Source organism: Chiloscyllium punctatum, chromosome 27 (assembly GCF_047496795.1).
Source record: "Chiloscyllium punctatum isolate Juve2018m chromosome 27, sChiPun1.3, whole genome shotgun sequence".
NCBI lineage: Eukaryota > Metazoa > Chordata > Chondrichthyes > Orectolobiformes > Hemiscylliidae > Chiloscyllium > Chiloscyllium punctatum.
The window spans coordinates 17151040-17295218 of NC_092765.1; the positions used below are offsets into that span (position 1 = coordinate 17151040).

Genomic DNA, 144179 nt, shown 5'->3' on the forward strand with positions numbered 1-144179 from the left:
TAATTGATGACTAAGATGCTTAATAGGGTTAATTTTGTACCTATGATTACAGATTTGAAATGGGCACTGATTTGACAAATTACAGACAAATTAAAAGCAAAGTACTACAAATACTGAAATTTTTAAAGAAGTGCTGGAGAAATTCTGCAGGTCTGACAGAGAGAAACAGTTCAAATGTTTCAAGTATAATTTATTTCATTCCGAAGAAGAATTATATTGGACTTCAAACGCTAACCTGGTTTCTCTGCCCAGATGCTGCTAGACCTGGTGAGTTTCTCCAGCACTTTGTTATTATTACAGAAAATTGAATTGATTACAGATTTAATAGTTTGAGAAAATAAAAAAAAGACTTTGTTTTACTTTAGCAACGAATGCTTCACTAGTAGATTGTACCAGAATTCTTAAATAGATTATTAAGTTTGATCATACAATCATCCCAAGTGGCCAGCTGCTGTGGTTTATTTTTTTGATTTTCACAATGATCAATCAGGCTCTCTCCTTAAGATCTCAATCTTTCCAATAGTCTCTCACCCTTCCAATAAAGATCTGACATATTTAACATTTTATACCCTTTTGCACAAAATGCTTAGTTTGATATTGACCAAACCATTCAAATAAATTTTTAAAAATACAAACCCATTCTTTAAATCAGGATTTGAATCCATTTTTCTTTTATTTTCTCCAGTATTTTTCCACTGAAGCTCCTTGTAGAATCATAGAATTCCCAGTGTGGAAGCATGCCATTCAGCCCATTATGTCCATACTGACCCTCCAAAGAACATCTCTCACAGACGCAGCCCCTTACCTATTCCTGTAACCCTGCATTTGCCATGGCAAATCCACCAAGCCACTGGACACTATGGGCAATTTAGCATGGCCAGTCCACCTAACCAACAGGGGGTAACAAAAAAAAGGAGGGAGAAGATTAAATATGAGGGTAAGTTAGCCAGTACGATAAAGGAAGACTGTAATAGTTTCTTTAGATAAATAAAGGGCAAAAGAGAGGCAAAAGTGGCTTTATTGGACCGCTGGAAAATGATGCTGGAGAGAATAGTATTGGGGAACAAGGAAATGGCTGATGATCTGAATAATTACTTTGCACCAGTCTTTTTGTTTCTTTTGTAAATATATGTATTAGCATGAAAAACTTTGACTTTACAAAAATATAAAGTTATGAAAATATAATAAATCCCAGTATAATAAAGAAAAATGAAAATTACAAGACAACTACTGCCAACTAACTACTAACCTATCCTATAATACAAAACAAAACCTAACTGTGCAAAACAGCACCAATAAATAAGTAAGTGACTAATAAAACAAAAAAAACCCAAAAGAACACAAAAACACAAAATAGCAATGCTCAGCGCAAAGCTCCCAAACAAGAAAAAGGGAGCATTGTGTATAGATAGCTGTATTAACTCCGCAATCCCCCCTCCAGAGCCCAGGGCTCAGCAAACTTAACCATCCTGGTTAAACAAAAGTCCGAGTTAAGATAGACAAATCTGTATCCAAACAACTCAAAAAGGGCTGTCATGTCTTATAAAAATGGTCTGTGTGTGGTGCACCATGTTTGTAAAACAATCCAAAGGAATGTGCTCCAAAATTAATTTCTGCCATCCCAGCAAGTCCGGTGGGTTCTCAGACACCCAATTCTTCAGAATATTTGTCCGTGCGCAGTAAGTAAGAATATTAAATAGCTTCTTCCCATGCCCGTCTAAAGATAGTTCCTTCTGTAAACCTAAGAGAGATATCGGGTCTACTTTAACTTCTGTCCTCAATACCCTCCCTATCTCTCCCACCGCAGTGCTCCAATAAACACTGCTCCCAGACGTCACATAACTGGTTGATATCCTGCCAGGCCTTGCCACCAGCAGGCGATAGAGGGCATTAACTGAGAGCATGTTTGTGGAACCTAGCAACAACCTCTCTGTATTGGGTTTATAGGGCTCAGTGAGAAGCGTAGTCGTCTTCTGGATGAAATCCCTAACTACAAAAATAAATCTCTGCTGGGCAGCCCATATTTGCGGCTCAACAGCTCAAAAGACATCATAACCTCCTCCTCAAACAAGTCTCCCAAACTGGAAACTTCTCTTGCTGCCCATAGTTTGAATCCTGAGTTCATCATCCCTCGTCGGAACCCCGGCATACCAACTATGGGCGTGAGTGGTGAAGTTTTGGATAAGCAACCCTCACTCTGACGCATCACCATCCATGCCTTGACCATAGTAATAACTATGGGGTTCCGGCAGAGGTCCATAACCGTCCTCATCTTATCCATGAACAACATGTTAATAAGAGGGCACTTTGCCTGGGAGGCCTTGATATCCAGCCATCCAGGTAACCTGGATCGTTACCTGCCCAATCGGAGACGAAGGGGAACAGGAAACTCAATTGACACCTCCTGATGTCTGGAAAATCAACTCCTTGCCATCCATGAGGCAACTGCAATTTAGCAAGTTTGATGAGGGGCCAGACGCCAGACAAAGGAATTAAACCAACCTGTAAGTTTCTGCGGGATTGACCTGGGCAACATTGTAGGAAGCATGCCCATGGGATAAAGCAGACGAGGAAGGACATTCATCTTAATGAGGGCTATTTGGCCCAACCATGAAATTGGAAGAGCCTTCCATCTCTGGAGATCCCACCTGATATTGTTGAACAAGTGACCAAAGTTTGTCCAAAATAACCGATCGGAACTCCACCCGTGACCACTTAAAAGGGAACCTAGGGACACCTTCAATCTCTGGCACTTCCTTGAGGTTCCCCAAAGGCATAGTCTCAGATTTTGCAAAGTTGTTCTTATATTCTGAAAAAGCCCCAAAGGAATTAATACATTGTATCAGATGGTGTACAGAAGTTATCGGATTCAATTAAAAACGGCAGGTCATCATCCGCATACAGTGTAATCTTGTGTACCCTAGACCTGACTTGCGGAGTGGTTATGTGGACGTTCTGACGAATGGCCTCTGCCAGTGGCTCTATCACCAACGTAACAACAACGGTGAAAGGGGGCAACCTTGATGACTATCCTTACCAATCCTAGAGTTCCCAGACTTCACCCGGTTAGTGATGACCATGGCCAGAGGGTGCCAATATAAAACCTCCACCCACCTAGCAAAGTCCCCACCCAACCAAAACCGCTCTCAGACATAAAAGAGATATGGCCAAAGTTTGTGAGAAGATTTGTAGCTTGGGTGCCCGTTGTTGTGGTTCTGTTCGCCGAGCTGGGAATTTGTGTTGCAGACATTTCGTCCCCTGTCTAGGTGACATCCTCGGTGCTTGGGAGCCTCCTGTGAAGCGCTTCTGTGATCTTTCCTCCAGCATTTGTAGTGGTTTGAATCTGTCGCTTCCGGTTGTCAGTTCCAGCTGTCCGTTGCAGTGGTCGGTATATTGGGTCCAGGTCGATGTGCTTATTGATTGAATCTGTGGATGAGTGCCATGCTTCTAGGAATTCCCTGGCTGTTCTCTGTTTGGCTTGTCTTATAATAGTAGTGTTGACCCAGTCGAATTCATGTTGCTTGTCATCTGCGTGTGTGGCTACTAAGGATAGCTGATCGTGTCGTTTCGTGGCTAGTTGGTGTTCATGGATGCAGATCGTTAGCTGTCTTCCTGTTTGTCCTATGTAGTGTTTTGTGCAGTCCTTGCATGGGATTTTGTACACTACATTGGTTTTGCTCATGCTGGGTATCGGTGAGTTGTTGTCTGAGAGTGGCTGTTGGTTTGTGTGCTGTTATGAGTCCTAGTGGTCGCAGTAGTCTGGCTGTCAGTTTGGAAATGCTCTTGATGTATGGTAGTGTGGCTAGTCCTTTGGGTTGCGGCATGTCCTCGTTCCGTTGTCTTTCCCTTAGGCATCTGTTGATAAAATTGCGCGGGTATCTGTTTTTGGCGAATACATTGTACAGGTGTTCTTCTTCCTCTTTTTGCGGTTCTGGTGTACTGCAGTATGTTGTGGCCCTTTTGAATAGTGTCTTGATGCAACTTCTTTTGTGTGTGTTGGGGTGGTTGCTTTCGTAGTTCAGGACTTGGTCTGTGTGTGGCTTTCCTGTAAACCTTTGTGGTGAATTCTCCGTTCGGTGTTCTCTGTACCATCACATCTAGGAATGGAAGTTAGTTGTCCTTTTCTTCCTCTCTCGTGAATCGGATTCCTGTGAGTGTGGCGTTGATGATCCGGTGTGTGCTCTCTATTTCTGTGTTTTTAATGATTACAAAGGTGTCATCCACATATCTGACCCAGAGTTTGGGTTGAATTTGCAGTTAGACTGTTTGTTCTAATCTTTGCATTACCACTTCTGCTATGAGTCCAGAGATGGGTGAGCCCATGGGTGTGCCGTTGATTTGTTCATATATTCGGTTGTTGAATGTGAAGTGTGTTGTGAGGCACAGGTCCAGTAGTTTGAGTATGCCGTCTTTGTTGATAGGTTCAACGTCCTGTTGTCTGTTCTGTATGTCCAGCAGGTTGGCTATTGTTTCTCTGGCTAGGGTTTTGTCGATAGAGGTGAACAGTGCCATTACATCGAATGAGACCATGGTTTCTTCCTTGTCTATGTGTATATTTCTGATGCTATCCAAAAGAATTCCTGTGTTGATTATATAGAGTGTCTGGATCCACTGATCAGGTGTTTCAGTTTCTGCTGTAGTTCTTTAGCCAGTTTGTGTGATGGTGTCCCTGGTAGTGATACTATGGGTCTGAGTGGGATGTCTGGTTTATGTACTTTAGATAGTCCATAGAATCTGGGGGTGTTGTTGCTTTCAGGTTTCATTCTTTCTAGGTCAAACCTGGTTATCTGTCCGTTTTTTTTTTATTCCTCAGTGTGTTGTTTATCCTATTGGTGAGCTGTGGGGTGGGGTCAATCTCCCTCTTTTGATAGGTGTTGGTATCTGCAAGTAGTTGTTGCGCTTTTTGGATGTACTCTGCTTTGTCTAGGATGACCGTCATTCTGCCTTTGTCTGCTGGTAGTATGATTATGTTCTTATCGTTTCTTAGTGATTTTAGTGCTTCCCTCTCCTTGGTGTTGAGGTTATGTGTTTGTCTTTTCCTTGTTATCAGAGGTACAATACTTTGTCTCACTGTTTGTTCTGTCTCTTCTGTCAGTCCATTGTTCCTGAGTCTGCATTCTAATGCTGCGAGGAAGTCTGCTGTCTTGGTGTCCCTGTGGTTGTAGTTGAGTCCCTTGGCCAATATTCTTTATGTGTCTGTGAGCTGTCTGTGGGAGAGGTTTATCACATAACAGCACACAAACCAACAGCTACTCTCAGACAACAACTCACCAGAACGAAGGACCCAATACTCAGCATGAGCAAAACCAATGTACTGTACAAAATCCCATGCAAGGACTATACAAAACACTACATAGGACAAACAGGAAGACAGCTAACGATTTGCAGCCATGAACACCAACTAGCCACGAAACGACACGATCAGCTATCCTTAGTAGCCACACACGCAGATGACAAGCAACATGAATTCGACTGGGACAACACTACTATTATAGGACAAGCCAAACAGAGAACAGCCAGGGAATTCCTAGAGGCATGGCACTCATCCACAGATTCAATCAATAAGCACATTGACCTGGACCCAATATACCGACCACTGCAACGGACAGCTGGAACTGACAACCAGAAGCGGCAGATTCAAACCACTACAAATGCCGGAGGAAAGATCACAGAAGCGCTTCACAGGAGGCTCCCAAGCACTGAGGATGTCACCTAGACCGGGGACAAAATGTCTGCAACACAAATTCCCAGCTCGGCGAACACAACCACAACAGAGATATGGCCATTCCACTCGGTCAAATGCTTTCTCTGCATCCAAGGAAAACGCCAACTCCTGAATCGAATGTTGCTGACATACTTGGACCATATTCAGCAACCTTCTAATATTATTAGAAGACCTATGGCCCCATTATAAAACCTGTCTGGTTCTCTTTAACATTATGGGGCAACACCTTCTCCAATCTCAGTGCCAAGATCTTAGACAGAATCTTGGAATCTGAATTTAATAAAGAGATGGGTTTGTATGACGCACAATCCTCAGGATCCTTCCCCTTCTTGAGAATGACGGAAATATTAGCTTCTCTCAAAGATGATGGTATGCATTCATGCATATAGGAGTGATTGTACATCTCCGACATCCGCCTTGACAGAATCCCTATAAACTCCTTATAAAAATCACCCGGGAGACTATCAGGGCCAGGTGCTTTGCCACTCTGAAGTAGCTTAGCTGCCTCTTGTATTTCCTGTACTGTCAAGGGGGCATTAAGGAGAGAGCCTGTTGCAAGATTACTCCTGGGAGGTCCAGGTTCTTTAAAAAAAGGCTTCCATTTTGGCTCTTCGGTCCTCGCAACCTTCAGACCAATACAATTCAGAGTAAAAACTCTGAAAAGCCTCATTAATCCTTTTGGCATCATATGGAAGGACCCCAACGCTATCTCTAATTGCAGTATTGGATTGGGGAGCACGTTTTTTTGTAGTCAAATACACGAAATACATCTCTGGCCTATACCTATACTCGAATAGCCTTGAATAGTCGAGCTAAAGCAAATTCTTTCTTTGTGGTTTGTGTAAATGTTAACATTCAAGGCAGCTCGGAGGGCCGTGATCCGCTGTAGCTTAGTCACTGAAGGCTGCGCAAAAGCTGTCGCCTCAGCAGCTTTCAACTGCGTCTCAAGTAGACGCTGCTGGTTCCCCTTCTATTTGGCTAGCTAGAAACGACAGGAAATAGCTAATCCCCTAGCAAAGCCCTTAGCAGTCTTCCTTAGCATAGACAGACTTTTAGCCATGCCTGAGTTGATAGTCAAGGACTCATGAAACCCCTTCAAAACATATTCCACAAATTTGGAATCCTTAAGGAGAAAAGGATCTAGACACCACTGCTGGAAACCTACCCCTTCACTCTTGGCCTTAACCTCCAAATATACCACCGCGTGATCAGAGATGGCTATTTTCCCAATTTTACAACCCATAATTTAATCCAGAAGGGTCGAGGGAGCCAGAAAAAGACCAATCCTTGTGTGACATTTATGTGGATTTGAAAAAAAGTGAAGTCCCTGCCGGTAGGGTGAAGACATCTCCAAATATCCACCAGCCCCAACGCCTCGCATAAGTCAACCACCTGCTTGGCCTGCGAAGAAATAATTGGGTGCCCATTAGGCATCCTGTCCACTGTCGGATCCAAAAGGCAATTAAAATCCCCCTCTATAATAGTATGCCATGTTGCAAAGGCACTCAACTTAGAAATGGCATTAACCAAATATTTGAGGGGATGTACCAGAGGAGAATAGACATTTAAAATACTATATTCCTCCCCATGTATCAGGGCCTTAAGTATCACAAGCTGCCCTTACTCATCTTTCACCTGCTCCAATAATGTGAACGGAAGATTTTTCTGGATAAGTACTGCCACTCCTCTACTTTTAGTAGTAAAGGACAAAAAGAATACCCGGTCATAATCCATTCCCCTCCCTCCGTTGTAGCTTCAGGTGTTCTCACCATCAAGACGGGTTTCCCGCAATAGAGCGATATCAACCCTTTCCTCCTTAAGGCGAGAAAGCACTTTTTCCCTTTTTAACAGGTGAATTACTTCCCCTGATGTTCCAGGTGCACCATTTAACAAGACACTTAGCCATATACCCTTTCAGAGATCCTTGAACTGCCAGGAGGGAGAACCCTGCATAAAATGTGCTGAGCACAAGTAAATAAAGACTCAGAAAAAAACTACTCTATCATAACTATGAACAACTATTGCTACCAAAAAACTACAAAGAAAACCAACAATAAAATCTTGAATGGTAGACTCTCTCCCCTGGCCATAAAGGGCACTCGACCTACCCATCCCCTTCTTCACGGCTCCTTCAAGCCCGGACTGTGCCCCGGCCTTAAGCAAAAATAAACTAAACAAGGAGATGATCCTTAAGTCAACAAAAAACGTTGTCCATCCCCAGTTCCATGTCACTCCTACTTGTGACTAAAAGAACAAAAAAGGGAGACAACAGAGAACACCCACAAAATATCCCATGATAAAAGCCAGTTATAAAAATATAATAGAACTCCATATTCCAGGATTCTTTTTTAAATTAGGGAAAGCGGAAGAAAGAAAGGGAAAACATAGGGAAAGAAGGAAAAGGGGATGAACATTAACCGTATTCTTCAGACCAGTTGGTATATTTTAAAGTGTTACAAAGTTTTTAGCTTTATCCGCTGAGTCAAATGTATAAACTGAGTGGCTGAAATGGAGCACTGGATGCCCACTTTTCTCAGCCTCTTTTTAACTTTATCGAAGAGCTTCCTCTTTTCAAATTACAGCTGCTGAGAAATTTTGGAAAAACATGATTTTTGAATTGCAACATTTAAGAGGCATTTGGACGGGTATGTGAATAGGAAGGGTTTGAAGGGATATGGGCCGGGTGCTGGCAGGTGGGACTAGATTGGGTTGGGATATCTGGTCGGCATGGATGTGTTGGACCGAAGGGTCTGTTTCCATGCTGTACATCTCTATGACTCTATGACCCCTTGTGCAGCAGTGCCTGCGGGTATCTTCTCAGTGATCTGGAACTTCTATTAGTTTCTGCTTGTCCTTGTATGTGTGGAAGTGCACTAAGACCAGACGGGGACGCTGTACGAGCACAGACCTGTGCACTGCGATCTGATAGGCCCTTTCAATCTGCAGCTAGCTGGACTTGGCTCAAAGGTCCAGGAACTGCGGCAGCCAGTTTTCAAAGAAGCTGACTGACTGCCCACCTTATTCACCCTCCGGGAGCTTGACAATCTGAAGATTCGTTCTCTAACCTCGATTTTCAAGGCCATCAACCTAGTCTCATAAGGCCGCACCTCCCGTTTCAGTACCTGGATCCGACCGGATGAGGGCTCGATCACTGCTTCCGAAGCTGTGGTTCACCCCTCCTCCTCCTCCATCCACTCCCCAAGGCCCTGGAGCTCCCATTCGTGCTTTTGCAGCATGGACGTGATGCGTTGGATCTGAGCACGGATCTCCTCAATCGCAGCCCCAACCTTCGAGGTAAGTCTCGCCATTGCCACTGCCAATTCCTGTGATCTGTCAGGTCCCCAGGGGTTTGCGAGAAGCTGCTGCTGCAGCCAATGATGTGCCCGGTGGTGCAGGGGAGTGTCCTCCCTGCTGCTGTTTGCTCGCTCCATTTTCCTTTTGGGATCCTTCCCTCTCCCAAATGTTAACAAATATGTGTTCTGTAAGGTTTTAAACCAATACTTCCTCCACATAAGTTGGCCAGGGATGGCGAAAAACACCAATATGCCTTGGTTGTTAGGCAGAGTCGTCCACAGCAGTTCTACAGAATCGCCGCCATCTTGCTGAGTCATCGTGTCGTCTTCACAGTGGAAGACACAAGTAATATCTCAAAAGTTTAACAGAGAGAGGAGGCAGAGCTGAGTATGGTGGCCATCACAAAGGAGGTGCTAGAAAAACTGAATGGTCTAAAGGTGGATAAATCACCTAGACCAGATGGACTACACCCCAGGGTTCTAAGGGAGATAGTCGAAGAGATAGTGGAGGCATTAGTGGTGATCTTTCAGGAATCGCTAGAGTCAGTGAGGGTCCCAGTGAACTGGAAAATTGATAATGTGACACCTCTGTTAAAAAAGGGAGTAAGGCAAAAGACAGAAAATTACAGACCGATTAGCCTAACTCGGTTGTGGTTAAGATTCTGGAATCCACTGTGAAGGATGAGATTTCTGAATACCTGGAAGTGTACGGTAAAATAGGGCAAAGTCAGCATGGTTTCATCAAGAGGAGGTCATGCCTAACAAATCTGCTGGAATTCTTTGAGGAAGTAATGAGCAGGTTAGACCAAGAAGAACCAATGGATTTATCTGTCTGGACTTTGTGAAGGCCTTTGACAAGGTGCCACACAGGAGGCTACTGAGCAAGATAAGGACACATGGTGTTAGAGATAAGGTGTGAGCATAGACAGAAGCCTGACTGTCTGGCAGAAGGCAGAGAGTGGGAATAAAAGGGTCTTTCTCAGGATGGTAGCTGGTGACAAGTGATGTACTGCAAAGCTCAGTTTTGGGACAAGTTCTAGTCCAGGATTCTCTCACAGTAAACTTGCAGATTGAATCAGTAGGCAAATGCAATGAAGGAATTCATTTCGAGAGTAATTCAATATAAAAGCAGGGTTTGTGCTTCTGAGGGTCTATAAGGCTCTGGCCAGGCCACATTTAGAGTATTGTGTGCAGGAAGGATGTACTGACCCCGGAGTGTGTTCAGAGGAGATTCACGAGAATGGTCACAGAAATGTGACACCTTTTTATTTAGGAAGGGAATAAAGCAAAAGACAGAAAATTACAGACCAATTCGCCTAACTCACTCATGGGTAAGCTTAATATATGAGGAATGTTTGAGGATTCTGGGACCAGATGGAGACTCTGGGTCTAGACTCTTGATGGAGTTTAGAAGGATGAGGGGAGATCTAGTTGAAACTTACAGAATACTACTGGACAGAGTGGATGCTGGGAAGATTAGCAGGAGAGACTAGGACCCGAAGGCACAGCCTTAGAGTAAAGGGAAGACCTTTTAGAATGGAAATAAGGAGAAACTTCTTCAGCCAGAGAATGGTAAATCTATGGAATTTATAGCCACAGAAGGCTGTGGAGGTCAAGTCATTGAGTGTATTTAAAACTGAGATAGATAGGTTCTTGATTGTCAAGGGGATCAAAGGTTATGGGGAGAAAGCGGGAGAATGGGATTGAGAAACTTATCAGTCATGATTGAATGGCAGAGAGGACACAATGGGCTGAATGGCCTAACTTCAGCTCCTATGTCTTATGAATATCTTTGGACTGTGGGAGGAAACCCACAAAACACAGGGAGAATGTGCAAACTCCATGCATTCAACCAAGGCTGAAATCGAACCCAGGTCCCTGGTGTTGTGAAGCAGCAGTGCTAACCACTGAGCCACTGTACCACTCAGTTTTCTAGAAAAAGATGTTGATGTTATTGGAACACTATGCTTCACATTTAATCCAAGGTTTAGTCTTCAAAAGCTAACATATTCATAACTCTCAGGTCTGCATTATTTCTGTTGTTTATTTTGATAGCATTGGTTTTCATTTGGCTTTGCAAGTTAAAGTTTTAATAAAACTCATGAAGAATTTCTTCTTGTTTAATTTCCCAAGACATGTTGGTTGAACGTTATGAACAAAATTGTCAAAAGGTTTTTGTCCTACAATGTACATACTGCATTGCACACTCCAGAGACCGAACACTCAATCCCCTTAAGGTTGAGAACCAGAAGGAAACAAGGTAGGCTATTTTAAAAATATTTTCAGGTTTATTAAAGTAAAATAAACACTGCATAAAGTTAAATTATTTTCCGGTAGCAACTATTTTGTATTATCAAATCACTCAAAGTCGATAGATTAACATTTCTGAGTAATATAGATGAGGAGCATTCATTGACTATAACCATTTGTCCTGAAAAGATGGCTAACTGTTTTGCTTTGGAGGGTATTGAGAGTCAACCCATAGTATGAGCATCTGGGCTAATGACAGAAAGATCCCTTCTCTGAATGTTACTTGTGAACGCAATTCAATGTCCGATTTACTGAGGTCAACTTCATAACTGCCATGTCATGTTTTGAACACTTAAGTTCTGGATACCTTGACCATTATAATATTTTGATTTGTATAGTGTATCTAACTGTAATCAGGGGTTAGCCAGTCACTAGTCTCCAAAGTATTCTCCAATCCTTTTTATGATTTGACCTAACACATACTCAAGACTTATTCATAGGCCAGACTCATGCAGGAAAGCAGCAAGAGACTACTGCTGCCCATGAAACTGTACGTAATAGTCTTACCTGGGATATATGGCACAGAAACAGGCAATTTGGCCCAACCAGTCCATGCCATCGTCATGCTCAATTTTTGCCATCCATTTCTCATTATCGAAAATCTATCATAGTAAGCAGTATTCCCTTCTCCTTTATATGCTTTTCTAGTGACCCCTTAAATACTATACTATTCTTTTCAATCGTGGTGGAAAAATCCAAGTTTCATCAGCATTATTTTTGAATTTCTTAGTGACTACCTTGTATTCAATTATGCTCTTCCTGCTAAAGGGAAACATTCCCTTTGTAAAAATGCTATCTAAAACTTGGTGTAATTTAAAAAATTTAAAGAACCTCTGTTAGGTCACCAAAAAGGTGGACAGCACTTATACACATAAGTGGACAGCACAATGATCCAAGTTGAGGGAGTCCTCAAAATACAGAGGCAACAATGGACAAAACATTATAGTATCAAAAAGTAAAGAATGCTATGAAATCAGTGAATACAGGAAAGGTTCCAGGTGTACATGAAGCAACAACAGAACTTCGAAAAGCCTCCATAGAAACAGAATTAGAAGCGATAACAGAAATTACATGAGTTTAGAAAAGGGATCAAGTATGCATACCAAAAAGACAAAGTGATAGTACAATGGAATACATTAGAAAAAGTAGAGTGGAGATTGAAGTAAACAGTGTCATTCTGGAACAAGTGGATAGGTTTGTCTCTTTAGGACAAATAATAACTGAAGATGGCAGTATATGTTGAATTAGAGATCACCAAAGTGATTGCAAGGATGTGTTAACAGGAAAGCTCAAGATATACTGTAACCACTCTTCTATCTGCCTCAGAAACATGGACAATCATATAAAGATTTGTTGAAGAACATGGAGGCCCTTGAAATATGGATGCCAGGATGAACGCTTAAAAATTCCACAGTCAGACCAAAAACAAATGAGATGTCTGAAATTGAAAGAGCAAAGAAAATTTTTAGGAATGACATCCAGACAAGAAAATGTCAGTATTTCAGCTATATATTTAGAACTGAAACAATCTCCTCCAGAAGGCAAAGTGGAGAAGGCAGCAGAAATGATAGATGTCAGAGTGATTGCTGACAAGCTGCAATAGATGAGCGAAGCTAGCACAGAGTAAGTGAGGCATACCATGATAGATCTCCTGACAGGAGTAGTTACAAACAGCAGCAACAGAATTAGGTCACTGCTCACCCTTTTTGTTCAGACAATAGACGCAGCCTGTTAATCCTTTCTCTATATGTAAACTCACCAATTTGTTTCCTTGTTTATCTATTCCACACCTTCTCCAATGCCTCTACACCCTTTTTATCAGAGTGAATTGTTTCTTTATGCAATGAGGAAGGAGAGAGAATAAGAAGTTGCAGAATTAAACAGGAATGGCACCAAACAGAATATCTTCAGCATAAAGTTTAGGAGAATTTAAAGGTTCGAAGCAATTCTTTAAAGAATAGAGTAGTGAAGCATAGTCTTTAGAGACAAATATTTTCTAACAAGTGTGGGAAATGCCTAGCTACATGAATCTTCCTAGCAGGGAAGAAAATACAATATTTGACAACCGTTCTCTTATGTTAGCTGGTCTCACCTGGTTTAGTTTCAAGTATGCTAATATTTGACTCAGTATCAAGGATAGAATCACTAGTGTGGAAGCAGGTTATTCAACTTATTGAGTCTATTGACCCTCTGAAGAGCACTCCACTCTATCCTCATAACCCTGAATTTCACTGCTAGACCATCTAGCCTGCACATCCCTGGACACTATGGGCAATTAGCATAGCCAATCCACCTAACCTGCACATTGTTGGACTGGAACGGAACTGAAGTATCTGAAACCCATGCAGATACTGGGAGAATGTACAAACTCCACACAAACAGTCACCTGAGGCTGGAATTGAATCCAGGTTCCTACATTGTGAGGCAGCAGTGCTAGCCACTGTGCCACCCTTGGTTAGCAATAAGATAAAGGACAGGAAAATCAGGCACAGCATCCTTTTCTAATCACAATCCAGCAGTCTGCACTGAAACTGCAAGTGAATACAGAGGAACCTCAATTATCCGAAGGACACAAGTGGGGAATATTTTGTTTGGTTAATTGAATTCCAGATAATTGAATGCTGGATAACATAGTTTAGCAAAGCATTGGGACATTGCAATCTTGCCGGATAATTAGATATTCGGATAATCGAATGCCGAATAATAGAGGTTCCTCTGTATAGGGTCATGCTTAATAAGGATATTTTCAGTGAAATAGTCGTCTGCACTCTTAAGAGACCCAGGAACATTTGTACTGGGAGCTTGCCAAATTTGTTCATCAAGGCAATGACTTCTGAATAAGCAATGCTTAGCTCCACACTCATACATGGGGTTCATTTCTTATTGATCTTCAGGCTGCCACAGTTCAGCTCTTGAGCTGTTAGATGATTTGGGGCAGTTTGGATCCCTGTCTATGTTAGATTCAAGTTGGCAATTCAACCCTTCTATGTAATTGTCTTCTCCAATTCCCAATTGTACAGATGCACTATCTCCTTTTCTGTTCCCCAATTCCACATCAGACATGGATGTTGAGATTTCTGCTGATATTGGTTCCATATCGAAACAAGATAAAGGATTTCCTGAGGCGCTAATTCCCATTTCTGTCATAATTGCTCCTGGTTCAGCAGCTGACTGCTTGGCCCTCTCTTTCCATCCTTCAGTTGCAAGCTGCTCAACCTTTCGGATGTCTGCCAGTAGCTCCTGATTTTCCTCTTTCCATATTCTGAACTTTTCCGCTGTTAAATTTGGATCCTGCAGGATCTTATTAATGGCTTGTAAATCTACCATCTTTGCCTGAAAGTATCCAAACAATAAAGGTTAGTGATTGCAATAACAAATTTCAAATATCACAATGCAGACAAACCACACAATGGTATTATTCTAATCACATGCCTTCAGTGTGCTCTGCAGTGTTCTCAGATAATGTGCTTTCTCATTGATGATGGGATTCTTGTTTCGTCTGATGAATGACCAATGATAATCTTTTCGAAAGGGCTGCTCCTTACCGATCAGTGACACACCTTCCCGCTGCAAGGCTCTTATTAATGTCTCCAGTTCATCATTTGAACTTTGACCAGGTTCTAAAAACAGATGGACAGAAACATCAGTAAACTCCCATAGCAAACACTGAAAAATCTTCTGTTTCCTAACAGTTGTATCGACTGGAAAGACAAGGTCCTTGAAATGCTTGGGGGCTTTTATTTAAAATAAACCACTTTATCAAAATTGATCCCTATGAATAGACTACCATATTCCTGGAAAACCCAAATATGTTATTAACATGAGATCAATAACTGCCTTGAATGAATTCAAAATGAGCAAAATTCCAATAAGTTGATCAGTCACTATTAGAAGAAACTGAACTTTAATCATGTGGAATATTTTTTAGGTGTGAACTACAAAATTGGAAGTGGCAGAAATTAGTGATCTTGGGGAGACAGACATCTATTGGTAAATTCAATGCAAAGCTTCCACTGAAGCTGCTCTGGAATTGGTCCACACTCAACAAGCAGTAGTCCTGTCAAAATTGTCCTTGTCCTGGTAAATAGATTGTTCCCACATCCCCCAATGTGCTAATATTGGGGTCCACTTCAATAGGTGGTGACCATTTACATGAACCTCACCTAAGCTTATTTTCCATCTGTACATGTAAACAATGAATGCTAGGAAATGATTTTACAATACTCAGACAGCAATAACAGCTCAATGCAATCCTCTCTTTGAGCAGGTCATAGGAAAAGGAAGGGGCTGTGGATAGATATTGGTGTTGGTGGGGGCATAAGGTGGTTCCAGGGACAATAAACAGGAAACAAAAAACGATCAATTTTGCTTGGGTTCTGGCTCCGTTTAGTTCAAAAAGAGTGGAATCAAGTGGTGGTCGTCCCACTGTTGGATGATGGGAGTGGATGTTTCTCTTTAGTTACTCATGGGAGTTGAGCTTTGCTGTTAAGGTCAGCATTTATTATCCATCCTGAATTGCCCATGAAAGAAATGATTAAATGCTTTCAATATTGTCTGTGAGGGTACTCCCATAGTTGTTTCAGGTATTTGATCCAGCAACAATAAAGGAACAGCAATATATTTCCTAGGAAGGGCAGTTATTTAACTTGCAGGGGAACTTTGAGATGATATTCCAATCTACCTGTTAACCTTGTCCTTCTAAGTGGTAGTGTGTTTGGGAGTTGCTGTTAAAAAGATTTAACAGGTTTCTGTAGCCACATTGTGCTGGCGTTGGGAGGATTGAGTCTTTAAAGTGGTGAATTTGATGCCTCAAATGTACCGGCAGTGTTGAGCTTCAGAAATTGTTAAGAGTTCCATTTATTCGGGCAAGTGTATAGTATTCCATCACATTCCTGACTTATACTTTTGTAGGTGGCGTTGAGGTTTTGGGGAAACAGGAGATGAGTCATTTATTGCAGAATACTAAGCATCCAAACTGCTTTTTAGGTCATAGTATTTATATAGCTGGTTACTATATTGCTGGCAATAATGACCCCTAAGATATTGATAGTAAAGGTTTCATTGTTGATAATGTAACTTAATAACAGAGGAAGTTGTTAGACTCTCTTTTTGAGATGGTCACTGCCTTACACTTGAGTGGGGCAAATGGTACTTAACAGTTATCAGCTCAAACATGGATGATGGCCAAGTTTGCTGCACATGTGTACAAACTGCTTCATTAGCCAGGGAATTATGAACACAACTGTACCACTTTGTAACTGTTAGTGAACATCCCAATTTCTGATGTTATTATGGAAAAAAGCTCATTGGGTAAGTTTATGAAGATCACTGTTTACACAACACTGGAACTATCTTTCTTTGTGTTCGGTATGACTCTAAATAGTGAAGTGGTTTCTCTCAGATTTATATCAACTTCAATTTTACTGATTCCTTGTTTTCAAATTCGGTCAAATACTGCCAAAATGTTAAGGGAAGTCACTTGAGCCTCTACAATCCAGGTCTTTTTTCCATATCTGGAGGAAGATTGTAATGAGTTCTGGAGCTGAGTCTGCCTCATTGAATCCAAAGGAAGCTCTTGTGAGCATACTACTTGTGCATAAGTGCCACTTAACAATGTTGTTGATGACTCCTTCCATCACTTTGCTGAGGTTTATGAGGAAGCTGATGGGATGGTAGATGACTAAATTGGACTTGTCTTACATTTCTGGATAGGACACATTTGGAAACTTTGCCAGATAGATCCCCCTGTTGTAGCTGTTTTCAAAGTTGAACCAGAAGCTCATATCATCATTTGTGTTAAGGGTTAGAAGACAGAAACAGTGGCACTGACCCTGAGGTACAGAGGCAAGGAATGAGATAGAATGCAAGGGAGGAATTGATTGATGAGGAATGGAAAATGTTTAATTTGTCAGTGAAAAAATCCATGCAATATTAGAGTATGGAAAGTGGATGAGGGCAAGTAGACTCTTCTAGAGATTATCTTGAAAGACACATTCTATCAGCAGCTTTGAGAATTTGTCCAATTGTTCCTACCTGGAAAAGGCTTTCTCTCCTTACTGGGGCTGGATGGCGCACTAAGACGGCCAGTGTCTCCACTGCATCCAACTTGTCCATAGTTACCTGATGAATGTCTGAATCGTTCTATAGGTGAAAGATCATTGCTCTTCTACAAACAAATGGAGGCATGATTCGTTGTGACAATTATTAGCTACTGATTTGACTAAATACTCATGAAAGAATGTTATTGTTGATGAATTAAGCATTTTCAAATCTCTAACAACTAATTCCTTCCATCTATCCTCTGCTTCCCTTCTTCCTTTTTTCTACTCCTTCCCTCTGTTATCCCTTTGTAAAGGCAGGTTAAGCAGCAAATCATGACCATCACCAAATATTCCCTATGTATGAACATCAGGTAATGCTAAACATTAGGTCTGTTTTTGAATATTCTATCAATACTCTCAATATATTGTCATACATGGAGATTGATTACAAGACCAAGGTCTCGGGGAGGAATTGGTACCTACAGAACACTACCCTGATAGGGAATAACAACTTTCAGAACATTCAAGAGAATAATGGGAGTGGGGGAAAAGAGAAGAGGGCAGAGACTACGATGTATTGACTAGTCAGATCAGAAAGAGACTGGATTTCATCCAGCGGACAGTGCATTGCATTGATATTACCTAAGTCAGATATTACCTAATCCCTGCAAGCCACAGACCCACAGCATCTTTTACACCAGCTGGTATCAACTCTAGTATTCTTGATCCTGTCCTTCTTTCAGCTCACATTGAAGTGTTGAATGTTTTCTTTGCCTATTTTCTAACCACTTCAACTCTGAGTGTACTTACAAGGTAGGATTTGGATCGAGGAGTGCCAGATATTTCTGGAGAATCATCACATTCTTCAGTCTCTGTCTCACTCCAGCAGTCTGTAGCAAAACAGGTAATCAGGTTTAACAAAAGCAAAATCAAACACAAGGTCATTTTTAAAATACAAGCTTGGGAGTGCAATGGAGCTACACTCAACATAGATGGTATTACATCTCCCTCCTTTGGCAGCAATATGTATTACAACAAAGAAGATACATTTCATCTCCAGTCCCCGTGAGAACATTAACCCTGATCTAACCTTATCTAAGATAAAGCAAAGATTGATTCTATCATTTCTAGTGGACCTCCAGTGGCTCAGTATATTCAATAAGGAGCTGGCCAAACAGACTAGGAAATTCTCAGCAAATTCTGAATTAAAGATTCTTGCTAGAGAAGTGATTAGCAAAAGGTAAGATTCTAAATCCAATCAACTCCCAAAGTTCACACTGTTGGCTCACAGATAGTGGTCACTTGGGTGTGATACTGGAGAAAGTATCCATAGCATATGGAATCTATACTTCAGTGAAAGTCAGTAACATCAGCAAAAGGTTGGGTATTGTGGGTGGGAAGGGTAGAGAACAATTTATCTGTGGGTCTGCACTGATCTGTATTGCCAAATTGTATAAATAAACATGCCTGGAAAAGATAGTTAGTTAGTTTTAGGGTTGGTTAATGGGTAGCAATCGGATTTCTGAATTATAAAGTCATGGGTTTAAGCTCCACTCCTGGGACTTGAGCACTTTATGTATGTTGACACTACAGTGAACTCGATAAGAACCTGGGAACCTGTCCATGTTTCAGTATCAAGCAGAGCAAAGTATCAATTCAAAGTTTATTTATTTATCTTATTTATTGTTATTGCACAATTTGAATGTCTATCATTGAACACACAGTATTGAATGCACTATCTTATCAAATATAAATTCAAAGAGGTTTCCTTTTCCAGTGGATAGTGGCTTCTGAAATGAACCAATATCTCTGAATCATTAAAGAATTGTGCAACAATTGCTGGGCCCCAGTTCCTGCTACATTCAATACACACATTTTATTTATTCAGAGCTGGGGTAGGAACTCTCTGGAAATTTTTCTGCCTAGAGCTTCTTACCTTCCTCTTTGTTTTCAGAGGATTTTTCAGTTTTGTACTTTTGAATGGCACTGATGAGACTGTTAATCCACCTGTATATAAAGAACAGAGTTAGGGGTAAAGGCACCACCCTCTGATCTGAGCAGACAAAACAGAGCAAGGGATGTGGTTATTGCTGAACTATGGTGTGTTAGCACTAACATGAGATATTGTTTCGTAGAGTACAGGGCTGCAAGAAGCCATCTCCAGCCACACATCAAGGGCAAAAACTCTAGGCAAGTTTATTATATTACAGGAGATAGGATGAGTATTTCCCACTCTGTATGTTCAATTTAGTCTTCTTTTAGTACATGACATACAATGTTAAGAGTTTACAATAATACCACTTTAGCTATATCAAGAGCACTACTTACTTCCTCATTTCATCCACATTGTCTGCTGAAAAGACAAAGGACTTGAACTTTTGGTGACAAAGCTGGAATACACTGTAGAAAGAGATGAAGACAGTTTGACTAAAAATTAAAACAGACAGGATGATCTCCTGCCATAATCATACCAACTCTCTATGACTCTGCAAGCTCCACAATCATATTGCGTTCATTCCCCTCTTGACTTATTGAATTTTGAAGAGTGTGTAGAGAAGATTGATCAGAATTAGAATGAGAAATTGTGAAGAGATTAGAATCAGAACAGGGATGGTTAAAAGTATAAATAGATTTCAGTGCAGCAAAAAGGAAGCATTAGTAACCAGAGAGAAAAGCAAATTTAAGATAAATGGAAACATTTCAGAAAGGAATATAGATTTTGTTTTTTTCAAGGAGTTATGATAATCTGGATAAATGCTTAAAAAGGAGAAATTTTCAGGGCGAAGGAGAGAAATCAGAAGAATGGGAGTAAATCGTTATCTCTTTCGAAGTGCCAGCAGTAGCAAGGTAGATTAAATGGTTGTTTTCCAATGTTGCAGAGCCACTGTATGTGGATCAGTAATAGAGATCGTAGCTGATTATTCTTTTCTGTATCTACCCCAGTGATATTGAAATCAGTCTGCTGGTTGAGATGAGCACAGGCTAGGTATCTGCTCTGCATGACTTAGTGCCACATTGGGAGTCATTGATCTATCAGTTATAAGAATACTTTCTGCACTTCTGAGGAGGAAAATCGGGCAGGAACTAAATTCTGGAATCCAAGAAGATTCAGGCCAATCCAAACTTCCCCATATTTCAGCATCTTTATGACATTGAATGCTATTGTCTAGATTTTGAAAGAAACTTCTAAACTATCAGTCAATGATTTCATACAAATCATGGAGAGAAGCACCCCCTATCAGTTTTCAAAGATCTCTGACACGATGGTATCAGCAGTCATTGACATTATAGCTACTTTGGTGAAGAATGTACACAGCCCCTCCCCAATTCTAGATAATTCTGTTACCCTTGTCACTTCTCCTTAGTTACCTGTCAACTGTAGTCAAGACAATTATCATACAGTGTATTAGCCAAATTCGTACCAATGTATGGGGAGCATTATTCCTCTGACCACTGGATCACACCTCCTTACAACTTACATTCACTCATGTGCACAACATAAAAAGGGGAGAGGGTTTCAGACACTTACAATTTTCTCTTGTGCTCTCCAGCTGCCTCCACAGAGTATGAAATCAATTTGATTAATCCCTCGGCTTTCTCATCCTATCAGGAACCACAAACAAGTTATTCGGAAACATGCATTAATTTACTTGAATTTGTTTCACCCCTTTCTTTTCAATCTTACAATTCAGCCCATCGATCTTCCTCTGATCCTTTTAAACAAGCAACATCTAATTTTTTTTTTACTGCCAGAACAAAAAACACCACACCAAACCAATGAAAACATTTCCCCCTCTCCATCCCATCCCAGCAAAACATGGACTCTGATCTCAGTGTAAAAAGAAAGAAATCACTCATCCTCTATACCAACTAATTGAGAGTGGACTTCATTAGAATTCCAGTCTCAATTATAGCTGGTCAGTGAAGAAAGGAATAGAACCAGGAAGACATCAGGGAACTCAATTCCTAATGGAATGGGAATGAGTAGCACTATTTACTGACATACAAACCGCACCAGGGTATGAAACAACTCCTGTAATGTGTGGCCAATAACTACAGTGATCTCAAAATGCCAGTCAAATGTTAGTGAATGGATGCTGGGAGTTCGGGAGTGAGAGTTGTGGGAATACTCAACGGACACTGGCCATACTAATCACTGAAATTTACAACAGAGAATGCTAAAAGTGATCATCACTTTATTCATTTTTCACATTCATGGATTAGTGCTTGTTGAATCTATTTCTTAATTTGATCTTGAATTGCTCCATCCCAAACAATGCTGAAGAAAAGAAATTTAGGAGAGCAGCCTCATCTGCAGCATAAACATGATTTCATCCAGAGCTCCCCTCAGCCCACAGATACAGGTTTTACAAAATATTCACAGGATGTGGGCATTGCTGGCTTGTCCATTGTTTATTACTATCCCTTATTCTTTTTGTGGGGGTGTTGCTGAGCTGCCTTCCTGAATCACACCCTGTAGTGCTGTTAAGGAGGGAGTTACAGGAATCTGACCCAGCAACAGTGAAGGAACAGCAATATTGTTCTATGTCACATGGTGTGTGGTTTTGAGAGCAACTTGCGATTGTGATGGCGATTGTGTTCCTATGCATCTCTTACCCTTTTTATATGGTCAAGGTTGCGCGTTTGGAAGGTTGGGCTTCATGGGTTAAATTATGAGGAGTGATTACACAAATTAGGCCCATTTTCTCTGGAACTTAGAAAGTAAAGAGGTGATCTGATTGAAGTTTTAACTGGAAAAGACAAGGTTGATAAAGGTAAACTATTTCCACTGGTTCAGGATACTAGAATTAGGGAGCATACTTTGAAAATTAGGGCTGGACCATTCAGGAGGAATGTTGGGAAACACTTCTACACAAAGAGTGGTAAATGTTTGGAACTCTCTTCGACAATTGAGAGTGAATGGCAGGATCAGTTTAAATCTGAGCAATAATTTTTTGTTAAAGCAAAAGGTATTAAGGAATATAGGCTAAAGGCAGGTATATGGAGTTAGGCCACAAATCAGCCATGAATGTTGAATGTGGAACAGGCATGAGGGGCTGAATGGCCGTCTTCTGTTCCTATGTCCCTGAGGGGGTTACTGCAGTGCACCTTGTAAATTGTTTATGAGTGGTGAAAGGAGCATATGTGGAAGTGGTGCCAAGCAAGTGGGCTGCTTTGTCCTGGATGGTGTTGAGCTTCTTGAATGTTAGAGCTGCATCTATCCAAGCTAGTGGAGAATATTCTTTTACACTCTTGACTTGTACCATGTAAATTGTGAACAAGCTTTGGGGAGCCAAGAAGTAAGTTATTCACTGCAGAATTTCAAGCCTCTGACCTGCTCTTATGATCACAGTAGGTGTCTGGTTAATCCAGTTCGGTTTCTGGTTATTAGTAAACCCTAGGATGTTGACAGTGGAGATTAAGTGATGGTAATGCCATTGAATATCAAAGGGTGATGGTTGGCTTCACTCTCTTCTCAAAGACATAAGCTTGCACTTGTTTGGTGTGAATGTTACTTGCCACTTCTCAACTCAAGCCTGGATGTTATCCAGAACCAAAGTTCAGTTAACTCTCAGTTGCCTGAACAGCTGGTTTTCAAAGCAGAGCTGCAGAAACAGCCTGCACCATCTGAGGTTACCATGAAGATCAGCCTCTTCCCTTACCTGAGAGTGACCCTCAGGTTAAATCACCAATAGTTATCTCTCTGATGAGACAGCAGCCCTATTGTCCTTTGAGACTATGCTGACTGTACCTTATCTAAGGTTTAGAACATAGGAACAGAGGCTGTTTCTGTGACTGAAGAATCAGAATGATGCTGAACATTACGCAATTATCAGCAGACATTCCCACTTCAACCTCATGATGGAAGGAAGATCATCAATGGAGTAGATAAAAATAGTAGAGCCTCAGATACTGCCCTCAGAAACTCCTTTAGTGATGTTGAGAAGGTGATGACTGACCTCCCACAACCATCTTCCTTTTTGCTAAGAATGTCTCCAAGTAACAGAGACTTTCCCCGATGTTGACATTAATTCCAGTTTTGCGAGGACTCTTCACTAACCTACCCAGATATATGCAGCCTTGAGGTCAACAACAGCCACTCATCTCACTATGGAGTTCAATGTTGGACCAAGCCTGTAATGAGGTCAGGAACTAAGTGGCCATATCAGAACCCAAACTGTGCATGAGGGAGCAGGCAGTTGCTGAACAAAATCAGTGCTGATCCAGTGTGTCCAGTGACTCTTCTTCAGAACTGAGGGGACACTGGACCTGAAACAGATGTTGGCAGACCTGCTGAGTTTTTCCAGCGATTTCTGATTTTATTAGCAATTGGCTAAGTTTACTTTGTCCCTTTTTGCCTGGACAAACCTGAACAATTTTCTACCTTGCTGGCAAATGCCATGTTGTAGCTGTACTGGAACAGCTTGGCTTGGGGTGTGGCTTGTTCTAGAGCACAAATCTTCACTACTATTACTGGAATTTTGGTAGGACTCTTAGCCTTTGCAGTACCAATGTGTCTTCAACTGTCTCTTGAGATCATGAGAAGCGAATCAAACTAGTTGAAGACAGATATCTATGATTTTGGAGACTTCAGGAGGAAACTAAGATGAATCATCCAATTGGCACTTCTGGCTAAAGATAGATGCAAATGCAACAGTTTCACCTTTGCACTCATGAGCTGGCTCCTCCGCCATTATCGAGGATGGAGATAGTTATGAAGCCTCTCCTTCTGTTAATTATTTAACTTTTCCATCACCATTCGCAACTGGATTTGGTAGGACTGCAAAATTTGGTAGGACTGATCTGTTGGTTGTAGAATCATTTTACCTAATCTATTGTATACTAATACCATTTGTTTAGCATGCAAGTAGCCTTGTGTTGCTTCACCAGGCTGTCACCTAACTTTTAGATATGGCTGGTGTTGATCCTGGCATGCTTGCTTGCACTCTTCTTTGAACCAGGGTTAATGGCTATGATAGAATGGGGATTATGCTGGACCATGACTGTACAGGTGGTGGTTACATACAATTTTGATGTTGATGGCCACATTGTACCTCACGAATGTCCAATTGTTCACAATCACTGGTATTGTAGTTGTTATCAAGTTGTAGACGTATAGTGTACTTTTAAGGAAGCTGAAATTTCTGGCTGGTACAAAGATTTTAAAATGTAACAGTAGGTGAAACAAATAGCTGGAGTATGTTGCCATGATACAAAAACAAATTCAAATTCAGCCATCAGTTTAAATTATGACCCAGATACCAAAATCCAATAAAATTTGACTTTAGGATTTTGACAACATCAAATCAATGAAACGATCCGATGATTTGGGGTATAAAATTGGACATTTTGAACAGTTAAGTAATCTAATCTAATCTAGTTGGAGAGAGAACTGCCAAGAAAACCAATAAGTATAGACTGCCAGCTAAATAGCTCTCTGAAAGGTACCTGTTCATATAAAAGACCTATGAAGCAGAATACTAAAGAAAAAACTACAGAGGAAAATATACAAAGGAAAATCAACAGAGCTGCCTGGTTTTGAAATGTGATTGTTTTTCTTATAAATCTTTAATCGGGATTTTTTTAAAAATCAGACCAGAATTGCAGAGTGGGGAGGTAAAAACAGGTTTAAGAAAAATAAGTTGTAAATAGTTGTTAAGAAATAAAATTGTTCATTTTTACTTTAAATAGTGACCTCGGGGATAGTTCTTTGCCTCTTGAAATTTAACAGATTACAGCGCGAGGTGAGCTTCTCCGTGTGTCGGGTTTAAATTAGCAGACAGCTTTATCTTGTATTGTAAGATAGTTTAAAACACCAGCTCAGAAAGGTCACTGCAGTGATTTAGTAAGAAACTAAATTAAATAGACATACTTTTTGAACTGAGCCTAACATCCCAACTAAAATGGCTGGGGAAGACAATTACTTGATATTATTATTTGCCACAGTCAGCTCTTTTTGGATCCTATAAGAATGGTCCCTGGCACAAGGTAGATGTTTCATAGCTTGGGTAGGGGAACAGAACAGGGAAAGAATGGGGCAGAGGAGGTCTGAGATTTGTTTCTGGAGGAGCAGTTTAAAAACGTACCTAACTGGGCCTTCCTCAGCCCTAGGAACTAGTAACTGTTAGTGTAATCAGGCCTCAGGCTAAAATCGCAGAGCAGCACTGAATGACATGATGCATAATATCAGTCCCTTCTGGCTTTGCGTAAGCATCCTTAACACCTGGACTAATTTTGGAATTTCTTCACCAGTCTGAGCTGGAGCCTGCATTCCTTCCCTAACAGCATTGTGGGTCTACCTACAGCACATGGACTGTGTTCAAGAAGGCAGCTTACTATCATCCTCTCTAAGGGCAACTAGAGATGGGCAATAAATACAGGACAGCCAGCAACATCCACATTCCCAAGAATGATTTTAAAAAAGATGAGGCTTTCAGGCAGCTTTTCACACCTTCCCCAATAGGTACCTGCCCTTCCACACTCACATTCTCACTGTTGTACCAGTATAGATTGGGTCCCTTCAGCACAAACCAGCAGCGTTTCCATTTTTGTGACATGAATCTAAATTGTTCTTTCTTCTTCCAGAGCCAGCCATAACACTCGCCCATACCGAGGTCCCTGCATGATATCCGTCTACGACTAAGAGCAGTTGCTACTCCTGTCACAGAGAAACGTACAAATCAAAGAATATACTCAGGAGTAACACAATGGAATTTGTCTCCTTAAGGACTGTGGAATGGTCATTCCTATCACAACTGTAATGGACAAACAGACTGGCAAGAACAAGATGAGGTAGGTTCTTCCCTTGTGTTTGTTCTCCCATTGCCAGCTGCAAGCCCCATCTAGCAGCAGTATTCTTAAACATTTGACGAGTAGTAGTGCTGTATATCCTCTTTTGCTGATGAACATTGACGTTCTTCCCCAGAGTTCCTGTGCTGTAGCTGTACTTGCTGCTTCTTCTAAGTGGTGTCCAACATGAAGAAATACTGATTTATCAATTGTGGGAGGATAAAGGTTGATATCAGCATTATTTTCCTTGCCAAAATTTGATTAGAATAAGAATGAGACATCGTGGGATCTAAAGTCAGTGTTGAAGATTTCCAGGGCTATTATGAGGTACAGGCCACAGCATAGAGATGGACCAGATTGGGTGATAGTCATCTTTAGTAATCAAATCAAAGTTAGGTCCTGGCTCTTGATTGGTCTGTGGGCTACCTCTCCTACTTTGGCGATTCCAAAATGTTAGTAATGAGAACTTTGCATGGTCAACTGGATGTGAAATTTCTTTGTGGTATCCAAATCCAGTGCCTAGATTATGGCTGTTTCGGCCATTCCATTTTATGATTCTTTTTAAATGACTTAACATTGCTTAGTGGCTTGTTCGGCCTGACCAGAGGGCAAGTGAGAGTCAGACAAACATTAGAGGCCTACAGTGGCTGCCTGTCTGCATGTAGTCACAAATAGGCCAGACTATGTAAGGGCAGCAGGTTTCATTTCCCAGATACTGTTAGTCAATCTGCTGAGCTTTTAAAATAAACTAGTGGCTTCACAGTAACCATTAATATTATCTTTGTATTAATTTTATTGAATATTTAATTTTTCAAAAACTGATTCAAATTCACTAACTGCATTAGTCAAAGCATCTGGATTAGTAGTAAGTTCTCCATTATTCCACCAGCTAAACCTTGTCCAAAATTCTGCTTCATTATTTTCTACTTAGCCTTCAAGTTCCATCCCCACTGAACAACAATAGAGCCCTGGTGAGTGTGTGTTGCTGGAAAAGCACAGCAGGTCAGGCAGCATCCAAGGAACAGGAAAATCAACGTTTCAGCCCTGAGCCCTTCATCCACTAACGTATTAAATCTTAAGTTTTAATCATCAAATCCCTCCATAGTTCCACCTTACCCTACTTGAACTGCCCCCAAATATCATATATTCAACAGTCCACAATACCAGAAGGAAAAATACACATATCCATTATAATTTGGTGAAAGTGAAGACTGCAGATGCTGGAGAGTCGGAGCCAAAAATGTGGCACTGGAAAACCTTGAGACCCCTCAACCACATGGCATCAACATCGATTTCACTAGTTTCCAAATCTCCCCTCCACCCCCACCCCCCCACCCCCCCCCCCCCCCCCCCCAGCCCTCATCCCAGATCCAAACCTCCAACCCGGCACCATCCTCTTGATGTCTCCTACCTGTCCACTTTCCTTCCCACATATCTGCTCCACCCTACCCATCAATCTATCACAATTAGCCCCCACCTGCACCCACCTATGGCCTTCCCAGCTACCTTCCTCCAGCCCCACCGCCACCAATCTATTTACCCCTCAGACCCCTTCCCGCTCCACTTTCCTGATGAAGAGCTTATGTCTGAAACACCAACTCTGCTGCTCCTCGGATGCTGCTGGACTTGCTGTGCTTTTCCACTGCCACACGTTTTGACTCAGTATAATTTGATGCCTGACAGACAGAGATTGGGGCTACAGATGCTCTGTCTGGAGTGGGATTAAAAGTATGGGCGATAAAGACAGTAGGATTTTCGCTCACCTTTTTTCTTTCGTCTGTTCCGTAACTGCCCCTGAAAAAGGCACAAGCATAGTTAATACTTGAAAACAGTAACACTAGCTATGGTTAGAAGACTTGGGCAAATAAGAAATAACCCACAATGCCCTGCACTGGCTCTCCAATACTCTCAAATATCCAAGATATTCACAGTTCTGATCTATCTTAGTCTCAAATGTACAGACTGGGGAAGTGGTTCCTTCACAAGGCTATTAACACAGTCAGAAGCTGCTCAGTTAGTCACAAGGCATGGTGTTTCAAGAAGGTATTTCAGCAGACTTGCATGTCCTTGCTTTCCTCGCCACCCTGTTTAAATTTTCTTGCTCCTCTCTTAAAAACAATAACTGTGATTTGTTAACCTGTCATTTCCACAGTTGCAGTATCACTCATATTCATCTTTGGGAGTCCATGTTAATGTTAGTGACTCTTGGAAAGAACGAGTCACTAGTTTATTTACATTACTGATGTTGACTGAATCAGCTGCTCATGGGTCTGGAGTTTTACAATGGGAACAGGTTTCTCTGCTCCAAATGTCTTGATAATTAATGCCTTCTGATATTGCTTAATAAGTCTGAAACATGACAGAGGGCAATAGAATTAGGCCTTTCAGAGACTACCTTGAGAAAATATTGAATGGGGCGGGGGGGAAATCAGGAATCAGATCTTCACTGTGACCCCAGCAATTTAGAACCAAGGCCCTTTTGCATGCAAAGCGAATGTGATAACCACTACTGGATTACACTTTGCATGAGCACTTGGGAGAAGGCACAGCCCAAGTGAGTGAGACTTACTGGAAATTCAGCCCACCATGGGAAATCAGGACATAGAAAAGTTTTTTTAATGCTGAAAACAACAAATGCTGGAGGTCACAGCGGCACAGACAGAGAGAGCAAGCTAATGTTTGAAGTCTAGATGACTCTTCATCAGAGCTTTTTTTTGTTGTTCGTAGTTTGAAAGGTCCTTTTTAAGGGTTTACAGTTTGTAAGGCTTTATTCTTCAGCTTCAACTGAGCAGAAAAGGGAATGCCAGTTTAACAGCTGCAGCTTCAGGGGTCCGCTGATTGGAAAAACAAATCAAAACAACGATAACACTGGAAAATTGTGTGTTCTTGGTCTGAAATTTTAGAAAAGAATGTGTCTTCTTTTGGAGGAAGGGATTAACTGGAAATAGCGAAATAATAAAGGAGCATAATGAAGCCAAGTGAGGTAGAAAGTAAGTTAACAATATTTTACACAGCTGAAAATGTGTTACTGGAAAAGCGCAGCAGGTCAGGCAGCATCCAAAGAGCAGGAGAATCGACGTTTCAGGCATGAGCCCTTCTTCAATATTTTTACACAACCATTTTCTAAGACCAGAAGGACTTGTGCTTAAAAGAAGTTAAAGGAGCAGAATTCTGATATATATCTGTAGTATATTCCTCTTATATGATTTGCCATAACAGGAAGCTTCAAATGTCCATGGTGAACACGTGTGAAAGAAGTGTGTCTAGCTGCAGCTCTTGACAAACCACATTTCAGAGCTGGAGCTGCAGGTAACTCACTGTGGAGCATCCACAATGCTGAGTGAGTCATGGATTACACAGTGAAAGGTCATGCAGCAGGTGTAGATTAAACAGGCAGAAAGAGCATATGTGACCACTGGGCAGAATAGAGGAAGGAAGGTAGTGCAGGAGTCCCTTGTGGCCATCCCCCTTTCCAACAGAGACATCATTTTGGACACTGTTGGGGAGATTATTGTGCAGGAAAAAGCAGTGGGAACCAAATTCATGGCACCATGGGTGAGTCTGCTGCATAGGAAGGGAGGAAAAGGAATGACTAGGTTCGAGTGGTGGGAGATTCAAGGGACGTACAGCACTGAATTAAGAGAGAAAGGGAATCTTATAGTAGATACAGAGGGTTCAAAAAGTATAAGCTTTAGAGGAGTATAGAACGTATAAAAGGGAGATTAGGAGAGATTAAACTAGATTGGCTGGGAGTGGGATCCTCAACAGCAGCAAGGCAAGTGGAAAGCTCAAAGGAGATAGAGTAATCAGAAATAGTAAGTTGAAGAGACAGGTCAGGCTGGAACAGAACAAGGAGCAAGAAATACCTGTTGGATTAAATTGCATTTATTTCAATGCAAGAGGGCTGACAGGTAAGGCTGATGAACACAGGGTGTGGACAGGTATGTGGGACTGGGATATTATAGCCATTACAGAAACATGGCTAAGGGAGGACAGAACCGGCAGCTTAATGTGCCAGGGTACAGGTGCTATAGTGGGACAGAGATAGTAGGAGGGGAGGGGTAGTTGTATTTTTGATTAAGGTGAGCATCACAACAGAGATCAAAGATGAAATAACTGCAGGATCATCCAGAGAGGCTTTGTGGGTGGAGCTAAGAAATAAGAAGGGGATTGTAACGTTATTGGGGTTGTACTATGGGCCCCCAAATAGTCAATGGGAATTAGAGGAAAAAATATGCAGGAAGACTGTGAAGACTAGCAGGAGCAATGGGGTTGTAATAGTATGGGATTTTAATTTTCCTAACATGGTGAATTTCATGGTGAATGTTATGGGCTTAGAGGGGTGGAATTTGTTATGTGCATTCAGGAAAGTTTCTTCAAGCAGTATATAAAGGGTCCCATTTGGGAAGGGGTAAAACTCGACCTTCTCTTGGGAAATGGGGCAGGACAGGTCTTCGAGGTGACAGTGGGGGAAGCACTTTGGGGCCAGTGACTATAGTTCTATTGATTTTAAAATAGTTATAGAGAGGGACAAAACTGTTCCACAGGTTCCAATTCTAAATTGGGGAAGGCAAATTTTGATGGAATTAGACACAAACTTGCAGGGGTTGAGTGGAGTGTTTGTTTGCAGGCAAAGGGACCTCTGGTAAGTGGGAGGCCTCTAAAAGTGAAATAGCTAGAGTTCAAGGTCTAAATGTTCCTGTGAGAGTAAAGGGCAAGGTTGGCAGGAATAGGGAATCCTGGATGACAAGAGATATTGAGGCTTTGACCAGAAAAAAGGAGGTGTGGCTCAGGTACAGGCAGCTGGGATCAAGGGGGTATTCCTTGGATGTATACAGGGAATATAAGAGTTTACTGAAGAAGGAAATCAGAAGGGTGGAATGAGAAGGGGCATGAGATAACCTTGGCTGAGAACATTAGGGTGAATCCAAAGAGGCACTTTAAGTATATCAAAGGAAAAGGAATGACTAGAGGGAGAGGATTGGGCCCCAAAAGGACCAAAGTGGACATGTATATGTAGAACCACAGGAGATGGGCAAGGTTCTCAATGAATATGTTGCCTCTGTGTTGACCATGAAGAAAGACATGAAGACTTTGGAACTAGGGGAAGCTAGTTGTGATATCTTGGGGACAGTCCATATCACAGTAGAGGAGGTGTTAGATGTATTAGAATGTATGAAGGTGGATAAATCTCCCGGACCTGACCGGATATATCGAAGAACACTGCAAGAAGCTAGAGAAGAAATTGTGGGTGCCCTTTCTGATATTTCTGCATCATTATTAGCTATGGGTAAGGTCCTGGTCGACTGGAGGTTAGCAAACGTTGTGTCATTATTCAAGAAGCGCTGCAAAGAAAAGCCTGGGAACTTTGACCAGTACGCTGAACACCTGTAAGTTGCCTGAGAAGATTTTGAGAGAGAAGATATACATGCATTTGAAAAGACAGGGTTTGATTAAGAGTAGTCAGCATGGCTTTGTGAATGGGAGGTTATGGCTCACAATTTTGTTAGAGTTTATTAATGAAGTGACCAGAAAGGTTGAAAAGGGCAGTGCGGTAGACGTAGTCTATATGGATTTCTGTAAGGTCTTTGATATGGTTTCATATAGTAGGCTGCTCTGGAACATTAGATCGCATGGAAAATTGGATACAAAACTGGCTTGATGGTAGGAAGCAGAGGGTAATAGTGGAAGGATGCTTGTCAGACTGGAGGCCTGTGGGTAGTGGAGCGCCTCAGGGGTCAGTGCTGGGCCTATTGATGTTTGTTACCCATAATCAATCATTTGGATGAGAATGTACAAGGCATGATTAGTAAGTTTGCTGATGACAGTAAAATAGGCAGTATCATGGACAGCGAGGAAATCGCTGTCAGAAATTGTAGTAGGAACCTGATCAGCTGGGGAAGTGGGCTGAGAAATGGCAAATGAAGTTTAACATAGACAAGTATGAGGTCCTGCATTTTGGAAAATCAAATCAAGGAAGGAATTTCATGGTGAATGTTATGGCCTTAAGGAGTGTAGTGAAACAGAAGGATCTTGGAGTTCAGATTCACAGTTCTGTGAAAGTGGAGTCACAGGTAGGCAGAGCAGTGAAGAAGGCTTTTGGCACACTGGCCTTCATTAGTTAGGGCACCGATTATAGAAGTTGGGAAGTTATGTTGCAGTTATACAGGATGTTGGTGAGGCCACCCTTGGAGTATTGTGTTCAGTTTAAGTCAACTTGTTATAGGAAGGGTGTTATTAAACATGAAAGAGTGCAGAAGAAATTTATAAGGATGTTGACTGAACCCAATGGTCAGTGTTATGGGGAGAGGTTGGATAAGCTAGAACTTTTTTCTTAAGAGCAAGGAGACTGAAGGAGGACTTTATGTAGGTGTACAAGATCATGAGAGGCATGGAAAGAGTGAATGCACTCAGTCTTTTTCCCAGGGTTGGGGAATTGACGACTAGAAGGTGTCAGTTTAAGGTAAGAGGGGAAAGAATAAAAGGGAATCTGAGGGGCAATATTTTGCACAGAGGGTGATAAGTATATAGAATGAGCAGACAGTGGAAGTGGTTGAGGTTGTATATTCACAACATCTAAAAGGCATTTGGACAAATACATGGATAGGAAAAGATTAGAAGGATATAGGCCAAGTGCAAGGAAATGGATTTAGCACAGATGGACATTCTGGTCAGCATGGACCAGTTTGGGCCTAAGGGCCTGTCTCCGTGCTATAGGACTCTATGACTCTTTGACAGCTAAAATGAGATATGAAAGAATACTGGAAGATTTTTTTAAAAAGAAAATCCTAAATTGTTTACAGGTACATTAAGCATAAAGGGATAATGAGTTGGAGAATCAAGGACTGGAGGGCATCAATTTAAGGTTACAGGGAAAAGACAAAAAGAGAACCTGAGAGGCAATGTTTTTACACAGAGGGTGGTATGCATATGGAATGAGCTGCCAGCAGAAGTGGTTGAGGTGAGTATATTAACAACATTTAAAAGGTATTTGAACAAACACATGGATATGAAAGGATTAGAAGGATATGGGCCAAGTGCAGGGAAATGAGGTTAGCGTGGATGGACATTTTGGTCAGCATGGACCAGTTTGGGCCACAGGGCCTGTCTCCATGCTGTAGGACTTTATGAGTGAAAGAAAAGGATTCATTAAGGACCACGTCAATAATTCATGCAGCCGGAGGATGTAGGTAGGGCTCTAAATAAAGACTTCTGAGTTGGTGTTCACTAGTGAAAGGGATGGTTTAGATATATAGAGAGAAGGTCTGCGATACAATTAATAAGATTAGCATTGACAAAGAGGGGTTCTGAGTGGTCTAGCAAGCTTAAAAGTAGATAAGTATCCATGGCCAGATGAAATATATCCCAGGTATAGAGTGAGGCAAGGAAGCAACTGCTTGGAAAAATTTCCAATTCATTGCTGGCTACAGGAGTGACTCTGGAGGACTGTAAGACAGCCAGTGTGGTACTGTTATTCAAGAAGGGAGCAAGGGATAAACCAAGAAGCTACAGGCCAATCAGTTTAACCTCCGTGGTAGGGAAACTATCAGAAACAATTCTGAGGTACAGAACTAATCTCCACTTGAGAGAGAGCATTTAATTAAGAGCAGAGTCTAGATAACAGTGGTGCTGGAAAAGCACAGCACATCAGGCAGCATCCGAGGAGCAGGAAAATCGACATTTCGGGCAAAAGCCCTTCATGAGGAATAGAGGCAGGGTGCCTGCAGAGTGGAGAGATAAATGAGAGGGGGGTGGGGGTGGGGAGAAAGTAGCATAGAGTACAATAGGTGAATGGGGGTGGGAATGGAGGTGATAGGTCAGAGAAGAGGGTGGGGGAAGTTAAGAGCAGTCAGCATGGTTTTGTTAAGGAGTCATATCTGATCATCTGGATTGAATTTTTCAAAGAGGTGACCAGGATGTATAGATGCATTTAATGCTTTTAATGTAGCCTACTTGGACTGTAGCAAGGCTTTTGATAAGGTCCTGCATGGGAAACTGATTGTAAAGGCAAGAGCCCATGGGATCCAAGGAAATTTGGCAAAGTGGATTCTCGGTTGGCTGAGTGGCAGAAAGCAGAGATTGATGGTTGAGGGATGTTTTTCTGACTGAATTTCTGTGTCCAGTGGGGTCATAAAGGGTGTAATGTTGGGGTCCTTGCTGTTTGTGGTTTATATAAATTATGTAGGTTTGAATGATGGAAGGTTCATCACTCAGTTTGTACTCGATACAAAAATTCATGGGGTGGTAAATAGTAAGGAATACAGCCTTAGATTAAAAGAGGACATACAGTCATCCAACATGTAAACAGACCCTTCAGTCACCGGTCCATGCCAACCATAATCCCAAAGTAAACTAGTCCCATTTGCCTGCACTTGCCCCACATCCTTCCAAACAGGGGATACAGATGAGCTCATCAAATGGACTGATCAGTGGCATATTGAATTCAATCAGATAAATGTGAGGTAATGCAGTTGGACGGGACAAACAAAGCAAGGGAACACTATATGCATGAACAGTAACATCCTGGGAAGCACTGAGGATCAGAGAGACCTTGGTGTGCATGTATACCGGTCCCTTAAGGTATCTGGAGAGATGGATAAAATGGTTAAGGAGACATATTATATAATTACCTTTATTAGTCAAGATATAGAGTTTATGAATAGAGAGGTTTAGCTGGACCTGTATCAAATTTTGGTTAAGCTACAGCTAAAGTGCTGTGTGAAGTTCTATAATTTACATTATAGGAGAGATTATAATAGCATTGGAGATGGTGCAGAGGAGATTTACCAGGATGTTGCCTGGTTGGAGAGTTTCAGTTTTGAAGAGAGATTGGACAAACTGGGGTTGTTTTCCTTCAAGCAGAGGAGATTGACAAGGGACATGATTAAAATGTTTAAGATTATGAGGGGCATAGATAGGGCAGACAGGTAGAAATGTTTCCCATTCACTGAGGGATCACTGATCAGAAATTTAGAGGAAGGGACAGGAGGTTTAGAGATGTGAGGAAGAGAAAATTTCTCACTCAGAACATGGTGGGAATCTGGAACTTACTGCTGGTAAGGATGGTAGAGGCAGAAACTTTCATTGAGAAGTATTTACTGTAGATGTGCACTTGTGATACCAAAGCATACAAGCGTATGGCCAAGTGCTAGAAAGAGGTTTGGAAAAGTTAGGTGGCTGTTTTTGACTGGCGTGGATGTGCTTAGCTAAAGGGTCTTTTTGTGCTGTCAATCTCTGATTCTATGCATCAAGACAGTGAGAAGCAGTTAAACCACAGATTTTAAGGTTATTTCACTTCTTTAACAAGTACAGTGTATAGACAGGAAGAAGTCTAGATGGAAAAGCACAAGTAGCAAAGATCCTGGGTTGTGATTGGGACGATTGGCACCAATTCTCTGAACCTTAACACTGTCACTACCTTTACTTAACTTCAAACCTGAGAGTTCAACAACTTTCCACAAGCTACCGGAGTGCTTGGCACCTGCCTCATACCACAGAACTGGCAACTACCCAGAAACCTTGGACTGGACATCTGGTGACTGACCCTAGGTTTTTAAATCAAGAAACCTTGCCCTTACATACTTCAGATTCAACATTTCATCATTAACTCCCTTTGGTTTGATATAATTTTACTTCTAATCTCTTTAATCAACATCATTCAATTACCTTGCATTTTGTGAAAGTACAGATTCCTACTACTGATTTCTCCAGGGTAAGTGGAGGAATGCGAACATCACAAACAAAATAGCACCAGTGCAATGTTAAAATTAGTTCAAATAGCTTTTAACAGTAAATTAGCAGGACTTGGTACACATTTTACTTGGTATGTGTGCATGAGAACTTGCAACTGAATGGGTAGCAATACTGAATCTATTACTCAATATCCTGTTTGAATTACACAGTCCCAGGCTTCTTATTTCCTTAGTTTTGTTTCCTGTGTTTCACAATCCGTATCCTTCTTTAAAAACATACTGTCCCCTGCATTACAAATTTTAATTAAATGGTTTGTTTATCTATCCATTTCTGTACTTTTTCAAATTTAAATATACAAAAGGTGGCACCTTGAGTTTGCTGACCAAGCAGAATTAACACTGCTGAAAATTTCCACCAACTTGAGTACTTTAGGTTGATGCTTTAATTCTGCGTGCACTAAGTCTGCTGATCACTGTCTTCTAATGCCGCTTTCTGCCTCAAGATGTCAGAACTTTACTTGCATGTGATCTGAAGAAGTTATTCTCCACAATCTGCAGATGATGCTGAGTTTCACATAGCTCTCAAGCTCTAACAGCTCACAAGTTACCTAGTTTGTGTGAGAGAACTACAAATTACTCATGGTTTTGCACACTGGGAAGCTACAGGTGTTTTCCAAACTATACTGACCTGTGGAGCATGGTAATAATGGTAAAGCTCTGTGCAAAAGAAATACAGCTTTGTAGCATTCTCCAGGAACAGAAACAAACCTTTACGCTGTATCTAATCAGTGTTGCATCTGCCCTAGGAATCATTTTTGGGACACTGTAGAAGGAACTTCTGTTTATATCTAATCAAACAACAATATAGAAGAGAGTTTCATTTTGTATCTAACAATGAGACAATATAGAAGGAATGTTGTCTGTGTCAAACCAATGCTATTAATTTAAACTAATCTAACCAACCTTATTGTATTCAATCCCAGGTCTTCGGTAACAATTCCTACATTCCCTTGAGATTGCAGAGTAAGCCACCTTTTTGAATGGCTGCAGTGTGCTGACAGTGTGGAGTTACAATTTTTTAACCCAGCAATGGTGAAAAAATAGCAAGATATTCACTATCCTGCCTTAGCTATATAACTTGGAGAAGCATTTGGAGATGGTATTAATTTGTAAGGAATAGGAGTACAAATGGACTTAAGGATCCTTGAACTTGTTCTGCTTTTCAATTAAAGTCATGGGACATTTTTGCCTTCAAAGTCCCTTTTCTTCTTGTTCACTTGTCCTTCTAGGTGGTGAAAGTCAGTTTTAGAAGGTGCTTCAGAGCCACGATAAGTTGGCTCTGAACAAGGCACCACATTCTGCCAGAGGTGGAGGTGTTTAGGAGGCATGTTTGTATGGCAATCAAGAAACCCATTTGTCCTTGGTCACACAAAGCACCATGAGTAATGGTACAGCTACATATATTGAGGCAAGTGGAGATTAGCTCCTGGAATATGCCTTTTAAATAGTAAAAAGGCTTCGGGGAATCAGGAACTGATTCATCTGCTGCAGAATACCCAGATTCTGACTTGTAGATAGTATGTGCGTGCCTGGTTGAGTTATTTCTGGTCAATATTGTCTTCCAGGATTTTGGTAGTGAAGGATTCAAATTATTATAATCATGTCACTTCACTTCCAGAGTCTCAGTTAGATTCTCATTTGTTGGAGATTATCATACTCTGATACTGGTGAATGCTATTTGCTGCTTTTCCATACAAGCCTGGATGTGATTCAGGCTTTGTTACTTCTACATATGGGCTGTTTAGTTATCAGAGAAACTCCAAATGGAACAGCACCCTGCAAATCAGTGAACATCTTCTGACTTGGGAGTATTTGATATTAAAACCATCTTATGTTAAAGTTGATTTTTTTTCACTATTTTCTGCAAGATTACTTCTGCTTATACTGACAGACTGACTTAAATGCTTCCTTAAACAAAAAGTGCACAAATTTCTGGTAAATAATGGCTTTGCATAATTCATCATCCTCACCGCTCTCTCATCATTTGCTGGTCTTGGTCTTCCCTCACCGTCAGAATCATATTTCATTCTATCTTCAATGTTTTGATGCTGAATTATTCTTGGAGATTGTGGAGTTAATGTTCCATCACTTACAAGCTCTTCTCCATCACATGAGGTCACAGTGCCCCCTTCAGACATCAGACTTGCTACCTGCATGTGCTCACCTGTAAAATCAAAAAAAGCACAACCTTAACACATACCAGGATAGCAACTCAGTTACTGAACACATAATAGTAGGCAGCCAATAATACACTGCATTGCTAGAGTAAACATTGGTTAGACCCCATCTAGATTGTTATCTCCAATTTAGAACACCATATTTAAGAAAGGATGTCAATTCTTGGGTGGTGAAACAACATTTCAGTCATGCATAAGCACTTGTTGATATATAAAAAAGGATGTTAAGGCCTTGAAGATGTCACATAAGAGAGCTACCAGAATCGCGCCAGGACTAAGGGGATTCATTTTTGCAAAGGGATGATGGAAGCTAGGATTGGTTGTCTTATAGGTCAGAACTTTATGGTAGGTTATAGGATACAGCAAGAGCCTCATAGCATCTTTTCCTGGGAAGGCCTGCTGCATTATGTGCTGTTCAGGAATGTGTTCACACAAAAACTAGGAGAAATTAGGCCATTCTGCCATTCAGTGGGATCATGGCTAATACGTTTGTGCTTTGAATACCACATTCCAGGCTACCTCGACAACCTTACATTGATTCTCTTGTCTAAAAAGAATCTATCTCTGCGTTAAAAATTGTCAACCAGCCCTTCTATAAAAAACCCTTTTCCAGCATATTTTTAAAACAATTGCGTGAAAGATAATTAGTTTAAGGAAAATATCAGAAGCTATCACTGGCCATTTGTAAAAGGCTATTTTAAATTTCTGGAAAAATAGGAACACATTGTCTATTTAATTAATTTACCAAAGATTAGGATAGTTCTCACAAGTTAGGTAGTAACTTCTAAATTTCAGCACCTACTGCAAAATGACTTGGCAGAAGAGATCACTCATCCTCAGTCAAATACATTTGATTTTCATTCATTGATCAAAGTGAATGATCCACCCTGGATAGTGTTGAGCTTTTTAAAAAAAATGTGTTGCAGCTGCACAAATCCAGATGTTTAGTATCCATCACATTCCTATTTTGAGCCTAGTTGATAGTTTTCCTCTTTTATTTCAAGGAGCACAGAAACTAGGTCTAGATCATTTGTCCCTTTGACCCTGCTCCACCATTCAATATGATCATGATTGATCTTCTACTTCATTGCTATAATTCCTGCTTTCTCTCCATATTCTTTAATGCCTTTAAAATCTAAAATAAAACTATCGTTATTGGGTATGTTTCAGTCTAAAATGGTTCACCCCATATCCGAAGACTGTGTACTCTGGTTCTAAACTCCCCAACCAGGGAAAACATTCTTCCTGCATCTTGTTAGAATTTATATAATGTTTTCAGTCAGATCACCTTCTCAACTCTGAATATAGGCCCAGTCAAATCAATCTCTCATTCTACAACAGTCTTGTTGTTCTCATTGTCAGTCTAGTGAAGCTCTGCTGCACTATGTCTATGGCAGGTTTATCCTTTATTAGGGAGACCAAACTACAGGCAAAACTCCCCAGGTGTGGTCTCTCCATGGCTCTGTATAACTATAGTGAGATGTCCCTACCTATGAACTCAAATCTTCTTATAGCATTACACAGCACAGAACAGACCCTTTGGTCCAACTCATCCATGTCGACAGATATCCTAAACTGATCTAGTACATTTGCCAAAATTTGTTCCACATCTCTCTAAACCCTTCTTATTCATGTACCCATGCCTTTTAAATGTCATAATTGTACTAGCCCCCATCACTTCCTCTGGTAGCTCGTTATATACATGCACCACCCTCTGTGTGGAAAAATTGCCCATCAGGTCCCTTTTCAATATTTCCCCTCTCACCTTAAATCTATGCCCTCTAGTTTTGGATTTCCCTACCCTGGGAGAAAGACCTTGGCTATTCACCCTTTCCATGCCCCTCATGGGTTTATAAACCTATATATATATAACCACTCCTCAGGCTCCAAGGCTCCCAGGATAAAAGCCTCCGACTATTCAGCCTCTCCTCATAGCTCAACCCTCCAGTCCTTTCTGTATTATTTCACTGAAGTCTATAACTTCATATTTAGCCATGTTGGCCACTCACTCAACTTGTCTCAATCACCCTGAAGCCTCCTTGTATCATCCTCATAACTTTGATCCTTCTCTAGTTTTATATTAACAGCAAACTTGTCAATGTTGCATTTGGTTCCCTCACCCAGACAATTTATATATAATCGTGAATAGCTGAGGCTCCAAGTATTGATCCTAATGGTACTCACTTATCATTGTCTGCCACTTGGAAAAAGGCCCATTTATTCCCACTCTGCTTTCTGTTGGTCAACTAATTCTAGATCCATGCCCATTTATTACATCCGATTCTATGTGCCTTAATTTTGCCCACTGACCTCTTACGAAGGATCTTCTGAAGATCTAAATATAACGCATTCACTGAATCTCCCTTATCGATTCTACTTGTCACATCCTCAAAAAACTCCAGTAAAGTTGTTGAGCATGATTTGCCTTTCATAACTTTACACTAGTTTTGTCTAATCCTGTTGATGCACTCCAAATGTTTTACCGTCACATCTTTTATAATAGACTCTAACATTTTCCCCATTACTGGTGTTAGGCTAATTGGACTATATTTCTGTTTTTCTCTCTCCCTGCTTTTTTTAAAATAATGGCATTACATTTGCTATCCTCCAATTTGTAAGAACTGTTTCAGAATCTATAGAATTTTTGAAGATGGCCACCACTGCGTCCAACATTTCCAGGGCAACTTCCTTTAGTACTTTGGGATGTAGACTATCAGGCCCTATGGTTTGTCACCCTTTAACCCCAGTAATTTCCCAGTATCATTCTCTTCCTAGTACTGTACCAATATCCTTCAATTTCATCATCTCCCTGGATTCTTAGTTTCTTAACATTTTTGGGAGGTTATTTTTACTCTCTTTTGTGAAGACAGACCCAATTCTTTGCTATTTCTTTATTCTTCATTATAATTTTCCCTACTTTCCTATAAAGGGATCTTCATTTATCTTTACTAATCTTTTTCTCTTCACATATTTATAGATTTTATGGTCAGATTTTGTGTCCTTGCAATTTTACTCTTTATTTCCTCCTTTTGATCAAACTTTTTGTCCTCTTTTGCTGAATTCTAAAATATTCACAATCCCCAAGTTTGCTGCTTTATTTTTGGCAACTTTGTGTATCTTCTTTTTGGATCTAATACTATCCCTAGTTTATTTTACAAGTTATGGTTAAGCCACATTTCCTCTTATTTTTGCACTAGACAGGCATGAATAATTGTGATTTATGAATTACAAATAATTTCAAGAATTTCAAATAGTGAACCCTTTACAAATTGTCAATGACTGCTTCTAATATTCCTGATGCAGGGCTTATGCTCAAAATATTGACTCTCCTGCTCCTCGGATGCTGCCTGACCTGCTGTGCTTTTCCAGCACCACGCTTTTTGACTGACTCTCCAGTATCTGCAACCCTCACTTTCTCCTGCTTCTAATACTAACCTTGCTTGCAGGATTACTCCATTCATTTTCTCACTGAAAACCTTTTAGATGTGCTGGAAAAGATTTACGGGGATATCCCCAATTTTGAACTGTCAAACTCAAAAAAGTAAGAACCATCATCTATAAACAGAATCAGGCATTTTGCACTGCTTCTATTTTAACGGTACCTCTGAATCTTCTAACTACTGAAACTTTCAGTGTTGCCTTGGGAATCGCTTACTACAGAAGTTCAAGTGCAAGACTACCGAACTAGCGAACTTTCCTTTTTAATTAATTTGTGGGCATGGGTATCTCTGGCTGGTCAGAATTTATTGCTTGCCCCTAGTTGCCGTTGAAAAGGTGGTGGTGGGCCGCCTTCTTGAACCTCTGCAGTCCATGTCTGTAAATGGGCCTGCAATGCCCTTTGGGAAGGAATTTCAGGATTTTAACACAGTGACAATGAAGGAACTGTGATTTATTTCCAAATCAGAATGGCGAGTGGCTTGGAAGGGAAGTTGCAGATGGTGGTCTTCTCATTTAATTGTTGCCCTTGTCCTTCTAGATGCAAGTGATTGTTGGTTTGGAAGATGCTGTTTAAGGATCTTTGGTGAATTTCTGCAATGCATCTTGTAGACATTATACACTGCTGCTAGTGAGTTTTGGTGGTGGAAGGTGTGGATGCTTGTGGATGTGGTGGCAATCAAGAGGGCTGCTTTGTACTGGATGGTGTCAACTTTCTTAATGTTGTTGGAGCTGCATCCATCCAGGCAAATGGGGAATATTCCATCACACTTGTGATTTGTGCCTTTGAGAAGTTGGACACACTTTGGGAGTCAGAAGGTGAGTTACTTGCTGCAGATTTCCTAGCCCCTGACTAACTTTGTAGCCATTGTGTTTATGTGGAGAGTCCAGTTGAATTTATGGTCAGTGGTAACCCCCAGATGTTGATGTTGGGGGAATTTAATGTTGGTGACATCATTGAATGTCAAAGGGCTGTGTTTAGATTGTCTTTTATTGGAGATGGTCTTTGTTTGGCACTTGTGTGATGTGAATGTTACTTGACACTTCTCAGCCCAAACCTGGATTTTATCCTGATCTTGTTGCATTTGAAAATGGAGTACTTTAGCATTTGAGGAGTCATGAATGCATAATGTTCATGACCAATCATTGGTGAAAGTGTCCACTTCTGACCTTGTGGTGAGGGGAACATCATTGATGAAGCAAGCTCAAGATGGTTGGGCCTAGGTCATGACCCCTGAGGAATTCCTCCTGAGATGACTGATCCAACAAGCACAATGATCTTCCTATGTACCAGGCGTAAATCCAAAAAGCAAAAAGAGTTTGACCTTGATACCCACTGATTCCAGTTTTGCTACCGCTCCTTGGTTGAATGTAGCTTTGATGTTAAGGGCATCACTGTCACCTCACCTCTGGAATTTCATTTGCATCTGGACAGTTTAAACAAGACAGTTGCCATAACAAATCAAAACAAAACTGGAGTAGTGTTTCTGCTTTGGGAACAACTAAGAAATTGTGGTCAAACTGCTCTCAAAATTGCACTGGTAAGGTTACAATTCAAGTTTTTGTTTCAAATCATTTGTATAACCATGAACTTACTGAATGGTAACCTAATGCAGTAATATTAGTACAACTTAATTCAGGTTTATCAAAAATAAACATTTTTAAGAAGCAAGTTACCTTTCTCACGCAAAACCATGTTTTTTCCATACCTATAGTCACAGGACTATATTATTATAACCAGCTAACATTAGCCATCACGTGTGCAGTAATTCAGTACCTAATATAAATCATGCTGGTCAGCAAAACAGAATGGAGTATGTCCAATCAGCTGGTCACTGGAAACATTTGAAAACTGCCTCCCACAGACAGAGAGAAGGAGAAGGGTGAGAGCTTGAGAGAGAGAAGGGCAAGAGAGAAAGGGAAGGGCTGGAGCTTGAGACAGAAAGAGAAGGGTGAGAGCTCGGGAGTGAAAGAGTTAATGAGTGCGGCATGCACGCAATGTATTCCTCCTTACCCTCAGTGTTAGACTGTTGTACTGGTTGCACTTGATCACTTTCTCCATCAGACTCAGACCCAATTTCAGAGTAGGATTCAGATGGCAATGGCTTATCGTTGTCTTCACAGCTTGCACTAGTTTCAAAGGTGTTGCAGTCAGGTTGTGCACCCTGTTGGATTCCTACCCTCTCTCTCCGTGAGAACCTGAATTTTTAAAAAGTGAAAGTCTTTGGAATTTATGATTTTAATTTGGCAGATTCGTGTGTACACTGTTCTCCACAGTTTGTTTTTTAAGTATCAAGAAACATATCAAAAAGTCTAACCAGAGATAAAGGGGCATGACTGACTTCAGGTGATCATGGGGTCATACTCACCATGAAAACAGTGATAGCAGGGCCAAAATACATAATCCAATACATGTAACCAAACAATGAAACAAAGCACTAAAAACAAAACCTGAGGAAATTGAAAAGCCTCCAACACGGGAGGTGATGGCATAGGGGTCTTGTCGCTGGACAATAATGATCCAGATAATGTTCTGGGTACTTGGGTTCAAATCCTGCCACAACAGATGAAGGAATTTGAATTCAATAAAAGAAAACCTGGAAGTAAGAGTCTAATGATGACCATGAATCAATGGTTAGAAAATCCCATCTGGTTTACTAACAACCTTTTCTGGCCTACAGACCCACAGCAATGTGGTTGATTCTTAACTGCCCTCTGGGTAATTAGGGATGGATATTAAATCCTGCCTAGTCAGCGATGCCCTCATTCCCAGGAATTAATTTTTTTTAAAACTGTATTATTTATTGAACTGGAAGGATGTCCTTCACCTGGGCATTTTACTTATTACTCATTCATGGGACTTGGGCATCACTAGCTGTGGCAGTGTTTATTGCCCATCCCTTGTTGCCCTTGAGTGGGTGGTGGTGTGCTGCCTTTTTGAATTGCTGCAGTTCATTTGATGTAGGTAAACCCCACAATGCCGTAGGGAGGAAGTTTCATGATTTTGAAACAGTGACAATGAAGGAAAAACAATATTTTTCCAAACAAGGGGAGGGACTAGCTTGGAGGGGTGCTTGCAGCTGGTGTGTTTCCAGGTGTCTGCTATCATTACCTTTCTTGTGATAGTGGTTGAGAGTTTGGCAGATGCTGTCTGAGGAGCCTGGGTAGATTTCTGCAGATCATCTCCAGATAGTAGACCCTCTTGCTACTGAGCTTATTGATGGAAGGAATTAATGTTTTTGGATGTGTTGCCAATCAAACAGCTGGATGTTGTCAAACTTGTTGAGTATTGTTGGAGCACCACTCACAAGTGGGAAATAATCCACCACATCCTGACTTGTGCCTTACAAATAGTGTATAGGTTTTGGAGAGTCAGCAGGATTCCTAGTCTCTGATTTGCTCAGGTAGCCACATTATGAATATGGTAGTTCAGTTCACTTTCTGGTCAATGAAAACCCTCAGGATATTGATTATAGGGGATTCAACAATGATAATGCATTTTAATTAATATTAAGGGACATTAATATCCCAGAATTAATGACTTGGTTAAGATTCATTACCACATTGTGTCTTTCAACAAAATGTGAGTAACAATGTCACTTTACATCTTACCCAATGGTAACTCAAATGCTTTAGCAGCTAGATCATGAACGAGGTACATATCTGCAGTACTATTCTCCACATGTGCACAAAGCTGATTTCAACTGTTACTGTATAGAGTTGGAAGTTGAAGTCTTATCCCTGCCTCCACAGCTTAAGGTAACTATTTAAGTGGGAACATTTTTGCTTGCTGTATCAAAGCTATGCTCCACAAGAGCATTCCTTTGCCTTAATTTACTGAGCAGCAAGCAGAAGGATCAGCAAAAACTCCCCTGCTTAATATCTTGCAACAGAATAGGTTGTGATCTGGTTTCATCCAGTTGTGAAACATATAAAGAGTTATACAAATATTTTGTGTCCTATCTTCTCCCACTTCTCCTTGAGGTACTAACTCATTGCAAGTGTATTCCCTCTAACATCTCTCACAAGTATTTCATCTCTCCATCTTGACAAAGAAGATTGCTGGATTAGTCAATTCAAGGAGCATCACAAATCATTGAGATTGCATTGTCATCCAGTTCCAAGCACATGCTCTAGGGATGTCACTGAATTGCCTCAGAAGCATGAATCCTGGTTGATTTTTGTATCTAAGCAAACCATTAACTGCTGACCATAAATCAGGACCGACTTTGAAATAAACCTGGGGCATTCATTGTCAGTGTGGTTTAGTTGATAAACTTGACAAGCATTGTGTATTGAGGATTCATTACTTTTATCCATAACATAAATCATGGGACTCACTGACTGCGTAACCAAGCAACAGTTGGTTTAGTCAAGGAACTTTATAGCGCAGTTGGTTAGATGGTTACATTCTAAGTCAAATTAATGTCAACAACATCAGGTTCAATTCCTTGTTAGGTTGGAACAGACACAGGGTCTGCCTCTACACCCTGCCCATAGTAGAAAATCACAGCACTTTGTTGTAGCTTGGCAAATAATTTCCAAGGACCTGTAACAAAGGGAGAGAACGCAAGAATTCCACATTCAATACATAATCATGTAAACATAACATGAACATAGAACAGTACAGCACAGTAAAGGCCCTTCAGCCCTTGATGTTGTGCCAACCTTTTATCCTACTGTAAGATCAGACTAACCCACATACTCTTCATTTTACTGTCTTCCATGCACCTATTCAAGAATCGCTTTAATGTCCCTAATGTACCTGACTCTACTATCACTGCTGGCAGTGCATCCCATGCACCCATGACGCTGTGTAAAGAACTGACCTCTAACATCTCCCCTAAACCTTAATCACCTTAAAATTATGCCCCCTCGTGATAATCATTTCTGCCCTGGGAAAATGTCTCTGATTATCCACTCTATCTATGCCTCTCAACATCTTGTACATGATTAATCAAGTCACCTCTCATCCTTCTTTTCCAAAGAGAAAAGCCCTAGGTCTCTTAATTTTTCTTCATAAAACATGTCCTCCAGTCCAGATAGCATCCCAGTAAATCTCCTCTACACCCTCTTTAAAGCTTCCACATTCTTTCTAGAATGAGGCAACCAAAATTGAATACAATATTCCAAGTGTGGTCTAACCAGGGCTCTATAAAGCTGCAGCATCACCTCATGGCTCTTAAACTCAATCCCTTTGCTAATGAAAGCCAACACACCATAAGCCTCCTTAACAACCCTATCAACTTGGGTGGCAACTTTGAGGGATCTATGGAGGTGGACCCCAAGCTCCCTCTATTCCTCCCCACTGCCAAGAATCCTGCCTTTAACCCTGTATTCTGCATTTAAGTTTGACCTTCCAAAATGAATTACTTTACACTTTTCCAGGTTGAACTCCATCTGCCACTTATCAGTCCAGTTCTGCATCCTGTCAATGCCCTGGTGCAATCGACAACAGCCCTCCACACTACCCGCTACTCTACCAACCTTTGTATCATCAGCGAAGTTACTAACCCACTCTTCCACTTCCTCACCCAAGTCATTTATAAAAATCAGAATGAGCTGAGGTCCAGAACAGATCCCTGCAGAACATCATTGGTCACCGAGCTCCAGGCTGAATACTTTCCATCTACTACTACCTTCTGTCTTCTATGGGCCAGCCAATTCTGCATCCAGATGGCCAGATTCCCTGTCTTCTTACTTTCTGAATGATCCCACCATGGGCAACCTTATCAAATGCCTTGCCAAAATCCATGCACACCACATCCACTGCCCTACCTTCATCAATGTGTTTTGTCACATCCTCAAAGAATTCAATAAGGCTTGGGAGGCATGACATGCCCCTCACAAAGCCATGCTGACTATCTCTAATCAGATTATGGTTTTCCAAGTAATCATAAATCCTATCTCTCAGAATCCTCCCTAATAATTTGACCAACACAGATGTAAGACTGACTGGTCTGAAATTCCCAGGATTATCCCTATTCCCTTTCTTAAACAAGGGAATAATATTTGCCACCCTCCAAACATCTGGCAGTATTCCAGTGGACAATGAGGATACAAAGATCATTGCCACAGGCGCAGCAATCTCTTCCCTCACTTCCTGTAGTAACCTAGAGTATATCCCGTCTGGCTCCGGGGATTTATCAATCCTTATGTTTTTCAAAATTTTCAGCACATCCTCCTTCATAATATCAACATTTTCAAGCATATCAACCTGTTCCACGCTGTCCTCACAAACATCAAGGTCCCTCTCAGTAGTGAATACTGAAGAAAAGTATTCATTAAGGACCTCCCTTACCTCCTCTAACTCTAGGCACAAGTTCCCTTCACTATCCCTGATCAGCCCCACCCTCACTCTGGCCATCCTCTTGTTCCTCACATAAGTGTAGAATGCCTTGGGGGGGGTTTCCTTAATCCTACCACTAAAGCTTTTTCATGTCCCCTTCTAGCTCTCCTAAGTCAATTCTCCAATTCCTTCCTGGCTACCTTGTAACCATCTAGAGCCCTGTCTGATCCTTGCCTCCTCAACCTTAAGTAAGCTTCCTTCTTCCTCTTGACTAGATGTTCCACATCACTTGTCACTCAAGGTTCCTTCACCCTACCATCTATTCCTTGCTTTTTTCAAACTATCATGGGAAAGCAAATCAGTTCAAATTTGGGCTATGACCCATCATTTTTGTCTGTGGTGTAGATGAGTAATAAAGGGTATTCATTCAAATAGACCATGAAACTAGAGAGGTCAAGATCAGACTTGTACATAGGAATTGCTGGAAAGTAGCCATATTGGACTTTAGATATAGTTTATCTTATCTAGGGCTCATAATTCTGCTAAAGCGTTTAGGGAAATGCTCATTACTATCGATCAGACCAAAAGCTATTTAAGTGGGAATTTCACTTTACTCTTTTAGAGTTAACTAATTCGGAATGTACAGACTTTCACTTAACTTTACTCTTTCAGAGTTAACTAGTTATGAATATAAGGATCATTACTGTTCATTAATCCAGCCTAAATTGAAAGGTAATACTAGTAAAGACAAAATTAATTAAATGTGTCAATGAATTCAATACTGAGCTGAGAAACATGAACAAGCCTGGGCCACAAACCAGCCTAGTCATCTCACAGCTGTATTATGCACACATTTATAAGAGGGAGAAAGTGACGACTGTAGGTGCTGGAGATCAGAGTCGAGAGTGTGGTGCTGGAAAAGCAGAGCAGTTCAGGCAGCATCCGAGCTGGAGAATCGACGTTTTGGGCATCATGAATTCCTGATCACTGGCTTATGCCAGAAACGTTGATTCTCCTGCTCCTTGGATGCTGCCTGACCTTTTGTGCTTTTCCAGCACCGAACTCTTGACATTTTTATAAGCACCAAGTTTCGAACAACTGTCCTGGAGAAGAAAGGAATTAAATTGGAACTAACTGGGCAGATCTCTCCGACAGCACACTTGCGTCTGGCGATGCTCCTGCTTCTTCTGATGTGCTTCTCTGCACCCAGGAGAAAAAGAACAGATATTAGTATACAATAAGAGTATTTCAACTAAGTTCAATCTCATACCCAGTATTCAAACATACTCCCAAGAGGCACATGAGCATGAAAAAAATCTAGGATAGTAATTTTGACTTTTGATGATGTATAAAATGAGTAACAACAGAAATCAACAGGTCTGGAGATCAGGAAAAGGTTATAATGGATTGCTGTGTTGCATTGCATGTTTTGCACTACCTTCCAAAGTCAACATTACCCCAAAGTATGGGGTACCATTTTTCTAAGTCTCTAACATTCCAACACTCCCAGTCTCGCTTCAGCTGCCTTTCTCATATCCCCAAACTCTGTGCCTCAGCTTCCTGGTCAGCTGGATTCACACAGACAATTCTCATTCTGTGTAAAGGAGTTCCTTCAGATATCAGATTTAAATATCTCATTTGTTTACTATCTTCACTGTCTGTGCAATGCAGTATACAGACCCCAGGACTTCCTCAGTATAGAACTTTTCTTTCAAAATATTTCCAATTAAGATGCACAGTGTTCGAGGTAGTATGTTATCATGGATAAATGATTGGCTAAATCTTAGAGTTGGGATAAGGGATGCTATGATCCTATGGTAAGGGAAGCACGTTCAGAATGGCAAACTAGTAGAATCCCACCAGGATTAGTATTGGGACCACAATTATTTGTAACATATGTTAATGATTTGGTTGAGGAAAGTTAGTGCACTACAGCAGATGACTTAAAAATAAGTGGGAAGCAAATAGTTAGACAGAAAAATGGTGCTGAGGATTGTCAGATCAGCCATGGAATGATGGAGCAGACTCAATGGATTGAATGGCCTATTTCTGCTCCTACACTTCATGGTATCCACTCTTACCTACTGATCCCTTACTGTATCATGTGTCAACCTGCACTCATTCTATTTCACTGATGAAAGGACATATCAATACAATTTTTCTTCATCTACCCATCTTATGATGGGTTGTTTGCATTAACCATTAATATACCAATTAAGTAGGGAGTCGAAGGATCTTCGGTTTCTCCTCCCAGCTGACACTTCCATGTTGTTTGGCACTCTCACCAGAACTAGTTGAGCTGAGTCTGGGATCGGGGACACCAGGCAACTTGAAAAGAATCCTCTTTACCAAACATTGACAGGAATTGTTACTTGCTGGTACAAGTTCTTTTTATTTCAAAAATATACTTTATTCATAAAAAAAATCTACACATATATATGTACAGTAGCACATCAAGGAAATAAACATTGGATTTTGACTATCCAAACAAAACAAAGGCATCTCCTACTTGAACAAGTCTATATTTACATGCATTTGAGGCACCAGGAGGTTCCGATAATTGAACAGACCTCAAAGTCATTAGCTACTGTGTTACCTCCTCAAATAATTCAAAGTCGATTGCTTAGGCAAAACTTTCCCTTTCAAAATTCCATACAAGCTATTCATTATTACATTTCTCATTTGTAACTTTTCTTTGGTTCTCTGCTATAAGTAAGGATTCTTGATGTTGTCGTGACAGACTGTAATTCCCTCAACATGTTTTGTTTTCCTGTTTTAATTATAAAAATTACATTTAAACATCCACCAGTCCTATAACATGACACCTTCATCATCAATTTATCAAATACAACCGTAATATCTTGGTTAACTCTTCCCTGGAATCTTTCAAAATACAAGGATACAGTACATTCTATTTTTTTGGGGGGGGGGGGGGGCAAGGGTTCAGTTAGCTGAGTTGGCTGGATGGCTGGTTTGTGATGCAGAGTCACATCAACAATATGGCTTCATTTCCTGGCTGAATTTACCTTGAAGGAATCAATCTCTCCTCTTGCCTGTTGTGTGGTGATCTTCCAGTTTCTCGAATGAGAAAGCAGCCTATGGTCTGGTAAGACAATGGTGAACTTAACACCCTTTTCTCTTTGCGATTTTAAATGCACTAATCTCGTTAGTTACCTCATCATGCAATGTCATGTCTACATGTCCCATCTCCCTTCTAAAAACCAAAGCAAAATAATTAAGGTTTTATCATCTCTTTGTCATTACTGTTTTATTATCTTCTCCCTGTAAATACTTAGTGGTTCAATTCTCATTAGACTTCTGTTTTTATTGATATGCCTGCCAAAAGTTTTAAATAATTTGATCATTTAGTTTCATAGGTCCTCTTTGCATTCATAAATTGTCTTCTTGATCTTTGTCCTAATCTCTTTGTATTCTCATTTATCAGTAGAAATTTGGTAAGAGATTGTCCTCACCTGTGTTGTTAGGTGGGGTTGCCGCAGCTGAACATCGTCAGAGAAACTGAAAGATGGTGATATATCAAGGGGCACCTTTTTCATAATGAGGACTACTTGATTTGGATTCTCCCGCAGTTTGGCAACCAGGTTATGCAATGTCCACCCAACCTATTGGTGGAGAAAAAAAAAGCAAGAAGGAAGAGTCCCCAAGTGGGAAATCCATCATTGCAGAGGTTGTTGGAACAATATTTCTCTTTGGATTCAGTTAACAAATAAATTAAGAGGCTTTAAGATGAAAAAAGGGTTCCAGCAGCTCTCTGTGTCATCACTGAGTAATAGGCCCATACATTGAAGGTTTGCAGAATCATAGAATCCCTACAGTGTGAAAGCAGGCCATTCAGCCCAATGAGTCCACATCGACCCTCCAAACACCATCCACCCAGACCCTATCCCTATAAACTTGCATTTCAAATACCGAATCCACCTAACCTCCACATCCCCGGACACTATGGACAATTTACCATGGTCAATCCACCAGATCTGCACATCTTTGGACTATGGGAGGAAACCGGAGCACCCAGAGGAAACCCATGCAGACACACGGAGGATGTGCAAACCCCACACAGTCACCTGAGGGTGGAATCAAATCCAGGTCCATGACACCGTGAGGCAGCAGTGCTAACTACTGAGTCACCATGTCACCCCAAGCACTTTGAATTCTATGTCTTAGTCAGGTGGTTTTGGTAAGGAAGGAAGGTAAAGAGATTTAGGTGTCCAGGAGATCCTAAATGTTAGCATGCAGGGTTCTGGAATGACAGCAGTCAAGGCTATGTTCAAAAAAACACAGCAGGTGGCTGGGAACAGTTCCCCTGTCTTCTCTATCGTGTGCATTATAGCTGAAGGGAGTGAGAATTAGTGATGATGCCTTAGAGAAAATATAATAATATTGGTTTGTATTAATGAAACCTGGACTGTAAGGATTACATGACAAGGTAAGATGACATTTCTTACAATTAATCTATCTTTAAGAGACATGCTCATAATATCAACACTGCACCATGTGACCAATATGTATAAAGATCTCATGCCCCCATCTTGCCTCTGATCACTTGAAGAATGAAGCTAGAATATGGATACATGATTACCAGATCAGGCTGAATTTGTCAAACTTCTAAAGTGTTACATTGAAATTTGAAATTTTAGTCTTATAAACTGTTGATCTGTTTGTGTAATTATTGAATTGACAAAATATGCTTATAGTCAAGAGTGTGGTGCTGGAAAAGCACAGCAGGTCAGGCAGCATCCGAGGAGCAGGAAAATTGACGTTTCGGGCAAAAGCCCTTCATCAGGAATGAGGCTGGGAGCCACTGGGGTGGAGAGATATATTGGGGGTAAGGTATCTGAAAGTGCAATAGGTGGATGGAGATGGGGGTAAAGGTGATAGGTTGGAGGGGAGGTTGGTGGAGATAGATGGAAAGGAAGATTGACAGATGGGACAGGTCATGACAGATGGGACAGGTCATGACGATAGTGCTGAGCTGGAAGGTTGGAATTGGGGTAAGGTAGGGGGGAGGGGAAATGAGGAAACTGGTGAAATTCACATTGATGCCCTGGGGTTGGAGGGTCCCGAGGCAGAAGATGAGGCGTTCTTCCTTCAGGTGTCGGTTGGTAAGGGAGTGGCAATGGAGAAGGCCCAGGACCTGCATGTCCTCAGCAGAGTGGTAGGGGGAGTTGAAGTGTTTGGCCACGGGGCAGGTGTCCCGGAGATGTTCTCTGAAGCACTCTGCAAGTAGGCGTCCAGTCTCCCCAATGTAGAGGAGATCGCATCGGGAGCAGCAGATATAGTAAATGACATATATGTAAGTGCAAGTGAAACTTTGATGGATGTGGAAGGCTCCTTTGGGGTTGTGGGTGCAGGTTTTGCAATTCCTGCGGTAGGGGAAGGTGCCAGGAGGGGAGGATGGGTTGTTAGGGGGCGTGGACCTGATGAGGTAGTCACAGAGGGAATGGTCTTTATGAAAAGCAGATAGGGGTGGGGAGGGAAATATATCTCTGGTGGTGAGGCCTGTTTGTATGTGGCGGAAATGACGGAGGATAATGCAATGTATACGGAGGTTGGTGGGGTTGAAGGTGAAGACCGGGGGGTTCCTTGTTGCGGATGGAGAGGCGGGGTTCGAAGGCGGATGTGTGGGACGTGGATGAGATGTGCTGGAAGGCTTCATCAACCAAGTGGGAGGGAAAATTGCAGTCTTTAAAGAAGGAGGCCATCTGGTGTGTCCTGTGGTGGAATTGGTCCTCCTGAAGCAGATCCAGTGGATGCAGAGGATTTGGGAATAAGGGATAGCATTTTTGCAGGAGGCAGGGTTGGAGGTGATCTAATCCAGGTAGCTGTGGGAGTTGGTGGGTTTGTAGAAGATGTCTGTGTTGAGTCGGTCACCATTGATGAAGATGGAGAGGTCCAGGAAGGGGGGAGAGGTGTCACAGATAGTCCAGGTGAATTTAAGGTTGGGGTGGAATTTGTTGGTGAAGTTGATAAACTGTTCAATCTCCTTGTGGGGGCACAAGGTGGCACCGAGGCAGTCATCAACGTAGCAGGAGGAAAAGGTGGGGAATGGTGCCAGCGTAACTGCAGGAGATGGACTGTCCCACGTAGCCGACAAAGGGACAGGCATAGCTGGGGCCCATGCGGGTGTCCGTGGCTGCCCCTTTCGTCTGGAGGAAGTGGGAAGATTCGAAGGAGAAATTGTTGAAGGTGAGGACCAGTTCAGCCAAATGAATAAGAGTGTCAGTGGAAGGGGACTGGTGGGGGCATTCAGAAAGGAAGAAATCGAGGGTTTGGAGGCCCTGGTCATAGCAAATGGAGATGTTTGAGGTCTGGATGTCCATGGTAAAGATGAAGCATTGGGGGCCAGGGAAACAGAAGTCTTGGAGGAGGTGGAGAGTGTGAGTGGTGTCCCAAATGTATGTGGGGAGTTCCTGGACCAGGGGAGATAGGACAGTATCGAGGTATGTGGAGATGAATTCGGTGGGGCAGGAGCAGGCTGAGACAATGGGTTGGCTGGGGTAGTCAGACTTGTGAATCTTGGGAAGGAGGTAGAATCAGGCAGTGCGGGGTTCCCAAACTATGAAGTTGGAAGCTGTGGGTGGGAGATTCCCTGAGGTGATGAGGTTCTGTACGATCTGGGAGATGATAGATGGGGGGTGTGGGGTCATGGTCAAGGGGGCAGTAGTAGGAGGTGTCTTCGAGTTGGCACCTGGGTTCAGCAATACAGAGGTCAGTGCACCAAACTACCACTGCTCCCCCTTTGTCTGCTGGTTTGATGGTGGAGTTGAGGTTAGAGCAGAGGAAATGGACGGGTGCGCGTTGTGAGGGTGAGAGGTTGGAGTGGGGGAGGGAGGTAGACTGGTTGAGGTGGTCAATGTCTGGGTGGTAGTGGAACTAAAGAGGACAAGGGCGGGTCTCACACCGGCATAGGGTGTCCTGGTGGATGGGGTGTGTTGGAGGCGGGCGAAGAGGTCCTCTGAAGGTGGGCAGGAGTATTGATTGAAAAAGTAAGCTCAGAGGTGGAGGCAGCGGAAGAAGTATTCGATGTCACAATGCGTTGATGTGTGAACAGAGTGGACTAAGTTTTTATCTTTGGAAAAATGAAATGTGTTATGCTTCGTAATCAAGATACCTTTGCGTGACTTGCCCAACACATCATCACTGTATGTGACATGAGGGTATAAAGGTCTCATCATCCATCTTACCTGGGATCACTTGAGTGTCTGAGGAATGCAATATTTGTACATAATTGTTAGTAGTAATGTATATCTGTTGGATTATTCAATGCCACAATATCCACACCCAACTCCTCATGTTGTGGGAGATATTACCACATCAGCTAAAGTACCTTTAAGAAGCAAACTGACAACATTAAGCGATATGAAAAAAGGAGATATGTGGACTTAGTTTGCAGACTAGGTATACTTTCACTGAAGGGTGAAAATTACTTGAGAACTTTGAGAAGCCTTTTTCGCTGGAGCTTTACAATCACTGTCATTTGAAATGAAAATAAAGAATAAAGAAAGACAGAAGAAAACAAATTGAGGAGAGGATCACTACCCATACTATAACAAATAAGAATTGTTATTTGAGATTATACCAAACATTCCAACTTGAATCTGTTTTTCTCACCTCTCCTTAGGATGCTCTTCATTTGTTTTCATTATTTAACCTTCTTTTATAATCAACCCATTCAGAGATGTTATTACAAATCTCTGGAGCAGTTGGGACTCGAACCTAGGACTCTCATAAGGACACTACCACTGAGTCAAAGGAGGTCCATAGGATGTAATTCTTGTTAGCATTAGGATTGTATACACAACTAAATAATTACTGTTTGGATGATCACCCTCAAACATTGCACTTTAGCCTCCGAGTTAAGACCAAGTTAAAGGCATTGAGGGATAAAAGCACAGGAAATAAGAGTTAAGATACAGATAAGCCACAATTGTACTGAACAGCAAAACAGACTCAAGGGATAGATGGAACATTCCAAATATTCTGATGAGAGCTGGAATCATGCAACCAAGCTCAATCTACCTATTCAATATCTGCATATGCTAACTTCCCAGACACAGTCATGGTGAAGAATTGGAGAAAGAACTCTGACTCCTGATCCAGGAAGCCTGAATTCTTTGGTGTTTATCATATAGAAAATACTGACAATATGGAAGCTGTCAAAAATAGATTAATTTCCATACATCATCAACTGAACTTGGATCAACATCCAGTGTTTAAAGGAAGGGGGTTTATTGTAAACATTTGGAGTCAACAAATTCAGAAAATCAAAATTAAAAATTCATAAGTAAAAGTAAAAGGGATCATTAGAAAGGTGAAGGGAGAGAAAAAAACAAGGGTGTTCAATATCTAGAGAATATTTAAGGGTATTTATAGCGCACAAGAAAAAGGAAGTTAGAAAGAAGGTCACTTTTATACTTAAAAGGGAGGTCACAACAGGGAAACTCTAAGAAGTGAACTGGAGGAAAATAATCAGAAAGCAGTTTTTAAATTAAAAAGGTTGATGGGACTCAAGTTAAAATAGTCAGTAGATGTAGATGGTAGCCCAGTAAACAGAGGGTACTGGTCAGGGGAGAAAGGGAGGTGCACTAACTAAAATTATCCAAACCTCTTTAGAATTGGGAATTATGACAAACAACTGGAGCGTGGAAAAGATTACATACTGTAAATATACCAATAGGAACATTAATTCCTTTTTAACGCTATAAAGATAAAGTGAATGGATACCAAAGAGAGTGGTAGGTGCCTGGAACACGTTGCCAGCAGAGTAGTAGAGACAGGCACTGTAGATTCATTTAAGATGCATCTGGGCAGATGCATCAGTAGGTGGGGAGCAGAGGGATATAGATGCTTAGGAATGGGGTCACAGGTTTAGACAGTGGATTTGGATCGGCTCAGGCTTGGAGGGCCAAAGACTCTGTTCCTGAGCTGTAAATTTTCTTTGTTCTTTCTTTGGATACAGGAGTAGATAAGGGTTAGCTCCAGTTAAAGAGTTAGAACTTACACAAGTTACATGTACTGACTTGTAGCACACTTAAATCATCTAATGCAAATTTGTGATACCTAATACTTACTACAACCATATCATTCACTTGGACGACCTCATCTCCTGGTCGAATTTTCTGAGAGCGATAAGCTGGAGACTAAATGAAAGGAAGTAAAGTCGATTTCATAAAAACATTCACTCAGTCATCTGCTATCCAACCAGGGTTACACATTCATATATTAAGACTGTTTAATTTTCTGTATTTTTAAAATGTGGAGCGAAATGAGAAAAAAACTCTTTGTAAACAAAGAATTGCTACATGTTTTGAAAGCAAATCAGCCAAGACTCGTTACAAGCATTGCTTACAAAAGTGCTTGTTCAAGCAGTGATTGAAGTACAGTGTATAGATAAGCTGGAGCCAAAGAGTTATGTAAACTGGAGCTTTGGTTGGCAACAAACAGCTGATTAGTCTATAGACTAGTAACCAGTTATTAATGATAAAGGCCTTCTGCCAGCCAAAAACTGTGTAATTGATGAACAAGATAGTGAGAAGCCTTTAGATTTCTGTCATATCAGAAGCTCTCTGTTTTCTGCACTAAAAGCTGTTAATGAAAGCCTGAAAAAAATGGTGTTATTGTATGCTGTGACTTTTAATTAATAAGTCAGAGAGCTTTTATAAATGTGAACTGGTCCCTGTGTCTCCTGCAAACCAGTGAAAGTCTCTTGAGAAGGAAGACTGGGATGTAGTATTCTTGTCAGCATAAAGAATCAAAATGGGAAAGGTAGTCCCACAATGGCTAACAAATTAGGCATGGTATTAGACTCAAAAAAAGGGGCAAACAAATTGGCCAAAAATTTTAAAAAGCAGCGGGCCTGAGGATTGGGAACAATTTTGATTTCAGCAAAGGCGGTCAATGGGATATATTAAGAAGAGGAAAATGGAGTATGGGAAAATAAGCTTGGGGAACATACACACTGATTGTAAGAGCATCTATAGGTATGGAAAGAGAAAAATATTAGTGAAGACATGTGTGGGTCCTTTACAGTCAGAAACACAGGAAGTAATAATGAGAAACAAACAGATGGCAGACTTGCCAGGGTAGGAGCTACTGGTTGAGGTTGAATAGGCTGGGGCTATTTTCTCTGGAGCATCCGAGGCTGAGGGGTGACCAAATCGAGGTTTATAAAATCATGAGGAGCATGGATAGGGTAAATAGGCAAGGTCTTTTCCCCAGCGTGGGGGTGTCCAAAACTAGAGGCATTGGCTTAAGGTGAGAGGGAAAAGATGTAAAAAGGACCTAAAGGGCAACGTTTTCATACAGAGGATGGTGCATGTATGGAATAAACTGCCAGAGGAAGTGATAGAGGCTGGTACAATTACATTTAAAAAGGTATCTGGATGGGTATGTGAATATGAAGTGTTTAGAAGGATATGGTCCAAATGCTGGGATTAGATTTATTTTGGATATCTGGTCAGCATGGATGAGTTGGAGTGAAGGGTCTGTTTTTGTGCTGTATATCTCTGACTCTAAGTGGTGGGCAGTAATTAATGAGTACCACAGAGATCACGATTGAACCTTAGCTACTCATAATATATATAAATGATTTTGATAAGGGACCTAAGTATTTGCAGATTAGCACAACACCAGGTGGGAGGGGGAACGGTGATGAGGATGCAAGACGCTTCAGTGTGATTTGGACAAGATGAATTAGAGGCAAACACATGGCAGATTAAGAATAATGTGGATAATTGTGTGGTTATCCTCTTTAGTAGTCAAAACAAAATCAGTAAAGCAGATTATCTGAATGGTCATAGCCTGAGAAAATGGGAGCTGGACATCCTTGTACACACGTCACTGAAACTAAACATGTAGCTGCAGGTGTAAAGAAAGCAAATATATCTTCATAGCAAGAGGTTTCAAATTCAGGGGCAGGGATGGCTTGCTGTGATTGTACAGGGTCTTAGTAAGACTATACCTAGAGAATTGTGTGGTCTCCTGCCTGTGGAGGGAGTGTAACAAAGGCTTACCAGACTGATTCCTGGGATGGACGGACTGATGTATGAAGAAGACAAAATATGTTAGGACTATGTTCACTGGAATTTAGAAGAATGAGGGGTGATTTCATAGAACCTGGAAAATTCTAACAAAACAAGGTAAACTCAGAAAAGATGTTACTTCTGAACAAGATGTCCATAAACAGGGAAATGGGGTAGGTCATTTCGAACTGAAATATGAAGAAATGTCTTCATCCAGAGTGTGGTGATCCTGTGGAACTTTCTGCCACTGAAAATGGTTGAGGTCAAAAATTAAATGTTTTCAAGGAGTTATGTACTGTTCTTAGAGCTAAAGGGATTGAAGGGTTTGGGGAGAAAGCAGGGAACAGGGTACTAAGTTGGATGAAAACCCATAATCATATTGAATGGTGGTGCAGGCTTAAAGGGCCAAATGGCCTACTCCTGTTCTAATTCTTTATGTTTCATAAAAATCCCAGCAACCCTGTGAACAGAACCTCTAAACTGTTTTCCTGGTGTTTCTCTCGATTCACGACACCCGCTTGCCCTACCCTTTCAGGTTTTGGTCCATACTTTCTGTCGGTCAGGTCTGAAAGAACAGGTGGACTCAGCATTCTCATAATGTATTTGCTTCTCTTTACCTTTGAAGACACACTGGAGGTGAAAGTTCTATCCAGCTGCTCTCCCATTAGACAGAGACAGACATGATGAGGATCGATCAGCAAGGTCGAGAAGATGAGCCAGTGTGGGAATTGAACCCATGCTGCAGGCATCATTCAGCATCGCAAACTAACCATCTAGCCAACTATTTTATATACTGCACATGGATACATTTGTACCAGGATATCACAATTAAATTCTGCAGGGTGACATGAAAACCAGCAGGAAGTTGTAAATTATTTCTTTGAAGTGCGAAAAAGACTTACATAAACTCTGAATGAATATCTAAAATAATTGTCAGAAAATCTAGGCAATACTGGCAAGGTGTAACCCTGTATAGATGATGAAGGGTTTTCTCTTTGAGCTGCAGCAGTTGTGTTATGTGTTAATAGTGTTTGCACAATGAGATAAGATTGAGAATGTTTAAAAACAGTGACTCATCTTTAAGTCACGAAAGTGTCTGACTTGGAGCAAATCTTAGTGAAGATGGTGCCAAGTCAGGGTAAGTTGATCACTCATACGAGACTACAAATAAAAATCACAAAGCCGAAAAGAGACAAAAAATGGAAGTGAAATTCAGAGATGCACACTCATGTACAGAACAACAAGCGTACATCGGGAGAGAAACATACAAACAGGTTAGTAGAAGATCAGGGAAACTACACAAGGTAATGAACAGCTCTGCCAGAATCACCTATATTACAAGAATAATTTACAATGGAAATGGACAAAGTGTCTCTGACAGATACACAGAGGCCTTAACTAATATTCACACAAGTACAAGTTGATAGAAACAAATAAGCAGGTTAACAGAAATCGGCAGAGAGCAGGTGCAAGATTAATAGACACAAACAGGGATACATAGAAACAGAACAGGAATTATGTACACACGTACAGTGTGAGCTAAATAAATATCACTTACATTTACTGTGGTTCCTGTGATAAAATGCAGCCCATTATTCGACTTGATTTCAATTCCCTGAACAATGTAAAGGGACAGTCCTTAATCCAGGAATAGGTAAGGAAAAACAGAAAATGACTAATAGCTTGAGAACTGCGTTCGCCATAACTGGAGACATGAACTTGCACTAGTCGCATGCAATGTACTAAAATACTTCTGACATTTAATATCTTGGCCATCTATAATATTCCCAGATCAATGTACACGTCAGCACTAGACACAGCTGTTACAACCCTCAATCAAACAAGTTGCAGAACAACCCACAGTTTGATTTAGAAATTAATATTAGATTTTCATTTACAGGTCTGAGATAGTTTGAGTGGAGTGTCCTGATTTCATGATGTATGTCTCATAAATTCAGCTACTATAAATTAGATTATTCACAACCTAGAGACACAGTCATTTAGCACACAAACAGACCCTTTTGTCCAACTCGTCCAGGCTGACCAAATTTCACAAACTGAACTAGCCACATTTCCTGCATTTGGCACACATCTTTCTAACATCAGGGTGAATATCTGAAATTTTAAAGATGTGCAGCCTGAAGATGTAAATTTTGGATAGGAAACCTTTTGAAACGGGATCATATCCAACATTCCTGTAATTTGTTCCTGCCTCCATTTGGATTTCCAACATCTATGCGTGGCAGTCTTCTAGAACTGCAAGTTGTTATGAAGTTGAAGGCAGTTGGATTTAGAGTTGAATTTGGATTTGGATAGATTTGGACAGGTTTAGACAGATCCAGTATGAGATTTGAACAGATTTGGAGTATGAAAGATCCCAGGAGATTTAAACACTTGTCGATTAATGTCCTAGATCTTTAAATAAAAACGTAGGTGAAAAAATGTGTTTAATTTTGGTTACTTATGGTTAGTTAAATTAAAAATGAGGGAAATGGCTGTTAACATTGAAGAGGTTCTGGGGTTTGAAGATGCTTGCCAAATTTGCCAAGAGAGTTTAGAAAGACAAAAGAAGATCATACTTTTAGAATTAGCACATAGATTAGAATTGCATTTAACCAGGGATAAAAGGAAAGCTGAAAATATAATGTTGTTGGTCAGGCACTTAGGTGTATCAGAGAAACAGACAAATGCAGTAGAATTGGAAAAACCTAAATTAGAATTGAGGCAAATGGAATTACAAAATAAAGAAAGGGAAAGAAGAGCCATGTTAGAGGAAAGTGAAAGGGAGAGAAAGTTCTTAGCTGAACAAAAAGAAAAGGAGTGAGAGGAGAAAGAGAGAGAGGAAAAAGAAAGGAAAGCAAGTTCTTAGCTGAAGAGAGAGAGAAGAAAGAGAAAGTGAATTGGAAAGAGAATTTGAACTTCAGAAGTTATGAATTAGTCAGGAAAGTCAAGTTAGCAGATGAAGAGAGAAAGTAGTGATGTATACAAGTATGTTAAATCATTGCCACATTTTGATGAGAAAGATGTCAAAGCTTTCTTTATTTCATTTGAAAAACTGGCTAGGCAGATGGAGTGACCAGAGAATTTGTGGGAAATGCTAGTTCAGGCTAACCTGATAGGCGGGGCTAGTGAAGTATTTGCAGAGCTGTCAAATGAGGGGGGTCAAGAGATTATGCAGGTATCAAAAAGGTGACTTTGGGTACTTATGAATTGTATAGACAGCGAATTGTATAAAAAGCGTATAGACAACGGTTCAGAAACATAAAGAAGGAATCAGATCAGACTTATGTTGAGTTTGAAAGAATTAAACACAGTCATTTTGATAGATGGGCATGGGCCTTAAAAATAGATAAGACCTATGAGGCTGTAAAAGAGATTATTCTGCTGGAAGAGTTTAAAAACTCACTTCCAGGGATGATAAGAATTCAATTGGATGAACAGAAAGTTCAAGAAGTGGGAAGAGCAGCAGAGATGGTAGATGAGTATGCACTGGTGCAAAATCTAGCTTCCAGCAGGAATTTCGTCCTATAAGAGATAGAAATTGGGAGAAGGAGAGATCCTTCATTATAAAACAAGGAGTAGATCACACTGGTAATAGTTTACCACAGGTGAAAAAGAAAACCCAAGAGGGTGGAAAGGAGACAAAAGGCCTCAGGTATTTTTATGGTAATGCAGCGCGACACATAAAAATACAGTGTTGATGGTTTAAGAAGGGCACTGAGGGGATTCAAGATGGCAGCGATCCAGTAGGTCCAAGTCTGCTAAGCTCTGCCCAGGACCCAACCAAAATGGGTCACCTACCTTTGAAAATTGAGGTCATTAGTAGAAAATCCAGTTGCTGGGCCTTCCTAAGCAGGAGGAAGAAGGCCAGCGTGTTAAGTCTCTGGAGCAATGGCTCCCACAACTGCTGAAGCTGGAGTCTGAGGTAAGACTGGGTGCAGGTTGAGCGGGCCCACCAGGTTGCAGTGCGCAGGCCTGGTTCGAACCAGTGACCCTGCCTGGTCCTAGTCTGACTCCGGCACTACAGAGACAAACAAATGTTGCTGGAGGCCTCCAGAACACTTGGGAAGGATACCCAGTCTATGATGTACAAGGGATCAAGAATAATGCTCTTTCAGGACTTCTCCCCATCATGACTCGCAAGAGGAAGGTGTTTGATGAGGTCAAGAAGCATCTGAGGGATTTGAATATTCAGTGCTCCAGGAGATATCCGACAACACTGTGCTTCAGCCACAGAGGGTCTGTGTTTACCTTTAGATCACCGGAAAAGGCAAAAGAATTTTTGGATGCTCTAACATAGATTGATTGGCCTGAATTATATGGATAATTATTCTATTTTACCTCTCTTTCCTCCACTTCCCCTTCTTTCTTTCTTTTTTTTCCGATTTTTATTTGTTATCTGCTTGGTTCACCTGGTTGTTGGGGGGTGATTTTGATTTTTCCTTTAATATATGTCGGGATTATAATTTTATATATTTTACCTCCTGTTGCTACTTTGCCAAGAATGCCTAGGGTGGTAGTATGGAAGGGGTGGGTCGGGTACCCACCTTTAACTTCCTTGTATTAAGACATTGGTATTTGTTTATTTTGCTTTGTGATGTCTGGGTGAGGGCATGGCTCCAACTGGAAGGAGTCATGGTGGGATTATTGGATGGTAGGAGTGCCCCCTGTGGACAAGGGGGAACGGCTCCTTTTAGTTATGTTTATGTTGTTATTTCCTCAGAATAGTTTTTAGTAGTTCTGATTTATTAGTTTTAAAGGTTGTATTTTAAATTTATGTGAATTGTTTACAGTCTTTACTCAATGCTCTATGAGTGGGGTTCTTCCTCCTGGGGGGGTCTCGGACTTTCCTGGATAATCATGGCTAGTTATTCCTCCTCTAGCTTATCTCTCCACGCTTCAGGCTCACTGCCTTTATTCCTGATGAAGGGCTTTTGCCCAAAACATCGATTTCGCTGCTCATTGGATGCTGCCTGAACTGCTGTGCTCTTCCAGCACCACTAATCCAGTATTTGCTTTCCAGCATCTGCAGTCATTGTTTTTACCATGGCTAGTTATTTGTCTAAACGGTGCACCTGGAATGTTAAAGGGAGTCACTCACTAATTAAAAGGAAAAAGATACTGTCAAGTCTTAAAGAAGAGAAGGTCGATGTAGCCCTATTACAGGAAACACACCTCACTGACAAGGACCATTTGAAGCTGCAACAGGGAGGATTTGGCCAGCTGTTCTTTTCATCTTTTAACTCGAAAAGTAGAGGAGTGGCCACTCTCACCCGGAAGAATCTCCCATTTCAAGTGTTAAGCCAAATAAAGAATGAGTCCGGGTGGTTTATAATACTTAAAGCTCTAATATATGGAGAGGAATACAGGATCCTGAATGTACATTGCCCTCCAGCACATCCTTTTAAATTCATAACATATGCGCTCTCCAGATTGATGGCTCTTGGGGCGCATCACACAATTATATGGGGAGATTTCAACCGTATCACTGACCCCGAGGTGGACAGGATCCCTAGGGGCTCTGTAGGTATATTTATGCAATCTAGGCAGTTGGTGGACTTAAATAGGGAGTGAGGACTGGTAGATGTGTGGAGGATAGTGGTTTTCCCTTTTATTCTAACCCACATAAGTGCCATATCAGAATTCATATGTTTTTTGTCCTGTCCTGCAAAATAAGGAATATAGTAGTTTCTGACCAAGCGGCAGTGTATATGGAGATCAAGTCTGGTGGTGATGAGATGTACTCCCGGCACTGGCGTATGGACCCTTTTCTACTGAAAGATAAAAAGTTTATGGAATACCTTTTGCAGGAAATTAAAGCTTTCTAGGATATTAACTTAGGTATGAACAGCAACCCATTGGTGGTGTGGAAGACTGCCAAGACCAATGCGCGAGGCTTGATTATCTTGTATTCTGTGACACAGAAATGACAGAGGGGAGAACAACAACGTCTGCTCAAGGCTCACTTGAAGGCAGCTGAGTCCGTGTATGTTAATAGGCTGTCGATAACCAAATTACAGCAGATTACAGTCCTCAGAGCTACTTTGAAGGCTGCACTTACTCAAACAGCAAAGAGGGAGATATTATTTGCGAAGCAGAGACTATTTGAGTTGGACGATAAGCCGGGCAGGTATCTAGCGTACCTTGCCAGAAAGAAGCAGGCTCCCCAACATCTATTAGAGAGAGTGCTGGCACTTTGACTTGTGATCCTAAAAAGATCAATGCAGCATTTAGAAAGTTCTATTTTGAGCTGTATCAGTCGGAGGGCTGTGAGGATAGAATGAGCAAGATGGAGTCCTTTTTTAAGAACTTGGACCTCTTGGGTGTAACATCGGAGCAGGTGTCCTTTTTGAGAGTCCCTTTGACAACTCAGGAAGTGCAGGAGGCAGTGAGGCTGCTCCAGAGCGGTAAAGCGCCCGGGCCAGATGGATTCCAAACGGAGGTTTATAAGGAGTTTACAGATGAACTGGCCGGACCACTTATAGACGTGTACAGCTACTTATTCAGTCAGGGTAGTCTCCCGCCCTCTTTGAGGGGAGCAAATATCTGTCTCATTCTCAGAAAAGGGAATGCCTCAGAAGACTGTACTTCATACAGTCCTATATCCTTACTGAATGTGGACTTTAAAATCCTGTCAAAAATGCTGGCATTAAGACTGGAGAGGGTATTGCTATTTATCATAAAAGAGGACAAGACAGGGTTTACTAAGGGTCGCAGGTCCACTAATAATATCAGAAGAGTACTAAACATTGTGCAAATATGCCAGCAAAAAGCGATACTGGGCTTGGTAATTTCCCTAGACGCAGAGAAAGCATTCGATCGGGTGGAATAGCCGTACCTCTTTTATATCATGGAACGGTTTGGCCTTGGAGAGGTTTTTACCAAATGGGTGGCAGTACTATACAGTGACCCAAAAGCAGTGGTGCTTACTAATGGCATAAGATCAAATAGTTTTAGCGTTAGCAGAGGTTGTCATCAAGAGTGCCCTCTTTTGCCATGATTATTCACAGTAGTGATTGAACCACTGGCGGAAGCCATTCGGACAGATCTCAGTATAATGGCCCCGGAGGTAGAATCAGGCATAAAATTACTCTTTATGCGGACGATGTCCTTCTTTTCTTAACTGATCCAGTGACATCTGTGCCCCGCTTAATACAAGTGGTTAATTTATTTTATGTGTTTTCAGGGTACAAAATTAATTTCATGAAATCAGAAGCCATGCCGGTGGGAGGTCTTACCAAAATATCCAACTTTGGAGGTGGAACCTGCTTCCCCTTTCAGTGGTCACAGGGAGGTTTTCAGCACTTAGGCACTTTTATTATCCCGGCTTTTGATCAGTTATATAAAGCTAACTATGTGCAGTTGTTTGAGAAAATAAGACAGGTCCTTTGGCGCTGGGAAGATCTTCCGATATCCTGATTAGGAAGAATATGTCAAGATGAATGTTCTCCCTCGAATATTATACCCCATGAGAATGCTCCCTTTGATATTGCCGAGGCAAGTGCTGTGTGGGAGGTTTTTTTTGTGTTTTTTTCCAGACTTTAGGAAGTACCAGCTGAGCTCCTTGCTATCATATGTGGCTGATTGGGCCTCTTGATATTTACATATCAAGGCTTCACAGGCAAAATGCCCCCTCATCAACCTGCTATTTATGGGACAAGGTGAGAACTGTCATGGATCATTGTAAAAGCCCAAATGTCCTAAACACAGTCAAAGCTTGGAGGATGATGCGACAGGGTGAGGGTACTCGACAAAAAAACCTCCCCCTTCACTCCGATAGTGGGAATATTGGGATTTCAGCCAGGCTTGATAGACGCTGGTTTTAAACTTTGGGAGTCCAGAGGAATCTCCTGCTTGGGAGATCTATTTGATGGGGAGGTCGTGATGTCGTTTGAACAGTTGTGTCAGAAGTTCAGGTTACCTAGCAAGGACCTCTTTTAAGTATGAGAGATCATACAAAAAAAGACCGCAATGATGATTAATCTTTATAAATCAGAAATGGAGAGGAGAGTGCTCCAGTCAGTGGGCGCCCCCTCGCTCAGTACTCTCTATCACTTGCTAGGTAATAATATATCAAAGGACATGGAATGACTATATTAAACTTGGACTCAAGAATTAGGGGTGGAAGTCTCCTCAGAGACGTGGGAGGATAACTGAGAAAATGCTAGGAAGATCTCTATTTGTAATAGGACTCAGGCTATTCAATTGAAGGTACTTCATAGGGGCCCCACGTGGCACCAGAATGGCTTGCAAAGTTTAAGATAGGAGCATCTCCAATATGCCCTAAGTACAAAATAGAAGTCGATACTCTCACTCATTATTTGTGGACATGACATAACATCCATAGGTACTGGGACAATGTAGCAAACGCTTTTGGCAAAGGTCTTGGGAACTGAGATTGGGTTGGATCTGGTGTCTCTCCTTTTGGGTTTTCCAAATCTTCCCTCTCTAGAGGTACATAGGAAGAAATTGTTTACTATCCTCTCTTTTTGTGCGAGGAAAAACATTTTAGTGAGCTGGGTATCGGAAGGTTCCCCAGGACTCTCGAACTGGCATAGGATAGTTATGGAACACATTCCTCTGGACTTCATTAAGAATATGGTGCACCAAAAAACGCAATTGTTTTATAGAACATGGCAGCCCTTCTTGAGTTATATCGATGTAGATGTATCGGCCATATTATCTAGGGCCTTTGTTTAGCCATGAGGATGCTGTCTGTTGGTTCGGGGGCCCCTGGGAGGAAGAATCCCCTATAAATACGGGTCTACTCAATATTGCCCCCATTGATGGGGAGCTGCGATGAGACTGAGTTGAGTGTTATAACTTTATTGAATGTAAATTAAGCTATCTTGTGTAATCCTATTTTCAATATTTATTTATTTATTGTTTTTTGTTAGTTATTTACCGTACTTTTTTTTACATATAGAGATTTCTTTTCTTATATCCTCTTTTGTGTTTTGGTAGTTTATAGATTAGTAGTTTGTTTTCTTTATGTATATTGTTGTTGCTATTATATTGTAAAGCGGTTACCCTAGTTTGTATTAGCTCTGTAGTTTTGTAAAAAAATCCTAAAATTTTTTTTTCTAAAAGAAAAGAAGAGCACTGGGAAGAAATGTTTTCACTGCTGAAGGTGGGACACACAAAATCACAGTGCTGATGTTGAAGAAAGACACTGTGGGAAAAGATGTAGTGAAAGAGACTAAGCTAGTGGAATTAATGAAAGTAGTAAAAGAAACCCCAAGAAAAGTTGAGGAGCTTCAGGGGGACTGCATGGTCCAGGCAGGGGCTGGCTACTGAGTTAGTGCCTGATCTGTATAAAGACTTCACCTCTGTGGGTAAAGCTTATTCAGGAAGAACAGGGGGAGAAGGGAAAGAAGGTACAATTTTGAGAGATACAGGAGCTAATCAGTCTCTAATAATAAGAGATGATCATATTTGCACTCTTTCTGACATGTTACCTGAGAGAGTGATAATTTGTGGAATAGATGGACGGAAATCTAGCGTTCCCCTGTGTAAGATCAAGTTGGAGAGTAAAATCAAGACTGAGGAAGTAATAGTGGGAGTGATTGACATTGTCAGTTCCAGGAATACGGTTTGTTCTTGGGAACGATTTGGCAGAATCCATGTTGGGAGTGATACCCCTTGTGGAGAAGCCAAAGGAAGACCAGGGAACTGAGAAGTTAAAAGAAAAATACCCTGGAATTTTCCCAGACTATGTAGTAACAACATCCCACTGTTATAAGTCACTGCAAGAAACAAAAATTAAAGAGAAAGATGAAGGAGTTGAGGTTCAGTTGCGGACACCCTGTTTGATCTAATGGTGCAGGAAAAAACTGAACAGGTGGAGGGTCAGACAGAAATCTTTAGTCCTAAAAGGCTAATGAACAAGACATTAAAGGATATACACACACACTCAGAAAAGGAATCAGAATGTATTCCTGAGGATTATTACCTTAAATATAGAAACATAAGACAAAAATGGAGGCCATGGCGGATTAATGCAGAAGGGAAATTGGTGGAAATGCACCAGATTGTTTTGCCATTTAGTATACAGACAGGAAGTATAAAGGGTAGCACATGAATTATCAGTAGGGGGTCATCTGGGTGTGAGGAAGACTCAGGCTAAGGTATAAAATCACTTGTATTGGCTTGGACTGCATAAGGATGTGGTTACATTTTGCTGTACATGTCATACATGCCAAATGGTATGTAAGCCACAGGCAGTAATAAAACAATCCCCCTTCTTGCCAATTCCCGCATTCGAAGAACTTCTCATGTGGGTTATGATTGATTGTGTAGGTCCCCTCCCGAATGCTAAAAGTGGGAAATAGTACTTGCTAACCTGAACAGATGTGTCTACCAGATTTCCAGAAGCAATTCTGTTAAGGAGTATAAAGATAAAAGTGGTGCTGGAGGAGTTGGTAGCTTTCTTTACCCAGTATGGGCTACCCAGAGACCAAGGGTTTGATTTTACTGCTAGGCTGTTTGAGGAAGTCATGGATAGCTCAGGTATATAGCACTTTAAACCATCCTGAATCCCAGGGAGCTTTGGAAAGGTGGCATCAGACCCTGAAGACCATGTTATGGGCATACTGTCAGAATTACCCGAACAATTGGAATAAAGATATCCCATTCATATTGTTTACCATTAGAGATGCCCCAAATGAATCTACTCAGCTAATTCCCTTTGAGTTAATATTCGGACATGAAGTGAGAGGGCCTTTGAAATTAATTAAAGAAAAATTGGTAGGACTGAAGTCGAGATCTCACAAGTGGATTATGTATCTAAGGTGAGGAAGAGGTTAAATCAGATAGGTGAGTTAGCTAAACAGCACCTGAAGAGGGCACAGCATAGAAAGAAGCAGGTGGCAAATAAAAACTCTAAAATTCATACATTTTCCCATGGGGACGATGGTTTAGTATTGTTACCAGTGGTAGGATATCCCTTCTAAGCCAGGTTTAACAGTCCCTATCAAATTGAAAAGTTGTTGAGTCAGGCAAACTATCTGGTAAAGATGCCAGATAGAAAGAAACTGTATCGGGTATGTCATGTGAATAGGTTGAAACCTTACTATAATAGAGTCAGGGAACTGGAGAAATAGTTGTTAGTTACTGCAGAGTGAGGAATCAAATCCAGGTGCCATGGAGTTTGATGTGCCACAAAATACTTTAAAGGATGAGGAGGTCCTTGAGGAGTGAAATTGGTTAATGAGCTATCTATCTCAGGAGCAAAGAACCAAGTTAAAAGGTTTGTTGCAGCAGAATGAGGACATATGCAGGAATAAAATGGGGAGGATTAATACTATTGTGCATGAGGTGAATCTAGGGAATGCTGTTCCAATAAAACACCACCCCTACAGGCTTAATCATCTCAAAGCCACATAAGTCCAGAAGGAAGTGGATGCGATGCTCGGCGAAGATATCATCGAACCGAGTGAGTGGAGTTTGCCAAACATGTTAGTTCCCAAACCTGACGGGACTCTATGATTTTGTGTGGACTATTAGAAGGTAAACGCTGTAACAAAATTGGACTCCTATCCAATACCAAGATTGGAAGACTGCATGAAGAAAGTGGACTTACTGTGTGATTATTGGCAGGTATCTTTATTAGAGAAAGCAAAAGAAGTTTCTGTGTTTGTAACCTCAAATGGGCTATATCAATTCAAAGTGATGCCCTTTGGAATGAAGAATGCACAAGCCTCATTCTAAAGACTCAGGGTCAGAGTTGTGGCTGGTTTAACAAACTGTGGAGTTTAACTGGATGATGTAGTGATCCTTAGTGTGTCATGGAAAGATCACATTGTACAGTTGGCAGAGCTTTTTAACGAATACAAGCAGAACGCTGGTTAGGCCACTTTTGGAATATTTCATGCAATTCTGGTCTTCTTCCTATTGGATGTTGTGAAACTTGAAAGGGTTCAGGAAAGATCTAGAAGGATGTTGCCTGGGTTGGAGGATTTGAGCTATAGCGAGAGGCTGACTAGGCTGGGACTGTTTTCCCTGGAGCGACAGAGGCTGAGAGGGGACTTTATAGAAGTTTATAAAATTATGAGGGGCATGGATAGGGCAAATAGACAAAATCATTTCCCTGGGGTGGGGGAGTCTGGAAGTAGAGGGTATAGGTTTAGAGTGAGAGGGGAAAGATATAAAAGGGACCTTAAGGGGCAACTTTTTCACGCAAGGGGTGGTGCATGTGCAGAATTAGCTGCCTGAGGATGTGGTGGAAGCTGGTACAATTGCATTATTTAAAAGGCATCTAGATGGGTATATGAATAGAAAATGTTTAGAGAGATATGGGCCAGGAGCTGGCAAATGGGACTAGATGTTGTTAGGATATCTGGTTGGCATGGGCGAGTGGGACCGAAGGGTCTGTGTCTGTGCTATACATCTGTATGACTCAAAGCAAAACTGGTAATAAAATTAAAGGAAACAGAATTTGAGAAGGCAGAGGTGACATTCTTGGGACATAACATCAGTCAAGGAATGCGAAGATGAAGACCGTCAAGGAATTTCCATAACCATCCTTGAAGAAAGAGGTGCTTTGATTCTTGTGACTGAGCAAAATCTACAGAAATTTGTTGCAAACCTCGGCAGAGTGGTGACATTGCCAACAGATTTACTAAAGAGGAACACAAAATTTTGGTGGATGCATTTGAGAATTTAAAAGCAGTATTAGCCACTGTACCAGTTTTACCTACCCGAAATTTTTTGAAACCCTTCAAAGTTGCAATCGATCAAAGTTTGTGGGAAGATTTGTAGCTCGGGTGCTTGTTGTTGTGGTTCTGTTTGCCGAGCTGGGAATTTGTGTTGCAAACGTTTCGTCCCCTGTCTAGGTGACATCCTCAGTGCTTGGGAGCCTCCTGTGAAGCGCTTCTGTGATCTTTCCTCTGGCATTTATAGTGGCCTGTCTCTGCCGCTTCCAGTTGTCAGTTCCAGCTGTCCGCTGTAGTGGCCGGTATATTGGGTCCAGGTCGATGTGTTTGTTGATAGAATCTGTGGATGAGTGCCATGCCTCTAGGAATTCCCTGTCTGTTCTCTGTTTGGCTTGCCCTATAATAGTAGTGTTGTCCCACATGCAGATGACAAGCAACATGAATTCGAATGAGACAACACTACCATTATAGGGCAAGCCAAACAGAGAACAGCCAGGGAATTCCTCGAGGCATGGCACTGATCCACAGATTCTATCAACAAACACATTGACCTGGACCCAATATACCGGCCACTACAGCGGACAGCTGGAACTGACAACCGGAAGTGGCAGAGACAGGCCACTATAAATGCCGGAGGAAACATCAGAAGCGCTTCACAGGAGGCTCCCAAGCACTGAGGATGTCACCTAGACAGGGGACGAAACGTTTGCAACACAAATTCCCAGCTCGGTGAACAGTTGCAATCGATGCTAGTGATATAGGAGTTGGAGTTGTACAGCTACAGTAAGTTGATGATGGAATTAAATGGCCAATTGGCTGCTTTTCAAAGAAACTCAACACTCACCAGAGAAAATACTCTGCCATTGAAAAAGAATTATTGAGTTTGGTACTGGCCTTACAACACTTTAATGTTTTTTGACAAACAATGTTTCGAAGATGGTTGTGTACATGGATCACAATCCTCTTACATTCTTGGAAAGATTTAAAGCCAAAACATGAGACTATTTTGTTGGAGTCTTATGTTACAGACTTTTAATTTACAAATCGTACATATTGCGGGTCGTAAAAATGTGATAGCAGATGCATTATCGTGGATTTAAAGAAAGTGTAGATGAGATTGGACAGATTCCAATGTTATATATGTGTGCAGAAATTAATGTGAAAAGTATAACTTGATTAATGCCCTTTGTATTTCACCATAATGGGATTAAGAATTAGAAAAAAAAAGAAGCCAAGTTTTCATTACGATGATTCATTTTTTCCTTAAGGGGGGAGGTGTTATGAAGTTGAAGGCATGTACTGTATTGTTAAAGAGAGAGTGAATGCTGTTCTGAACTAAGAAATTACAAGCACCTGTGTATATCACTAGATGGTAGTCCCAAAGTGTACTGGAAAATTGAAAATGTATGACATTTGGCTGTGAAATGGATACCTGAGTTTTGGTTACTGTTTTGACCATAATTTGAATTTAACCAGTTGAAATTATGCCCCAGGATACTAAAACCCAATAGAGTTCAAATTTATTGTTTTGCAAACACCGAACCAATGAAGCGATTTGATGTTGGGGATTTAAAAATGTGGACATTTTGAAAATTGGAGCGACAACTGCCATCAAGGCAGAAACACCTGGAGATCTAACATTTTGCTTTCCAAGAAATTAGGAAACACTCACTATCAAAGGTACCTTTTCATATGAAACATAATCTCAGTAAAAAGAAAGACAATGACCCAACTGAGATCTTCAGCTGGAAGACAACAGACACAGAAGATGACAGTAGCTGTGTGGTTTTGAAATTAAGTTGATGTAATTTTAATAAGTGTCTTCTTGGAACAGCCTGTTGTTAAGAGAAAGGGGGCTAAGAGTTGTGAATAGTTGTTGTTTAATGTTCACTTTTAGAGTTAAAAAAATTGAGGTTATTTTCTTTAAATAGTGGAATTTGGGAGTTCTCTGTCATTCATATTTCAACAGATTACAAGACGAAGTGATCTTTTCTGGGTGAACACACCAACATGCCAGTTGTGGTGCGTAAAACCTCCAAGAGGAAATATTGATTACATCACTATTTACTTAAAATCAATAATTGACAAATCAACTGATGAACCAAGAGTCAAAGATCAGGTAACCACCAGGGTTGAAAGGAAGGGAAGGGACGAGGACAGAAATCAGTAAGTAGTGTTTGTTTGATACCCAGCTTGGGTTGTAGAGGCCTGGAGACTGTAGGCAGACGGAGGGGAGTCAGGAATTCTTGAGTTATGAGCTCCTGGCAATGCAATGACAGAGCCACGTCAATATTGAGAAAACAAAGAAAAGGGAAAGTACAGATATGCACACAATTAGAACATTCAGATGTACATATAGGAACATGGGAAAGAGACAGAGGGGGAGATACACATGTATAAATAAAGGCTAATTATGGTTCAGAAAAACAAAATAAAACACGTCATTCAATCATGGATTGAAAGCTAAAATTGCCACAATGTAACTGCCAGAAACCACTCTCCAATGTATCCACAAGTGTTTGTAGAGCTTTCTCCAAACATTCAACAGTTTGATTACATTTCAACCAACTTGAGAAATTATGGTAGAAAAGTCTACTGAATTGGGTGTGCTCATAGAAGAGCTAGTGGCAGAATGTTGCTAGTCTTTTGGAGGAATGAGAGAAAATTCCTCAACTCTAAATGCATGTACTTTGTTCACGCAAAAACAATACATAAACACACATTTGTAACACTATGTGCTCTAGTGAAGGAAAATACAATTACATGTGTGCCTCAGTGAATCAGATTTAATATTATATAAATAGGCCTACAAGAAACCACTTCTTTCGCTGAAACCTCTGCTCAAGGGCTGACTCAGAATTGGCTTGGATCACATAAACAAGGCACGGAATTATTCTGGCTGATAGTACAGTTTATTGAAGTAGCAGTACTCGGGGCTATAACTTTTGTTTTAAAATTCACTTTGTTGAGTTAAAGGACTTCATGGAAAGCCAGAAAAAAACAACAAAGCAAGGACTATTTTTTGGAGCAGAGGCTGGCTTTGAAGTAACTGGAGTAGAATATAATTTAACACTTACTTGAACCAGAGCAGAATGACAAGGTCATGGTTAATGTCTTAAATAGAAGAATCTTTCCCTAGCAATGCAGCACTCCAATACTACTGCAGTCGAGAGTCAGCCTAGGGCATATGCTCAAATTCTCAACTGGTGCTGAATCTATGCCTTTACTTCAAAGGGAATGCACCACTAAGAGCCAAGCTGGGTGATAACACTCAACGTGTTTAAATAACACACAAACTGCATTTTTAACACATATACATTTGTGAGGATTGGAATGCAAACATGTGAGAAATGTTGTCAGACATTCAAAAGATGTTCTGAACACTCTAGGTTAAGGAGCTAAAAACTAAGTCCACAGCTATTAATCTCTCCAAAACCCCCACGACACCGTGGTGTACTCACCAGACTCTGCCCTGGTGAGGTGGTGAGTAGATGGATAGTTTCCAGGCAAGCACATTGGTTCACCAACACCTCGGGGCTACCCATCACCATGTTTTCACAGAAACTGGAGAGTTCCCTGCACTGAGAGACAGATATCATTGAGTCCAAACATAACTAACCACACATCCTTATTCCCTGCATCATGTACAACATGGAATTTTGCAACATTACAGTGTTTTAAAAGGCACAACATCATAGTTAGTTTCCAACATTAAATTGTGTGACATACACTCAGGCCAAAGTGGTGGATTCTTGCAACCTGTGTTTTTGGGAAGGTGACAGGCAAAAGCAAATATTTCCCCAGAGGCAAGACTCCCAATTACTTTTGCATACCTAGCAAGGACCAAATTTGAGTGGGACGGGATATTAGTTAGTACCTCCCCCAGGTCCAGCCCTGTATGTACTGGAGGGAAATCTTGCTAAGTTGCAAAGTTATCTGTTCAATGGGACAAATTCCATTGCTCCATAAAAATGATCTATCTTATGAAATAAAGGTACAGATTGTGATCATTTGCAGCTTAATGTCAGAGTGAATAGCTAGTTTTGGGCGATATTAATTACTAGGCACTAGCAAGATTTTTCTTTCCATTGGTTTCAGGTAGTTTCTAGAAAGCTTACTAAAATATAGTTTCATACTGCAAAGGAATTTAAAAAGAATACTTGCATAAAGTCACAAATATTAGCATATTACTCCGATAAAAGATCTAAATGATAAATGAGATTGTTTTTCCCTTAGCCAATTGTTGGAATCTAGAACATTTTATCTGAAAAGGTGATATAAATTGGTACCTTAAATAAATGTTATATGGAAATATTTGAAGATGCAGAACGTATAGGCTTATGGATGAAAAGAGATGTGGGACCAACTGCAACTGTGTTTCCTAGTCAGAAGTCACATGACACCAGGTTATAGTTTATTTACTTGAAATCACAAGTTTTTGCTTCACCTGACAAAAGAGTAGTGCTTCAAAAGTTTGTGATTTCAAATAAATCTGTTGGACTATAACTTGGTGTCATGTGACTTCTATCTTTGTCCATTCCAATCCAACACTGGCACTTCCAGATCGTGTTTTTCGAAAAAGCCAGCAGAGAGATGTTGGGTTGAATGGCCAACTTCTGTGCAAGTTTATATGATTCTATGATAACTATTATAATCAGAGGTTAAAAAACACAAGGAACTGCATATTATAAAATCAGAAAATGGTGGAAGTAAACTTACTTTCTGAAATAAAAATGTCAGGTAGTATTCCAGGTGTACAGCTGGTTGGAGCTGCTTACAATGTATGAGATATGAAAATTACCCACTTTGCTGAATTTCCTGAATGTAACTCATTTACAGTTACAAAGCTGTTTGACCATAAATTGTTCAGTTCTGTTTTGATTAAAGTGTCATCCATCCTCTACAACCTTTGGATTATAATCAGTTCCAAAAAAGGGTTATTGACTTGAAATGTTTATTCCTTTGTTTATACATATTGCCAAACCTGCTGAGTGTAAATTTATGTAAATTGTTTAATTGTATGCAGTTGGCGAATATAATTTGGTATTCCACTTGAACCCCTACAGCGGATCTTGTGGTGCAGTGTTAGTGTTGCTGCCTCTGAGCAAGGACCCCCAGGTTCAAATCTCTCCTGCTCCAAGATGTGTAATAACATCTCTGTACGAACAGATAGATTGACTCCAGCCTTATCTTTCACCATCTGGCTTTCTTTTACATAACACCGGATCTGCTTTTTGGTAATAAGTATTAACATGTACCAGAAACAACTATCTCTCCTAAATTCTTGTATCAGCAATCAATTGCTTCAAAGTCAAAATCTCTTAAAAATTTATGTATAAGCAAAAATGTGATAATGCTCAATATTGAACATGATTATGTCAAATTCAGTAGTTAGATCCCTGGCATTTAGATAACATTATTCACAAACTCAAGACTTCCTTTGCGAAATGTTTCAGACAAAAGGTGCAATTTTGAAGAAGTGTTGCTGAGAAAACATATTTTGTTAAAGGCGCTCATCTTACATTCATCACAATTTGAAAGCAATATCAATATGAATGTGATTGCACTGAAGATTCACCAGGATGTTACATGGAATAGAGCATTTCAGCAAAGAAGAGAGACTGAATAAGATCGGGTTTCCTGTGGAGCAGAGAAGGGTGAGGAACAACATGAGAGGGGCAAATAAGATTATGAGAGGCATGGACAAGGTGAATAGAAAACAACTGTTCTGCTTAGTTGAAAGGTCAACAATAAGGAGGCATCACTTTAAAGTGAAAGGAAGGCAGTTTAGGGGAAATATAAGGAAAAGCTTTTTCACGCAGAAGATGGTAGGTGTTTGAAATACACTGCCTGGGATGGTAGTTGAGGCAGAAAACCTCACAACTTTTACAAAATATTTGGATGGGCACTTGAAGTGTTATAACATTCAAGACCATGGGCCTAGTTTGAGAGAGTGGGACAAGTGTAAATAGTATGTTTATCATGCCACAGATATGATGAGCCAAAGGGTCTCTTTTTTACTGTATGATTCTATGAATGTAAATGGAAAATGACATTTATTCCAAATGAAAGAAAAGTACTGACTGGCTGGCTAGTGGATTCTAATTGATAAAGGAAAACTGCATGACTTAAAATTTAAATAAAGCTTGACAATTAACTGTCAGTCATCATTAACTGGCGTATTCTCCATTGCAAAAGCTCTACTGATCAGAATCAATTTGCAGATCAATCAGCACTCTCCTGTCACATAGTATAAATGTTAGTTTACCTTTATATTGGTATTTCTTGGAAATGGTCCTGATTAGTGCAAGATAAAAAGTTTTGCCAAGATATGCCTTTTTCAGCAACGCTTAAGTTCTGCATGATGAAAAGATTAACTTTGCTATTATGTTGCAAGAAACTTAACAATCAATTTGTACACAACTAAGCTGTCACAGACAACAATGCAATGATAATCAGATAACCTGTCACAGTGACATTGGCCAAAAAAAAGTAGCCAGGACAATGGGGAGAACTTTTCCATTCTTCCTTGAATAAAGCCATAGAATGTTTTTCTGTTCACCAAAGGGGAAAATGAGGCCTTGGTTAATGTGTCACCTGAAAGGCAGCATACCTCTGACCGGAGCATTCCCTCAGGAATGCAGTACAGTACCAACCTCTATTATGAGCAAGAAATATCACAATTAACATTCATTTTATAACACAGATTTGGGATACAGGTGTTTACTCAGAAGATGAATTATGAGGTAACAGAAAAGCAATATTGATTTATACTTACAATGCTCAATATCCGATTTTCTTTCTCTGTCTGGCTGCATTCCTAAACAAAAAAAGATGTCAAATCTAAGGGTTGGAAAAGGATCACCATTATTTAGCCAGGCAAACCACACTGCAGGTCTCAGTACCAGCTTAGTGGCAGAGCGTGCTGACACTGATATGAGGTTCTAGAATGCACTGTAAAGGCGTTAATTGGTAATATTGAGTTCTGTGGGCTCATTTCCATGCATGGAGGAATGCTATTCCAAATATATCTTCTATTAAAGTTCACATAAATTCTCTCCGATTCCTCCCAATGTGTGTCAAAGTAGCGTATTTCAAATGTGGAGGGAGCATAGTGTTACAATGATTCCAATTGCCTTAGAGTAAGTGAGAGGGATACTGCTGCTGATCCTCTGACTGGAATGTGCATTTTTTTGGCTTTCTAGCCTCAGCTGGGATACTTTCCACAGTTACACAATCACTTATGCATGAAAAATGGACACCTGTGTGAGCAACAGATGACAATGTTCATAACTTGTGAAGCAGTATCGCAGCATCAATCAAGATTAGGGTACAAAGAGAAAACTGGGAATGAAACAAGGGGAAAGGAGAGACCATGATGCATAAATGCAAAGAAACCTCAGTGCATGTTCCCAAATGTACACATGCATACAGGCTCATGCACACATGTCTTTGCTGTCTCCCTTTGAATAATTCCCTTCTACATTTGCATTGACAGGTTCCTCACTCCAGCAGGTGACCCAACTTGAGGAAGGCGTCGTGCTGGCTGTTATTTCCTGCAGTTAATTCCACAGAAATTCATCCACCCTGCACTCCCAGTGAGGAGAGGCATTTCTACATCTCAGCTTTGTCTGCACATAAACTGCATCACAAGCTTGTTAGTATGACACTATGGCTGCTCTTCTGTGAATTTCACAATCTTTTAACTGCAATCAAATTAATTTACAACCATGAACCAAGGCAAGTAGATCTTTCATAGAACAGACCTATCAAGACCACCCAGAGGCAGTCCTATCACTGTTCTTATTTAATGCTTTTGGGCAGCACAGTGGCTCAGTGGTTAGCACTGCTGCCTCACAGTGTCAGGGACCTTGGTTCAATTCTAGCCTTGGGTGACGGTCTGCGTGGAGTTTGTACATTCTTCCCCCTGAATGTGTGGGTTTCCTCCAGGTGAAATCGCCATGCTAAATTGCCCATAGTGACAGGTGCATGAGTATGGGAATGGATTTGGGTGGGTTACCCTTTGGAAGGTTGGTGTGGACTTGTTGGGCCGAAGGGCCTGTTTCTGCCTGTTTCTGCATTGAAGGGAATATAATCTAAAACTTACTGTAAATCTTTCCTCATCCTGACCTCTGTATTTATCGGGTGCCAGCATGCAGACTCAGTCTTACATTGCCCTTTTAACATAATCTATTACTTTACAAAACAGAGAGAGAACTAAATATGGAAGGAATGCAAGAAATAGGAGGAGCAGGCCATAAGACCACCTGGATCAGCCCCTCAATTCAATGAAACTCGTGACTGATTTTATACTTCAAACACAGTTTCCAAAACTATTTAAACATCTCTTCATTCTTTTCATGTTTTAAAATAAAAGTTTAATTTTGAACATGGGAAAATAACAACATAAAGCATTTAAAAGGAAATCTCAGTAGGCCAAAGACACTGCTTTGGAAGTGGATTGCAAGGTAGGAAATAGAAGAGACCAAAATTGAAAGAACACACAGTGTTGTCTGGTATTTAAAACTAATTTCTCCTCCTTGCTAAGAGTAACTAAACTTTTAAAGCACTGTACTGTTTTTGGGTGTGAAAGGGGAAGAATGAACAAAACATATATTTATAGGAACCATGATTGAGTAATAAATTAGCTTCATCACATCACATTCTGGGCCAAAGTCTGACAGCCATCATCCACTAGTACCAGCCTCAGAAAATAACATGGGCACTTGGGCAGTTGCCACAATAGACCTGAGCTCCAGGAAAAGCTAGCACCTTCAGAAGAGGAGAGGAGAAATGCAACCAAGGTCCCTGACACTGTGAGGCAGCAGTGCTAACCACTGAGTTACTGTGCCGCCCAAAAGCATTAAATAAGAACAGTGATAGGACTGCCTCTGGGTGGTCTTGATAGGTCTGTTCTATGAAAGATCTACTTGCCTTGGTTCATGGCTGTAAATTAATTGAATTGCAGTTAAAAGATTGTGAAATTTTTGATACCTGCTCACATCAGCATTCAAAACATTTCACACCCAGATGTAATCAAGGGGAAACCTAAATAAGTATGAGGGACAAGTGAGGAAGAAGATATTTTGACAGTGAGGATCATGGGGAACATAAATATTAACATGCACATGTACGCTGAATGGCCTGTTTTTGTGCTTCAAATTCTATTTAAGTTATGAATTACACTGCTCTTGGTATATTTGACAAACCTTGTGAATAGTTTCTGCCAGCTCCACACATAACCTGATGATCTCTTTCTTCATGGCAGAGTAATTAATTATGCATATAAAAGGGTACCTAGTTTGGCAGAAGAGAAGCAAGGTTATAAAATTTTAAGGCCACAGATTCTCGAAAACTGATGAGCAAAAGCCCACTCAGACTCATTCAATTTTACTTTCAATCCCCATAGCATCCACATAATGAACATTTTATCACAGCACCTAACTTCCCTCAAGCGTACTCTAATCATGAGATCAGCTTAGTTCAATTGGCTGGTTTGTTGGTTCACAAAGCAGTATGATAGCAACAGTGTGGGTTCAATTCCCATCACTGGTTTGAGGTTACCATGAAGGACTTTTCTTCTCAATCTCTTCCCTTGCCTGAGGTTTGGTGGCCCTCAGGTTATATCACCACTAGTTGCTTCTGTCTCGTAAGACAGCAGCCCCTATGGTCTCGTAAGACTATGGCAACACAACTCTAATCACATTGCTTTTTTCTTTACTCACCTGCACCACCTCCCATCTCACCCAATGTATTAAAGTTTCTAAACTTCTACCTCATTCACAAATCCCTTCATGGTTTTGATCCAACCTAGTTCTGGATATTTCTCCAGTTTTACCACCTCTCCTCAGCATCCCTTCCTTTCACTGCAACCTGAAGATGGAGCCTTCGCCCCTTGCCCCTACTGTCTGGGAGTTTTTCCTCCACAACCTCTTTACTGCTATTTCCATCTTAGAAATACTCTGAAAAAAAAACAGTTCTCTAAACATTTTTTGGGCCATCCCTACTAATCCATCCTTAAATATTAGCATTCACTCTATTTTCTCATTAAAACATCTTTACAATGTTGAAGGCACCTAGTATAAATGTAAGTTCTTAATGTCATCACAGTGTTGACTCTTTGTTGCACAATGGATGCTGTTAAAATCCAAATTACTGAGCTAACCATTTTATCTCAATGTAAAACTTTTAATGACTGACCATGAATGAGATTAAAGAGGAAGGCTGGTCATTTCCTGATAGATTATGCTAATCAATAGGACTCATTTAAACTGTTAACTTGCTCAATTACCTGTTCAGCCAGGAAAAGATGGCTTTGGTGGTTTGAAGAAGATCTATGACAGAGGTGAGGAGGTCTCCAGAAGGTTTCTGTGGGCCTGGGCTGACCTTCCTCCGACTGACAATGAAGGACTGAAGGGTTCCAGAGACAGCTCTCAACTTCTCCATCAAAATCTTTAAATTCTCCGTCTCTAAATCATAGGTCTGAAGCAAAGATAATATCATTTAGGAAGGAACACATTCTTGATACCCAGGAACACAAGGCCATATTCAGACCAAGTACTAATTCACATCATCAAAATCCATGAACAAACCACATAGTATAGTACACTTATTGGTGCTGCAAATCCTTGATCAGATTGTAATGCACTGGAAGGATCACCATCGAAATCCCAAATCATATTAACTGAACTGCAATATGAGAAACATTGGCACTGGGCAACCTGTAACAGCAATTAAGTAATCATTTAGTGCTCAACTTCATTTGAGATTTTATATCCAGTATTCTTTTGGTTCCTTGAGGTAGCACATATGGAATTGTGAAGATTAAATGAAAAAGAACCAATCTAATCCAATCCAACAGATTTTAGTTCCATTTTATTACTAATAATTGGAATTAATCTTGTTAAAATTCACAAAACTATTATCTGTGATGGAATAAGAAACTGTTGAGAAGTTGTAGCAACTTTCTCATTTCCTGGCTGAGTACATAAACTAGTGACTATCTGTTTAAAGTAGGGGCTGGTGGACTAACCTATAACACTGTCCAGACCCTCTCCACTCTGTTGTTGTCAGCAGTTAGTTTCTATTCTTTATAGTTGTTTTGAAGCAAGAATCCTTCTCATCACAGCAAAGCAAAATAGTCATTCCAAATCTCTTGAAATAGAATTGATAGTTTAAGCACCAGCCAAAAATTGAAGGTTTATTTATGTTTTGAAAGTATCCTGGAAGAGGGAAAAACAAACTTTTAGGGAAAGAAAAAGCATAGCTTTACAATCGGTAGATCTTGTTTGATAAATGTAAGAACTTCCTGGAGAACATACTGTAGTTAGTTGACAAGATCATTCAGTAGATTTCAGACCCCAGGTTTTTACAAGGGTTTTCAAATGGTGCATTACATTAGAAAACAGAAAGGCATTTCATGAGGGGAGCTATGAAATAACTTGTCGGGTTAGGTGATGCAAAGGGAGCAGCAGGAACTTTGTAGCATTAAACACAACCAGTGAAATAACCGAGCTGTGACATATGACAAGATAATTTTTTCTGTTTAAAAGGGAGAGAGAGAAATGTGTGCAAGAAAGGACTGAAGAAATTACTATTGAACAGTATTCAGAGTTATTAAGTTTACAAAGATATAAAAGTAGATGGACTAATGCTATTCCACTGTTGATAACTGTTACTCTGCCATTATGACAAAGTAGCTGAGTACAATATATCGGTGTTTGATTCGAGGACTAATATTGTGTTTGGTGTTAATTAATTTTTGATGACAAGAAACAAATGAAGAAATCAAGAATAAAACTATTGTCAATATTAACATGAGACAAGACAAAAGTAATTTGGCAGATTACAGGAACTGGTTCAAAATTAGAGTCTGTTGGAACAAAGGCAGGGCAAGTATTTTTAAAGGTGCATTACATCAAATGAGAATACATACCACATCCTGAAACAAATTAGGTCATCTAACAATTAAAACACTCCTGATTCTTTATATGAATAATCACTTATACATGGTTCTCTTGTGCATTTAGGTAAACTTTTTGAAAAGGAAGAGATTAGCACAATATATCTGTTGCAGTATAAACAGATATTCCAGGGTAGCACAGTCAGAAATGATTGCAGGTGAGGTGTCAGGTTATCATTCTCAGGGCTAAATCTAAACAACTGAGGGATTCAGTAACTGACTAACACAAGCATGTAACAGTCATGATGTAAAGTAGAGTCCCCAGAACCGAATTAATGAAGACAGTCCATAGCTTCCTATGAGAAGTCATATAACACTGAAGTCGATACTCTTTCCTTACCAGTGCACACAGTAGCTCCACTGCTTCCAGAATCAGCTCCTGGTGTCCTATCCGTTTCACACCAAGCTCTTCCAGATCTTGCTGTGATAGTCGCAGGAGTTGCTCTCCATTCACCTGCCATTGATCAAATGGATATTTCTGCACACTGTTATCCAAGCCTGGGGAACAGACCAATGGTCAAAACATAGATCAGGGAACATTAATAACTCACGGCCTGATTTTGCAGATCAGAAATGTTTAGAGAAATGCATTTGTACACCACCTCGAACACTGCGACTGGTCATGGTAATGTGATCTCTGATGGAGCTGCTTTCTATTTAGTGGCTCGAGGGAAAAAAAATCATTAAAACCAGCCCAAGAAAGATGAAGCAGGCAATCAGCAATCCTGAGTGCAACGGACAAGTGACAGCCTGTCATCTTACTGAGCGAAATAGACACACACAGACAGGCAAGTTTAGTTTTGCATGTCCAGAATGAGGTAATTATATGCAATTGCCACTATCATCTACCCTCATTGTATTCAACTGTTCACTTTCCCCAGTCCCAAAGTGTATGACCTTCATTCATTGCTCTCAGATCTCAACAATCACCCTCACTTCCCTGTAGCAACATGCAACAGCCTGCCCTCATCCACCCTTCTCAGGTGTGAGACACAAGAACATAAGGAGCAGCAGAAGGTGGTGTGGCCCTTCAGCCAGTTCTTCCATTCAATAAATTCATAACTGCTCTGATCTTAGTCTCAAGTCTATTTTCTTAATCCATTCAACATTGCCATCTATTCCCTGATAATTCCAAAATGTATCCATCTCAGCTCTGAATATATTAAATGATTTTGTTTCCAAAGGTCAGGTAGAGAATTACAAACAGTTGCGATCCTCAGAAAAATTCCTTCACATCTCAATCTTAAAATGTCAATTCCTTATTCTCAGACTGACTCCAGTTATAAAATACAACAAAAAAACTTGCACAAATAAAAAGTGCCTTTACTGTAAATATACAAGCTATTTTGTTCATAAATGGCCTAATGTCCAGCATACTCGTTTCTGTGCAACCCAAATGGGCATTGTTGAAGTTCCAACCTTCAACCAGTGAAACCATTTGACCAGACTTGATGGTTGTTCAGTTTTTGTCAGGAATGTGTGGTAGATCCACTCTCATATTTTGTGGTGCTTTGAACTGCTCTCCAAATCATTAATGATGACTTACAGATCCTTAATATCCAAATTTCAAACCCACAGACAATAGTTATCTATTGATTAACTAGTGACCAATCAAATCACGTGGGTGTTTAATGACTCTGTTTTGGAGACTCCAGCCATGCGATTAAACTGAACAGCTATGAATTTGTGGAGAATAGTCTCCTTACGACCATGGTGTTCTAAGATCATATAACCATGCAATATAAATTCAGAAGCCCAAACTACTCAGACAGACTCTGTGTTCCAATGTCTGCAATAAGCAGCATTGGACAAGCCAGGCTGATTCACCAGCATGTGAAAAACTAGTTCTGTGCTAGGCATCTAGAGACTTCCCAATTAGCTCGAGGCAATTCTAATTGGATGAGTAGTGAGATGCTAATCATATTTCTCTGCTAGTTAGCTACACAATTTTGATTGGTCAAAGTCTTATGATATGTTGGAGACAGGAATATTGGACAACTTTTCTGGTCTTCTTTAGCTAGAGAAAATGTAGTTTTTTAATCATGCATTTCATTAGGAATGACTTCAGTTTATGCATTTCATTAGGAATGACTTCAGTTTACCATCTCATCAATTGACACCTTTGAAAATGCAAACTGAAATAAACAAGTATGCTGTAATGACCATTACAGAGATATGTTTGCAGGATGACCTTGATTGGAACCTGAATATTGGAGGGTGGATGCCATTTGGGAAGTCAGGAAGTCAGAAAAAGGTGGAGAGATGCTTCTGTTGATTAAAGATGCGATTAGCACAACAGAGAAGGAAGACCCAAGTCCAGGAAACTAAGGTGTACAATGTTTGTTTAGCGGTTAGGAAAGAACTGAAGTCATTAGTAGCAGTGACAGGCTACCTAACAGGATCACACAGGATAAAGCTATCAAAAAATAAATAACTGGAGTTTGCAGAGTGGCACAGCAATTATCATGGGCTATTTTAATCTAAACATGTAAAATCATTGGAAAGAACTACTCAGATGATAAATTCTTAGAATGTTAGAATGGCACATTCTGGCACCAAGCAGAGCAAGACAAGCTAGATCTGATATTAAATATTTAAATAGGATTAAAGACCATGTCAAAGCATTCCTAGGTAGCAGTGATCTTAAGTGATTTTAGATTCCATTTGAAGGAGAAGATTATGTCTAAAAATAATGCTTTAAACTTCACTAAGAGCAATTATGATCGTATGGAAGCAAAAGTGGATTGGCAATTTAGGTTAAACAATAGGTCAGAGACAGAGTAACAGATATTCAAGGGCATATTTCAGGATACACAGAATAGATAACATTCAAGCAAGAATTGAAAATTCCAAGGGGTGAACCCACTATCGATGATCTGCTAAAAATGTTAAAGATAGTATTATTCTTAAAGAAAAAGGACATCATTGTCCAAAGACAATGGCAGGTTAGAAAGTTGAAAGGAATGAAAAAAGAACAAAAATACAAAAGAAAAAGCAGGGAAAGAACAAAAGATGAATTAAAGAGACAAAAATTAGAGCACAAAGGAAAATCTAGTTAACAAATGTAGGGACAGAGAATAAGAGTTAACAGTGAGCATCAAGTCCCAAGGAAAATGAGTCCAAGGAATTAATAATGAAAACAGAAATGGCGTATGAATTGAACCATTTCTTATTTGCATTGGTCTTCACTATAGATGGTTTAAGCAATATTTCAAAAAGAGGAACGGGAAGGGATAGAGAAAGTCTAGAAAATTACAAGCACAGGAAAGTAGTACTTAGCAAATTGTTGGAACTGTGATTTGACAAGTCCTTGGGTGCTGATGGATTTAAAAGAAGTGGCTAGTGTGATGACTAATACACTGATTTTAATGTTAGAGTGAAAATTTGCTAATGTAAATCCTTTATTTAAAAACAAAGGGAGAGAGTCACAAAGTGGGAAATGAAAGGCCAGTTGGCTTAACATCAATCAGAGGGAAAATTTTAGAAGCTATTATTAACAGGGCAGTTTGGTAAATTCAGGATAAATTGGGCAGAGTTGACATGGCTTTGTGAAAGGGAAATCACATTTATTGGAGTTCTTTGAGGAAGTGATGTACTTACAGATAAAGAAAAAAACAGTGGATGTAGTGTACTTAAATATTCATAAGGCATTTCATAAATCTGTAGAAAATAAGGACCATGATATAGCGATTAACGTACTGGCATGGTTAGGAGACTGGCCAGTTAACAAGGAGTAGCAGGCCTAAATGGGTCAATTTCTGATTGGTGACACATAATGAGCGGTATGTTACAAGATAGCTGGTGCCACAGTCTCAAACTTTTGCAATTTGTATAAATTGTACAAATGATTAGTTTAAAGGGACCGAAATTATGATTGCCAAGTTTGCTGACCCACAAAGTTAAATAAAATAATGAAGAGGCCACAAGGATATTACAAAAGAATATTGAAGATGTCTTAGTGACAGGGTTTACTCACATTTGGAAAAGAATGGACTTATCACAGATAGTCAGCATGGCTTTATGTAGAGGAGGTCTTATCTCACCAACTTGATTGAGTTTCTTGTGAAATCCCAAATTACTATACAGATTACCTGCCTAAATTATATACTCATAACTGTCTCAGAAGTGAGTTCTATTCAATCAAGCAAAGCTGACAAACAAGAACATTTACAGGTTTCCAGGAGGTTCTTAAACTGCAGGCATTTCTAAAATCAAACTGAAAAACAAGGAACCAACATAGACTGTTTCTGGGAGAGCAAACCAGTTCTAAGACAAATTAGACAAGTTCCAGTTATTCTAGTGTTAAGTCCAGGAATTGACATTGACCCTGATGTTTCACAATAGACTCATGTATTTCAAATGTAATGTGAGTCATTACTAATTAATATGAAGAAACTTTACTCTCTATCATGATTGAGTCCATCTTCTGTTGTTGATTTTCTGTGGATAGCTTTCCCTCCTCGGTATCAGAAACCAAGGTGGGTACCAATAAGAGTAACTGGTGGCAGTGAATCTAGCATCTCTGATAGTTCTGGAGAAAATGACCACAACGGTGAACAGTGGTGCAGATTTCTATGCTCAGGTTTACAAAAGCCATCAACAAAGGAGGTGGAAAGAATTTCACTTTGAAAACTGAGTGTACTTTAGCAGCTCAAATGCACACAAGCCAGTCAACTTCAATATGCAGAGCAACCAGTAGTTGAAGTGGCAACACTGATATCAGTACTAAGCCTACCTGTAGAAGCTTAAAGTAATTAGAAATCATTAAAAAAATACTGTGAACGCCACACAGGGGCTCACCAAAGCTACAATCTGAGTCTTACAATTAGGGTATAGTGCTCAATGGTAGAAACTGAAGTAAGTCAGTTCCCTTAAAGAAAGTGTGGAAATTAATTCTTTGCTGTGCAACTGAAATACTCTTTAATATGTGATTATGGCACAATACCATTTTTTTAAAAAACTTGAAATTGTATGTCACCAAAAAGCAGCAGAACAGACACAAAACATTTTATTTTTCAAAAAGTGTGAACACCATTCAGAAGGGGAAAATTTCAAAAAAGTACTTTCATTCTTCTATCCAGGAGAAAACAAAAAACAGTATTTCTTCATTTTATAGTTCAGACCATCTAGGGGATAGCAATGATTGCAACATTTAAAAGGCATCTGGATGGGTATATGAATAGGAAGGGTTTGGAGAGATATGGGCCGGATGCTGGCAGGTCGGACTAGATTGGGTTGGGATTTCTGGTTGGCATGGATGAGTTGGACTGAAGGGTCTGTTTCCATGCTGTACATCTCAGTGGCTCTATGACAGTGTGGTAAAATTACAAATACAGTTTCAGGGAAAGCAGCTCAGGTCACAATTTGGTTTCTTCAACTTAAACAAATGTAATTATTGATCTATGAAGAGAGAATTGTCTAAAGCAGGTTAGGACAATGGACCAAGGAGGAAGTCAGTGATGATCAGTCACAAACATTTATTCCAGTCAATAAAAAAAGGAGTCAATGAGACACCCACGATTAAAAAAAAAAGTGGTCAAGAAGAATATCCAATCAAATTCTAAGGCACACAAATAAAAAAAAGAGAGGTCAGAGGATTGAGGACTTTTTAAAAAAATGAATAATGGATGACTAAAAACCAAATATTCGGGGATAAGTAAAACTGAAAGAAGAGCTAATGATGAAAATCTGAAACAAACACATAAATTTTTGGAAAATCTCAGCAGATCTGGTAGCACCTGTGGAGAGAAACAGAGTTAACATTTCAGTTCCTTCGTTAGAACTGGTGAGAAAATAATTTTATATTTCTTGCCAACTTAGTTTCATAATCAAACAGCAAGAGCTTCAATGAAGAGCAAGAATGGCTCAGGTAAATGTGGGACCCTTGGAAGGAGCAACTGGGAAATTAATAATGGGGAGGAGAGAAAATTTAAACCATTATTTCGCATGAATCTTCATCTATCGATAACAGATAGGCAAGGTGCTAATAGGAGAGAAGAATTTTTTCAACAGCTTCTGACCTATTTGATGAACTAATGGGATTATAAGCAGACACTGCCAGCATCTGATGACTTGCATCCAAAGGTTTTAAAGGAAGTGGCTGCAAAGATAATGGAGGCATTAGTCAAAAAATTCCTGAACTCATTGAATTCCAAGAGGGTTCTTGCAGATTGGAGGACTGCCAATGTGATGATCCTGTTCAAGAAGGACAGGAGACTGAAAGCAGGAATCCATAAATCAATTGGTCTAACTTCTGTCATTAGGAAAATGCTACAGTCGATTAGGAAGAAAGAGCAGGACTTCTACAAACTTTTAATGCAATCAAACAGAGTCAATGAGAATGTGTTGTACTCAAGCAGCAGATTTTTAAGATAATCAAGTTGCCAGCTGTTGATAAAGTCAGAGATTTGCAGGAAAATGGGGTAGTGGGAAATCTATTTATGTGAGTCAATTGTATAAAGAATTTAATAACCAGAAAGAAACTTCCGGGGAGATGTTGCATAAGTACTTAAAATGGTTAATTGACATCAAGAGGCAAGCTGTGCCCATCCAAGATATAAAATGGCTGTTCCAATTCTAAGGAGTTCCAAGACTGGTATGCTGGTGTTTCAATACCAGTTGTTCTAGTTGGATGTAGGTTTGCACGCTGAGCTGGAAGGTTCATTTTCAGATGTTTCGTCACCATACTAGTTAACATTTTCAGTGAGCCTCCAGATGAAGCACTGCTGGTGTGTTCTGCTTCTTATTTATATATTTGGGTTTTTTGGGCTAGTTATGTCATTTCCTATGATGATGCCATTTCCTATGGTGATGTCATTTCCTGTTCTTTTTCTCAGGGGTGTTAAAGAGGTCCAAGTCAATGTGTTTGTTGATAGAGTTCCGGTTGGAATGCCATGCTTCTAGGAATTCTCATGCGTGTCTCTATTTGACTTGTCCTAGGTGTGTTTGAAGTGGTGTCCTTCCTTATCTGTATGTAAGGATACTAGTGAGAGAGGGTCATGTCGTTTTGTGGCTAGTTTTCTGCCTGTTTGTCCAATGCAGTGTTTGTTACAGTTCTTGCACGGTATTTTGCAAATGGTATTAGTTTTGCTAGTTGTCTGTATAGGGTCTTTCAAGTTCCTAGAAGCATGGCATTCTAACCAGAGCTCTATCAATAAATCCATTGACTTGGACCCCATTTACCACCTCCTGAGAAAAAGAACAGGTATGACATCCCCATAGGAAATGACATCAACCCAAAGAACCCCAGACATATAAATAGAAAGCAGGAATCATCAGCAATGCTTCATCTGGTGGCTCACTGAAGTTGTTACCTAGCATGGTAACAAAACGTCTGAAAATGAACCTTCCAGCTCAGCAAGCAAACCTTCATCCAGAACCTCAACCTGAGTTACAAATTTTCTCAAAACTCACTAGTTGTTCTAGTGTTTAGTCCATTTGGATAACAATAATGTGTACTTAGTGTCCAATGCCTCATAAGAGAACATGTTTTTCAGACCTTAAAACTGGGTTATATTTTATATTGTAAACTATGACTGCTTATCAAGACTGAACTTATCTCCTGTCAAATACTTCATATGGACATGCTTCACACATGATATTAGCAACTAAGCTGAATATCAATTAGGATTGGTGGCAGTGAATTTACTCATGCCATCTTAAATAATTCCAGAGAAAATTACAACACTGCATTGTAACACAATTTTCCTCTTCCTTCATACCCAGCGTTTACAGGGATTTGTTGGTATGGTTTGTTGTCCCCTTGCTCATCGCTGACAAAATGAATTTTTTTATCTAGTTCTCAGTGTCTCTCTCCTCAATGTGGCTTTTAAAAAAGGCACTAACCCAGTTCTAAGATGTGTCCAAAATACTATACTTTAAATTGTAACAACTGCTCAGAGAAGAGACCTGAATTTCCAAAAAGCTACACAGCATAATCCTGGGCGTGTTCCAGGATAGATTGCAGCAGGTGGAAAACTGACCATCTAGTATCTGAATCATAGCCACCAACATCTCAAGCATGTATAGAGATGTTAAACCATATATTTTAATTGTAGTGAAGTAGGCTATTAATAGTTAGTGGTATCAGGAATGCAGAATAGTTTTACCTCATTAACAGTCTTTCATCTTGGTGTGATGTAGCAAGGTACATACATTTGAGTATTATGTGCACTCAAGAGTCATCCAGCACAGAAACTGATCCTTCAGCCCAACTCGTCCATGCCGACAAGGTCTCCTAAACTTAACAAGTCCCATTTGCCTGCTTTTGGCCCATATCCAAAGATGTGCAGGTCAGGTGAATTGGCCATGCTAAATTGCCCGTAGTATTAGGTAAGGGGTAAATGTAGGGGTATGGGTGGGTTGCGCTCCGGCGGGTCGGTGTGGACTTGTTGGGCCGAAGGGCCTGTTTCCACACTGTAATGTAATCTAATCTAATCCCTCTAAACCTTTCCTACCCATACTGTCCTCTGGCAGCTTGTTCTATGTATGTACCACGTTCTGTCAAAGAGTTGACCCTTAGGTCTTCTTTAAACCTTTCTCCTCTCACCTTAAACTTAAGCCCTCTAGTTTTGGATGCCCATAATCCGAGGAAAAGACCTAGGCTATTCAACTTCTGTATGCCTCTCATGATTTTAAGCCTCCTACACTCCAGACAGGAAAGTCCCAGCCTCTCCTTATTGCCCTTCAGTCTCGGTAATATTTTGTAAGTCTTTTTTGCACCATTTCCAGTGTAGTAACATCCTTCCTATGCAGGATGACTGGAATTATACACAGTACTCCAAATGTGGCCTTACCAATGTCTTGACCAGCCCAAACATGACATTGTAATTCCTGTACTTAGCACCCTGACCGATGAAGGTAAGTGTGCCAAACGCCTTCTTCACCGCCCTGTCTACCTGTGATGCCACTTGAAATTTAGAAAACATCAGGAGAGTAGAACATGACTGTCAACTAAAATATCTGGGTGTTAAATGCTCATGATTTGCTTTACAATAATGAGAAGAATAAACATTTTTGCCCAGTGGTTTTCCATTGAGCTGTGGTCATCATTAAAAAGAACTGCAGTTTGAATTCTTATGTCAAGTTTATATTAACACAACTCTGCACATTATATACACTACAGGCTTAAGAAAGTGATTCAAATAATTAGTGGTTTTTAATGACCAAAAAAGTCATTTTAAAATTTATTGGTTTATAGATCAAAAATCCTGCAAGTCCCAGTAGCTCTTACATGGAACAAAAGATAAACTGTTCCATTTGAAACACAGATTGAGATCTCAGAAGAATCAGTTGCAAATAGAAGGGATGGAAGAAAGCATAAAGGACAGGTGATAAAATAATCTATATCTAAATATTTTAGTTGGCTCAGCCATACTAATGGCAAAGAAAGGAAAACATCATGTCTTAGAAACAAAGGTTTTAGTTTAGAGCTTGCAGTTATTGTCTGTTTGCTGTTTTTCCTCTCAAGAGTGAGGTGAAAAGATTTCTATTATAAATATTTGTGCCCTGTTTTCTCAACTGTTAAATTGCTAGCATTCTAGGGGAGGACAAAGAAAATGCTTCAAAAGACATTAAAATTCTCTGTAGAAACTGGTATCTTATTGTTGACTGAGAGCTTGCCAGTTTTTCAAAGTGCACAACTTTTTCATCAAGCTGTATAATGCTTTGAATCCAAATGCCTTAATAATAAAGTAGAGTGAAGTCAGAGAAAAAGAAGCAAATGCTGCTAATGGACCCTATTGTTTTGTGGGACATCATGCCCCCAGTGCCCAGCAACTATGTGGGTTTAGAAGCAGTCTGTTGAGTCACAGTAAGACAATTGGCAAAATATCACGAACTTGAGCACACATCATCTTCAAATTGATGGTGAAATGGCAACACTAAGTTACATCTTTTGTTAAATGTATTCAAATTAATAATTTTGAAATTAAGTTAGGATCTAGATATGTGGAATGTGACAAATCCTTTGAAGGCATAGAATAAGTCTAACAACTAAAGGTTTCTATCTTGGGCAAATTCTTGAACGTTAAACCAATAAGAAACACTAGATGATATAAGAATTTGGGGGTCCTCTAGTTGAGTGACCGAAAAGTTAAAGAGCTCATTAATAACAGATAGAAAAAAAAGCAATAACATTCAAAATGTCTGCTTCTTCATCATGGACTGTATTATAGAAACGTTAGCTTGATTTCTATCACTATTTGTTTTGTTGTACGAGCTGCTCCATGTGTTTGAGGGGACAGGTAGCGCAGTTATACTAAACTGGTTTTAACTTGGGATTTCTGAGAGCTAGGTATCCATAAATTAAATCTGTTTTCCTTTCCCTTGTAAGGGCATCAGTCTGGGGGCTGATTCTAAGATATGTATCTTATCAGTACCAGAAGCTGGGTTTCTCCCCTTTGCCAACTAGACCTTTGTCTGGAGATTACTGAAATGCCATTACTGATAGTAAAAAGAGCTAAAATCAGTCACTCAAGTCACTTCTGTGGCTCTTCAAAACACTTAGTGATGGGAAATCATGGCAATCCTAAGCAATGTCTGGCTCAGAGAGTCTTTTCAAAAGGCACTGTTAGAATACACTGTATTTTCCTATAGTAATTTAACAGTTTGCTGTACAGTATTTTGACTCATTATCTGCTTCAACAAAACATTTTAAATTGTAAATAGATCTGGTATGTGGTCTGACTTGCACAAATCAACCCAGCACAGTCGATGTTTACTACATTCTACATGGCTTCCTGAAAGCCCAGTGTAGAGGAAAGTGAAAAAGAAATGGTTTGAGTCGTTAAGGGATTCATTCTATTTGTGGAAATACTTACAAGCCGTTTACATAAGAACAAAGCATTGGAAAAATCCCAAATCATAACAGAAATTTAATTTGCATAGTTTAACCAACATTATATCTTCAGCTGAGAGGTGATTGCATTGTTTAATGTGCCACTGGCAGAAATTTTCAGACATGATGGATGAGAAGTCAGTGGGAATATTTCATACCAGAATGTTCCCCAACTGCTCTCTGCACCTTCCCCCACCCCCACCAACAACCTGAACATATGAACAGTAATGTTCTCAGATAATTATTATCTTACAGGATCCTTGGAGGTGACATATTCCAGGACCCACAGGAGGATAGAGTTCATAACTACTTGCAGGAGGAAGAAACTATTTGGCCCAACAAGCTTATCCTTTTGTGACAGATCTCTTCAATCCCTTCTCTCTCCAGAAACACATACAGTTGTCTGCTGAACTCAGTTACACGGTCCCAACAATTTATCATACTGTTAAAACAATTTTGTGTGAAAAGGTCTCACTGAATCTTCATCAGTGACTAATGTGCCAGGATTAATTTGGTTCACTTATATTTTGAATTAATTTATTCATGCAGGGTACATCAAAGTCACTGACAATGCTACTATTTATTGATTATAACTGCGCATCTCAAAGAAAAGGTGCTGAACCATCTTCTTGAAATGCTAGTAATTGTGGTGAGATCTGTGTGGTGCAAGTATACCTATAGTGCTGTTGGATGGGGAGGTATGAATACAACAGCAATGGAAGTGCTACATATAGTTCCAAAAAGGAATGATGTGCCAGCTGGAGGTGGTGGTCTTCTTAGGCGTCTCCTATCCTTGTCCTTTGAGGCAGAATTTGTAAGTTTTAGAGGTACTGTTAAAAGATGCCTAAATGAGTTGCAGTAGTGCATCTTTTAGATGGTACATACTGCTGCCACAGTGAATTGGTGGTGGGGAAGTATATGTTTTAAGGTGATGCATTGGGATGCTTTGCCCTAGATATTGTCAAGCTTCTAAAGTGTTCTTGAACCTACACCCATCCAGGTAAATGCAGCCTATTATAAACACTCCTGACTTGTACCTTGCAAATGGTGGGCAGCCTTTGTGGAGTCTGGAAATCAGTTACATACTGTAGAATTTCCAGATTCTCGATTGGTCGTGCTATATAGTATTTATATAATCCAGTCCAGTTTCTAGTCAATGGTGAGCTCAACTACCCAGGACTTTGAGGGTTAGGGATATGACAATGCGACAAGGAAAGCTGATCAGGTTCTCTCTTGTTGGAGATAGTCATTAATGCCACTTGTGTGGTGCAAGTGGTATCTGCAACATAAAAGTGCTCAAGTTTGGACCTAGTTCAAATCTTGCTGTTTTCAGGCACAGGTTGCTTCATTATCAGAGGAGCTGTGAATAAAAGCAAACTTTGCACAATTAACAAAATTTCCACTTCTAATCATATAATGGAGGGAAGGCCTTTGATGAAATGAGATTATATAAAATACATACAAGGTTGAGGCTAAGACACTGTTGCAGACGTTGTCCTAGGTAATGTCCTGGAGATAAGGTGCTTAGTCTCCAACAGTCGCATCTTCCTTCATGCTAGATACAACTCCAGTCAAATGAGATATTTCTCCAAATGATTCTCATCAACTTCAATTTAATTAGGACTCCTTGTTGCAACACTTGATCAAATGCTGTTTTGTCATCTTACCCAATCTCCAGAATTTACAACTCTTTAGTCCATGCTTGGACCAAGGATTTAATGGGGTCTGGAACACAGTGGATCTGGCAGAATCAAAAATAGTGCTTCTACAGACAGGTTGTTGGTACCACTTAATGGTACTATTGATGATACCTTTGATCTGCTTGCTAAGAACTGAGAATAAGCTGTTTATGATTTGTCCTGCTTTTTTTGCATAGGATATACTGGGATTATTTCCCATATTGATGAATAAATGCTAGTGTTAGACTGAGTCACTGAGGTTAAGTTCATTTTGCATGTTGTTCTGCAAGTTCTTGTTTGAACCACTTCAAAAATCTTTTTTTTCCCATATAAAGTGCTCAGCTTCCGTTCCTGACATCTGGACTTGTTGATGTTACACCTTCTCAAGGTCACTCCACACCACTATACCTTTCAAGGTCCATATTCTCTTATGATTTGGTGACTAAATATGTACACGACACTCCAAGTGGGACCTCATCAATGCCCTGCATGGAAATTTGATTCACATTTGGTCTTCTGGTAATTTCAACTACAAGTGAAATGTCTATTTGCAATTGATTTGCCCACAAACTCATAGATCTTGAACATCAGCATAAAGTTCACTGCTCTGGACTATCAATAAAGTGGACCACAATCAACTGCAGCACAAAACTGACAGAAGCACTTTATTGCAAACCATTCCAGTTCGCTTTTGTTGTGCACAACCTAGTAATGACTTATTTGACTCTCTTGGCTTAGTTCTGAAGAATGGTCACTGAACCAGAAACATTAACTCTGATTTCTTTCCACAGATGCTGCCAGACCTTTTACATTTTTCCAGCAATTTCTGTTTTTGTTTCTGATTTCAAGCATCACAGTTCTTTTAGTTTTTTTTTGTTCAGAATTTGAAATTGTATGGATGTTTAGGAAATAACCTATCATACACATAAATTGGTCCCTTAGTTTTATAGAGGCAAAAGTTTGAAATACTGTAATGTCAGGATTGTATTCAACAGCATTGAATAGGGAATATCCAGTTGGACTAAAAACAAAGTTGTTGTTTGGCCCTCATTGTTTGACCATCAAAGTGGCTGTTGCTGAGACAATTCAACATTCCAGAGCATGGAAAAATTAATCCTTCATCTCAAAAGTATCATTTGGGGACAACAGAATCTGGTTTTTTGCTTTACACAAATAAACCTTAACATGAAACGATAAAGTTTTCTTATGGCTTTTGGGGGCTGTGCATTGGTCTAATAGTATCATCACTAGGCTATTAACCCAGAGACACTCTGATAATCTACCTTTGAATCCTGCTGAGGCAGATGGCGGAATTTGAACTCAATAAAGACTCTAGAAGAAAAGGGTCTGATGGTGACCATGAAACCACTGTCAATTCACTGTTGGTTCACTAATTACTTTAGGGAAGAAAATCTGTCATTCTCCCCTGCTCTGGCCTACATATGACTCCAGAACCACAACAATGTGGATGACTTAACTGCCCTCTAGACAATTACAAATCTGCAACAAAGGCTGGCCTAGCCAAAGATGCCCAAATCCCAGGAGTGAATTTAAAAAATGCAATTACTCCAGACAAAGTTAAAATTTATTGTTACATCCACTTTTTAGCTGGACTAGCAGCATGCATAGATTTTAAGTCAACCTCTACTGACCATGATAGAACCTCTTCTCCATAGTCATGTAACATAATTCCAACTCCAGCATTTAATTGGACGGATGTACCTGGATTTCTCTTGAGTGTACTTCAATTTCTTGACTCTGTCATTATATTTAAAAAAACTACTGATGGCATAATACTGCCAACAAACAATACCCTATTCCCAAAGAGAAAGTGAGGACTGCAGATCTTAGAGATCAGAGTCTAAAAGTGTGGCGCTGGAAAAGCACAGCCGGTCAGGGAGCATCCGAGCAGCAGGATAGTGGATGTTTCCAGCACTAGGAATTCATTCCATCAGGAATTAAGAGCTTATGCTCGAAACGTTGACTCTCCTGCTCCTCCGATGCTGCCTGGCCGGCTGTGTTTTTCCAGCGCCACGTTTTTTCACTCATATCCTATTTCCTGTCTAGAAAGCATCTTACTTCCAACCCAGCAATGCCATGAGAGACCGTGTTCCAGGACCTGATCACCTTTCCTCCAATCCATGCCTTAGCTTGGAATCCACATCGCCTTCTGACGTAGACAACAGTCTTCACTTTCTGACCCATAACTGGACACATCCCATCAATGCATTGTTTCTACATTGATGCTCCTGCAAAATACCGAGGGATAGTTCGCAAATAAAAGTAATAAATAAATAGAAACACTGCCTTTTGAGTGTCCATGAATGTCAAATCGTGTCTTGCTGTCAGTGCTGTGACTGAGAAAACAGACTCTTGTTAAACCGAAACCTTTGATTCGTCATTCAAACCTCGGGTGAATGTGAAACAAAAGCCTGGTCTGGGACGGGAATCCAGTGTCGTAGGTTTGAAGACGTGCAGAACGAATCGTACTTTCACTAGTGCAAAGGGGAGCCTCTTTTGCCCAATTTACCTCAAAGTTCAGTGGGAAGAAGCACATACGTCAGTAACAAAATCAGAAATTATTGGAAACAAAAACACAGCCGGTCTTGGCAGCATCTGTGGAGAGAAAGGGGAGTTCACGTTTCAGGTCCAGTGACCCTTCTTCAGAACAAGTTAGTAAATCAGTCCTGTTCAAGGTGAACAAACCATCGAGGAGCGAAGGGTCGCTTCTTATTGTGTTGGTAAAAACAACCGTAGATTTGACTATAAACAACAGGCAGGTTACAGATCGGGGGAGATTTGTGTTGCACAATCTAGCGATTGTCAACAGATTCTTTTTTTTCACTGTTTCTGGTGGAATGCCGACCTAGACACAAAGATCAAGGCAGGACACAACTTGTTGGGCTCCTTGAAGAAGAAATACCTGGTGACGCTGCCTTTCCCCTTTCGGGATCTCTCACCTTGTAACCACAGCGAGACCTTCCGTGGGCTCCAGGTGTTGATCGGCTCCATCCCCAACTCAATCCCAACCAAACGCAGCGACCAAAACACACGCTGAGTTGGCGATTCCAAATCGCCCAAACCTCTCCTGAGATTTTCACCAAAACTTCAGCCGCTTCCGCCCAGCTCCGTCACTCGCAGGTAGGCGGCGGCGGAGGCTGATTGGTCGCTACACCTGTCAATCATTGACCGGAAAAAAAGGTGCAGCTTGAAGAGGTAAGACAAGAGTGGGAGAGGTCAGGGCACCTGGGAGGGATGTTGGTGCTCGGTTAGACTCCCAATCAGGAGAATCAATGGCACCATAAATCAAAGTATTCCTCCTGAGAAAACTAAAATACCCGAACGCAAATCCAACTCCAAAAAGAGTGAAAAGATTGCACCAACAATGACGAAAATAAGCGACCTGCTTCATTTGCCAACGCAATGGAATGATAGTTGTGTTAATGTTCCCGGAAACTTAAATCCAGAGGAGGGGGGAAGGAGGGAGAGCGGGGAAGAAGGAAGAAGGAAGAAGGGAGAGAGAGGGGGGAGAGGGGGGGGGAGGGGGGGAGGGGGGGGAGAGGGGGGGGGGGGAGGGGGGGAGGGGGGGGAGAGGGGGGGGAGGGGGGGGAGAGGGGGGGGAGGGGAGGGGAGGGGGGGGAGAAGGGGGACGGGGAGGGGAGGGGGGGGAGAAGGGGGACGGGGGGGGGAGAAGGGGGACGGGGGGGGGGGAGGGGGGGAGAAGGGGGGAGGTGGAGGGGGGAGGAAGGGGAGGAGGGGGAGAAGGGGGGACGGGGGAGGGGGAGAAGGGGGGACGGGGGAGAAGGGGGGACGGGGGAGGGGGAGAAGGGGGATGGGGGAGAAGGGGGATGGGGGAGAAGGGGGAGGGGGAGAAGGGGGACGGGGAGGGGGGAGCGGGGAGGGGAAGGTGGACGGGGGAGGGGTACGGGGGAGAAGGGGGAGGGAGGACAGGGCAAGGGGGAGGGAGGACAGGGCAGGGGGGAGGGGATAAGGGGAGAAGGGTGGAGGGGAGAAGGGTGGGGTGGGGCGGGGAGAAGGGTGGAGGGGAGAAGGGTGGGGTGGGGCGGGGATAAGGGGGAGGGGATAGGAGGGAAGGGGGGAGAGAGGGGAGGAGGGGGAGAGAGGGTAGGAGGGAAGGGGAGGGGGAGAAGGGAGGGAGGGGCGAGGGAAGGGGGAGAAGGAAGGGAGAGGGGTGGGGGGAGAGGTGGGGGAGGGGAATGAGAGTAAGTGGGAGTGAAAAAGGGGGGTGGGGAAAGATGGGAAGAAATAGAGGAAGGGCGGGAAAGTGTCGCCTGGAGAGATAAAGTGGGGCGAAATAGTGGGGAGAACGAGAAAGGGGGAGACAAAGGGATAGAGAGAAGGGGAGGAAAGGGCCGGGTGCCCCGGATGTAAAGATAACGAAATGTTTGACCACTGTTTTTCAATAATAGGAGAACGTGGCAACATTTGTACAGTATCTAACCGAGTTGCAAGGTGTCTGTGAAATGCTACTGGGTTCAATGACGTGGCCAAGTTTGAATTGTTCATAAGTGATTTATAAGAAGCAATTGCGTCCACAAATGACCGAATTAGGGATGGGCGATGTATACTGTGCCAGACGCTGACATCTCGAAAAAACATTTCTTTTAAAAACTGAATTAGTAGCATGACGAATTGTGAAAAACATCGTATGCAAATTCGAAGAAAGATCTAGGCGGACACGGTTAGTGATGGAGATCCAGCGCGAAGAGGAAAAGGTCACTGAACTCGAAAGGTTAACTCTGATTTCTCTCCACAGACGCTGCCAGACCTGCTGAGCTTTTCCAGCATTTTCTCTTTTGGAGCTTTCCTGGTTTTGTTTCTGATTTCCAGCAGTCGCAGTTTTTATGATACAGGAAAGGTTTGTTTATGAGATTTGTCGGAGAGAATGTTGACCTGGATTATCTGCCAAATGGGAATGTGAAGGGAAGATAAATTTTGGTTCTTAGCTGGATACGTCACCAAAACCACCAGCGCTCCGCTTCCAGGCTGCGATATTAACTGGGTGTCGGAGTGAATAGCAAGGAATTCAATTTAGGAACGTACACAGCCCACTGACAGAAATTATTAACAACAGAAACAGAAATTGCTGGAAAAATAAGTAGGTCTGGCAACATCTGTGGAGACAAAGCAAAGATTTCGGGTTCAGAGCCAAATATTAGGCACAGTCCAATTCATTTCCCATTCTTCACAGATCCTGCGACACGTCCAAGTGACTAATTCACCACAGTAACTGGTTATTGAACAACCGAAGTATTTAAAGAGGGTTCAAGGAGCTGTCATTCTTAACCATTGCTCAATCAAAATCATTTTGGGCCTGGAAGATGTAACAGCCAGGGATGGCAGCAGGGGACAGCTTTTAGATAGGGTCTGAATGCGACAGCGATTTTGATATTAATAAAGTAATGACCCTGGGAGAACACGCTGCTGGAAATAGATCTTTTCTGCTGCGTACTGAGACTCCCAAACACAATTTTGCTAAACTTCCAGCAGGTGCGGCCTGACCTCTGCCCTACCAGTGGGAGCCTGCCACAGGCAGAAGGGGAAACTCTAGCAATGAAGTAAATACAAGAGACAGGAGCAGAGGGAGAGCAAGGAAACACAACACTGGTGGGGAGAAAAAGGAATCAAAAAGTACAAAAACGTTAGGAAAATACAGTTGAGCGGAGAGATTAAGTAGGCAGCAGTTAATTGCTTCCCATGTCCTGCTTTGATTCAATCCCGTCACTTTCTTCCGATCAGTTGTCAATAATTTGATTCGATATGGATTCCCTGCTCCGATCAGTTATTGACTCTCTGTGCAAAGCTATGTCACTATGGTTGGATTTGGTTACCTCCAGTGATGCTTCTGTGTTGACAAATCGCTCTATTTCTGGTAACCTCATCACGGCCAAATGCTAAACTCTTGGATCAATCCCAGTCACAAGCGCCCAGAACTTTCTAACGTGGGTATAAAGAGCCTCCCAGCAGCCCTGGCAGCACAGTCTGGGCACCATTCGCTTCTCTTCCCGCAATCATGAGCTCCAAAAGCACCCCGGCGGTGGGCATCGATCTGGGCACCACCTACTCCTGTGTTGGGGTCTTCCAGCATGGCAAGGTGGAGATTATCGCCAATGACCAGGGGAACCGCACCACCCCCAGTTATGTGGCGTTCACCGACACCGAGAGACTGATCGGAGACGCGGCTAAGAACCAAGTGGCCATGAACCCCCAGAACACCATATTTGACGCCAAGAGACTGATCGGCAGGAGATACGACGATGCTACTGTGCAGACCGACCTTAAACATTGGCCTTTTAAAGTGATCAATGACTCCTCCAGACCCAAAGTTGAGGTTCAGCACAAGGGGGAAACTAAGACTTTCTACGCAGAAGAGATTTCCTCCATGGTGTTAGCCAAGATGAGGGAGATCGCCGAGGCTTACCTGGGAAAGAGCATTTCGAGCGCGGTGATCACGGTCCCCGCTTACTTCAACGATTCCCAGCGCCAAGCGACCAAGGACGCAGGGACTATCAGCGGGCTCAATGTCCTCAGGATTATTAATGAGCCCACTGCCGCCGCCATCGCCTATGGCTTGGACAAGAGGGTGGGTTATTTCTGTTTAGTAATTCATTGGATGTGGGTTTTGCTGGCTGGGCCAGCATTTATTGGGTACCTGTTAGTTGCTCTTGAGAAGGTGGCCTTCTTGAACCACTGCAGTCTATTTGATGCAGGTAGACCCACAATACCCTTAAGGAATGGATGGTCCAAGATTTGGACTCAGCAATGCTGAACTTCAGCCATACATTTCAAAGTCAGAATGGTGTGAGGTTTGGAGGGGAACTTGCAGGTGGTAGTGTTCCCGAGTGTCTCCTTCTAGATGGTAGTGAACATGGGTTTATAGAATCATAGAGTCATAGAGATGTACAGCATGGAAACAGACCCTTTGGTCCAACCTGTCCATGCTGACCAGATATCCCAACCCAATCTAGTCCCACCTGCCAGCATCTGGCCCATATCCCTCCAAACCCTTCCTATTCATATACCCATCCAAATGCCTCTTAAATGTTGCAATTGTACCAGCCTCTACCACATCCTCTGGCAGCTCATTTCATACATGTACCACCCTCTGTGTGAAAACATTCCCTCTTAGAGGTCCCTTTTAAATCTTTCCCCTCCCACCCTAAACCTATGCCTTCTAGTTCTGGACTCCCCCACCCCAGGGAAAAAAACTGTGTCTATTTATCCTATCCATGCCCCTCATGATTTATTAAACTGTTTGTTAAATGTTGTTTAAGAAGTCATGGATAATTTCTGCAGTTCATCTTGTAGATGGTCTATGCTGCTGCTACTGAGCATCAGTGGTGAAGCAGTGAACATTTGCAGATGTGCTACCAATCAAGTTGGCTACTTTGTCCAGTATGGTGTTCAGCTTCGTGTGTTGTTGGGGTTGCACTCATCCAGGCAAGTGGAGAATATTCCATCACACTCCTGACTTTGTGTATTTTGGATGGTAGATAGGCTTTGGGGAAGCCAGCAGCTGAGTGATTCATTGTAAGATTCCTAGACTCTGACCTGCTCTTGCAACCACAACACCTATGCAGCAAATCCAGTTGAGTTGTGGTCAAAGGTCACCTCAAGGATATTGACACTGAGGGATTTCGTTATAGCAATGCCATAGAATGTCAAGGAGCAATTGTTAGATATGCTCTTGTTGGAGATGGTCATTGCCTGGCACTTGTGTGGCACAAATTTTACTTGTCATTTGTCAGCCCAAACCTGATATTGTCCATGTTGTGCTGCATTTGGATATGTACTGCCTCAGAATGTGAGGAATTGTGAATGGTTTTAAACATTGCACAATCATCATCTAACCTCCCCATTTCAGCCTTATGGTGGAGAGAGGATCTTTGATGAAGCAGCTGAAGATGGTTGAGCAAAGGACAGTACACTGGGAAAACTGGGTGTGCAGTGGTAGTGTCCCTCCCTTTGAGCCAGACCTAGGTTCAAGTCCCACCTGCCCCAGAAGTATGTTTTAAGGGTCATAGTCAGAAATATACAGCACAGAAACAGACCTTTCTGTCCAACTCTTCCATGCTGACCAGATATCATAAATTAATCTGGTCCCACCTGCCAGCACTCGGCCCATATCCCTCCAAACCCTTCCTATTCATATACCCATCCAGATGCCTCTTAAATGTTGTAATTGTACCAGCCTCCATCACTTCCTCTGGCAGCGCATTCCATGTACGCACCACCCTCTGTGCCCTTTAGTTGCCATTAAATCTTTCCCCTTTCACCTTAAACGTATGACCTCTAGCTCTGGATTCCCCCATCCCAGGGGCAAGAACTTGTCTACTTACCCTATCCATGACCCTCGTGACTTTATAAACCTCATTAATGTCACCCCTCAGCCTCCGATGTTCCAGGAAAAATAGTCCCAGCTTATTCAGCCTCTCCTTGTAGCTTAAACCTTCTAACCCTGGCAACATCCTTGTAAATTTTTTCTGACCCTTTCAAGTTTCACAATATCCTTCCTATAGGAGGGAGAACAGAAATTCACACAATATTCCAAAAGTGGTCTAACCAATGTTGTGTAAAACTGCAATTTGACCTCTCAACTCCTATACTCAATACCCTGACCAATAAAGGAAAGCATACCAAATGCCTTCTTCACTATCCTATCTACCTGCGACTCCACTTTCAAGGAAAAATGAACCTGCACTGTTGTTCAGCAACAGTCCCCAGGACCTTACCATTAAGTGTATAAGTCCTGCCCTGACTTGCCTTTCCAAAATGCAGCACCTCACATTTACCTAAATTAAATTCCATCTGCCACTTCTCAGCCCAGTGGCCCATCTGATCAAGATCCAATCGTACTCTGAGGTAACCTCCTTCACTGTCCACTACACCTCCAATTTTAGTGTCATCTCCAAACTTAGTAACTATAGTTGGCTGATTTGTAATGCAGTATGACACCAACAGCATGGTTTCAGTTCCTGCATTACCTGAGGTTACCATGAAAGACTCTTCTTCTTAACATTTTCCCTTGCCTGAGGTGTGGTGACCTCAATTTAAATCATTCTAACGAGAGAGCAGCCCTATAAAAGCACACTGACATTAGGTTGGGCATCAGTTGAGGGATGCTTAGATGCATGGTGGGATCCCATATGTGCCTATCCCTGGTCATACTCAGTGACACTATTTAAGGATAATCCCTTTCTCCCTTTCAAAGCAAAAGTGATGAGAATTTTAATTTTCTCAGGAGGCTTAACAGCATTGAAATCACTTCAACAAAAAATAATGGATGTTGGATTATTGAATTAATTCAAGGCAGAGTTACATAGATTATTGATAGATAAAGGGAGTTGTGAGTTCTGTGGTGCTGGAGGCAACCAGATCAACCATGGCTGAAACCTGTTCCTAAATCCTATTGTTCTATGGAAATAGATTGGTTTTGGTAATGTAGGCTTTTATTCTAACTTTCCCTGGTTGATCAGGTTTAATCAAGGCAGTTCTAACAATGATATATAAACAATTATTCTGTATTAAAGCAAGGTACATTCCAAAAATGCTGCAATCGGTATATATCACAAGCTTACTGTACAATGCTTACAATTGCAAGTGACTTGGTTTGCATGCATTCGTATACTTTCCTTTATTGGTCAGAGTATTGAGTACAGGAGTTGGGAGGTCATGTTGTGGCTGTACAGGACATTGGTTAGGCCACTTTTGGAATATTGCATGCAATTCTGGTCTCCTTCCTATCGGAAGGATGTTGTGAAACCTGAAAGGGTTCAGAAAAGATTTACAAGGATGTTGCCAGGATTGGATGATTTGAGCTATAGAGAGGTTGAATAGGCTGGGGCTGTTTTGCCTGGAATGTTGGAGGTTGAGTGATGATCTTATGGAGGCTTATAAAATCATGAGGGGCATGGAAAGGATAAATAGACAAAATCTCTTCCTTGGAATGGGGGAGTCCAGAACTAGATGGTATTGGTTGAGGGTGAGAGGGGAAAGATACAAAAGAGACCTAAGGGGCAATGTTTTCATGCAGAGGGTGGTAAGTGTATGGAATGAGCTGCCAGAGGAAGTGATGGAGGGTGGTACGATTGCAACATTTGGATTAGATTACTCACAGTGTGGAAACATGCCCTTTGGCCCAACAAGTCCACAACGACCCGCCGAAGCACAACCCACCCAGACCCATTCCCCTACATTTACCCCTTCACCTGACACTACGGGCAATTTAGCATGGCCAATTCACCTAATTTGCACATTTTTTTGGATTGTGGGAGGAAACCAGAGCACCCAGAGGAAATCCACGCATACACGGGGAGAAAGTGCAAACTTCACACAGAGAGTTGCCTGATGCAGGAATTGAACCCGGGTCTCTGGCGCTGTGAGGCAGCAGTGCTAACTGCTGGATGGGTGTATGAATAGGAAGGGTTTGGAGGGATATGGGCCGGGTGCTGGCAGGTGGGACTAGATTGGGTCGGCATGGATGAGTTGGACCGAAGGAACTGTTTCCGTGCTGTACATCTCTATGACATGTTTGAGGATCAGGCAAACAGGTGATCAGCCTGCTATCTCAACATCCAGTCATTGGTCAGATGACTCCTACTAGCTATTACTTAGAGGACAATTTCTTATTCTTCTTTTCCATACATACAGACTGTATTTACAATCTTTAACATTCCAATCTTCCACAATTAGAACATAGAACAATACAGCGCAGTACAGGCCCTTTGGCCCTCAATGTCGCGCCGACCTGTGAACTAGTCTCAGCTTGTCCCCCTAGCCCAACCCATCATCATCCATGTGCTTATCCAAGGATTGTTCAAATGTCCCTAATGTGGCTCAGTTGACTATATTGACAGGTAGGGCATTCCATGCCCTTACCACTCTCTGAGTAAAGACCCTGCCTCTGATATCTGTCTTAAATCTATCACCCCTCAATTTGTAGTTATGCCCCCTCGTACAAGCTGGCGTCATCATTCTAGGAAAAAGACTTTCACTGTCTACCGTATATAATCCTTTGATCATCTTGTACATCTCTATCAAATCCCCTCGTAGCCTTCTTCATTCCAATGAGAACAGACCCAAATCTCTGTCTTTCCTCATAAGACCTTCCCTCCAGACCAGGAAATATCCTGGTAAAGCTCCTCTGCACCTTTTCCAATGCTTCCACATCCTTCCCGAAATATGGTGACCAGAACTGTACACGATATTCCAGGTGTGGCCGCACCAGCATTATGTTTGGTTGTAGCATGATATTGCGGCTCCGGAACTCAATCCCTCTACCAATGAAACCTAACACACCATATGCCTTCTTAACAGCACTATCAACCTGGGTGACCATTGAGAAACATCACAAAAGTGTAATATTTTCCAGGGTCCAGTTAATTTTTCACTCTTTAAGACAACTGCCTGTTTTTTTAATTAGAGGCTTATCTCTCAGTTTGAATAAATCCTACCTCCTGTCAGCTTGTTCAGCCTGCTCACAAGCTATTTCCTTGTAGCTTTTATGTCATCCAATAACCTATAATATTTATGCAACATATGATCCACTGTTTTGTTGACAAAAGGTACAACAAACATCTAGTGCATGCGTCTGTTTTAAATGAGAACTTCAGTCAGACAGCATCACCAGTGCAGTCCATCTCATAGTGAGTTACAGCTCTTAATTTAAACACAACCCTTCAGAAAGCATTAAGACATGGCCCAGTGATTTTCTAATGATTAGATCACCATTTGATTGATTTTTCAATAGAGCAACCTTCATATGTTTTTCTCATTTTAGCTAACTCGGCAAAGTTTCGGGTTACTACCCACAATTACAGCGGTGTAGCTCATCTCAAGGTCAAATGCTGTATGTGAAAAGTCTGTTTCAGCCTCAGATGGTTGCCAAGGTGATGGATGAAGTTGGTTGCTATGATACTGAGTTTGTGGCAATATCGGTAAAGATAAAACTGATGGAACAAAAGCAACAATGATATGAAGTTGGTTGAATGATGAAAAGCAGAGAGTAGTGGAGTAGTGATGAATGGTTGTCTTTCAGACTAAAGGATATTCATTTTGGCATCCTAGCAATCAGTGTTAAATAATTGCTTTTCTGTATCTATAATAATGAACTATAGTAGTGTGCAAGCGCAAGTTCAAAATTTATGGATGACATTTGGAAGTGCTATGAAGTGTGGGAAAATAGACACAAGAGATATCCTTCAAGTGAACATAGACAGGCTGGTGGAATGGGTGAACACGTAGTAGGTGAAACTTAGTGCAGAGAAATGTGAAATGATACTTTTGGGAAAAACAACCAAGAAAGACAACATAGAATAAAGTGATAATGACTCCAAGAAAACCTTTCTCGTAGATGGAATGGCAATAGTGAACAAGGATTATAGAATGAGAACGATGGAATAATGTGAGATGGTTGACAAAGGTGAAAATGTGGATAGAATATCGGAAGTTGCACTGATGGAATTATTTGCATCAGAATGAAAATTCAGGAGGTGTACAGAATTAGTTGCAGTAAAAAGATGCAAAAAAACTAAGCCACAATATACAACAACTATAGCACATATAATGCCATAAGCCTGGATCATAAAAATGCATTGACAGTAGATAACATTACAACATGACACTAAGAGCAATAACTGGATAGGCCAAGGAGTGATTTCATTATACCAGCCACATCACCACAGTGACAGCTTTGACAGGGCAAAAGGTGGAAAGTATGGTTGGGTGGAAACATTTCCTTTAAAGGGATGGCAGCCTCCCTCAGTCAGATTTTCATCAGGCTAGGATGTAGAGGGTTCAAGGATGGGTAGGGCATTGTTCACAAGTGAACATATATTCTTGGGTGAGGCGGGGGGGGGGGGGGGGGTCATGCAGAGAGGGAGGTAATAGCTGATCTGTTTGAAGAGTTCACAGGGTCAGCAGCAGGAAGGGCAATTTGAATGGGGAGGAGAATAACAAGATCAGCTTCCAGTTGGTGCGCTGGGTAGAAAACATCTTTAAAAAAATTGTCATTCCATTGAAGCAATTGGAATTCTGCTCATATGCCAACTGTCCTGCACAGCCATTTGGAAGATGCCAAGGCAGGCACAGAGAGAAGCTGTAGACTTGTCTAAGAAGGAATCAATTAGGAGAACGTGAGGACTGCAGATGCTGGAGATCAGACTCAAGAATGGGGTGCTGGAAAAACAGAGTCAGTCAGGCAGTATCCAAGGAGCAGGAGCAATGTTTCGGGCGTAAGCCCTTCATCAGGAATGAGGCTTGCGAGAGAGGGAAGAGGAGACTTTCTTCAAGGTAGGCATCCTTGGACGAGGATTCACAGTAAGTGTGCAATTTGTTACTCCAAATTCTAAGGCTGAAGCCAGGCGCCAATTCGTGGATGCCTCCTCCTACTGCCCGCTCAACCACGATCTCACCTCTCATCACCAACCATTATTTCCCAGACCACCCACAACCTCATCACCTTTGGGGATCTCCCATCCGCAGCCTCCAACCTCATTGTCCAGGAACCCCGCACTGCCCGATTCAACCTCCTATCCAAAATTCGCAAACGTGACTGCCCCGGTCAACCCATTGTCTCAGCCTCTTCCTGCCCCACCAAACATATCTCTGTATTCCTTGACACCATCCTGACCCCTTAGTCCAGGAACTCCCACCTACGTTCGGGACACCACCCACACCCTCCACCTCCACCTCCACCATTACTTTCATTTCCCTATCCCCAATATCTAATCTTCACCATGGACATCCAGTCCCTCTACACATCTATTCACCATCAAAAAGGCCTCAAAGTCCCCCATTTCTTCCTCTCATGCCAACCCAACCAGTACCCTTCCACTGACACTCTTATTTGACTGGCTGAACTGCAGACTTGTCTAAGAGGGAATCAGCTAGGAGAAAGTGAGGACTGCAGATGCTGGAGATCAGGGTCGAAGAGAGTGGTGCTGGAAAAACACAGCCAGTCAGGCCTCACCTGCAACAATTTCTCCTTCCAATCCTCCTTTTTCCTCCAGACCAAAGGATAGCAATGGACACTTGCATGGGCCCCAGCTATGCCTGCCTCTTCATGGAATGGCAATAGTGAACAAGGATTATAAAATGAGAACAATGGAATAATGTGAGATGGTTGACAAAGGTGAAAATGTGGATAGAATATCGGAAGTTGCACTGATGGAATTATTTGCATCAGAATGAAAATTCAGGAGGTGTACAGAATTAGTTGCAGTAAAAAGATGCAAAAAAACTAAGCCACAATATACAACAACTATAGCACATATAATGCCATAAGCCTGGATCATAAAAATGCATTGACAGTAGATAACATTACAACATGACACTAAGAGCAGTAACTGGATAGGCCAAGGAGTGATTTCATTATACCAGCCACACCACCACAGTGACAGCTTTGACAGGGCAAAAGGTGGAAAGTATGGTTGGGTGGAAACATTTCCTTTCATTGGGTACATGGAACTGGTTTCCACCCCCAATCCAAAAATGTGCAGATTAGGTGAATTGGCTATGCCAAATTGCGCATGGTGTTCCAGGGTGTGTAGGTTAGGTGCATTAGTCAGGAGTAAATGTAGAGTAATGGGTTTGGTTGGGAGGGTTGGTGTGGACTTGTTGGGCCATATGGCCTGTTTCCACACTGTAGGGATTCTAAGATTCTGCAGCTACACTGGCACCAGTCCCCACCTTTTCCTCTACATCATCAATGACTGTATCGGTGCTACCTCGTGCTCCCACAAGGAGGTTTAACAGTTCATTAACTTCACAAACACCTTCCACCCTGACCTCAAGTATACCTGGACCACGTCAGACACCTCCCTCCCCTTCCTGACCTCTCCATCTCCATTTCCGGTGACCAACTCAACACTGGCTCCTCAGATGCTGCCTGACTTGCTGTGCTTTTTCAGCACCACACTCTTCAACTAAGAGGGAATCAAGCCTAGGCGCTGCCAGAAAAGTTGAAGAAAACTGCAAGGCTGGGTTTGGAAGAGCAGACTGCTTCAGAAAAGAGAAATGAAAAGAGGCACAACAACAGGGTTGAGGGGGTGGGGGAATGATGTTCCAGGAGGGCTAAACAGAAAAAGTGAACAAAAAGTGTAAATGGAAATAATGGACTCAGCTCTGGAGTGGGAAGTCAAATGCATACAAAAACTGAAAACTTAAGCAGCAATTATTGGAATACATAATCTAAGTGAGAAATAAATAGGAATAACGCAATAGAGTCTAGATTAACATCATAGGTTTTGTCGTGGGATAATGTTGATGAAGGTAGAGTGAAGTTGTCATTAAATATGGATTTGTTATTGTCCAAGTTCAGAGATAATCAGAGATGAGTTGTTTCCAGGAGTTGAGGGTAGAATATCAAAAGTTGCACTGATGAAAATTCAGGAGATGTACAGAATTAGTTGCAGTAGGAAGGTGGAAAAACTAAGCCACAATGTACAACGACAGTAGCACGTTATGCCATAAGCCTAGGTCACAAAATACAATGACAGTGAAAAAATTTACAACTTGACACTAAGCAAACATACAAGAGTAGATTACATTACAAAATGAAGTAGGTTACAATGTACAGTGACAAGAAATTTCATTAAACCATACAAACAGACTATCAATTAACTGGAGATTAGGTTGCATTACAGAATGAAAGTACAAAGTTAAAAAACACACACCAGGTTATAGCCCAACAGGTTTATTTGGAAGCACTAGTTTTTGGAGTGCTGCTCTTTCACCAGGTTGTTGTGGAGTATAACATCTTAGGACACAGAATTTATAGCAAAAGTTTACAGTGTGATATAACTGAAATTATGTACAGGTATTGAAAAAAACCTGCATTGTTTATTAAGTCTCATCTTTTAGAATGGGCTTGTTGGTTTCAGTTCTTTCATATGTAAATTCCAGAACTTTCTTAAAGTTACATTCTCAAGTGACCTTTAACAATAGGTGCCACGTTGGCCCAGATAATGCACCGAAGGTGGGAGGTGCCCTGTCTGTGCCCCAACGTTCAGACTGATTCTAATGTAAAAAAAGGGGCTTACAGAATCTTACATAGATTTAAGCAGTTTTGAGCAAAATAAAATATAGTTCTGCAAGTACAAATTCACCCCACAAACTTATATGTGTTTGTGTGAGTGTAAAGGGGTAGAATTCTTCGAGAGGGCGCTTGTGGGAGTGTATGTATGAACGTATGGGAGTGTATGAGAGAGAGCTTGTGTAGAAGCGAGGGTCTGGGTGAGCGTTTGGGTCTGTAGGAGCGTGCGCGCAGTGCAGTGAGGTCACCTGTAGAGTGATATGAACCCAAGGTTCCGGTTGAGGCCATCTCCATGAGTACCGAACTTGGTCCAAATCAGAATGAAAGTAGGCTGTATTATTATGGTAAATTATATTTACCTTGAGATAAATCTTAATTTTGCTTCTAATTTTATTTGGTTGAAAGAACTTTACACATAACATAGTTAAACAAAAGATAACTGTTATGTTCCTAAAATAAGACGTGTGAAAGAAAAAAAGAATCACTTTTTGTAAAAAGCCCGTAACAAGGAGTGGTTGCTTTCCTGACCTGTAGTTTCAATCTTAAAAACATTTTTGCGTACTTTGAAGCTAACGGCCCAAACATCATCTTACAAATTCAAAGATTCACTAAATATTAGAAAATCACTACTATTTCAACTGAAGTCCTGCTCCGGCTTTTCGCTTTCCTCGATTCTCACTTGCCCTATGCACAACTTTCACAACTCCCACCTTCTCTCACACTCAGAAACCTCTCCTACTCACTGAGCGCTCAGACCACCACTTCCCTTTTTCTGTCTGGCCAGTTCGCTCCTCCCCTTTCGCAGCTCACCTGAACCCTTGTGGGAGAGGTAATGAATAGGGCTGGCTTAAAAACTGCCCAGGAAAACAGTCGGGAGCAGAAGACGTGATAAACCGTGAGATAGAAGAAAGCAACGAAATAGCAGTTTACTTTCTTTTAATTGAAACAAAACCTGAGCCTGCTCAGGAGCCCTGCTGGACCGGAAATGGCTGTAGCAAGATTAAAGCAATGTCCTTGATTTACTAAACACCAACCCAAAAAAAAGTCATTAGAATATGCTCTAACTAGGAGACAGTTGTGCTAAGTTTTAAATAAATTAAAAAATAACTCCTTCCAACCCCCGTTTAATTTCGCTCCCTCCCTCAGTTCTATGTAAGAGCACTGCTGGATGTGTAAAATAAAACCTGCTCCTTCCAACCCCATTTTGATTTCGCATTCTCTCCCTCACATTTGATGGTCTATATTACCATTAACGGTTTTTGCCCGTAAATTGATCAGTTAGAGAACGCGGGTAATTTGCCAGTGGTAGTTGATTAACACAAAGGGTGATTTGGTGATGCGAAACAAAACGTTCAGTTGTGTAAATGCACCTCTGGATATAGAAAAGAAATGCTGGATAATAGATAATAAGGGAAAAGTCTCAGCCAATAATTGTACGATATTCCATTGCCTACTAATTACTATTATTTGCAATTAAGAATTACAATGAATATTTTCCAGTGTGATTAAAATAAATTCAAAACATTCCCAACATCTATTATGTATCAGACAAACCTGCTGAATGTATTAAATTGATTTAACTCTGGTTTCGTAGGACATGGTGAAACATTTTGTTTCTTCTCCTCACCATGTCCCAATCTATTACCTTATTTAATCACTGAAAGTGCAATACTTGTCCATTTATATCCTTACCATCCAAGGCTCCAGACACACCTCCCAGGTGAAACATTTTATTCAATCTAGTAGACTAATTCACTAATAATGCAGTTTCCACTAAACTGGGGAGACAAAACACAGATTGGGTGATTGTGGAACGCCTGCATTCTGCCCATTTAAAAAAAACTGAGCTTACAGTTGTTTTGACATTTCAACACACCACTGTGTTCCTATGCCAACTTTCTGTCTCAGACCTGCAGCAGTACTCCAGCAAAGCTCAATGCGTTTAGATACCTTACATCATTCAGGATTCAAAATCAAGTTTAACAATTTCAGAACATGAATCTTCTCCATTACCCACCCCTAACTCCTGTCATGAAAGGGTTGCTTTCAGCAAAACCAACTGATTTACAACTACTCACAATCCCCATTATCACCTACCTAACTTCTTCCCCATCAACAATCCTTTTGTCTGCCTACCCTTTCTTGCTCACTCTGTGTTCATCTCCGCCCATCTGCTAGCACCTTTTCCTCCCAACTGTCCCATTGCTAGCGTAAATACCATCTTTTGCTGGGGGCTTCTAGTTGTGAAGAAAGGTCATTAGACTTGAAATATTAAAATTTTTTTCCCCACAGATACTGCCACACCCACCGAGTTTCTTTTTTCTATTGGAAATTAAATACAGTCTGAAACTGTCCTTCAGGATACATCTCAAACCTATTTTCTTTACAGCAGTGAGAGTTAAAATATATTCACCGTTAGAATCCCATTGTATCGTCCCCTTAATCCTTTAATTTATTTAACAGCCCTCACATTGTTAATGTTCCTTCAAATAGGGCTTGACTTTTCCCTGATCAACCAGAATGACTGCACCTTCCATCACAACCACTGGTGTGGATTGTACCCTGAAGATTGTTTTGTTTGTTGTTTAGGTAGGAGTGGAGTGTAATGTCCTCATCTTCGATTTGGGTGGTGGAACCTTTGATGTGTCAATTCTTACAATAGAGGATGGTGTCTTCGAGGTCAAATCCACAGCTGGAGACACACACCTCGGTGGTGAGGATTTTGATAACCGTATGGTGAACCACTTTGTTGAAGAGTTTAAGCGCAAATACAAGAAGGATATCAGTGGGAACAAGCGAGCTGTGCGTCGCCTTCATACTGCCTGTGAAAGGGCAAAACGAACTCTGTCCTCCAGCTCGCAGGCTAGCCTGGAGATTGACTCCCTGTTTGAAGGTATAGACTTCTATACTTCCATCACCCGGGCACGGTTTGAGGAGCTGAATTCCGATCTCTTCCGAGGAACCTTGGAGCCCGTGGAAAAAGCTCTAAGAGATGCCAAAATGGACAAGAGCCAGATTCACGAGATTGTACTTGTGGGGGGATCTACTAGAATTCCAAAGATACAGAAACTTTTGCAGGACCTATTTAGTGGGAAGGAGTTGAATAAAAGCATCAATCCTGATGAGGCAGTAGCTTATGGGGCAGCTGTACAAGCAGCCATTCTGAGTGGAGATGTCTCAGAAACAGTGCAGGACTTGCTCCTTCTGGATGTTACACCCCTATCATTGGGTATTGAGACAGCTGGGGGAGTGATGACAACCCTCATCAAGAGAAACACAACTATTCCCACAAAGCAGACCCAAATCTTCACCACATACTCAGACAACCAACCTGGTGTCCTGGTCCAAGTGTTTGAGGGTGAGCGAGCCATGACCAAAGACAACAACCTGCTAGGCAAGTTTGAGTTGATAGGAATCCCACCTGCACCCCGAGGTGTCCCTCAGATAGAGGTCACCTTTGACATTGATGCCAATGGAATATTGAATGTTTCTGCTGTGGACAAAAGTACTGGTAAGGAGAATAAGATCACCATCACAAATGACAAAGGGCGTCTGAGCAAAGAGGATATTGATCGCATGGTGAACGAGGCAGAACATTACAAAGCAGATGATGAAGCACAACGACTGCGGATAACTGCCAAGAACACCCTCGAATCTTACGCATACAATGTGAAATCCACAGTGGAATATGATAACATAAAGGTAGGAATCAATACTGTGATATCAAATAGGCAGATGGATTATGGGAAAAAAATCTAGTGTGTCATTAATGTAGCTATCAATATATAAAGAGTGTTATAATGTGCTGTTCAAAATATGCATTTTAACTGACTGCAAATCACTAGTGTTTCCATAAATTCTCAAGGGTTGTAGATTTTTGGAAATAAAAAAACTAATACATTTAACACAAGTGAATCTGTCTGCTTGAGCAAGCAGGAGTGTAAAGCACTTAACTATGCACAGTTTATCACATCATGGAAAAGTGTTGTATAAATCACAGTAGGGAGTCGAAGAGCAGAAAACCAAGCCAAGGCATCTGAGGATTAATGATCTGATTCTGTACATAGCATTTGAATTCTGACAGATTTGAGATGATTAAACAAAAGGATTTCCCAAGGGACTTGTGACAGTACCATTGAATGTGTAAAGTGCTTAATTAGATCATTTCCACCATGCTGTTTTGGAACAAATACATAAACAAACAATGTAAGTGTTGTCTCCTGAGTAAATTGAAAATGTTTTATGGAATTATTTCAGATACAATAGTGCTGACCAACAGTCCTCCATGTCTCCTTTTCTTGGCTAGTTTTTGTTCTTTCTTCTCTAGTACATACATGATTCTTGCTCAGATACAGTTCCACGGGGGCAAAGTGACTTACATAATGTGCTGAAATGGTCACTATTTTCATATAGTCACCATTTTCAGCAGGGTTTGTAAACATGGGGTGATCAAACATAATAAGTACTCAATAAACAAAGACACACTCATACCACCACACATGCATGTATGCATACTCACAAATACATTTATATGTACTTACACTAATGCATTCACATGCTTACATGCACAATTATATGCACATGCTCACATTCACAATTTACCATATACACTCCGAGACAACCAAAAGTGTACATGCTTATGTCCACACAACCATCTGCTTCCAGACTTCAAAAGAATATGCACATGCAGGTACATACATATATAGATAGACAAAGAACAGGAAGGATGCACACATGGGTTTGAATGCCACCAAGGCAGAGAATGGAATTTAAATTCAGTAAAACTCTGCAGTTAAGGGTCTAATGATGACCATGAAATTATTGTTGATTGTTGGAAAAACCTATTTGGTTCACTAATATCCTTCAGGGAAGGAAACTACCATCTTTACCTGGACTGGCCTACATCTGACTCCAGACCCACAGCAATGTGGTAGAATCTTGACTGCCCTCTGGGCAATTCAGGATGGGTAATAAATAATGTCATAGCCAGTGATGTCTATATATTAGATTATTTATAATATATTATATATTACTTACAGTGTGGAAACAGGCCCTTCGGCCCATCAAGTCCATACCATCCCGCTGAAGCGCATCCACCCAGACCCATTTCCCTACATTTACCCCTGCACCTAATACTACAGGCAATTTAGCATGGCCAATTCACCTAACCTGCACATTTTTGGACTGTGGGAGGAAACCAGAGCACACGGAGGAAACCCACGTAGACACTGGGAGAATGTGCAAACTCCACACAGTCAGTCGCCTGAGGCGGGAATTGAATGCAGGTCTCTGGTGCTGTGAGGCAGCAGTGCTAGCCACTGTGCCACCCACCTGTGCCACTGTGCCGCCCACACTGTGGGTGGTACAGTGGCACAGGTAGGCTATATGCCGTGAATGAATAAGAAAAAAATGAGTGACACTAAACGGAGAGATGTGGAGGTGAGAGAATACATTTCACTTGCATTTCCAACACTTTTAATAATTGAATATAGCTTGATATCAAGTCTTCCCTTTTGCAACTTGGAAGCTATTTTATTATTTATTTTCTTTTCTTGAATATTCAAATTCTGATCACATTGCTGCTTCAATTTGGACCCTTCATTATAGCCTCTTTGTAATGAAAAAATAACAAGTATGCTTTTTTGATTACTACTTCACATAAGAAATAACAATGAGAATAGTAGTTGACTCCAAGAAAGAAGTGTACTGGTGAATTGGGCAGACAAGTGGCATTTAAAATTAACACTGAAAGGTGTGAGATTATTTATTGTGGTAAGAAAAATAAACAGAAGGAATACAACTAAACACTACAACACTGAAGGGGATGCATAAACAGAAAGAACTTCGGATATATGTCCACAAATCTTTGAAGATGGCAGACAAGTTAAAAAAGACATGCATATTCCTTGGTTTTATAGAGGCATGGAAGTTCAGCTCAACCTTTATTCAACACTGGCTAGGTCCCAGCTGGAATTTTGTCATTTCTGTTGGACACCATATTTCAAGGATAACTAGACATCAGAGAGATTATAGACAAAATTTACTAGGATTATACAAGGGTTGAAAGATTTCGGTTACATGGAAAAATTAAAAGATTACAGAAACCAAATCTTTTCCATAAATAAGGTTAAGAAAGACTTGATAGAAGAGTTCCAAACAAGAAAAAATTTGATACAGTCAACACCAGTGGCGGTAGTGGTGTTGGGGTGGGGGTTGGGGCAGGGGCAGGGATGGGGGTGGGAAGGGAGGGAGCAGGGAGGTGGTCAGTCATCAGAGGTTTCAGTTTTAGAGTCACAGACCCAGTAATGATATGAAGAAAACCTGGACATCAATAATTCAATAAAAATGCTCTTGCAGCTATGTGACGTAAACCTCAGTATCTATGAAAATGATTTAACTCCACTCTATTGCCTGCTTAATGGACTGAGATTCATATCTTAATTTGATCTTTTCAGGGTAAACTGAGTGAAGATGACAAACAGAAAGTTTTGAACAAGATAAAGGAGACCCTCGATTGGCTAGATCGAAACCAAATGGCTGAAAAAGAAGAGTTTGAGTTTCATCAGAAGGAGCTGGAGAAGGTGTGTAATCCTGTTATGGCTCAGCTGTACCAGAGTGGTGCTGCCCCTGGTCCAGGGGGATTTCCTCCAGGAGAAGCAAGCAGCCCAGGATCTGCTGGACCAACTATAGAGGAAGTGGACTAAAGATAACAGAAAAATATATGAAACAACAATTATTCTCCACCAGCGATAATATACTAAAATAACATTTGTTTTCTTCAGACACATGGTTATTCTCTTAAGTTCAGGTTTATTCTTTAACTATTAAATTAGCCATAATGTAAACAGAAGACAGCGTATGATCCAAACTAGAACATGGTAGGTTACAGTTAGGCACAGACCATCAGACTCAATGCTCAAAAATAATTCTTCGACAATATATGTTTTGATATAAATAATTGTATTTTTCACCACTACACCAAGCTGGAAATTAACTGCTTGTTCGTGTCAATAAGATATTTTAGCAACAGGTGATTCAAACAGGATGCATAACAGTCGAATATGATTCTGAAAAATATGAACATTAAAGTGCATGATTGATGTATCATACTTTGGTTTGAATTGGCTTCTGTTCCATTTACAATGTAGCACCATGATCAGTGACGACTTTGTATGATTTGGCTTGGTTGCCTATTTTTAGAAACCTTTGCTCAAATTGAAGTGTCTGCATTTGTTTTTCTAAATTGCACTCTGTTTAGTGTGCAGTTTTAGTAGTTATCTACCAGCTTGCTTTTCATGCATCTCTTTCATTATCCTCTGTCTTCAAAAAAGTGTCTCCTGGATCTTGAGCATAAGTTGTGCTGGGGAGGAGGAACCTTTCTGATTGGTGTTGTGCAAATATATAACAATGCAATTTGAAAATCTTGCCTTGTTGCTCAGCACTTAGATGATCGTTTTGGTAGCAGGAACCTTATGTTCTGCAAATCATCTAAGTGTGAATTGTAAGATGACAATGTGGTCACTCTCAACTTAATATACATACCTTTAAATGGCTCCCAGTAAATTGTAGTCTATTGTCAGACACCACCCATTCTGGGATATTATGCATCGATTAAGTCTTTGAACAATAGAAAATGTGGAGATGTAATCTGTCACAAGGATGTAATCTTCCCACATATAGATTTGTTGCTACATCATGTCAATATAAAAGGTTGGTACATTTGGCATGCCTCAAATGTGTTCATGAGTTGTTGAATATCCTGATTCATCCCTGGCCAGTATGCAGATTTACATTGCTAGCCATCTTGTGTGGTCTATACTCCATATGTCCTTGGTGCAACACAGACATTACATTCTGACATAATGCTATTGGTATTTGTTTGCCTTGAAGATGATTTATCTCTGTTTGACTAAAATAAACAAGTCTTTTTGGGTACTTCTTTAATACTGTCGGGTATTAATGAATAGTATTATTCTTTATCCTGAATAATAGTCTTTTGCAACTCTTGCAGTTGCTTATCTTCAGCAGCTGCTGATTGCAACTCTCACAATGATTCTTGCAAAAAAGTGTAACAGATCAACATTGAGAATGGTTTCAATTTCAATTGAATCAATTACATCCTTTGTGGACTGTAGTGCCACAGTGGGTGTGGTTTCTATATCATAATTTGTGGCTACACCAATCTTTGTGCATACTAGTAGTCTTGCCACTGGCAGATCACTGGCAATATCTAGCAGGTAGAAGGTTTTCAGAAGCCAAGATGATCTTGCTATTGGCACTGTACTGTGAGTAAGCTAATGCATGGAATTGGTGATTCATTATACAGCAGATGATTTCTTGAAGATTGCATCATGGCATGCCATTTATTAGATACATGTATTTTAGGATGCATAATGGTATTCCGTTGACTCTAGTTATAGAGTCATGGAATCATAGAGATGCATAGCAGGGAAACCCTTCGGTCCAACTTGTCCATGCCGAGTAGATATCCCAACCCAATCTCATCCCACGAGCCAACATCCGGCCCATATCCCTCTAAACACTTCCTATTCATATACCCATCCAGATGCCTTTTAAATTAATGCAATTGTACTAGCCTCCACCACTTCTTCTGGCAGCTCATTCCATATACGTACCACTGTCTCACGAAAAAGTTGCCCCTTAGATCTCTTTTATATCTTTCCCCTCACCCTAAACCTATGCCCTCTAGTTCTGGACTGCCCTACCCCAAGGAAGAGACTTTGTCTATTTAACCTATCTATGCCCCTCATGATTTTATAAACCTCTATAAGGTCTCCCCTCAGCCTCCTACACTCCAGGGAAAACAGCCGCAGCGTATTCAACCAGTTCCTGTGTTGATTTTAGTTTTTAGGTGTGCCTGTTCATTGCTGTAAATGTATATGATTGCCTTATACTGTTGATAGATGGGACTAGATTGGGTTGGGATATCTGGTCCCCATGGATGAGTTGGACCGAAGGGTCTGGTTCTGTGCTGTACATCTCAATGATGTGTGAGATTAACAGTATGTAAAGCTTGATCATCTTGCAAAATTTGCCTTTTGCTTTGTTTACTCTGAACCTCATGGAATGTATTCACATCTGTGCCTCTTTTCTTTTACCTTGCCATCTTTGCAGTCTTGTATTGTCTTGTTGGTCACCTCTGTTTTGTTCTGGGCTGTCACTTTGCTTTTGAAACCAGATTTCTCAGATAAGTGACAAATGCCCCTTGCTGAGATAGGCTTTACAGATAAGAAGATCACAGTTTAGGTGTGCAACAAACCTTGTCTACTACAGATCTTGATTTTTTTGGGTGTACGTTGCTGACCATAGCAATAGTGTTAACTGCACACAGAGCATCTAACTATTGTTGGCCTTGCTATGATGTCTCCATACTTGCATCTGTCCTCAAATAATATGTCAGTTATGTGGCTGTGTTTTTGCCCAGAAGATCTTTCCTGAATTACTAATTCACTGAGCCTCTTTGAGAATTCTGCTTTGAAAAAGTCACATTCATGCATTTGCTGCAGCACTTGCTAATAAACTGGTCAATAGGCTCTTGGGGTTGACTGTGTATGACATAAATTGGAACTTGTCGATCCTGAAGTTAATCTTCCCTTGGGGTGTTTTGCATGATTTACATTAATTCTGTGAAACTCTACCTTGCCAAGGGCATGCAAGATCTTTGGATTTGTCAGGATCATCTGTCACATGATCATTTAAAAAAATTAATTCAATAAAGATTTCATTGGATGCCCACTGTATAATTATGTTTGTCTTCCATTTTTCATGGAAGGTCATTACTTAGTTTTAAAAATAGGGTGTATTGTTTCTGCAGTTCTTTTTATTTGTTTTGCTTTTCTTTTCTTTTTTCCCTCTTTTGCTTCTGTTTCCCATTGTTTCTTATTGTTGTTGCTTCTTTCCTGGTCTTGGGTCCCTTTAAGAATGTTGAGCTAAGAACTACAGCTATTTGAAGAAGCAAAATTGTGAAATGAACTGTCTTGTGTCAAATTAACCTTTGCACACAGGTAAGCCTTCTTGATGTAGAAAATAATTTTTCTTTAATTCTGAATTTTCTTTCAGGAAAGTTCTGTAGCTATGCTGACAGGAGTTTTGCCATTTAAAAAATCAGAAGTGCATATACTTGTTTTTTTTTAAAGAAAAGAAACTGTGTCTTTTATCTTGAAAGACCTTAGAGTTAATTTCTTTCAGAATAAAATATATTTTCTGGATGGTCAATGCATAGTTACAGATGTGTATTCACAGGAGTCGATTTCAAACTGTTGTGATTGATCTTTAATTTGGTTTTCAAGTATCTCTCATTGAGACTGTTGACTCTTTTGTAGAAAGCCAATGCTGCTAACCATGAAGTGCAGTTTGCTTGAGCAGGTTTCCTTACTTGATGAGGAAATGCTTACAAGAAACTGGACCTGGTAGTGTGACAATGAAACATCCTTCAGATTTTCTTTTAAAGCATTCTAACATATACATATGTTATATTAATAAGTACCTCATGTGTCTGGAGTAACATTAGGCTTGGTTACAACCAGTAGTATATGTCTATTAGTGTTTCATGTTTCAATTGACCAGGGTTAAGATGGGAGTCTGTAGTCTTTATATGCACAGATCACATGCAATGATGATCTATAAGCATGACTGTTTAAAAATCTATAAACTCTCAGATGTAACACAATAGGACAAAATAACACAAAGAAAAGACACAGTGGTCAGTGGTTAGCACTGCTGCCTCACAGAGCCAGGAACCTGGGTTCGATTCCAGCCTCGGATAACTGTCTGTGTGGAATTTGCACATTCTCCCCGTATCTGCATGGGTTTCCTCTGGGTGCTCCAGCTTCCTCCCAGAGTCAAAAGATGTGCAGGTTAGATGAATTGGCCATGCTAAATTGCCCATAGTATTCAGGGATGTGTAGATTAGGTACATTAGTCAGGGAAATGTAAAGTAATAGGGTAGGGGATCGGTCTGGGTGGGATACTCTTCAGAGGGTCAGTGTGGACTTGTTGGGCCAAATGGCCTGTTTCCACACTGTAGGGATTCTTCTTCTATTATGAAAGGATATACAGAGGTTCCAAATCAGGCCTGCATATTGAACTAGATCAGTTTACAGATTGAAGAAACTCTTGGATCTCTTGTTCAAGACTATTTTGTACATGGGAAATCATGTCTCACTAACCTGATTAACTTTTTTGAAGAAGCAATGAACAGGATTGATGAGGCAGAGCAGTGAATGTGATCTATATGGACTTCAGTAAAGTGTTCAACAAGATTCCTCATGGTAGATTGGTTAGCAAGGTTAGATCACATGAAATACAGGGAGAAATAGCTATTTGGATACAGAACTGGCTCAAAGGTAGAAGACAGAGGGTGGTGGTGGTGGAGGCTTTTTAGACTGGAGGCCTGTGACCAGCAGTGTGCCACGAGGATTGGTACTAGGTCCACTACTTTTTGTCATTTTTATAAATGATATGGATGCGAACATAGCAGATATGGTTAACAAGTTTGCAGATGACACTAAAAGTGGAGGTGTAGTGGACAGCAAAGAAGTTTACCTCAGAATACAAGGGGATCTTGATCAAATGGGCCAATGGACTGAGGAGAGACAGATGGAGTTTAATTTAGATAAATGTGAGATGCTGAATTTTGGATAGACAAATCAGGGCAGGACGTATACCTTTAATGGTAAAGTCCTGGGATTGTTGCTGAACAAAGAGACCTTGGAATGCAGGTTCATAGCTCCTTGAAAGTGGAGTCGCAGGTAGATAGGATAGTGAAGAAGGCATTTGGTATGCTTGCCTTTATTGGTCATAACATTGAGTATCGGAGTTGGGAGGTCGTGTTGTAGCTGTTAAGGACATTGGTTTGGTGACTTTTGGAGTATTGTGTGCAATGTTGGTCTCTTTCCTAACAGAAGGATATTGTGAAACTTGAAAAGGTTCAGAAAAGATTTTAAAGGATGTTGCCAGGCTTGGAGGGTTTTAGCTATAGGGGAGAAAATATGCTGGCACTATTTTCTCTGGAGCATCAAAGGCTGAGGGGTGAGCTTATAGAGGTTTATAAAATCAGGAGGGGCACAGATAGGGTATGGAGGTCCAAAACTAGAGGGCACAGGTTTAAAGTGATAGGCGAAAAATATAAAAGGGAACCTAAATGACATTTTCACTCAGAGGTAGGTACTTGTATAGAACAAACCGCCAGAGGAAGTGGTAGAGGATGGTACAATTACAATATTCATAAGGCATCTGGATGGATATATGAATCGGAAGGGTTTAGAGGGATATGGGCCCAATGCTGGCAAATAGAACTAAATATATGGTTGGCATGGATGAGTTGGACTGAAAGGTCTGTTTCCATGATGACTATAATTGTTTTTAAGTTGTTGATTGAGGAATAAACACTGACCAGGGCACTGGGGAGAATTCCAGTTCTTCTTTGAAATTGTGGATGTAGGTTTGCTCGCTGAGCTGGGAGGTTCATTTCCAGACATTTCGTTACCCTACTAGGTAACCTCTTCAGTGGGCCTCAGGCGAAGCAATGTACATGATTCTTCTTTCTACTTAGATGTTTGGGTTTCTTTGGGTTGGTGATGTCATTTCCTGTGGTGATGTAATTTCCTGTTCGTTTTCTCAGGGGGTGATAGATGGGGTCTAACTCAATGTGTTTGTTGATAGAGTTCAGGTTGGAATGCCATACTTATAGGAATTCTCTTGCATGTCTCTGTTTTGCTTGTCCTAAGATGGATGTGTTGTCCCAGTCGAAGTGGTGTCCTTCCTTATCTGTACGTAAGGTTACTAGTGAGAAAGGGTCATGTCGTTTTGTGGCTAGTTGGTGTTCATGTATCCTGGTGGCTAGTTTTCTGCCTGTTTGTCCAATGCAGTTTTTGTTACTGTTCTTGCATGGTTGCAGTCTTTTATCTTCATCTATGCAGATGGATACAGCCTTGGTTTATTGTTTCACTCTGAATACTTCTGACAATGCAAACATCCCTTGTTATTGCACTGAAATGTGTTCTGGATTATATACTGAATTGCAGGATTGGTATTTGATCATGTGACCTTTTGATTCATGGCCATGAGTGATCTCAAAATCAATAAAATTTGTGAAACAATGAGGTCAAGCATTTATAGCTTTATAAACCTATACTTAAGAAATGATATTTACTACTAAACCTGATAGTTGGAATTTAAATGTGTTGCAGTGTTTAGTTCAGTATTCAGATTAACTAAACCACTACAAACCTAAATGCTCATGTTTTACTTTGTTTTTGAATTACTTGTTGCTTGTCAAAATGTCCATAGCAACACAGCATCACAGATCTGATTGCATCCTGTTTAGGAGGCGAGTTTTAACATTTTAAACAGCATGGTAACTAAGTTCAGTTATGTAAGTGGCACGATTCAGGTTTATCTTGATTCCTTAAGGGCAGGCAATGCCTCAGGCCTGTGCAGCCAGTGTGGTGCTCATTATGCATATGAACACGTGAACCATTACATTTCCTGTCTGTTCCTGAACATGTGGAAATATTGCTATCTGGACATCAGATGGCCCAACAGGCTGATGTGACACATCAAAACCCCTCTTATTTTCTTACTTAAAGCACCTGTGTCTACTTTTTCTAAAGATATTATAATCTTGGAATTATTGTCTCACACTTCCTTAATGAACTGACATGTGAATCATCCTTTACTCCATTCTGCTTGGAATCCATTCAGGTCCATGAATCACTGTGCTGATTTCAAACCTATCCTTCCCTCCAGATACAGTAGTGTCTGAAGTATAGCTGCAAACATCAGATCAAATGGTAGACCGGTTTCTTTCTTTCGGGCTCCTTGAGCTGCTATGGCTGTGAGGATGGCAGTAAGAATCACAGAGTACAGCGTGGAAGCAGACCATTCTGCCTATCGAGTCTACACTGACCCTCAGAAGACCACCCCACCCAGACCCACGCCCCTACTCTATCCCTGTAACCTTGCATTTCCCATGGCTAATCCACTTAACCTACACACCTTTAGACTGTCGGAGGAAACCAGAGCACCTGGTGGAAACACACGCACAGGTATGGGGAGTATGCACAAACTACACAGTCATCTGATGGTGGAATAAAACGTGGTCTCTGGTGCTGTGAGGCAGCAGTGCTAACCACTGAGCCACCATGAATACAAGCAAAGGGCAAGAAGCATTTCTTTTCAGAGTGTCATCAGCCCAGTGACAGATTATATCAGCATGCATGAAATATGGAATCTGACAGACACACAAAAAGGGAAAAAGCTCCTGAGTGAGAATAATTCATGCTACATTGAGGATAGGTGGGATTAGCAAATCTTTTGAGTTACTATGGGATTTGCTTGCATTTCAGAAATGAGTAGAATTTCAATATTGTCTCCCTAAATTGACTTCAGATATTTTTGCCACTTTACCAGAAAATTGCACAAATGCAGGACATAGCCACCATCCCTATGTTTAAAAGCCTGTCCAATTCTGAACAGACAGGCTTTGATGGGAGAAATGGTCTTTTCCCATCATTCTTTTCTATTTGCAGGCCTGTAAATTACATAAATTTGGCTTATCGTACTTGAAGCTAATGGATAATGGGTGAACAGTGTAAAATTGAAATTGACTTCAGTAAAGTTTTCAATGGTAAGAAAATTGGCTGCTGTGGAAATGACAAGTACAGGTTCACTCAGGTTATCTCTTGCATGCAGGTGTTTCAACCATAACCATGTCCATCTGGGAAGATAGTTGCAGTAATGAGAAGCTAATTGCTGCCCCAAGGAGGAGAACAGGAAAGAGGAGAAAAGATTTTTTAAAATACATGACATATCAATCTACAACATACTATAGATTTTTAAACATTCCTTGCGAGGAGTACACTCTGTTTTCACATGCATGAAACTTCCACTCAAGTCCTCACACTGCACATTAAGTTCCTGCAATTTGTGTGAAGATGGTGTTATTATTTAAAGAGCACAATTGTGCTGCATTTTTAAAGGCTTATATAAGCTACATGTGGCTTCTTTTCTTGAACTCACATCTTATCGTACCAATTACTCTTTATGCCAAAGATTTTTTTCCTCCAAAGTCCATTGGATAACCTAATTAAAACAGAATGCTGGAGATACTCAGATAAAATGAGGTTTGAAAAGTACAAAGGCAGATTAGAGTTTCAGGGCAATTCCCTTCACCATAATGTTGATGAATTCTTGAAACATTAACCTCTCTTTTCAGATGCTGAAGAACAAAGTATGCATTTTCAGAATTTTCTACTTCTGATCTCTCAATTCCAGAATTTGCAGTTTTTCTTTTTACATCTGGTATAGGACATTTTACTTCGACAATTTTAAGGAAAAAGAGATCTTTAATTTTGAAATCTGTCACAGTATTTTTACTTGTGTAAATTACCAAAAAATTAATTTTAAATAAAGATCAATGAAAATTTGCAACTGCACTTAACTACCAAAATGAAAAAGGTTCCTTGATCCCAAAATTTCAAAGATTAGAACTCTCATTGACATACTCTTTGTTTGGCTTGCTCAACACTGCACAAGAAGTACACTTGCCATATGAAATATGAGGAGCAATAAATCATTATATTAAGAGAGAGTGAAATCCTAAAGAAGGTATAATTAGTATAGATTCTGGTAGGTTTATTACTATTCTCCAGGAAAGTGCATGACAAAGGATGGAGAATCAATGTTAAATCAGAACAAAAGCTAGAATGAAATGAGAAATTGCATTATACCATCAATACTAAAGTTCTACAGACCATGTGCAATCTGCTGTATTGAGGATTTTATAAAATGCCTGATAAATCTTTTATATTTGTCTTTAGTGAGCATGCTGTCTTGTATTAAAAATGTTTTTATTTAATGGTGTCATGTGAAAATGAGCTTGTAATGCAGAACATAGGATACTTTCTTTGTTCTTGTTTTCTTTCTTTCCCCTTTCTTTCCCATTATTACATTTCCTTTACCACGCTGTTCTTCTTCTTGTTCATCAGATCCTCTTCCTTTTGACCTTTAGCTCATCCTTTTCCTTCCTCTCAGTTCCCTGCCCCATCCTTTCCTCCCTCTTAGTCAGGAAACAATTGTACATTTGTTTAGATCTGAAAACATTGCAACCATAAATAACTGTCCTGTGCTGCCTCCGCCACTTCCCACTCCGCCAAGGACATGCAAGTCCTGGGCCTCCTCCATCATCAAACTCTAACCACCCGACTTTGGAAGGAGAATGCCTCATCTCCTGCTTTGGGACCCTCCAACCACACAGGATCAATGTGAATTTCACCAGTTTCCTCATTTTATCTTCCCCAACCTTATCCAGATCCAACCTTTCAACTTGTCACTGCCCTCTTGAACTGTCCTATCTGTCCATCTTTCTTCCCACCTATTTGCTCCATCTTCCTCTCCGACCAATCACCATCACCCGACCTTCATCTACTTATCGCATTGTCAGCAATCTTCTCTCAATAGGCAGTAGACAATAGGTGCAGGAGTAGACTATTTGGCCCTTCGAGCCAGCACCACCATTCATTATGATCATGGCTGATCATCCACAATCAGTATCCTGTTCTTGCCTTATCCCTATAACCCTTGATTCCAATTTCTTTAAAGAACTCTATCCATCTCTTTCTTGAAAGTATCCACAGGCTTGGCCTCCACTGCCTTCTAGGCCAGAGCATTCCATATATCCACCACTCTCTGGGTGAAGATGTTTCTCCTCAATTCTGTTCTAAATGGACTACCCCTTATTTTTAAAACTGTGTCCTTTGGTTCTGGACTCACCCATCAGCAGAAACATGCTTCCTGCTTCCAGAGTGTTGAATCCTTTAATAATCTTATTCATCTCAGTCACATCCACTCTCATCCTTCTAAACTCAAGTGTATACAAGCCCAGTTGCTCCAATCTTTCAACATATGATAGTCCCGCCATTTTGGGAATTGACCTTGTGAACCTACGCTGTACCCCCTCAATAGCCAGAATGGCCTACCTCAAATTTGGAGACCAGAACTGCACACAATACTCCAGGTGTGGTCTCACAGCTGCAGAAGAATCTCTTTGCTCCTATACTCAATTCCTCTTGTTATGAAGGCCAGCATGCTATTAGCTTTCTTCACTGCCTGCTGTTCCTGCATGCTTGCTTCCATTGACTGATGTACAAGAACACCTAGATCTCATTGTACTTCCCCTTTACTTAACCTGACTCCATTTAGATAGTAATCTGCCTACCTGTTCTTGCCACTAAAGTGGATAACCACACATTTATCCACATTAAACTGCATCTGCCATGCATCTGTCCATTCACCTAGCTTGTCCAAGTCACCCTGTATTCTCATAACATCCTCCTCACATTTCACCCTGCCATCCAGCTTTGTGTTATCTCCAAATTTGCTAATATTACTTTTAATGCTTTCAATTAAAGCATTAATGTATATTGTAAACAGCTGCGGTCCCAGCTCCGCACCTTGTGGTACCCCACTGGTCACCACCTGCCATTCCGAAAGGGACCCGTTTATCACTACTGTTTGCTTCCTGTCAGCCAGCCAATTTTCAATCCAAGGCAGTATTTTGCCCCTAATACCATGTACCCTAAAATTGCTCACTAATCTCCTATGTGGGACTTTATCAAAGGCTTTCTGACAGTCCAGGTACACTGCATCCACTGGCTCTCCCTTGTCTATCTTCATAGTTACATCCTCAAAAAATGCCAGCAGATTAGTCAAGCACGATTTCCCCTTCGTAAATTCATGCTGACTCTGACCTATCCTGTTACTGTTGTAATTTCATCTTTTATAATTGACTCCAGCATCTTTCTCACCACTGACATCAGACTAACTGGTCTATATTCCCTGTTTTCTCTCTCCCTCCTTTCTTGAAAATTGAGACAACATTAGCCACCCTCCAATCTGCAGGAACTGATTCTGAATCTATAGAACATTGGAAAATGATCACCAATGTGTCCATGATTTCTTGATCCACCTCCTTAAATACCCTGGGATGCAGACCATCAGGTCCCGGGGACGTATCAGCCTCCCCAGACCTACCTCCCCCTCCCATTTATCTCTCAGCCCTCTTGGGCCACTCCTTCATTTCTGATGAAGAGCTTTTGCTCAAAATGTCGACTGTCCTGTTCCTTGGATGCTGCCTGTCCAGGTGTGCTTTTCCAACATCACATTCGTTGACTCTGATCTCCAGCATCTTTAGTCCTCACGTTCTCCCAGTTAACAATACATAACTGTCAGCATAGCTATCTTAATAAACAATTAGCCAATTAGCACAATTGACTAATAAGACCATAAGACATAGGAGTGGAAGTAAGGCCATTTGGCCCATCGAGTCCATTCCATCATTCAATCATGGCTGATGGCCATTTCCACTCCACTCCTTGTGACATCAAGAATTTATCAATCTAAATGGAGACAAAGCAGCTTAATTTAATTGACCATTTTATAAACTTTAACTACAAAACCTGTATTATTCAATAAAATAAATAAAAATTGAGTGTAAATAAGCAAACCATTTAGAAAAATCCCATGTTCCAACATTTCACAAACCAGTAGTTTACGGAATGTCTTAATAACAGGACTCCATCAAATAACTTGATCAATTCAGGATCAGAAGGAACTTTACAGACAAGTAAGAAGCAAGTGGAAGATTCAATTGCAAAAGAGTCTGTAGAATTCACAGTGGAATCATGGATGGAAGCAGAATGCCTGCATTAAATTGGTTTGATTCTCTTGTTGCCCCACTGCTGGGGGTGAAATTTGAAATATGCAATTTGAATGGATAAAATGAAATGAAGTCTGATTCATGCATGATGGGAGTTGGAGCAGAGCAACATGATGAATGTCCTCTGCCCTCTTCATTGAACCATGTTTGATCCCCTGGCTTGATTGTCATGGTAGTGTAAGACATGCTGGACCATGACGTGGCAGATTGTGTTTGACTACGTAGCTACTGTTGTTCATAACCCCAAAGGTGTTGTGGATACCCAAGCTACTGAGTTAGTAGATCTTTTAAAATCTATCCTATTTAGCATCACAGTAGTAGCACTTAACAGAATGGAGGGCAACCTTGATATACAGATGAGACCTTGTTTCCACAAGGACTGTGTGGTGATCACTCCAATCGATATTGTCATAAATAGATGCATCTGCACCAGGCAGATTAGTGAGAATGAGGCCAAGTGGTTTTTTACACTTGTTGGGTCCCTTAAGGTCTGTGCAGATCTAGTCTAGCAGCTATGTCATTTAGGATTGACCAGTTGAATCAGTAATACAGAGTCGTTTTTAATGATGGACATTGAATTGCTCAATCCAGAGTATATTTTGTGCCCTTGCCTCCGTCAGTGCTTCCTCAAAGTGGAAGAATACTAAATAATCAGATCAATTGCGAAGGTACATGATAATCAGCAGGAAGTTTCCTTGCCCATGTTTAACCTATTGCCATGAGACTCCATCCCATCTGAGATCAATGTTAAAGTCACCCAGGGTAACTCTCTACTGACTGTATACCACTGTACCGTCACCTATGCTGGATCTGTCCTACCAGTGGGAATGGACTACTCACAGTTGGTGATCGTGTATTTGGGACATTATAAGGTACAATGCTATGAGTAAGTTAGGTTGTTGCTTGGCTGGTTTGTGAGAAAGCTCTTTCTATTTTGGGACACGTGCCTCCAGATGTTGGTAAAGAAAGTCTTACAGGGCTGACGGGGCTGAGATTGCCATTATTATTTCTGGTGCCTTAGTCAATGCCAGGTGGTCTGTCTGCTTTCGCTCTTTCTGAGTATTTTTAGCAAACTGATACAACTGAGAGGCTTGCTAGACATTTTTAGCACACAGGTAACAGTGAACCACATTGCTGTGGGTCTGGAGTCACATGCGACCAGACCAGGGTGGGACAGCAAATTTCCTTCCCGATAGGACATTAGTGTACCATATGGGTATTTACAACAATTGATGATAGACTCATGGTAACCATAATTGAACCTAGCTTTCAGTTCAAGATTAAGTTCATTGAATTTAAATTCCACCAGCTATTGTAGGTTTTGAATTATATCCTCCAGAGATTTTATCTGAGCCTTTGGCTTAGTTGTCTACTATTATATTACCACTATATCACCATCTGCTGATATTGTAAATGGTATTATTATGCACAGGTTTCACATACTTGGATTGAGTTCCTGTCTCCTTTTCTCACACAATGTTTTTATCCAATTACCCATTTAAGGATTGCACAGAAAGGAATTTTGTCTGTCAGATGTTTAAAGACATCAGCAACAAGAATTTCTATAATTCTAAAATATAGTTGTCCTGTTGGGAAGGACACTTACACCATCACCCATCCATCCATACACAAAACTTAAGAACCATAAATAATGATAACAGAGGGCCAGAAGTTACAAAAAGTACATCTTATTTTGATCAACTTGATCCTTACTTATCCTTCTGTTCCTTCTCTATCTAGAAATACAATAAAATGTCTCGATGTATTTATACTCATACATTGAAGACCTTTTCTGGTAGCTAATTTCAGAAGTTGAGTACATTTACTTCTAATTTTATAATTCTTAATTAATGCCCTATTGTTTGGTACTCTCCAGAAAAACTTCTAGGTCTCAATCAAATGCAATGTTGTTTAATGTTGACTGGGGATAAGGCTTGACTAGGTCAACCATAAGAAATCTAAGTCACCTTGTTTGTCCTTAAATGCTGGCAATGTAAGGGGCGGAGCCTAACCAGGTCAACAAACGTGATCAAACAAGGCAGCCACAGTGGCTAACGGCAGCAAACATGCCTGGAGCAGGCATGACTCAAAAGGTGGTGCAACTGAAAAGAGTCTGCTGATTAGCTTATGTAGAAAAGAACAGGAAGCTATGGCATTTAAACAGCATGGTTTTGGGGATAGTGAAAGGATCACGGAGAATGGAGACAGGAAACTGACATGCAAAGGAGAGAAACACACTGATAGAGGCAAAGGGGACAAAAAAGCAGGGAATTGTATATTTAGAGTTCAGAACATAATCAAGGAGTTGGGTCTGCTGGGGAGGGATAAAGCAGGTACATTGAATAAGGGATGGTGTAAAGCTAAGGCTGGTGTGTGGATTGGATGGGAAACAGATTGGGAAGAGAAGGAATATCAAAGGAGAGAATTAAAGTGCCAAGGGGGTTATGGGGCAAACTGAAGGAGGACAAAGAGGATGCCAGAGGAATAGAGAATTTGTAGTACAAGTGAGAGCGCCCAAAATCTGTCTGCATGTGTTTTTGCACACCAGCCAACTATCAAACACAGAAACTGAAAAATAATATTGTGCAAGCACTCAGTTAAGAGTTTAGCACTGAAGAGAATAGCTCACTGCAGATTAAAGGTGAATAAGCCCCTGACATGATTCATTATGATTCATTCAACTCTGAAAAGATGGGCACCCAAGGCTCACCAGCAGTGGTGATGGTGATTAGGATGTCGTGATTATTCCACATGTAGCTGAGCAGGAGCATTCACAGGCCCTTGTATCTGAAACCTAAGAATGAAACCATTATGCAGGCTGTAGGGTTGTATCACATGTGATAATGAATGCTACTTGCCACATGCATGGAAAAGCAATGTATCAGTCAGGAATATAGAGATTTTGCACAGGGAGAATGAAGAAGGATCATTAGTCGTACAGATATACCTCACCTGGTGATGAGGTTGTAGGATAGATTATGGTGGAGGCAGCAGTGATATGCTGAGCACCAACAGTACCACAAGCACAAGGCTCAGGGGACTGCAGAGGATGTAGGACCATTTGGCGCAGCCATTTTGGTGCCAGCGATTTGGCGCGGCTTGTTTGGTGCAGCCCATCTCGTAAGAAGATTTAGTGAGAGAAATAATGTTGGGTATTTACGAGGGATTGCCCATAATTTTGAATAAATGTCATATTTTAGATTTTTTGTAACTAACTTATTTCTTTTAATTTTTTCACTTTAACATTTTTACTAAAGAGAATAAACATTATTTCTATTTTTATTGCTTTCATTAATGCTTTTAACTAAGCCTGAAAAAGAATAAATATGAGCTGCGCGAAATAGTTCTGCACCTAAATGAGTCTGCGGCAAAATGGGATGCGCCAAACAGGCCATGCCAAATCGCTTGTGCCAAAATGGCTGCGCCGAATGGTCCCACTCCGAATTGCAGCTGTGCAGGAGCAACCCTGGTCTTCAGTGCAATTGTACAGTGTACTAACAGACAGTGTACCAAAGATGTTGTGTTACCTGCAGCTGACTGAAAGGCAGTTCTGGAGATGTCTTTGCAATAACTAGGGAATCCATCACCTACATTTGCACCTCTTGCAGACAGATCTGCAGCTGTGACTTGGGAAATAGCACAATGCCTGGCATATGGATAATCACAGTGACTGTGAATCCCCTACCATCGATTCCTTTTGAACCTCTAGTAGCCTCTCCTAAATGGCATCACATCAATGTGAGTGCACAAATGCCCTTTACAGGAAAGTTATACAGTTTGTCCAGTCCATTAAGGATCCAGAGAGCCAAGGTTTCCAAGCTGTCAGATTTGCAGCCACCACTGGGTTTCCTCAGGTATGAGGGTCCACTGACTGCATGCATGTGGCACTCATACTCCATGGAGCTCCAGGGCACCGTCCAGCCAGATTTCTGAACAGGAAAAGATGTCACTCTCTCTATGTCCCCATGAAACAACTCATGTAAGTGGGGGACTACTATCCATGGAGCTATCACAGCACTTACATCTTGCAAAACTCCCAGGTTCCTCAAATTATTCACTCTCCTGCATCAGTTCCATGGCTTGCTTGTGGGTAGTAAAGGGTACCCAAGATAATCACAATATGCAACTTTCAGATTGAAGCCAAACAGTACTATAATGTTGCCCACCCATTCAGTAGGGCTGTCATTGAACTGACAATTGGTCTTCTGAAGATATGCTTTTGTGGCCCGAGGAAGAGCTCACCTGTACTCACCAAATCGAATCTCCAGAATACTGAGCTCAATGTCAGGGTGTGTTTTGACACAGAGACTGATCACCGAACCCAAATTTGCCTTTCTGCCTCTGTATTCGCAACACAGTAAAATTAAAAACCTTCAAATGCCCTCAAAATTGACCTCAATGGTTCCTATCCAGATTATTGAATCTCAGACTTCGCAAATAATCAAGTCTAAAACCAGTTTGTAGCTGAAACAAAGACTTAGCAATTTATTAACAACATAATAGCCTTAATAGAGCAAAATTAAACAACAAAGCAATTCATTCCAAAGAAGGGTCACCAGACACAAAATGTTAGCTCTGCTTTCTCTCCACAGATGCTGCCAAATTTACTGAGTTTCTCCAGCAATTTCTGTTTTTGTTTCAGACTTCCAGCATCCACAGTTCTTTGTTTTATTTTAATTGGTCTATACTATAAACCAAAAAACCTTTTGATTTCAGCCCCATTCACACAAAAGACAGATAGACCAACACATGCTACCTGGATTACACCTCTTCCCACCCTATCTCTTGCAAAAATGCCATCCCGTATTCCCAATTTCTCCGCCTTCGCTGTATCTGCTCCCAGGAGGACCAGATCCACCATAGAACACACCAGATGGCCTCCTTCTTTAGAGACCGCAATTTCCCTTCCCACGTGGTTAAAGATGCCCTCCAACGCATCTCGTCCACATCCCGTACCTCCGCCCTCAGACCCCACCCCTCCAACCGTAACAAGGACAGAACGCCCCTGGTGCTCACCTTCCACCCTACAAACCTTCGCATAAACCAAATCATCCGCCGACATTTCCGCCACCTCCAAAAAGACCCCATCACCAGGGATATATTTCCCTCCCCACCCCTTTCCGTCTTCCGCAAAGACCGTTCCCTCCGTGACTACCTGGTCAGGTCCACACCCCCCTACGACCCACCCTCCCATTCTGGCACTTTCCCCTGCCACCGCAGGAACTGTAAAACCTGTGCCCACACCTCCTCCCTCACCTCTTTCCAAGGCCCTAAAGGAGCCTTCCACATCCATCAAAGTTTCACCTGCACATCCACTAATATCATTTATTGTATCCGTTGCTCCCGATGTGGTCTCCTCTACATTGGGGAGACTGGGCGCCTCCTAGCAGAGCGCTTTAGGGAACATCTCCGGGACACCCGCACCAATCAACCAAACCGCCCCGTGGCCCAACATTTCAACTCCCCCTCCCACTCTGTCGAGGACATGGAGGTCCTGGGCCTCCTTCACCGCCGCTCCCTCACCACCAGACGCCTGGAGGAAGAACGCCTCATCTTCCGCCTCAGAACACTTCAACCCCAGGGCATCAATGTGGACTTCAACAGCTTCCTCATTTCCCCTTCCCCCACCTCATCCTAGTTTCAAACTTCCAGCTCAGTAACTGTCCCCTTGACTTCCCTGGACTTGTCCTACCTGCCTATGTTCTTTTCTACCTATCCACTCCACCCTCTCCTCCTTGACCTATCACCTTCATCTCCTCCCCCACTCACCCATTGTACTCTATGCTACTCTCTCCCCACCCCCACCCTCCTCTAGCTTATCTCTCCACGCTTCAGGCTCACTGCCTTTATTCCTGATAAAGGGCTTTTGCCCGAAACATCGATTTCGCTGCTCGTTGGATGCTGCCTGAACTGTGCTTTTCCAGCACCACTAATCCAGTATTTGGTTTTCAGCATCTGCACTCATTGTTTTTACCAACACAGCTAAGAGATAAGTAAAAGAAAATAACAAAACTGACTAAGTTACTTAAATGTTTTTCACGATGTGTTGGTCCATAGACATAGCTGATAGTTTCTTGGTTGAGTTTCTGAACTTGTTGATCAGGGTCACCTGTATTGTTCATTTAAATAAAGGCAGTGATACTTATAGCTCAGTTTTCTATTCTCTCAGCTTCAAAGAATAGTTCATGGGAGGTTAGACAGGGAGCTTTCAAATCATGTTGTAGCATCAATAGCCAGACTCTTTTCTCCAGAAAACACAGTTTAAAATCCAAGTCAAAATCTGACCACTCCTTGACAAATCATTCAGTCGTTTCCTCTGCAATATCCCAGCCAGCATGGGGAAACAATAGCCTAGTGGTATTATTGCTAGACCATTAATCCAGAAACTTAGCTAATGTTCTGGGGGCCTGGTTTCAAATTCCACTATGGAAAACAGTAGAATTTGAATTCAATAAAGAATCTGGAATTAAGAGTCCAATGATGACCATGAGAGCATTGTCAGAAAAACCCATCTTGTTCACTAACATCCTTTGAGGAAGGAAACCTGTTATCCTTCCTTGGTCTGGCCTACATGTGACTCCAGAACTATAAGTTTGACACTTAACTGCCCTGTGGCCAATTAGGAGTGGGAAATAAATATTGGTCTCACCAAAGATACCCACATCCTGTGAGTAAATAAAATAATCCAACATCTGTCATTTGCTCGAGCATAAAGTCTTTCCAGACACGCTGGAACCAATTCTCAGATATGAGCCTCATTAATAGCTAACTTCTGCTATCTGTTTAATCATAATGGCTTTTCCCTCGCATTGAAGCTTCCCAAGAACTTTGATCAGGAACCAACTAGCAAGTTGGTTAACTTCTAGGCCTGGTCTCATAAAAAATAAAAAGACTGGTTTGTTTTCCTTTTAACATTAACAGTTACTCACAGTCAAAAGTCATCTTCAGCTCAAGGTTCCCAGTTCACAGCTCCAAACAAAAATTATTAAAAGAATAAAATAAAAATAATGGAAAATCAGCCAGGATTCTTTGAGATGAGAACATCAAAGAGTGGGTGGACTATACATGTGTTTCCTCAGACAAGGAATAAGGCAAGTCTGACAGAGATACTGGACAAACTAACACTGATGCTGAGGATGTTGAAAAAACCAGAATAGTACTAAGATGTCACAGATAGGCCCAAGGGAACCTGATAGTGAATAGATTTGATAGGGAATGACTGTATTAATGTATGTGCAATCAGAACCATGAGCCAATTAAAATATAGATGTGTTTCTACCCTCAAGGGAATGCTTTCTTTATACTTTTGAAACATAAAGATATTTTGTTTGCCATTAATTGCAAATTAACTTGTTTCCTTGTCACAGATTCTTGGCCAGAGTTATAGCATGGAATTTTGCAGCATTACAGTGTTGTGCTAATATGACTCAAACCTCACTTTGCAAGAGACTCCCAGAACATAAGAACTAGCAGCAGGAGTAGGTAATTCAGTCTCCTGAATTGATCTCATCTCGGCTGCAAATCCACTTTCTTGCCTACTTTCCATAACCCTTTAACCAGTTACGAATTAAAAATCTATCTCCTCCTTAAATTATGTAGTGTCCTGGCATCCACCACAACCTAGGGTAAGGAATTCTACATATTTATATTCCATTTATTTCCACACGCTTTGACTCAAGGGAAAATGGTATGTTTAAACAGGTAGCCGATATTTGATTCCTGAAGAAGGGCTCATGCCCGAAATGTCGATTCTCCTGCTCCTTGGATGCTGCCTGACCTGCTCCGCTTTTCCAGCAACACATTTTCAGCCAATATTTGGCCATTAATTAGGTGTACCTGAGGATTGGTGCTAGCAAGGTGAGGGAACAAAAACTGGAGAGACTGGAGTTTTTGAACTGGAACTTAAAAACAAATGAATAACACCAGCTCTAAGACACAGGGGTATGCTTGTTTACTGTGAAGAACAGGAAGGAAATAAAGCCAATCTGGAAGTGAAAGCCAACTTTATTAATAACCATCCACAGCAGTCAGAGGTGGTGACTAGGAATTCACACAGTTCTCTTCCCAGCAAGGAATTCAAGTCCCAATGCTGTCCTGACAGAGGGTATTTATACCCTGCTCTTAACAAGGTACCATACAACCATTTGAGATATCTGTATTTCTCCTTTTGTGGCCTCTTGTTTATCCTTGATTTTAATTACTCCATCATTGATGGCTGTGCCTTTTGTCCAAATTAGGTAGTTTTTAGCCTATGGCAGCAAGCTTTGAAATCCCCTTTCGAGACCTTTCTGTCTTGCTTCACCTTTTAACACATTTTTAAAATCCTTCTTCATTCATTTAGCTTTTGGTCATCTGTCCTCAAATATTTTTCAGTATCAAAGTTTATTTTCTAACACTTCTGTGATTAGCTTTGGAGGAATTCATTAGAGGTGCTAAATAAGTCCAAGTCAGTTTTGTTTAATCAATTGAAAGTGCAATAAGAGAAATGTTGAATATACACAAAAAGCTTTCATACGTTCATCGAGTAAGATAACACCCTAAGTCAATGTTACTGAGTAGAAAACATTCAGCCAGCAATCTTCGTTGTAACTGCAAACAATCATATTGCTTAATTTGACTGTTTAAAGGCCAATTATTACTATGGTAACAGGCTTCAAAAATCATGCTAAGATCAATGAAAATATTACAATATTAAATCATGAGTGCCTGCTCCTTTAGCATGGCTGTTGGCTACAGCAAGTGCTCAATTCAATTTCACAATATAGAGGCACTTCATATAATGAGATGTCTTAGTGCAGCACAGTAGCTATTCACCTTCAAAGGAATGTCATTTCATGGAGGAAGGGCCATTATTTTGTTTTTTTTAAAAACATACTTGGCTGAAATCAAGTTGAATACATTTTCGTTAATCTAATCTCTGTGCTAACATTAATCCATCTATTTTAAAAGTCACCTATTAATAAATATCTTTAATTAACAAAGATATTAAAGTGCACTGAGTGAGTGGAACTGAAACCTTATCAATTTTGTGTTAGTAAACACTTATCTTGTTTCCTTTTACGTTGATTTTAGTTTTCTCTATGTTTTAATGATCTTGTTGATTCATATTGTTTTTGAAACAAAAATTGCCAAACCAAAGTAGCTGACGGGGTGAGAAAATCAACATATGTTCTGCCTTGCTATTTCATTCATGAAGACTTTCTTATGTTCCACTAGTCTGTTTTCCCCCTAGCTCAAAGTCACCTTATTCATATTACTGAAAAAGTAAACCTTTATTAGTTTTTCTTTTGCTTTCAATTCAGCCCCACTCATTCACCCAGAACTATGTGCCCCGGCCCAAATGCATACAGAGCTTTGTGTTTATATAATGGCATAACATCTTTCAGAAACAAAAGCAAAAATGGATTTTCTGAGAAAATGGCATAAACAAAACTCTGTATATAATTAAGGAATCATCAGATAGTATAGTGGAGCTTGTAGGGCTACTCCAAATAGATAGTCAAATTGGATTCTCATCAGTAATTATCCTGGAACCTGAGCTGGGAGACAATAGTAAAGGACAAGGATAGAAAATAAAGACAGCAAAATAGAAAGCAAAAGTTGAAAGTAGAGAAATCAAGAGCTAGCAGCAATTAGAGCCATTGTCCAAAAAAATGTAGATATGTTAAAAAGAAAAATTTAAAGGTGCTCTAACTGAATGCACAGAGCATTTGTAATAAGGTAAATGAATTAACATTAAAACCAGTTGTAAATGAGTATAATGTGATTGTGATGATAGAGACATAGATGTAGGGTGACCAAGGTTGGAGATTTCATTTTGAGACACAACAGGCAAAACGGAAATGTAGGTTGGGCAGGATTTTTCATAAAAAATGAAGGCGGGGTGAGAAAAGAGTTACAGTCTTAGGAGACACGGTAGGCCACTTAGGACTGAGCTAAAGAGAAATTTCTTCATTCAAAGGGTAGTAAACCTGTGGAATCCTTGACAACAGAAGACTGTGGAAGCCAAGCCATTTAATATATTTAAGAAAGAAATGAATGGATTTCTAGATGCTAAAGATGTCAAGCGGAATAGGGAGAGTGCGGGGTAATGGCATTGAGGCAGGATCAGCCATGATTATGTTGAACAGTGAATTAGAATTAAAATTAGCATTTATTTATTGTCATATGCATTTTTACAATAAAAATATAATGAGAAGTGTTCTAAGTCGCCCTATCCTTGATGGATTGAATGGGCAATTCCTGCTCCTATTTTTTGTTTTTATCTCCAATAATGCAGAATTCTCTTAGTATGGCGGTGGAGTATTAATATGGACTATATGTTGAAGACCCAGAATGTGAATTTGACATATCTGGGGACATGAGGAGACATGGCACCAAAGGATCCAAACTGATTTTCTATGTGGCTGCCGAAGACTGAGTTGCAAATCAACAAGTGTTGCTATTCCTGGATTGTGGGTGGGTGTGGTAGTGGGATGGTGGCAGCAGATGAATAGGACTGACAGAATTATTCTTTAAAAGGGCTGTCCAGATTCAATGAGCTGAATGGCCTCCTTATGAGCTGTTCTATTATTCTATGTAGTGTTACATCTCCATCTGCACCAATGACCCAAATAAAAACTTAAAAAAAAACTCATCAGTAACTAAAGTTTGCATGCTGTAATATCAAACTCCAGTGCTAAGGTGACTTTTTGATAGTCAGAACAACTTGGTATTTAATTATAGTGTAAAATGAAAACCTTCAGATAAAACAAAATATAATTTGTTTCCTGGTCAGTCGAGTGGTTATGGATTAGAGAAAGTTTGCCAGTGACTTGAAAATCGCAAATATAGATAACAGAAAGGAAGCTAGCACAATTATAATAGCAAGACAAGTCAAAAGGCAGTTAAAAATGTATGTGCAGTTCTTGGTTTTATACAAAAAGACTTCAAATATAAAAACAGCTAAGAAGCTATACCTTTACAAATCACTGGTTAGGCTTCAGCTGGTGTATCAAACTCACTGCTAGACACATCATTAACAAAAGGATTTTAAGCATTGCAGAAAATGTAAAGTAGATTCAGTAGCACAACAGTGGTTATGAGGGTCTTCAGTTATGTGGAATATTAGAGAAACAGAATTATTTTCTTTAAAGGAAAGAAGAAGAGATTTAAAAGAGATTTATGAGATTTTTCAATGAGGTAAAGAGAAACTGTTTGCACTAACAAGGATCTCAGATGCCAAAATATACAAGTTTAAGAAAAAGAACCAGAGGGAAGATGAAGACAGTTTTTTTAAACTGATTATCTGGACAGCATTCTCTCTGAGGGTGATGGGAAGTGATTGAATAGTAACTTTATGAACAGAATAGCACATGTATTTGAAAAGGGGGGAAAAACTGTGGGGAAAGAGCAGAATGGGATTATTTGAATAGCACTTTCAAATAGCTGGTATTGGGCTGAACGGTCTCCTTCAGTGTTGTGTCAATTAATGACGGCTGGATGTAATGGAGATAACGGTTTCATCCACCAGCTGGAGATTCAGTGAAAGCGGTTTGAATTAACTGCTGAGGCAGTGGACTTTTTCCAGGATTACGGACCCTCTTAAGAGCCTTTGGACATAGGACATCTCCAGAATTTCACAGAATAATAGAACCCTTACAGTGCGGAAAGAGGCAATTCAGACTTTTCAAAGAGCATCCCAACCACATCCAGCTCCCCCATCCTATCCTCATAACCCCATAATTACTGTGAATAGTCCAACTAATCTGAACATACCTGGAGAGCATGGGGTAATTTAGCTTGGCCAATTCACTGAACCTGCACATCGTTGGTGTGTGGGAGGAAACAGAAGCACTTGGAGGAAACCCATGCAGGACATGGGATGAATGTATAAACGCAAATGGATTTGGTTGTCATGTTTCTTGCAATGCTAGCATTTTAGTTGCCCACTTGAAAGCCTCGATCAGTGGCAGGCCGAGAAGGCCAAGTCACAGGCATTTCCGCTGTGGACTTAAATGGGGTGGAGGCAGAGAGTGATCCCACTCACCTGATTAAATGCACCTGCAAACAAAACTTCCCACTGCCAAGTGCATTAAATTCCACCCTAAATGTTCATGAGACATCAGTTTGGATTAGTTATTGTGGGTTTCAATAGGAGCACAATAATATAACTTAAGTGGAAGTTCTGTGCTGTGTCCCTAGAATTAAGGAATTTAGGAAGATAATGCTGTATGGTGTTGAATAAACACTATTGAGAAGAGGTCAGAGAAAAATTGGAGCCATCTTTTTTGAATTGCTATGAAGTACATTGATTAATGCCCTGGTCTGAATTAGAAAATTGTAGTTTCAGAACAAATCAATTGTTGTGTTAAATAGAAATTATACCTCTGCTTGCAGAATGTATTCAATCAGCTGGTGTCACGAGTAATTTGGTGATAGCACCCCCCAATACAGAGCTATTTTAGATCTCTTCCTAGCAATAAAAATAGAGATCCTTCCTGTAACAGGATGACATGCAAAAATATCCCTCACCATTCCTCCAAGGCTGTCTTCCGTATCATGGGCACAAGCTGGAAACATGTACTGCTAGTCAGATAATGTTGGATGCTAACATTTGATTTTATTACGAGTGAGAAAAGGGGTTAATATTTTCAAACAAATCAAAATTGAATACAACAAAAGAATAGCACTTCTCTGAATAGATAATTTTGTTTTAAAAGAAAATGTCATTGCAGACTTGTCAATAATGGAAGGTCAATGAGGTCTCAGTTTTCGGAACACAGAACAAAACAGTCCTATATATTTAAAGTGAGATTGAAGCAGATGTCAAACCTTGTTCACTTGTTCAATGGATAAAATTTACTTTTTTTCAAATTGCAAATTATGCTTCTTTATACTAAAAATTTTCAAGTTTTAAGCTTGATGCTTGAAACATACATAAATTGAAAAAGGACTGTGTGTTTAATTGTGTGCTGTTGTATAATAAATCAAAGTTCAGCTAATCTCTACTTTAGTATCTCATATTTTGTGTTGTGAATTGCTCTCCATAAGATATGGCTGGGCTTCACACTTTACAGATAGTTTGGGGGGGGGGGGGGGGAAGTTTTCCTAAAATCCACTAAATTTACTATCACATACCAATTCTGTTGGCTTTTTAACCTGAATGGGAGGAGGGTAGCCTAAACATACCATGTGGAAGGGAGAAAGTGAGGACTGCAGATGTTGGAGATCGGAGTCAAAAAGTGTGGCGCTGGAAAAGCACAGCAGGTCAGGCAGCATCCAAGGAGCAGGAGAATTGATGAAGGACATAAGCCCTTCAATGCTTCTGGACGGCCCAGCTAATTTGGTTGTACATGCTGATGTTGGGTGAGTGCTGTGAATCTATTGGAAAAAGTGAGACTGCAGATGCTGGAGACCAGA

At 40.8% G+C, this 144179-nt stretch overlaps 2 protein-coding genes across 4 annotated transcripts; one reads left to right on the forward strand and one right to left on the reverse strand.

Moving 5' to 3' along the window:
- Window positions 1-11305: 11305 nt before the first annotated feature.
- On the reverse strand, window positions 11306-99110 carry cnksr1 (connector enhancer of kinase suppressor of Ras 1). Of its 3 annotated transcripts, none has more exons than XM_072548207.1 (21): window positions 98946-99110; window positions 83810-83967; window positions 81799-81989; window positions 80717-80804; window positions 78286-78327; window positions 74969-75088; window positions 60413-60469; window positions 56905-56973; window positions 51286-51435; window positions 48948-49012; window positions 43538-43722; window positions 37882-38075; window positions 27923-27953; window positions 25856-26028; window positions 20899-20972; window positions 19698-19769; window positions 19306-19376; window positions 18180-18259; window positions 17362-17494; window positions 14767-14948; window positions 11306-14667 (listed from the first exon to the last, which is right to left on the reverse strand). In XM_072548207.1, the coding sequence occupies exons 1-21, from the start codon at window positions 98995-98997 to the stop codon at window positions 14209-14211; spliced, it is 2646 nt and encodes an 881-aa protein (XP_072404308.1). In that variant the 5' UTR covers window positions 98998-99110; the 3' UTR covers window positions 11306-14208. The 3 variants fall into 3 exon arrangements, with proteins under 3 accessions (XP_072404308.1, XP_072404310.1, XP_072404309.1); XM_072548209.1 differs by lacking the exon at window positions 98946-99110 and adding an exon at window positions 82540-82729 and having other exon boundaries at window positions 83810-83948; XM_072548208.1 differs by lacking the exon at window positions 51286-51435.
- A 1582-nt stretch (window positions 99111-100692) lies between these two features.
- LOC140453489 (heat shock cognate 71 kDa protein-like) lies at window positions 100693-119941 on the forward strand. Its single transcript, XM_072548210.1, has 3 exons — window positions 100693-102589; window positions 114629-115741; window positions 118495-119941. The coding sequence occupies exons 1-3, from the start codon at window positions 102020-102022 to the stop codon at window positions 118741-118743; spliced, it is 1932 nt and encodes a 643-aa protein (XP_072404311.1). The 5' UTR covers window positions 100693-102019; the 3' UTR covers window positions 118744-119941.
- Window positions 119942-144179: the final 24238 nt, after the last annotated feature.

Excerpts from the sequence above, each read along its gene's own strand:
- cnksr1 (XM_072548207.1), bottom strand. The coding sequence starts at position 98,997 with ATGGAGCCGATCAACACCTGGAGCCCACGGAAGGTCTCGCTGTGGTTA. Across the intron at positions 78,328-80,716 it reads TGGCAGAAACTATTCACAAG|GAATGCAGCCAGACAGAGAA; the intron begins GTTTGTCAAATA and ends TTTTTTGTTTAG. Across the intron at positions 60,470-74,968 it reads CCTCACCAGGGCAGAGTCTG|GGAATTGAAATCAAGTCGAA; the intron begins GTGAGTACACCA and ends TACATTGTTCAG.
- LOC140453489 (XM_072548210.1), top strand. The coding sequence starts at position 102,020 with ATGAGCTCCAAAAGCACCCCGGCGGTGGGCATCGATCTGGGCACCACC. Across the intron at positions 102,590-114,628 it reads CCTATGGCTTGGACAAGAGG|GTAGGAGTGGAGTGTAATGT; the intron begins GTGGGTTATTTC and ends TTTGTTGTTTAG. Across the intron at positions 115,742-118,494 it reads TGGAATATGATAACATAAAG|GGTAAACTGAGTGAAGATGA; the intron begins GTAGGAATCAAT and ends TGATCTTTTCAG.